The sequence below is a fragment of the Triticum aestivum genome, chromosome 1B (assembly GCF_018294505.1).
Source record: "Triticum aestivum cultivar Chinese Spring chromosome 1B, IWGSC CS RefSeq v2.1, whole genome shotgun sequence".
Taxonomy (NCBI): domain Eukaryota; kingdom Viridiplantae; phylum Streptophyta; class Magnoliopsida; order Poales; family Poaceae; genus Triticum; species Triticum aestivum.
In genome coordinates this window covers 404,997,840-405,142,018 of record NC_057795.1, presented here as the reverse complement: position 1 = coordinate 405,142,018, position 144,179 = coordinate 404,997,840, and positions in this window count along the sequence as shown.

The window sequence follows — 144,179 nt, the reverse complement described above, 5'->3', positions numbered from 1 at the left end:
AAGGTGATGGAGATGTTGGTGAAGACGACAGAGGTGTTGGTGTAGATCGCGGTGATGATGATGGCCCCGATGGCACTCTGGCGCCACCGGAAGAGAGGGGGAGAGAGCCCCCTCCTCCTTCTTCTTCCTTGGCCTTCTCCCTAGGTGGGAGAAGGGTTTCCCCTCTGGTCCATGGTCTCCATGGTGTGGGAGGGGCGAGAGCCCCTACGAGATTGGACCTGTCTCTCTGTCTCTCTCTGTTTCCGCGTTCCTAATTCTGCCATTTCGCCATTTCTTATATTTCTGGAGATCCGTAACTCCGATTGGATTGAAACTTTGAACACAATTTTTTTCCCAGATATTAGCTTTCTTGCGGCAAAAGAAGGGCAACAACCCCCTTACGGGGTGTCCACGAGGGTCAGGGGCGCACCCACCCCCTGGGGCGCGCCCCCTGCCTCGTGGGCCCCTCGAGCACCGTCTCGCATTGATTCCACTTCTCAAAATTCAGATATATTCAAAAAAATATCCGTCCATTTTTATCCTGTTTGGACTCCATTTGATATGGATTTTCTGCGAAACAAAAAACATGCAACAAACGGGAACTGGCACTGGGCACTCGATCAATATGTTAGTCCCAAAAATAGTATAAAAAGTTGCCAAAAGTATATGAAAGTTGTATAATATTGGCATGGAACAATCAAAAATTATAGATACGACGGAGACATATCAGCATCCCCAAGCTTAATTCCTGCTCGTCCTCGAGTAGGTAAATAATAAAAAGATAATTTTTTATGCGGAATGCTACCTAGCATAATCTTGATCATATAATCTAATCATGACATGAATATTATGACACGAGTGATTCAAAGCAACAATCTATCATTTGACATAAAGACATCAATACTCAGGCATCCCAACAAACAATCATGTCTTTCAAAATATCAATGCTAAAGAACGCTATCCCTACAAAATCATATAATCTTGTCATGATCTGTCTTCTTAACACAAAGTATTTATCATGCACAACCCCGATGACAAGCCGAGCAATTGGTTCATACTTTTTAACGCACTTCAGCTTTTTTAACCCTCATGCAATATATGAGCGCAAGCCATGGATATAGCACTACAGGTGGAATAGAGTATGATGGTGGAGGTTGTGTGGAGAAGACAAAAAGGGGAAAAGTCTCACATCGACGCGGCTAATCAACGGGCTATGGAGATGCCCATCAATTGATGTCAATGCGAGGAGTAGGGATTGCCATGCAACGGATGCACTGGAGCTATAAGTGTATGAAAGCTCAAACTGAAACTAAGTGGGTGTGCATCCAACTTGCTTGCTCATGAAGACCTCGAGCATTTGAGGAATCCCATCATCGGAATATACAAGCCAAGTTCTATAATGAAAATTCCCACTAGTATATGAAAGTGATAACTCGAGAGACTCTATGTATGAAGAGCATGGTGCTATTTTGAAGCACAAGTGTGGTAAAAGGATAGTAACATTTCCCCTTCTCTCTTTTTCTCTCATTTTTTTGTTTTTGTTTTTTTTGTTTTGGTGGGCTTCTTTGGCCTCTTTTATTTATTTATTTGGGCTTCTTTGGCCTCTTTTTTTTAAAGTCCGGAGTCTCATCCCGACTTGTGGGGGAATCATAGTCTCCATCATCCTTTTCTCACTGGGGCAATGCTCTAATAATGATGATCATTGCACTTTTATCTACTTACAACTCAATATTACAACTCGATACTAGAACAAAAATATGACTCTATATGAATGCCTCCGGTGGTGTACTAGGATGTGCAATGATCTAGCATAGCAATGAAATCAAAAAATGGACAAGCCATGAAAACATCATGCTAGCTATCTTATGATCATGCAAAGCAATATGACAATGAATGCTCAAGTCATGTATATGATGATGATGGAAGTTGCATGGCAATATATCTCGGAATGGCTATGGAAATGCCATGATAGGTAGGTATGGTGGCTGTTTTGAGGAAGATATAAGGAGGCTTATGTGTGATAGAGTGTATCATATCACGGGGTTTGGATGCACCGGCGAAGTTTGCACCAACTCTCGAGGTGAGAAAGGGCAATGCACGGTACCGTAGAGGCTAGCAAATTGCGAAAAGGTAAGAGTGCATATAATCCATGGACTCACATTAGTCATAAAGAACTCATATACATATTGCAAAAGTTTATTAGCCCTCGAAGCAAAGTACTACTATGCATGCTCCTAGGGGGAAGGTTGGTAGGAGTTAACCATCGCGCGCCCTTGACCTTCACACAAAGGAGGACAATCAATAATAAATCATGCTCCAACTTCTTAGCATAACGAGAGACTATACGTGCATGCTACGGGAATTACAAACCTTAACACCAATATTCTTACTAAACACAACCATTTACTAGTACCACCCACATATTATCATCTCTATATCGCAAAACTATTGCAAGGAATCAAACATATCATATTTAGTGATCTACAAGTTTTATGTAGGATTTTATGACTAACCATGTGAATGACCAATTCCTGTCATCTCTCTAAATTGATATAAGTGAAGCAAGAGAGTTAATTATTTCTAAAAAAGATATGCCCGCGCTCTAACAAATATAAGTGAAGCAAAAGAACATTCTACAAATGGTGGTTTTCTATGTGAAGAGAAACAGGCAATCCAAACTTCAAATGATATAAGTGAAGCACATGAAGCATACTATAAAGCGATACTCAAAAGATTTAAGTGAGGTGCAATGAGCATTCTATAAATAAACCATGGACTATTTCATACCAGCATGGTGCATAAAATAAAAGTGAAAACTAAATGCAAAAGGCGCTCCAAGATTTGCACATATCGCATGAACCAAACGAATCCAAAAACATACCGATACTTGTTAAAGAAAGATGGGATGCCTTCCGGGGCATCCCCAAGCTTAGGCGCTTGAGTCTCCTTGAATACTTACTTGGGGTGCCTTGGGAATCCCCAAGCTTGAGCTCTTGCCTCTTCTTCTTCTTCTCACATCGAGACCTCCTCGATCTTCAAACACTTCATCCACACAAAACTCAACAGAAAGCTCGGTAAGACCCGTTAGTATAATAAAGCAAATCACTACTCTAAGTACTATTGCAAACCAATTCATATTTTGTTTTTGCATTGTAGATACTGTAATATAACTCTTCCATGGCTTAATCCACTGATAGAAATCAATAGTTTCATCAAAACAAGCAAACTATGCATCAAAAACAGAATCTGTCTTAAACAGGACAGTCTGTAGTAATCTGAACATTCACCATATTTCTGTAACCCAAACAATTCTGAAAAAATTAGGAACAATAAAAAATTTGTATATAAAGACAGTGCAAAAAGTTTCAGAACCGTTTGACGTTCCAGTAAAAAAATGTAAAATCGTGCATTACAGCCAAAGTTTCTGTCCTGCACCGCACAAACCAACAAGCATTGTAAACATCCTAAAGGCAAACCTTGGCACATTATTTTTATTATATAATGGAATTGTACGAGGGGATAATTATATTTGTTGAAAAGTTTCTGTAATCAAGATTCACAAAGTTTCCGTGAGCATGAACGAAGTTCAAGGTTAGCTCCCACTTTAACAATGCTCGTCTTTCTCACTTTCGCTTTTCTTTTTAAAAAAAGTTTTGGGTTCCCCTCTTTATTTTTTTGTTTTTAAACTTTATGAAAGCACTCAATAGAAATAAATGACTCTCTAAAACTTCGGGGTTGTCTCCCTGGCAGTGCTTTCTTTAAAGCCATTAAGCTAGGCATATAGTGCTCAAGTAATGGATCAACCGAATCCCAAGGTATATCAAAGCCAGTTTAAATTAACAATGATTTGTGATTTAGTAGTGAGCACAAAGTAACATATATCATGCAACAAAGAAGTCTAACTCTCTTCCTATGCATCGGCATGTCATAAAAGAACAATTCATGCACACCATGTAAAGGCCAATGCATAGTATAAGCAGTTTTTTGCAATTCTATCGTGTTGGAAACATAAAGAGGCGAAGATGTAGTTCCTCTCTCATAATAATTGCAAGTTGGAGCAGCAAGCACATGCATATTATATCTATCAAAATCATCATGTGCAATGGTAAAATGCAACCCTTAATAAGAGCAAACTTCTCCGATATAGTGTAGTTTGGAGAATTCAAAAAGATAATAGGACTATTATGTGTGGGTGCAATAGCAACAATTTCATGTTTAACATAAGGAACTATAGCAAGTTCATCTCCATAAGCATCATTCATATTGGCATCATGGCCACAAGCATAGCAAGCATCATCAAAAAGGGGTATTTCAAGAGAATCAACGGGATCATAACAATCATCCTTCGGTAAGCACGAAGGGAAATTAAACAATGTATGAGTTGAAGAGTTACTCTCATTAGAAGGTGGGCACGGGTGATCATTCCGCTCTTCCTCCTTTTGTTCTTCGCTCTCCTCCTCGTCTTTTTCATCCAATGAGCTCTCAGTTTCATCAATTTCTTCTTCCATAGATACCTGCAAAATATTAGTTTCTTCTTGGACAACGGAGACTTTCTCAATAAATTCATCAATATCATAATTGTATTTATAATTCTCATAGCAATATTTAAGGATAGCTAAATTTTCAGGTCTGTAAGCAGCATCATAAAGATTTTCACACACTTTAAACAAAGATTCAATTTCATAAGCACCCATAAAAGAAACTAATTCTTCTATTTGTTCCACATCATAGTAATCATATATACCATTAGCATACGAAGCTAAGGTTTTATTATCATTAAATTCGCATGAAAAGGGAAGGTGTGGAGCCTTCATCCTAGAGCAACAAGTATAATCATATCTCAAGCACAGTTCTCGAGCATACCAATGCAACATATGAATTTGAACCCATAATAATTTCCCTTTTTGAGTCAAGCGATAATCCCTAAAGTATTCACGTTGATCCAATGTTACTCCCATTATAAAGTTGAATGGGGTTTTCTTAGGATTATCAAAGTAGTACTCCCTCCGTTCCAAATTACTCGTCGCTGAAATGGATGTATCTAGATGTTCTAGATACATCCATATGTGCGACAAGTAATTCAGAACGGAGGGAGTACATAATATCTTTCACATAATGAGCATCAAGAGTTTTAGGAGGTTCCCCATCTCCATGAGTAGCAAGTACACCTAATTTTTTTTTGGTATTTTGTGTTCCATATCCATAAGTAAAGATAGAGAACAACATAGAATAGCAAATAAAAATTACTTAGTGATAAAGCAAACAAGCACACACGAGAATATTCACCCCACGCTATAACTCCCAAGCAACGGCGCCAGAAAAAGGTCTTGATAACCCACAAGTATAGGGGATCAATTGTAGCCTTTTTTGATAAGTAAGAGTGTCGAACCCAACGAGGAGCTAAAGGTAGAACAAATATTCCCTCAAGTTCTATCGACCACCGATACAACTCTACGCACGCTTAACGTTCGCTTTACTTAAAACAAGTGTGAAGCTAGAAGTACTTTGTAGGTGTTGTTGGATAGGTTTGCAAGAATATAAAGAGCACGTAAATATAAACTAGTGGCTTTTTAGATAAAGAAGCAATAAAGTTAGTATAGCGAGTGTGGAAAAGTGGTGGTAGGAGTTGCGGAATTGTCCCTAAGCAATTGACTACTTTACTAGATCGATAGCAAGTTTTATGTGGGAGAGGCCACTGCTAGCATGTCATCCCTGACATGGAATTCTATGCACTTATGATTGGAACTATTAGCAAGCATCCGCAACTACTAACGTTCATTACGGTAAAACCCAACCATAGCATTAAGATATATTGGTCCCCCTTTAATCCCGTATGCATCAATTTCTATGCTAGGTTGAAGCTTCTGTCACTCTTGCCCTCCAATACATAGTCCTATCAACATACAACTAACCCTATGGTGTGATCCACGCGCGCGCTCATTGATGGGAACCAAAGGACATCAACATAACCACAAGCAAATTAAACCAATCATAGCAATTCACCAATTACCGAAAGGACACCGAAAATCTACTCAGACATCATAGGATGGCAACACATCATTGGATAATAATATGAAGCATAAAGCACCATGTTCAAGTAGAGGGTACAACGGGTTGTGGGAGAGTGGACCGCTGTAGATAGATGGGGGAAGGTGATGTAGATGTTGGTGAAGACGACAGAGGTGTTGGTGTAGATCGCGGTGATGATGATGGCCACGGTGGCACTCCGGCGCTGCCGGAAGCGAGGGGGAGAGAGCCCCCCTCCTTCTTCTTCCTTGACCTTCTCCCTAGGTGGGAGAAGGGTTTCCCCTCTGGTCCATGGTCTCCATGGCGTGGGAGGGGCGAGAGCCCCTCCGAGATTGGATCTGTCTCTCTATCTCTCTCTGTTTCTGCGTTCCTGATTCTGCCCTTTCACCGTTTCTTATATTCCCGAAAATCCGTAAGTCCAACCGAAAATCCGTAACTCCAGTTGGATTGAAACTTTGAACATGATTTTTTTCTGGATATTAGCTTTCTTGTGGCGAAAGAAGGGCAACAGCCGCCTTACGGGGTGTCCACGAGGGTCAGGGGCACCCCCACCCCCCTAGGGCGTGCCCCCTGCCTCGTGGGCCCCTCGAGCATCGCCTCGCATTGATTCCACTTCTCAAAATTCAGATATATTCCAAAAAAATTCTCCGTCCATTTTTATCCTGTTTGGACTCCATTTGATATGGATTTTCTGCGAAACAAAAAACATGCAACAAACAGGAACTGGCATTGGGCACTGGATCAATATGTTAGTCCCAAAAATAGTATAAAAAGTTGCCAAAAGTATATGAAAGTTGTATAATATTGGCATGGAACAATAAAAAATTATAGATACGACAGAGACATATCATGTGCTTTGCTTGTGACCGAATGAGTGTTTGGACAGAAGACCGTGTGTGGATGGATGGATGTGTGCTTTGTAGTGTGGCTTGCCCCCTTGGCCAAGTCTATGGCTTCTTGGCCAAGGGAGTGGCTTCTTCTCAAAGGAAGTGCTCCCCTGGGTCACTTTATATACTAGTGCCCAGGGACAAGTATCACTATACATGATGTCGCGTATGACGAGTGAACAACTTACATTTTATCAGCAACAGTGGCCACGGTAGGCCGTCTTGTCGGTGTCGGGTCGGAGATGTGGTTGACTTCGCGTAGCAGGCCGGCTAGAGCGGCTGGACGGGGAGCTGGCTGGGCAGCCGGGGTGGCGAGCCGGCCGGTGTAGTCGGACAGCCGGACCGGGGCATTGGCGTGCCGCCCCTATGTTTTGAAGCATCATTTGCCGTCTTGGGCCTACCCAGGGGTCATCCCCCTGACAGTAGCCTCCGAGCCTTTGGGAAACTTGGAAAAGTTGGGCGGAGGGTTTTAGCAGGAGTTGATGAAGTAGAAGATGTTGATGTTAGCTGGCTACGGACTGCAGCTGGCGCAGCTTGCTTTTAGTGGGGGCATGCAAGCGCACCCACTAGGTGTAGCCTCGGGGAAACTTGGAAAAGTTTGGCAGACGGTCTTTGCGGTTGTTGATGCAGATGATGGCATCGAGGATGCTGGTTGCAGCCGGTGGCGGGCGAGCAACAGGCGTGGCATGTTCTGAGTGGGGGCACACAAGCGCACCCACTGGGTGTAGCCTCCAAGCCTCCGGGCAGCTTGGAGAAGTTGGGCGGAGAGTCTTTGCGGTTGTCGGTGAAGGCAACAGTGACATCGAGGATGCCGTGCGTGGACACGAAGTCCGCCGGCTAATGGGCGCGGGGCCCTGCCGGGCGAGGATGCGGAGTCAGACGACTGATGGGCGTCGGGCCCTGTTGTCGGTGTCAAAACTAGCAGATCTCGGGTAGGGGGGGCCAAGCTGTGTGTCTAAGGATAGATGGTAACAATGGACAAAGGGACACAATGTTTACCCAGGTTCGGGCCCTCTTAAAGGAGGTAAAACCCTACGTCCTGCTTGATTGTATTCGATGAGTATAGGGGTTACAAGAGTTGATCTACCTTGAGATCATAATGGCTAAACCCTAGCTTGTCTAGCCTATAGGTACTATGATCATGTCTCTGGTCTAAGCCCTTCGGTTTATATAGACAATGGAGGGTCCTAGGGTTACACAGAGTCGGTTTACAGAGAAAGGAAGCGGTATATCCGGACACTTAATCTTGCGGTTCATGCATACAAGAGTCCTATCCGGACACGGGAGGTGGACTTCTTCCTTCATCTTTACAGCCCATCAGTCCGGCCCATATTGAATAGATCAGATGCCCAAGGACCCCTTAGTCTAGGACTCCCTCAGTAGCCCCTGAACTAGTCTTCAATGACGACGTGTTCGGCATGCGGATTGTCTTCGGCATTGCAAGGCGGGTTCCTCTCCTTGAATACCATGCATCAACTTTCCCTTTATAAAAGAGCTATATCCGGCTCTGTATAATCAACACAACCCTCTGTATAATAGGAATAATGTCTCTACTGTCAACTTTTTCTGGCGAAGCGTCAGACCTGACTCTTCAGTATTTTGAACCGTTTTCACACCCCTTGTTTTGTGTTTCGAGGTCTAGCCCCCTTGGCCTGTCTTGTCAAAACAGAGATCGTGCCCACTTATTATGGGATTCTCATCAATGGGTTTTGGGTAACTCAACCGATTACGGTGCACGCTCTCATTGGGAATGGGCGAGATTTAAGGTAAGTGGGGGGACGGTTGGCATTTCTACTGCCTATAAGAGGGCAAAAGCTTCCTCCTTTCTTCCCCATGCCTTCTTCCAGCCTCTGCCTCCCAATCTCCCAAGCTCCAGCGCCTGAACAAAAGTTCTCGCCTTCCTCGTCACCACCACCTTCTCCAGTCATGGCCAGGTTAGGCTCCAAACACTGGTACGCATCAGTGCTATACAAACGGGTTTAAACCCCTTTCCGTGATGGCATTTGGAACCATCGCCTAGTGAGTGTGGGCGATTAGGGGGTCCTTCCCACACGACCCAGAAACCGTCGGGGATATGCCCTCCTAGCACACACGCTCGACAAAATGAGGTCGTGTGCGACCGGCTGGCGAGCGACCAAATATGGTTATACGTATAGTAGTGCTAAAAAAATACAATTATACAGGTGAAATCATTTCCGGTCGTAAGTACATCCCACACAGTCAGTCCCCGCGAAAGGTTTCCGTTCGTATATACATCCCACACAGTCATTGCAAGGAAAATGTTTCCGTTCATAGGTACATCACACACAATTTTCCCTCTTAAATCATTTGTGATGGCGTTCCCATCACACACAATATTTAAAAAATTATTGTTTGCGTTATTGAATGCATCACACATGGTGCGTAGAAGAAACTATGTGGCAAAGGCTATCCATCACACACACTTTTTATGCGGTAAATGTTTGAGCAAGGTGGCCTAACGCAAACAGTTTTGAATAGAATGTCGTGTGTGATTGTTCATCGATACAACACGGTTTATTCCTAGAAACTGTGTGTGTTGCCTTAGGTCATCGCCCACGGTATTTTCTCAATAACCGTTTGCAATAGCAAAAACCAATTAGCAGGCTAATTGCCCTATTATTAATAATCCATTTATTAATCTAATTGACATTCATATTAAACACATAATATATTTCATTCCCATATTAAGGAAGCATGATTTCATAATTGAAATACATCAGAGTACAACATGATTGCTTGAACACTCAGCTACCCCATTACACAACTGCACTAGCACCAAGTTTCACATGACCTTTCAAAATTAGCCTCATAGATGGTACATAGACAGATGCATCTCATCGGGAAAACTGATGAAGCGGAAGGCGAATATTGAGCCTTCATTGATGTTGAAGGTCTTTGCAACTTTAGGCCAGTGCCTGTGGATGATTGACCGTCCATCCTTCATCCTCTTTAGGAACACTTCAATATTGAACCGTGGGTGTTGTATGAAAACCTTCCTCGCCTCCTGACCATAGAGGTGGTTTGAGAGGTAATCATCAGTGAACTCCTTTGGAAAGGCCTGAAAACAAGGATGTGCATAAATATCTTCTCTATATTGGAAATGGGGCAAAGGAATAAAAAAAAGGCAAGGTATAATAGTTAGTACCATATTGTAGTGAACTGATGTCTTCTTCATTGTGCAGACAAAGATCTTGTTGTTTTTTGTCGCCAATTTCTTTATCCTAACAATCTTTCTGAGTTTCTTGACTTGATTGATATTCATGGACAATTCATTTCCCCATATGCAAAAAGGGTCGAACAGTGGGTCAAAACCTTTGACAGCAGGACCTACATGTGCAAGACCAAATTGTTAAAAACCTAAGTATTAGAATGGTTCCTGCAATTGCACAATAATGTGCTATTAGACAACAGACCATGCATGTGCTAACCTCGATTTCAAACCTTGGTGCTTCCCATTATATTGTTTCCCTGCAACACATATAAGGTAGTTAGTCATCAGGTTAAGTAAGGGTTCGCATGCTATCAGTAAAATATGTTGATGAAAAATAAGCACATTGCAGATTCATCAGATTAATTCAAGCCACATGGAAAACCCATTTATGCAAACCAAGCAAGATTAAGAACTAGGAAATATAGCACTTGTATATGTTTCTCATGTATTAAGTGCAGCCAAATTCGATTTATTCCTCACATGCACAACAATACAAAATTCCAACCACGACAATTGAACATCGCATTGTAGAATTGAACCAAGCAGTTAACTAAACACCACAACAGATGAACCAAACATTAACTGAGCACCACATTGCACAATATAACATACTCCTAATAGAAGATTAGACAGTTAACCGAACCAAGCATGCTTAACAACATGGAAATATAGCAATTGTATTTGTTTCTCATGTATTTAGTACAACCAAATTCGATTTACTTCTCACATGGTATACAATAATAGATGCACCCACAACTATTGAACATCGCGTTGCAGAATTGAACCAAATAGTTAACTAAACACCACAACACAAATGAACCAAACATTAACTGAGTAACACATTGCACAATGTATAACCAAACCAAGCATGCTTGACAACTTGGAAATATAGCAATTGTATTTGTTTCTCATGTATTTAGTACATCCAAATTCGATTTACTTCTCACATGGTATACAATAACAGAATGCACCCACAACTATTGAACATCGCATTGCAGAATTGAACCAAACAGTTAACTAAGCACCACAACACAAATGAACCAAACATTAACTGAGCACCACATTGCACAATGTATAATGAAACCAAGCATGTGACAACTTGGAAATATAGCAGTTGTATTCGTTTCTCATGTATTTTGTAAAGATAAATTCGATTTATTTCTCACATGGAAGACAATACAAAATTGCAGCCTGAAGAATTGAACATCACATTTGCATAATTGAACCAAATAGTTACCTGAAGATGAGAACTAATTAACCAAACAGTTAATAAGTGAGCACCACACTGCACGACATATAGAACATATACACAGGAGCAACAGATTGCATGGTAAAATTAGATAGCACAATTCACTAGAATTTGTTAAGGAAAGGCAGGAGCAGCACACACAATGGGTAAACCGAGCATGCTTAACCGGCATAGCTAGCAAATGGAAAGGTGCTCCTCCAAGATTTGGCGGTCGGCACGAATGGTAGCCATCATGACCTCATCCGCGCGTGCGGCCACGATTTGCTTCTCTGCTGCAAAATGCTCCTTGAGATCCTGGCTATACTACGTGCACCATGGCTTAGGACGTCGCTTATTTGGTGGAGGGGTCGGTGATTTGGGTGGAAGGTGTCGCACTTGCGTCAGTGGTCGGGCATCTGGGATGTGGAAGGAGGAGAAGGACGGGGTTCGGGTGTGGATTAACTGCCTGGATAGGAGAGGCCGAGCAGCATGAAGGAGGGTCGCCGACGAGGAGGTGGTACTGCAAGAAAGGAGTGAAGGTTTCAACTTGGAGAGGAAGGCGGAAACAGGGGAAATGTGGCTTTTGGTAAGGGGGATGGGGCGGGGAGGTAGATATTTCCGCGGAAGCCGAAAATTTGGAATCGCTTCAGTGAAAAACTGGCGCGTAAAGTGTCATCAGACACAGTCCCTTATTCAGAACTGTGTATGATATATGAACATCACAAACGGTTCAGATAGCTTAACCCGTGTGAGATGATTTTGAACGTCAAAAAATTTGGCTCCAATTTCCCTAGTTACAGTGCTCATCCACGTCATTGCATAATTTGGGTACACAAAGGAGACTACCGCACACCCACACTTCTTAATCGAGCAAGTTCAGCAATTAAATAGAGCTAGCTGGCCTAAACATTACTCTAACAAATTAAAAACCGACACTCTTAATTAAACAAAACAAAGAGTACTACTGCGGCTGGTGCTCGTCGATCTCCACCGCCTCCTCCATGTCCAGCTCATGCCCGACGGTCTCCTAGGGAAGGAGCTCCATGGCATCCATCACACCATATTAGGCAAGCATCTCGCCATCCGTGTCCGCCATATCTTTGGAAAAGGCCGCCACGAGCTGGGTGTGGGCAGCCGCGATCTGGGCTTGGACGGGCTCCGTCGTTGCAAGGTATGCGACAGAGGAACGGACGGCTGCTCGAACGCTCTCAGAGATTGCCAACTCTTCGGTCATGGATTGCCGACCGTTGTCGAAGAAGCTTCGTTCAATTTGTGCGGTGACCACCACGAGCTGGGCGTGGGCGGCCTCAACATGGTCGTGGAAGACCTCCGTCAGGGCTAAGGCCGCCGCTGTGGAACAGACAACTGCTATGCCACTCTTGCTAGCTGCTATCCCCGAGGCATATGTTGCTACCGCCACCTCAGAAGCAACAACGGTCGTTTGGGCTGCCATGGCTGCCCAGTCGCAGATTGCATCCGTGCTCAAGCACCTTGTTAGAACGCGCATGGTGGCTGCGGCCGCACTTTCGCTGGATTGGGCCGCCAAAGTTACCCTCACGACGCGGGTCCACGTCCCCATCTTTCACTGGTGACGATTGAATACTGAAATGATATTTGGGGAGCGCGCTAGTGTGCTTGACACGCCGGCTGTGGACTGTAGCTGATGCACCGCCTCGCGTAAGCCATAGGCGTACTATACACCAACGGTGCTCCAGGATATTTTGTACTGTAGCTCACACGGTTGGTGATAATAAACTGTGTGGGATCAACTTGATTTTTAATTTTGATTTGAATTACAGAATGGGGTCACAACGGCAATGGACAGTGTTTGAATTGCTAGACCTTTTATCTACAGTGAACATGCCACTATATGTGTGCCGTAATTTTTTTTGGAATTGTTCAGGGTACCTTTGGACATTTTTATACGGTAACTTGCTTTTCTACGCATTTAAGGTGCACAATTCAAAATTAAACTACATGCTCCAGTCCATAAAAACGGGTTGCAAAATCAAATGTTTGTCCTTGATGGCAAGCTTAGGTCACATGCAAGAAATGAGAATGAATGTCAAACACCTTGACACTGTCGCTCAGTCGCTAACATTGAGATACATGCTTTTAACATTCTAGTAAATCGAAAACTCGTCTGAAATTCATGATACTTGACATGATATCATGGAACGGCAACAACATGCCATGGTAAAAATATTGTCCCATTTGGGGAAGGTGTGGGGTATAAGCTTCTCGCAAACCAGAGCTTCTCTCACAACAAGCCTGATGGTTTCAGTAGGGTGCGTGCCACCCCGGGGGACGAAACGATATATGTTGCCTCTTCTTACTTTCAAAATGTTTATCGTGTGAACATAGAACAACATGAGTGTTGTGTCAATTTTGGGATTTATCGGGGTTCATTTTGACATTTTCATGCATTAATTGCGTTTTCGATGCATTTATGAGCACAATTCAAATTTGAACTACATGCACGTGCTCTAATGCATATAAATTGCTTGAAAATTCAAATTTGTGTCCTTGGTTGCATGCTTAGGTCCCATGCAAGAAATGAGAATGAATGTCAAACACCCGGCCACCGTCACTCGGCCGCAAACATTGAGATTCCTGGTTTTTAAATTCTAGCAAATCCAAAACTCGTCTGAAATTCATGAAACTTGGCATGCTATAATGGAGCAGGATCAACATGCCATGGTAAAAATATTGTCCCATTTGGGGCAGGTTTGGGGATATGCTTCTCACAACTAAAGGCTCTTACAACAAGCCTGATGGTTTCGGTAGGGTACGTCCCACCTTTGGGGACAAAACGATATCCGCTGCCTCTTATTGCTCTCAAAAAAATTGTAGTGTCAACATAGAACAATATGTCGTGTCAATTTTTGGGATTTTTTGGGGTTCGTTTGGACATTTTATGCATTAATTGCGTTTTCAATGCATTTATGAGCACAAATTCAAATTTGAACTACATGCACATGCTCTAATGCATATAAATTGGTTGAAAATTCAAATATGTGTCCTTGGTTGCATGCTTAGGTCCCATGCAAGAAATGGGAATGAATGTAAAACACATTTCCACCGTCACTCGACCGCAAACATTGAGATTCTGATAACCCACAAGTATAGGGGATCGCAACAGTTTTCGAGGGTAGAGTATTCAACCCAATTTATTGATTCAACACAAGGGGAGCCAAAGAATATTCTCAAGTATTAGTAGTTGAGTTGTCAATTCAACCACACCTGGATAACTTAGTATCTGCAACAAAGTATTTAGTAGCAAAGTAGTATGGAAGTAATGGTAACGGTAGCAAAAGTAATAGTAGCAGTTTTGTAGTAATTGTAACAACAACAACGGTAAAGTAACTAAGCAAAGATAAATATGGGAAAAGCTCATAGGCACTGGATCAGTGATGGATAATTATGTCAGATGCGATTCCTCATGCAATAGTGATAACATAGGGTGACACAGAACTAGCTCCAATTCCTCAATGTAATGTAGGCATGTATTCCGAATATAGTCATACGTGCTTATGGAAAAGAACTTGCATGACATCTTTTGTCCTACCCTCCCGTGGCAGCGGGGTCCTATTGGAAACCAAGGGATATTAAGGCCTCCTTTTAATAGAGTACCGGACCAAAGTATTAACATTTAGTGAATACATGAACTCCTCAAACTATTGTCATCACCGATAAGTATCCCGATTATTGTCACTTCGGGGTTAACGGATCATAACACATAATAGGTGAATAGACTTGCAAGATAGGATCAAGAAGTCACATATATTCATGAAAACATAATAGGTTCAGATCTGAAATCATGGCACTCGGGCCCTAGTGACAAGCATTAAGCATAGCAAAGTCATAGCAACATCAATCTCAGAACATAGTGGATACTAGGGATCAAACCCTAACAAAACTAACTTGATTACATGGTAAATCGCATCCAACCCATCACCGTCCAGCAAGCCTACGATGGAATTACTCATGCACGGCGGTGAGCATCATGAAATTGGTGATGGAGGATGGTTGATGATGACGACGACGACGAACCCCCCTCTCCGGAGCCCCGAACGGACTCTAGATCAGCCCTCCCGAGAGAGTTTAGGGCTTGGCGGCGGCTCTATATCGTAAAACGCGATGAAACTTTCTCTGTGATTTTTTTCTCCGCGAACGTGAATATATGGCGTTGGAGTTGAGGTCGGTGGAGGTCCAGGGGGCCCACGAGGCAGGGGGACGTGCCCTAGGGGGGGCGCCCCCCACCCTCGTGGATAGGGTGTGGCCCCCCTGGTGCTGATTCTTTCGCCAATATTTTTCATTAATTCCAAAAGGTTGCTCCGTGGATTTTTAGGTCATTCCGAGAACTTTTATTTCTGCACAAAAATAACACCATGGCAGTTCTGCTGAAAACAACGTCAGTCTGGGTTAGGTCCATTCAAATCATGCAAGTTAGAGTCGAAAACAAGGGCAAAAGTGTTTGGAAAATTAGATACGACGGAGACGTATCAACTCCCCCAAGCTTAAACCTTTGCTTGTCCTCAAGCAGTTCAATTGACAAATTGAAAGTGATAAAGAAAAACTTTTACAAACTCTGTTTTTTCTTGTTGTTGCAAATATGTAAAGCCAACATTCAAGTTTTCATCAAAGATTATGAACTAACCATATTCACAATAACACTTAAGTCTCATGATTACTCACATCAATGGCATAATCAACTAGCGAGCAATAATAATAAAACTCGGATGACAACACTTTCTCAAAATAATCATAATATGATATAACAAGATGGTATCTCGCTAGACCTTTATGAGACCGCAAAACATAAATGCAGAGCACCTTTAAAGTTCAAGGACTAACTAAAATTGTAATTCATGGTAAAAGAGATCCAGTCATAGTCATACTCAATATAAATTAATAGTAATGCATGCAAATGACAGTGGTGCTCTCCAGCGGGTGCTTTTTAATAAGAGGGTGATGACTCAACATAAAAGTAAATAGATAGGCCCTTCGCAGAGGGAAGTAGGGATTTGTAGAGGTGCCAGAGCTCAATTTTGAAATAGAGATAAATAACATTTTGAGCGGTATACTTTCATTGTCAACATAACAACTGAGAGATCTCGATATCTTCAATGCTACACACATTATAGGCGGTTCCCAAACATAATGGTAAGGTTTATACTCCCTCTCCACCAATTAACATCAATCCATGGCTTGCCCAAAACAATGGGTGCCTCCAACTAACAACAATCCTGGGGGAGTTTTGTTTGTAATTATTTTGGTTTGATTTGAGAATGGGACTGGGCATCCGGTGACCAGCCATTTTCTCGTGAATGAGGAGCGGAGTCCACTCCTCTTGAGAATAACCTGCCTAACATGGAAGATACAGACAACCCTAGTTGATACATGAGCTTTTCGAGCATACAAAATAGAATTTCATTTGAAGGTTTGGAGTTTGGCACATACAAATTTACTTGGAACGGCAGGTAAATACCTCATATAGGAAGGTATGGTGGACTCATATGGAATAACTTTGGGGTTTATGGAGTTTGGATGCACAAGCAGTATTCCCGATTAGTACAAGTGAAGGCTAGAAAGAGACTGGGAAGCGACCAACTAGAGAGCGACAACAGTCATGAACATGCATTAAAATTAATCAACACCGAGTGCAAGCATGAGTAGGATAAAATCCACCATGAACATAAATATTGTGAATGCTATGTTGATTTTGTTTCAACTACATGCGTGAACATGTGCCAAGTCAAGTCACTCAAATCATTCAAAGGAGGATACCACCCTATCATACCACATCGCAACCATTTCAATAGCATGTTGGCATGCAAGGTAAACCATTATAAGCTCCTAGCTAATTAAGCATGGCATAAGCAACTATAATCTCTAATTGTCATTGCAAACATGTTTATTCATAATAGGATGAATCAGGAACGATGAACTAATCATATTTACAAAAACAAGAGAGGTCAAGTTCATACCAGCTTCTCTCATCTCAATCATTTCATCATATATCATCATTATTGCCTTTCACTTGCACGACCGAACGGTGTGGAAAATAATAATAGTGCACGTGCATTGGACTAAGCTGGAATCTGCAAGCATTCAATTCAAGGGAGAAGACAAGGTAATATGGGCTCTTGGTTAATTCAACAATAATGCATATGAGAGCCACTCAACAATTTCATCATGGTCTTCTCCTCTCGACCCCCAAAGAAAAGAAATAAAACTATTTACACAGGAAAGCTCCCAACAAGCAAAAGAAAAATGAGAAATATTTTTGGATTTTCTTTTAATTACTACTACTCCAGGCATGGAAAGTAAACTAGCTAAAAGCTACAACTAATTTTTTTTGGTTTTTCTTAAGGTTATTCAAACACACAAGAATAATGCAAGAAAATAAAATAAACTAGCATGGATAGTACAATGAAAAAGTATGAGCACCGACAACTAGAGTGAGTGTGTGAACATGAATGTAATATCGGTGAGAAATACGTACTCCCCCAAGCTTAGGCTTTTGGTTTAAGTTGGTCTATGCCCATGGATCGCGGTTACTCTCTCCGGTGTACTGAGGAGTGTCATCTGACTGCCACTGGCTGGCGATCTCCTCCGGATCCCACTGATAAAAGGATGGACGATATGGGTCAAGTGGTAGTTCAGGCTCAGGCTCTGGAGCTGATGTCTGGCCCCGGTACGCGTAAACAGTCTCCGGCAAGACAAGGTATGTGCCTGCAGTCAAGTTAAACAAAGAGGGTGCAGGCAAGATAATAGTCTCACTGTGTTTCTTATGAAATCTCAAATTATACTTAAGCATCTTCTCATCATTTTTAACAATAAACTCATGTGCTACCATGCTCTTATAATCTAGAAAAGTAGGAGGCAACAACTTTTCTTCTTTCTCATAATGCCTAATAGGTATCCTGAAGTATTTAGCAAGGCGTGAAGCATAGATGCCTCCAAAGATGGGGCCCTTTATACGGTTCAGACTTAATGGTTTAGCAACAATAGCGCCCATACTAACAGAGTTATCATGAAATAAAGCATGGAACAAAATAATAATATCAGGAACACTAAGGTTTCCGCTATTTCCGTGGCCAATTAAGCATCTACTAGCAAATATTGCAAAGTAACATAGAACAGGAAAGTGTATGCTAGTAATTCTTGCATCGGAAACCTTCCTCGTTTCCCCTACAGTGATTGTATCAATAAATCCATCCACATCTTTACGATGTGGTTCCTCTAGGGTGCCCCTGAAGGATATCTTGCAAACCACACAAAATTCACACAATGACATCTCCCTAGCCTCATCATATAAATGAAACTCTACTGGAGGTGATTTCTTAGGATGAAAGTAAAAATTTTTGCACGAAAGTATTGGTGAGTATGAGATACTGTTCAAGCTGGTCGTGGAGGAATTCGGTGAGGCCCGCATCATTAGCCAAATAATAAAAATCATCATGAATCCCGGCTGCTCTCAAGAAATCATCACAAGGCCATTCACACGGCCGAACTTCCGCGACGCGAGGGAGATTATACTTGGGCTTTTTATTCTCCTTAGCTTGTTTCTCCTTCGAGCTTTGGATAGAAGAGCCCCTCAAAAATCTCTTCATCATTCTCTGAAAATTTCTGAAATTTTTAGTAACTCAAAATAAAAGTGAACCAAACTCAATAAAATTTATAGCAACTACTCCTACAAGTGCCTAGAGACTATATCATGCATTAGAACTACTTGAGACCATATAAATTTGACATGCAAGCTCAAGAACAGGGTCACCTAGGCAGCAAAAATTTGCAATGAATAAAGCACTAGAACAAAAACTAATTGGACCATTGGAGGAGTCACATACCAAAGAACAATCCCCCAAAGCAGTTTTGCGAATGGAGCTTTGAGCAAGGAGATCGAAAATGGCAGCAAAATGATCTAGAACTCGTGCTTGAGCTGGATAGTGATTTTTTTGGGAGGAAGAAGAAGAGCATGGGTGCAGGAATAAGTGGAGGGGGGGCACCATGGGCCCATGAGGCAGGGGGGCGCACCCAGGGGGTAGGGCGCGCCCCTGACCATCGTGGCCAGGTGCCAGCTCCCTCTGCTGTGTTCTCAATGCCAGATATTCTCAAATATTCCAGAAAAAATCATACTAAATTTTTAGGGCATTTGGAGAACTTTTATTTTTGGGGTATTTTTTTATTGCATGGATAATTCAGAAAACAGACGGAAAATACTATTTTTACTTTATTAAACCTAAATAATAGAAAGTAAAAAGAGGGTACGGAAGGTTGTGCCTTCTAACTTCATCCATCTCATGCTCATCAAAAGGAATCCACTAACAAGGTTGATCAAGTCTTGTTAACAAACTCATTCCGCATAACATGGAACCGGAGAAATTTCGAATAATACTAGGTTACCTCAACGGGGATATGTACATCCCCAATAATAAGAATATCATATTTCTTCTTGACAGTAGGAAGAGGAAATTCAAAACCTCCAATAATAATAGTTGGAATTTTTCCAATAGAATTGATGCTATGAACTTGAGGTTGTTTCCTCGGAAAGTGTACCGTATGCTCATTACCATTAACATGAAAAGTGACATTGCCTTTTTTGCAATCAATAACAGCCCTGCAGTATTCAAAAAGGGTCGACCAAGGATAATCGACATACTATCGTCCTCGGGAATACCAAGAATAACAAAGTTCGTTAAGATAGTAACGTTTGCAACCACAACAGGCACATCCTCAGAAATATTGATAGGTATAGCAGTTGATTTATCAGCCATTTGCAAAGATATTTCAGTAGGTGTCAACTTATTCAGTTCAAGTCTACGATATAAATAGAGAGGCATAGCACTAACACCGGCTCCAAGATCACATAAAGCAGTTTTAACATAGTTTCTTTTAATGGAGCATGGTATTAGTTGGTACTCCTGGATCTCCAAGTTTCTTAGGTATTCCACCCTTAAAAGTATAATTAGCAAGGATGGTGGAAATTTCATCTTCCGATATCTTTCTTTTACTTGTAATAATATCCTTCATGTACTTAGCATAAGGATTTACTTTAAGCATATCAGTCAAACGCATATGCAAAAAGATAGGTCTAATCATTTCAGCAAAGCGTTCAAAATCCTCGTCATCCTTTTTCTTGGATGGATTAGGAGGAAAAGGCATGGGTTTCTGAACCCATGGTTCTCTTTCTTTACCGTGCTTCCTAGCAACAAAGTCTCTCTTATCATAACGTCGATTCTTTGATTGTGGGTTATCAAGATCAACAACTGGTTCAATCTCTACATCGTTGTTATTGCTAGGTTGAGCATCGACATGAACATTATAATTAACATTATCACTAGGTTCATGTTCATCACCAGATTGTGTTTCAGCATCAGAAATACAAATATCATTGGGATTCTCAGGTGTGTCTACAACAGGTTCACTGGAAGCATGCAAAGTCTTATCATTTTTCTTCTTCTTTTCAGAAGTACTAGGTGCATCAACATTATTTCTCTGAGAATCTTTCTCAATTCTCTTTGGGTGGCCCTCAGGATACAAAGGTTCCTGAGTCATTTTACCCGTTCTAGTAGCCACTCTAACAGCAAAGTCATGTTTATTATTTAATTCATCGAGGAAATCATTTTGAGCTTTAAGTACTTGTTCTACTTGAGTGGTAACCATAGAAGCATGTTTACTAATGAGTTTAAGTTCACCCTTAACTCTAGACATATAATCACTCAAGTGTCCAATCATATAAGCACTTTGTTTCAATTGCCTACCAACATAAGCATTGAAGTTTTCTTGTCTAGCCATAAAGTCATCAAATTCATCCAAGCATTGGCTAGCAAACTTAGTAGATGGGATTTCAACTGTATCATATCTATAGAGAGAATTTACCTTTACTACCTGTGACGGGTTATCAAGACCATGTATTTCTTCAACAGCTGATGTATTAAGGCCATGTATTTCTTCAACAGGTGGTAAATTCTTAACATCTTCAGCTTTAATACCTTTTTCTTTCATAGATTTCTTTGCCTCTTGCATATCTTCAGGACTGAGAAATAGAACACCTCTTTTCTTCGGAGTTGGTTTAGGAGTTGGCTCAGGAAGTTTCCAATTATTTTCATTAGTTAACATATTATTCAATAGCAATTCAGCTTGATCAACTGTTCTTTCCCTGAAGACTCAACCAACACAACTATCCAAGTGGTCTTTGGAAGCATCGATTAGTCCATTATAAAAGATATCAAGTATTTCATTTTTCTTAAGAGGATGATCAGGCAAAGCATTAAGTAATCGGAGAAGCCTCCCCCAAGCTTGTGGGAGACTCTCTTCTTCAATTTGCACAAAATTGTATATTTCCCTCAAGACAGCTTGTTTCTGATGAGCAGGGAAATATTTAGCAGGGAAGTAATAAATCATATCCTGGGGACTACGCACACAACCAGGATCAAGAGAATTAAACCAAGTTTTAGCATCACCCTTTAATGAGAATGGAAATATCTTAAGGATATAATAGTAGCGAGATTTCTCATCACTAGTGAACAGGGTAGCTGTATCATTCAATTTAGTAAGATGTGCCACAACAATTTCAGATTCATAGCCATAGAAAGGATCAGATTCAACCAAACTAACTATCTCAGGATCGGACAGAGAAATCATAATCCTTATCAGTAACAAAGATAGGTGAGGTAGCAAAAGCAGGGTCATATTTCATTCTAGCATTCAGAGATTTATGTTTAAGTTTAGCTAATAACTTCTTAAGATCAGATCTATCATTGCAAGCAAGAAAATCTCTAGCAGTTTCTTCATCCATAACATAACCCTCAGGAACAACAGGCAATTCATATTTGGGGGGAGAACCTTCATCATCACTATCTTCAATAATATCAGTTTCAAGAATTTCATTCTCTCTAGCCCTAGCGAGTTGTTCAACAAGAAATTCACCTAATGGCACAGTAGTATCAAGCACAGAAGTAGTTTCATCATAAGTATCATGCATAGTAGAAGTGGCATCATCAATAACATGCGACATATCAGAATTCATAGCAGAAGCAGGTTTAGGTGTCGCAAGTTTACTCATAACAGAAGGAGAATCAAGTGCAGAGCTAGATGGCAGATCCTTACCTCCCCTCGTAGTTGAGGGATAAATCTTAGTTCTTTCGTCTTTCAAGTTCCTCATAGTGACCAGCAGATATAAATCCCAAGTGACTCAAAGAATAGAGCTATGCTCCCCGGCAACGGCGCCAGAAAATAGTCTTGATAACCCACAAGTATAGGGGATCACAACAGTTTTCAAGGGTAGAGTATTCAACCCAAATTTATTGATTCGTCACAAGGGGAGCCAAAGAATATTCTCAAGTATTAGCAGTTGAGTTGTCAATTCAACCACACCTGGATAACTTAGTATCTGCAGCAAAGTATTTAGCAGCAAAGTAGTATGGAAGTAACGGTAACGGTAGCGAGTTGGGGCATAATTTATTTATTTATTGTCTTCCTTATGAGTGGTTGTCGGGGACGAGCGATGGTATTTTCCTACCAATCTATCCCCCTAGGAGCATGCACATAGTACTTTGTTTCCATGACTAAAAGATTTTTGCAATAAGTATGTGAGTTCTTTATGACTAATGTTGAGTCCATGGATTATATGCACTCACCCTTCCACCATTGCTAGCCTCTCTAGTACCACACAACTTTCGGCGGTACCATACACCCACCATTTACCTTCCTCAAAACAGCCACCATACCTACCTATTATGACGTTTCCATAGCCATTCTGAGATATATTGCCATGAAACTTTCCACCATTCCGTTTATTATGACACGCTCCATCATCGTCATATTGCTTTGCATGATCATGTAGTTGGCACCATATTTGTGGCAAAGCCACCTTTCAATTTTTTTATACATGTCACTCTTGCACATCTCGGTACACTGCCAGAGGCATTCATATAGAGTCATGTTTTGTTCTCAGTATCAAGTTGTAATTCTTGAGTTGTAAGTAAATAAAAGTGTGATGATCTTCATTATTAGAGCATTGCCCCATGTTAGGAAAGGATGATGGAAGCTATGATTCCCTCACGAGTGGGGATAAGAAGGTAGGCAACAATAGCAGGTTACAAAATCATGCTATGCTTTAGAATAGGTACAAACGAACAACAATAGCAAAATCTAATGCAAGCATGAGAGAGAAGGAACTAGACGATATAGGAATGATCAAGGGGGGTTTTCTTGCCTGGAAGCTCTACTGAAAAGGAAGAAGGGTCATTGGTGATAGTCGATCACAAGGGCATCGTCAGCAGTCGTAGGTTCTATCAAAGAAGAAAGAGGAGGGATAAACAAATAAATAACGGGCAAACAATGTACACAATGCATGACACGGCAATAGGCGGTGCTAGAGGTGACCTAATGCAATGCTACATTTTGCAGACAAAGAGGGAAAACATCCAGGAATGTTTTCCCAGCGTTTGGCATTTTTTGGACAGATGAATCAGAGGGGACGGATTCTTGTTAGCTATGCTAGGGGCATCTAACATATGAACATATGGCATATTCGGATTAGTTGTGTTTTTCTGAGCAACTTTCATATATAAATTATTTTCATCCGAGTTACGGATTATTTTATATGATTTTTCAAAGTTTTAAGCATTATTCTGAAATTATGGAATCATTATTAATTCGAAAATAAAGGCTAAATGCTAAATATACCCAGGATTGTACCCAACTGTTCAGCACATAGGCTGACAATCAGAGGCTGACATGTGGGCCAGAGGGCCCAGTTAGTACCCCAGTTAGCAGTTGACTAGGTCAATGCTGACTGGTCAATTCTGACTGATGGGGTCCATCTATCATACACTCACATTCTAACAGAGATTATTAGCCAATTTTTAATTAACTTAATTAACAGGTGGGTCCCGTGGTCAGTGGCTGCTAGCATATTAGTTAGTGACTAATCTATTTGGTAATTATCCGGGCCCACATATCATAGAGACAATGGCTGGGTTTGAATGTGCTCGCGCCGGCGGCGACCTAGGCAACGGCGGTGCCAAGACGGAGTTTTGCCAGAAAAGCAGTATATGCCACGGATGGATGTGCGGGTGGTCGGGATCGGATGCGGGTTTGCTTAAAGTATATGAGAAATATTTGAATCTCCTCTGAATTCTTTTATGTATGATTGAGTTATCTTTGCAAGTCTCTTCGAATTATCAGTTTGGTTTGGCCTACTAGATTGATCTTTCTTGCCATGGGAGAAGTGCTTAGCTTTGGGTTCAATCTTGCGGTGTCCTTACCCAGTGATAGAAAGGGTTGCAAGGCATGTAATGTATTGTTGCCATCGAGGATAAAAAGATGGGGTTTATATCATATTTCATGAGTTTATCCCTCTACATCATGTCATCTTGCTTAAGGCGTTACTCTGTTCTTATGAACTTAATACTCTAGATGTAGGCAGGAGCCGGTTGATGTGTGGAGTAATAGTAGTAGATGTAGGCAGGAGTTGGTCTACTTGTCATGGACGTGATGCCTATAGTCATGATCATTGCCTTAGATGTCGTCGTAATTATTCTCTTTCATATCAATTGCTCAACAGTAATTTGTTCACCCACCGTATGCTATCTTCAAGAGAGAAGCCTCTAGTGAAACCTATGCCCCCCGGGTCAATTTTCCATCATATATTTTCAGACCAATAAAACCAAAATCCAAAAATACCTTGCTTCACTTTATTTATATTTACTTTATTTTGTCTTTTCATTTATCTTTTATACCTATCTCTTTTAGATCTCACTCTTGCAAGTGATCGTGAAGGGATTGACAGCCCCTTCCTCGCGTTGTGTGCAAGTGTTTGTTAGTTTGTGTAGGTGTATCTATTGGGGACTTGCTTGTACCTCCTATTGGATTGATACCTTGGTTCTTAACAGAGGGAAATACTTATCTCTACTTTGCTGATCACCCTTTCCTCTTCAAGGGAAAAAACAACGCAAGCTCAAGAAGTAGCAGGAAGAATTTCTGGCGCCGTTGCCCGGGAGGGTCTACATCAAGCCTACCAAGTACCTATCATAAACTCTCATCTCTTGTATTACATTATTTTCCATTTGCCTCTCATTTTCCTCTCCCCCACTTCTAAAACATTTTTAGAAAAACACAAAAATATTTGCGTTTTTATTCGCCTTCTTTCCGTTCATCTTTTCGTTTGCATTTTGTTTGCTTGTGTGCTAGGTTTCCATAAACTTGACGATTGTTCTTTAAATTTGCACTTAGCGGATTCCACTACTAAGAAACCTATGGGAAGGATTAATGATGTTCTTATTGTTGTAAATAGGAATTATGTGCCCATAGATTTTATTGTGCTTGATTAGATTGCAATCCTACATGCCCTATTAATTATTGATATGAAAGAAGGAAACATTAGATTTCAATTTCCGTTAAGGAAGGGCATGGAACACTTTCCAAGAAAGAAAATCAGGTTACCATATTAATCTATTATGAGGTCCACTTATGGATTAAATACCAAAGATGATGATACTTAGATATATGCTTTATGCCTAGCTAAGGGCGTTAAACAATAGCGCTTTTGGGAGACAACCTAATTTTATTTTGTGTTTTTTTGTTTTTGCTACTGTTTTTGAATAAATACACAATATTACTTCTGTAGTAATAGTGCTTTAGTGTTTTAATTAGTGTTCGACCCAAGTAAGACCTTTGGGATGATCTATGGTGATAGTTGATTTGGTTTTGTTAAAAAGTAGAAACTTTTGCGTCAAGTAGCAGAATTTTCTAAATTCACAGAAGTAACGATTTTTTTAATATTTTACACAAGATTGATATACAAATTTCCTCTATTGTCCTAATTTTTTAGGATTTTTGGAGTTACAGAAGTATGAGTAATATTAAGGTCTTCACAGACTGTTTTGTTTTTGATTGATTCTGTTTTCTATGCATTGTTCTCTTATTTTCATGAATCTATGGGTAATATCGGGGGGTATGAACCATGGTGAAGTTGTACCATAGTAGATATAATGGTGATATGAATTAAGAATGAGTTCACAACTATACCGAAAGTGGTGATTTATTTTTATTATACTAATGGAGCTCACGAGTTTTTTTGTTAAGTTTTGTTTTGTGAAGTTTTCAAGTTTTCGGTAAAGTTTTGATGGACCACGGAATTAGGAGTGGCAAGAGCCTAATCTTGGGGTTTCCCAAGGCACCCCAAGGTAAGATTCAAGGACAACCAAGCATCTAAGCTTGGGGATGCCCTAGATGGCATCCCCTCTTTTGTCTTCAACCCATCTGTAAGATTACTTGAGGCTATGTTTTTATTCACCACATGATATGTGTTTTGCTTGGAGCGTCTTGTATTATATGAGTCTTTGCTTTTTAGTTTACCACAATCATCCTTGTTGTACACACCTTTTGAGAGGGACACACATTAATCGTGAATTTATTAGAATACTCTATGTGCTTCACTTATATCTTTTGATCTAGGTAGTTCCTCTAGTTCTTCACTTATATCTTTTTAGAGCACGTTGGTGGTTTTATTTTCTAGAAATTGATGAACTCTCATGCTTCACTTATATTATTTTGAGAGTCTTAAAAAATAGTATGGCAATTTTATTAGGTTATGAATTTGGTCCTAATATGATGGGCATGCAAGAGGGATATAATAAAACTTTCATAAACATCATTGCATATATGAGAAGTTCGATTCCTTGCATTTGTTTTGAGATATAAAGATGGTAATATTAGAGTCATGCCAGTGAGTAATTGTGGATTGGTAGAAATACTTGTGTTAAAGTTTGTGATTTCCGAAGCATGCACATACGGTGAACTGTCATGTGATGAAGTTAGAGCATGATTTATTTTTTATTTTTCTTCCTTATGAGTGGCGGTCGGGGACGAGTGATGGTCTTTTCCTACCAATCTATTCCCCTAGGAGCATGCATATGTGTACTTTGTTTTGAGGCTAATAAATTTTTGCAATAAGTATGTGAGTTCTTTACGACTAGTGTTGAGTCCATGGATTATACGCACGCTCACCCTTTCGTCATTGCTAGCCTCTTCGGTACTGTGCATTGCCCTTTCTCACCTTGGGAGTTGGTGCAAACTTCACCAGTGCATCCAAACCCTGTGATATGATACGCTCTTTCACACATAAGCCACCTTATAATTTCCTCAAAACAGCTACCATCACTACCGCAGGATGCTGCTAACGCGACAGTACGATCAGAGACCTTTGACAAAACTCTGTGTGATGCATTAATCGCAAATGGTGATGTAAAAAACCCGTCAAAAAGATGCAAAATGTTTGCGATGAAGGATACATCAAATACGGTTCCTATGTTAGTTGCATGTGCGATGCGGGGAATACGATATATCCATACAAACTGTTTGCAATGAGACAGAACAACAGAAACGGGCAGCCAGATCAAGGTGTGTGCGATATACGACATACAGTTCGCTCCGATGAACCGTTTGTGATGATCGAGTTGAACACAAATGATTCAGCATAACAAGATGTGTGTGATACCCGGCAAACAGGTCGGTAATCAGAATTGCGTGCGATCATTATAGACAACCCATATAGTCTTTTTTGTGAATTGTGTGCTCGTCAGGGCACACAGTTCAAGAAACTGACCTGTGGTCGATAATGTAGAAGATCTCTGTCGAATACGTATTATTAACCGTTTGCGATGGGATTGACAGGATAAATAGACATAACAAATGAATATGAGCGAACGGGAACAGAGATATATACAGTCTGCTTAATTTAGTCCTTCTTCTTGTTGTTGTTGTTGTTGTTGGATGGCCCCACGCCATCGTCTTGGCGAGGATGCTTGTTGCCACTGACCGTTGGCTTTTCATCGCCGCCACTGTCGTCATCGTCGTTGCTGTCATCATCCTCCTCCTCCTCGTTCAACCATTCAAGATACCACGCGTACACAATTACGCGCTCAAGATACCACGGGCATAGGCAGAGGCGCAACAACGACTCAGTCAATAGTGCGGGTAACCACCAAAATACCTTCATAATCTTTCCCTTTTACCTTTCAGGACATCGCTTTAGTGCAGCATCCTCAGCAGAGCCGGATTGCCGGACTTACATGGGAGAGAACAACCAAGGAGGCAACAAGCGTTGTGCACAGAAGGAAATACCCAGGTGGAATCCATTTACGATCATTATACCTGCTTCATCTATCTGTACACAGCCTGCCCCTTGATAGGACATGTCAAATAGTCCTATTTATCTCCGCTTAATGCATCCATTGTAAACATATGCTTAAACGTATTGTTCGTCAATGGGAGATCATATATAGCATCAGCTTACTATTCTTATTTGAGCATTTCTTCTCTTATAAATGTTTATTTGATATTGCATCCGTACACCTTGGTACGGTCAGTTTGCGAGGGGCTTCTCATGGCGCCCCGTAATATGGCAAGTAAAGTCCGAACACTTTCAACAGTGCGGCACCCCGAACTTATACCACTATATGCATCAACTCTGAATCATGTCTTGGGTCTACAGTTGGGATAGCCCGACTCCCTTGTTTTTGTGCCTTACGTTCCGTTATATCGGCTAAGGTAGTGCAGGGAGAACTACTGTGATCGTGTCCCGGTTCTTCTGGACGAGCACCTCAGTAGAGAAAGCCGAAAACTGACCGGCATGATGTGGCGAGAGCTGGTTGCTGTTTGAGAGGTCTTAAAATCCTTAAAGATTTTCCGCTTTAGGTGATAAATCGGCTTCGTCCGATCTAGGCGTGCATAGCGCCCCAATTCGGCCTTCCGGGATTCTAGGGGCTTCGCCGAAATTTAAAATTGTAGACTTCTATGGCTAAGTGAAAGTTATAAAGCCGCATAGTCCGATTGCCTTGTTCGCTGCGCCGGACACCTCCTTAAGGGACCAAACATTTGGATAAAGAGTGTCCGGGTTTTCCACGAACACCCCAGTACTAGTTACGTGGGGGCGGAAGCCGACGACTGGCCTACTTTCAGAATTTTATAAACAGCCACACAGAAGGTAATATTTTAAATCAAACAAGTGCTACATAGCACAAGTAAATTCATCCAAAAATTACAACAATGGCAGAGGTAAATTTAGTCAAAGATCTTGTCCTTGGTACACTCATCGGCCACGAGACGGGCGCCCTTCATAACACCATCATAGTACTTCTCGGGATGGCGATGCTCCTTGCCCTCTGGCGGACCGTCCTTCACCAGCTTCTCAGCATCCAGCTTGCCCCAGTGCACCTTCGCGCGGGCAAAGGCCCGGCGGGCACCTTCAATGCAAACAGATCGCTTGATGACTTCGAGGCGCGGGCAGGCATTCACCATCCGCTTGATCAGGCCGAAGTTGCTAGTCGGCAGGGGCTCACCAGGCCACATCCGGACTATGAAATCTTTCATAGCCAGTTCGGCCACCCTGTGGAGTTCGACCAACTGTTTCAGTTGGTCACTCAGAGGCATTGGGTGTTTGGCCCCAACATACTAGGACCAGAACAGCTTCTCCGTTGAGCTACCCTCCTGGGCACGGTAGAACTCCACAGCGTCTGATATGCTGCATGGCAGATCTGCGAATGCCCCTGGAGAGCTTCGAATTCGAGTAAATAAAATAAACGCCTCCTCCACATGTTTGCTTTGCATAAAGAATTTCTTACCCGCCGCTATCTTTTTGGCCTCCTGGATCTCCTGCTATGCCTTCTCGGCTTCGGCCTTGGCGTCTTTCACACTCACAAGGGCCTTCACAAGCTCGGCCTCTTTCATCTTTAGATCATGCTCCACGGACTCATACTTCTTGCCGAGGTCCCAAAGCTCTTGCTGTACCTCGCCCACTCTAGCACTTTGCTTTTCACGCTCCTTGCATTCCAAGGCCGCCTTGTCTTCGGCCTCGGACAGCGCTTTCTTCAGGGATGCCACTTCGGTGGTGGCCCCTGTTACACAGTCACGACGCTTTGGTGTTAGACTAACCAATTTTGCCTATCTTTTAAATACATACGAGCGGGGAATCGCTTAACCTTTATTGTCCTCGAGCTGCTTCTTTGTGAGGCCGAGCTCTCACTGCGCCTGCTCCAGGTCCCACTTTAGTTCGGCAACCTCGGCTGTGCGGGCAGCAGCGGCAAGCAGCACAGCCTGCTCATTCACATGAATACTTATTATTGGACTCCTGCGGATTATAATTGACCCTCCGTTTAGCTTTTCTTTTCGAACACTAAATAGAGTATCAGGGGCTACTACCTATCGGGTGGTAATTTTAGACATATTTATTACTTACCTCAAAGCCTGACAGGAGGCTGGTGCAAGCTTCGGTTAGTCCGCTCTTGGCAGACGAAACCTTCCGAATCACCGCACTCATAAGAGTACGGTGCTCTTAATCCATGGAAGTGCCGCGAAGCGCTTCCAGCAGACAATCCGGCGCCTCGGGCGCAACGGAAGTCCTTGATGCAGACGGCTCGCCCTCCCTAACGAGGGGCTGTCCGCCTGAGTTCGGAACCATTGAAGGTTCCGGGACAGTGTTCGGCCGAGAGCCCGGCTTACTGTGGCTCTCATCGACATGATCCGCGGGGATCTTGAACCCCGCATGTCCGACATCTGGAACCCCGCTTCAAGGCGTCTCCAGAGTCACCTCCCCTCGCTCTGGGAGCCTTCGGGACAACACCTCCGTGTCATCCACGGGAGGAGGAGTAGTGGTTGTCGGAAGTGAATTCATCTCCGAATCACTCAGGGACCCGGAGGAAGATACCTCGGGGTGAGCCCTGGCCGGACTGCACATATGTTCGGTGTTAAACAAAAGCTATAGAGTGAAGTTATGATAGAGGGTGAACACTTACGATCGCATTGGGTGTTTCCCCCTGGGCAGCCACCCCTCCTCGCTGTGAGCGGCCGTGGCGGAGTAGTCCGGAAGGGACACCTTTCCCTTCTTGGACGCCCCAGCCTCCCCCTCCGGGGCGGCTTTCCTCTTTCTCTCCTCCCAGTGCGGGGAGGTAGAGTTTCTTCTTGCTTCCCCCCGCCTCCGCAGGAGGAATCTGTCTCATCGTTGTCGGACGACGTGGGTATGATGGCCTTGCGCCGATGTCCTTTTCCGGCCCCCTGGTCCGCCTCCCCAGGCCCCTCATCCTTTCCGGATGGGGCGTCTTCTTCTTCTTCTTCTTCCTCCCCTTCGTGGGAGGAGTGTGCCTCGTCGTCTTCAGACGAGGCTTCTGGCACAACCTTACGAGGGAGACCCTTTCGGGTACCCGGGGCCTTCTTTTCGGCCTTCTTCTCCGGCACCTTGTACGGCACCTGACTAGGAGGCCGTGCGGCGTGAAGCCCGCGGTCCTCGGATGTGTGTGTGGTGGGGGGGGGGTACTTCGGAGGCCTTGAACAACACCTTCCATGCGCCTTTGTGCGTCATGTCGTAGAGCTTCCGGAGCGTCTGGTGTTCGGCGGGACGAACTCCCACAGATTGAATGCCCGCCTTTGGCAGGGAAGAATCCGACGAACGAGCATGACCTGGATCACATTGACAAGCTTGATGTTCTTGTCCTTCATGCTTTTGATGCAGGTCTGGAGTCTGGTCAGCTCCGTAGATTCGCCCCAGGACAGGCCCTTCCTTTCCCAGGATGTGAGCCGCATGGGGGATCCGGATCAGAACTCGGGGGCCGCCGCCCAGTTGGTGCCACGCGGATCGGTGATGTAGAACCACACCGATTGCCACCCTTTTATGGTCTCCGCAAAGGAGCCGTCCAGCCAGGTGACATTAGGCATCTTACCCACCATGGCCCCTCTGCACTCTGCTTGCTGGCCGCTTACAATCTTCGGCTTCACGCATAAGGTTTGCAGCCACAGGCCGAAGTGAGGCCGGATGCGGAGGAAGGCCTTGCATACGACGATGAACGCCGAGATGTTGAGGACAAAATTCGGGGCTAGATCATGGAAATCTAGCCCGTAGTAGAACATAAGCCCGCGGACGAAGGGATGAAGCGGAAATCCCAGTCCACGGATGAAGTGGGCAACGAACACGACCCTCTCGTGGGGTCCTGGAGTCGGAATGACCTGCCTGGCGTCTGGTAGCCGGTACGCTATGTCTGCAGCCAAGTATCCGGCCGCCCGAAGATTTGTGACGTGCTTCTCCATGACGGTGGAAGCCACCCACTTGCCTCCTGCTCCGGACATGTTTAGGTGTGTGGAGAAGACTTGGGCTTGGGCGCTGGAGCTCGAGGGGGCAAGAGTGGGCAAGGGAGAAAGAAGGCGTGGGTAAAAATGAGGAAATCTTATCCCTTTATAGAGGCGATGAAAGCGGTGCGCCTCCCCACTTGCCCGTTGGGAATTGCTTGCTTCTCAAGCGCCACGATTGATGGCGTGGTGGGATTACCCATACCCGTATTGATGAGAATCCCGTAATAAGGGGACATGATATCTGCTTTGACAAGACATGTTAGGGAAACCGCCTCGCAATATGCGCTGTGGCTGGTTGCAGGAAAACGGTTCGAATAATGACCCGACCGTAATGACACATCGCATTTCCTAAAAAAGTTGTCAGCAGATTGCATTTGTGAAATATCATTCTCTCTACAGCGGTGTGTAAAAATCATTTTGTGGATCCAGACACGATTCAAGTGGTCGATAATTACTTCAGAGTATTCGGAGGAGGAACCCGCCTTGCAATGCCGAAGACAATACTGCACACCGGACTCATTGTCTTTGAAGCCTGGTTCAGGGTCTACTGAGGGAGTCCTGGAATAGGGGGTATCCGGACAGCCGGACTGTGTACAACGTCCGGACTATTGAAGCGTGAAGATACAAGACTCAAGACTTCGGCCCGTGTCCGGATGGGACTCTCCTTGGCGTGGAAGGCAAGCTTGGCGATCTGGATATTGTGTTTCCTTTCTTGTAACCGACTCCATGTAAACCCTAGCCCTCTCCGGTGTATATATAAACCGGAGAGGTTGGTCCTTAGAAGGCCGATCACCATTACAATCATACCATCATAGGCTAGCTCTTAGGGTTTAGCCTCTACGATCTCATGGTAGATCTACTCTTGTACTACCCATATCTTCAATATTAATCAAGCGCGAAGTAGGGTTTTACCTCCATCGAGAGGGCCCGAACCTGGGTAAACATCTGTGTCCCTTGCTTCCTGTTACCATCAGCCTTGACGCACAGATCGGGACCCCCTACCTGAGATCCGCCGGTTTTGACACCGACATTGGTGCTTTCATTGAGAGTTCCTATGTCTCGTCGCTGTCGGGCTCGATGGCTCCTTCAATCATCGTCAATGACGTATTCCAGGGTGAGACTTTCCTCCCCAGACAGATCTTCGTGTTCGGCGGCTTCGCTTTGCGGGCCAGCTCGCTTGGCCATCTGGAGCAGATCAACAACTACGCCCCTGGCCATCAAATCAGGTTCAGAAACCTAAACTACACGGCGGATATCCGCGGAGACTTGATCTTCGACGGATTCGGTCCCGCGCCAGGAGCGCCGGACAGTCACGACGAGCATGGCCTGGACCTGTTGTCGGACAACACTCGGGATATCACCCCTGCAGCAGCCCTGGACTCGAATCCGGAGCAAGCTGCGTTGCCTAGGGACGGAGGGATGGACCCTGACCCGCAGGCCGTACCCTCATCAGCGTTGGAGCCGAACACAGGCCTCGATTCTGAGGAAGCCTGTGACTCCGGACCCCCGGATTCGTATCCGGTTGTGGGTTCCAGTCCGTGCGTTCCCGAGCCCCCGAGCCCGGTTGGGCTCCGGTTATGGAGTTCACCGCTGCGGACATCTTTCAACACTCGCCCTTTGGCGACATGCTGAACTCATTAAAGTCTCTCTCTTTGTCAGGAGGCTCTGGGCCGGACTATGTCCGGCTTGAGTGGGAAGCAGGCGACGAAGGAATTCGCTGCCCACCCACCACCCACTTCATTGCCACGATCAATGATTTAACCGACGTGCTTGACTTCGACTCCTTAGACATCGACGGTATGGACGACGATGCAGGAGAATCACAGGAGCCACCACTCACAGGGCGGTGGACGGCCACCTCCTCATATGATATATATATGGTGGACACTCCGAAGGAAACCAATGGCGACGAGGCAACAGAGGATAACCCCTCAGGAATAAAAGCAAAGCATGGGCGTCGTCGGTGCCGCTCCAAGCCCCGCCACAGCAACACCGGCCCCGAAGACGAAAGTAATCCGGATGGTGCCGAAGAGGAATATAACCCTGACTAGCCCGCCTTCGAGCAGGCCGAACTGGAAGATGAGCAGGTCAACCTAGAAGAACAGGCGACGGACGGATACCCGGAGGAGGACAACTACATGCCCCCCTCCGAAGACGAGATTAGCCTCGGCGACGACGAGTTCGGTGTGCCTGAGGATCCCGTGGAGCAGGAGTGCTTCAAGCGTCAGCTTATAGCCACTACGAGGAGCCTGAACAAGAAGCAGCAGCAACTCCAAGCTGATCAAGACCTGCTCACAGATAGATGGACTGAAGTCCTGGCAGCCGAGGAATACGGACTCGAGCGCCAAATGGCTGACTGGCCACCTCATGGCCGGGACAAATCGGGATATCAGCCCAAATACCAGCCCGCACCCCCACGACGATACACTACGACCCAGGGCAACAGGCAAGACCTAAAAGATATTCTGGAAAACAAAGCAGGACAGCCAAGATCGATCTATGGATCGCGGGGGTGCGCCCCAGCACGCGAGGATGACCGTCATGCCGGACACATTATCAACAAGTCCGTCCGGGCCGAACACAGCAACCTAGACCAATTCGAACTACGTAGCCACATAGCCCGGCACAGAGGCGCCACACACCCCCTTTGCTTCACTGACGAAGTGATGGATCAAGAATTCCCAGAAGGGTTCAAACCCATAAACATCGAATCATACGATGGCACAACAGACCCCGCAGTATGGATCAAAGATTTCCTTCTCCACATTCACATGGCCCGCGGAGATGATCTACATGCCATCAAGTATCTTCCCCTTAAGCTCAAAGGACCAGCACGACACTGGCTAAACAGCCTGCCAGCAAATTCAATTGGCAGTTGGGAAAACATGGAAGACGCATTCCTTGACAACTTCCAGGGCACATATGTGTGACCACCGGACGCTGATGACCTGAGCCACATTAACCAATAGCCCGAAGAGTCATCCAGGAAATTCTGGACTCGGTTCCTAACTAAAAAGAACCAAATAGTTGACTGTCCGGACGCCAAAGCCCTGGCGGCTTTTAAGCATAATATCCGCGATGAGTGGCTTGCTCGACACCTCGGCCAGGAAAAACCCAAGTCCATGGCAGCTCTCACAACACTAATGACCCGCTTTTGTGCGGGCGAGGACAGCTGGTTGGCTCGCAGCGGCACCACGCCACATTCCGGCACTTTGGATGTCCGCAATAACAACGGCAAGCCACGACGCAACAGACATAAGCGACGGAACAACAGCGACAACACTGAAGACACAGCAGTAAATGCCGAATTCAGTGGATCCAAGTCCGGTCAGCGGAAAAAGCCGTTCAAAAGAAATAATCAGGGACTGTCCAGTCTGGACCGCATACTGGAGCGCTCGTGCCAAATCCATGGCACCTCGGAGAAGCCAGCCAACCACACCAACAGAGACTGCTGGGTGTTCAAACATGCCGGCAAAATAAACACCGAAAACAAGGACAAGGGGCTGCACAGCGATGATGATGAAGAGCCCCGGCGTCCAAACACGGGGGGACAAAAGAAATCCCCCCCCCCCCAGGTGAAAACGGTCAACATGATCTACGCCACTCACATCCCCAAGCGGGAACGAAAGCGAGCACTATGGGACGTCTATGCGATGGAGCCAGTCGCCCCCAAATTCAACCCATGGTCAGCTTGCCCGATCACCTTTGATCGTAGGGATCATCCTACTAGCATCCATCACGGCAGCTCAGCCGCATTGGTCTTAGACCCAATCATCGACGGATTCTACCTTATGCGAGTCCTTATGGACGGCGGCAGCAGCCTGAACCTGCTTTATCAGGACACAGTGCGCAAAATGGGCATTGACCCTTCAAGGATCAAGCCCATCAAGACCACCTTTAAAGGTGTAATTCCTGGAGTAGAGGCCCGCTGTACAGGCTCTATAACATTGGAAGTGGTCTTCAGATCCCCGGACAACTTCCGGAGCAAAGAGTTAATCTTCTATATCGTCCCTTTTCATAGTGGTTACCACACACTGCTCGGATGAACCGCATTCACTAGATTCAATGCGGTACCACATTATGCATACCTCAAGCTCAAAATTCCAGGTCCGCGCGGGGTCATAACAGTCAACGGAAACATGGACCGCTCTCTCCGAACAGAAGAGCATACTGCAGCCCTCACGGCAGAAGTACAATGCGGCCTCCTCCGGCAAACCACCAATCCAGTGACGACAACCTCAAGCACCGTCAAGCGAGTCCGGAGCACCCTGCAACAGGATCATCAGGAATGCCAAGAGCGTGATTAGCAGTCCGGCCTCCGCTCAAGCCCCAACAAAGCAGCATTCGTGCCACGCGTACACAATTACGCGCTCAAGATACCACATACATAGGCGGAGGCGCAACAATGACTCAGTCAATAGTGCGGGTAACCACCAAAATACCTTCATAATCTTTCACTTTTACCTTTCAGGACATCGCTTTAGTGCAGCATCCTCAGCAGAGCTGGATTGCCGGACTTACATGGGAGAGACAACCAAGGAGGCAACAGGCGTTGTGCACAGAAGGAAATACCCAGGTGGAATCTATTTACGATCATTATACCTGCTTCATCTATCTGTACACAGCCTGCCCCTTGATAGGACATGTCAAATAGTCCTATTTATCTCCGCTTAATGCATCCATTGTAAACATACACTTAAACGTATTGTTCATCAATGGGAGATCATATATAGCGTCAGCTTACTATTCTTATTTGAGCATTTCTTCTCTATAAATGTTTATTTGATATTGCATCCGTACACCTTGGTACGGTCAGTTTGCCAGGGGCTTCTCATGGCGCCCCATAATATGGCAAGTTAAGTCCAAACACTTTCAACAGTGCGGCACCCCGAACTTATAGCACTATATGCATCAGCTCCGAATCATGTCTTGGGTCTACAGTTGAGATAGCCCGACTCCCTTGTTTTGGTGCCTTACGTTCCGTTATATCGGCTAAGGTAGCGCAGGGAGAACTACTGTGATTGTGTCCCGGTTCTTCTGGACGAGCACCTCAGTAGAGAAAGCCGAAAACTGGCCGGCATGATGTGGCGAGAGCTGGTTGCTGTTCGAGAGGTCTTAAAATCCTTAAAGATTTTCCACTTTAGGCGATAAATCGGCTTTATCTGATCTAGGCGTGCATAGCACCCCAATTCGGCCTTCCAGATTCTAGGGGCTTCTCCGAAATTTAAAAATGTAGACTTCTATGGCTAAGTGAAAGTTATAAAGCCGCATAGTCCGATTGCCTTGTTCGCCGCGCCGAACACCTCCTTAAGGGACCAAACATTTGGATAAAGAGTGTCCGGGTTTTCCACGAACACCCCAGTACTAGTTACGTGGGGGCGAAAGCCGACGACTGGCCTACTTTCAGAATTTTATAAACAGCCGCACAGAAGTTAATATTTTAAATCAAACAAGTGCTACATAGAACAAGTAAATTCGTCCATAAATTAGAACAATGGTAGAGGTAAATTTAGTCAAAGATCTTGTCCTTGGTACACTCATCGGCCACGAGACGGGCGCCCTTCATAACACCATCATAGTACTTCTCGGGATGGCGATGCTCCTTGCCCTCTGGCGGACCGTCCTTCACCAGCTTCTCAGCATCCAGCTTGCCCCAGTGCACCTTCACGCGGGCAAAGGCCCGGCGGGCACCTTCAATGCAAACAGATCGCTTGATGACTTCGAGCCGCGGGCAGGCATTCACCATCCGCTTGATCAGGCCGAAGTAGCTAGTCGGCAGGGCTCACCAGGCCACATCCGGACTATGAAATCTTTCATAGCCAGTTTGGCCACCCTGTGGAGTTCGACCAACTATTTCAGTTGGTCACTCAGAGGCATTGGGTGTTCGGCCCCAGCATACTGGGACCAGAACAGCTTCTCTGTTGAGCTACCCTCCTGGGCACGGTAGAACTCCGCAATGTCTGATACGCTGCATGGCAGATCTGCGAATGCCCCTGGAGAGCTCCGAATTCGAGTAAGTAAAAGAAATGCCTCCTCCACATGTGTGCTTTGCATAAAGAATTTCTTACCCGCCGCTATCTTTTTGGCCTCCTGGATCTCCTGCCGTGCCTTCTTGGCTTCAGCCTTGGCATCTTTCGCACTCACAAGGGCCTTTGCAAGCTCGGCCTCTTTCATCTTCAGATCATGCTCCACGGACTTGTACTTCTTGCCGAGGTCCCGGAGCTCTTGCTGTACCTCGCCCACTCTAGCACTTTGCTTTTCGCGCTCCTTGCATTCCAAGGCCGCCTTGTCTTCGGCCTCGGACAATGCTTTCTTCAGGGATGCCACTTCGGCGGTGGCCCCTGTTACACAGTCACGACGCTTTGGCGTTAGACTAACCAATTTTGCCTATCTTTTAAATACATAGGAGCGTGGAATCACTTAACCTTTATTCTCCTTGAGCTGCTTCTTCGTGAGGCCGAGCTCTTCCTGCGCCTGCTCCAGGTCCCGCTTTAGTTCGGCAACCTCAGCTGTGCGGGCAGCAACGTCAAGCAGCACATCCTGCTCAATCACATGAATACTTATTATTAGACTCCTGTGGATTATAATTGACCCTCCGTTTAGCTTTTCTTTTCGAACACTAAATAGAGTATCAGGGGCTACTACCTATCGGGTGGTAATTTTACACATATTTATTACTTACCTCAAAGCCTGTCAGGAGGCTGGTGCAAGCACCGGTTAGTCCGCTCTTGGCGGATGAAACCTTCCGAATCACCACACTCATAAGAGTACGGTGCTCTTCATGCATGGAAGCGTCGCGAAGCGCTTCCAGCAGACAATCTGGCGCCTCGGGCGCAACGGAAGTCCTCGATGCAGACGGCTCGCCCTCCCTAACGAGGGGTTGTCCGCCTGAGTTCGGAACCATTGAAGGTTCCGGGACAGTGTTCGGCTGAGAGCCCGGCTTACTGTGGCTCTCATCGACACGATCCGCGGGGATCTTGAACCCCACGTGTCCGACATCTGGAACCCCGCTTCGGGGCGTCTCCAGAGTCACCTCCCCCCGCTCTGGGAGCCTTCGGGACAAGACCTCTGTGTCATCCGCGGGCTGAGGAGTAGTGGTTGTCGGAAGTGAATTCATCTCCGAATCGCTCAGGGACCCGGAGGAAGATACCTCAGGGTGAGCCCTGGCCGGACTGCACATATGTTCGGCATTAAACAAAAGCTATAGAGTGAAGTTATGATAGAGGGCGGACACTTACGATTGCACTGGGGGTTTCCCCCTGGGCAGCCACCCCTCCTCGCTGTGAGCGGCCGTGGTGGAGTAGTCCGAAAGGGACACCTTTCCCTTCTTGGAGGCCCCAGCCTCCCCCTCCGGGGTGGCTTTCCTCTTTCTCTCCTCCCCAGTGTGGGGAGGTAGAGTTTCTTCTTGCTTCCCCGCCTCCGCGGGAGGAATCTGTCTCGTCGTCGTCGGATGACGTGGGTATGATGGCCTTGCGCCGATGGCCTTTTCCGGCCCCCTGGTCCGCCTCCCCAGGCCCCTCATCCTTTCCGGATGGGGCGTATTCTTCTTCTTCTTCTTCCTCCCCTTCGTGGGAGGAGTGTGCCTCGTCATCTTCGGACGAGGCTTCTGGCACAACCTTACGACGGAGACCCTTTTGGGTCCCCGGGGCCTTCTTTTCGGCCTTCTTCTCCGGCACCTTGTATGGAGCCGGGACCAGCATCTCCGTTAGGAGAGCATCCACTGGGCTTTCTGGCAGCGGAGCCGGACAGTTAACTTGCTCTGCTGTCTTCACATATTCCTGAATGAGTATGCACCATTACTTAAGACTCCCCCACGAATATGTTGGGAATAACCGAATCCGGTAGTAGTCTGAGAACTCACCTGACTAGGAGGCCGCGCGGCGTGAAGCCCGCGGTCCTCGGATGTGGGGGGAGGTACTTCGGAGGCCTTGAACAATACCTTCCATGCGCCTTTGTGCGTCATGTCGTAGAGCTTCCGGAGCATCTGGTGTTCAGTCGGGACGAACTCCCACAGATTGAATGCCCGCCTTTGGCAGGGCAGAATCCGACGAACGAGCATGACCTAGATCACATTGACAAGCTTGATGTTCTTGTCCTTCATGCTTTTGATGCAGGTCTGGACTCCGGTCAGCTCCGTAGATTCGCCCCAGGATAGGCCCTTCCTTTCCTAGGAGGTGAGCCGCATGGGGGCTCCGGATCGGAACTCGGGGGCCACCGCCCAGTTGGCGCTGCGCGGCTCGGTGATGTAGAACCACCCCGATTTCCACCCTTTTACGGTCTCCGCAAAGGAGCCATCCAGCCAGGTGACATTAGGCATCTTACCCACCATGGCCCCTCCGCACTCTGCTTGCTGGTCGCTTACAATCTTCGGCTTCACGCATAAGGGTTGCAGCCACAGGCCAAAGTGAGGCCGGATGCGGAGGAAGGCCTCGCATACGACGATGAACGCCGAGATGTTGAGGACGAAATTCGGGGCTAGATCATGGAAATCTAGCCCGTAGTAGAACATATGCCCGAGGACGAAGGGATGAAGTGGAAATCCCAGTCCACGGACGAAGTGGGCAATGAACACGACCCTCTCGTGGGGTCCTGGGGTCGGAATGACCTGCCCGGTGTCTGGTAGCCAGTGCGCTATGTCTGCGGCCAAGTATCCGGCCGCCCGAAGATTTGTGACGTGCTTCTCCTTGACGGTGGAAGCCACCCACTTGCCTCCTGCTCCGGACATGTTTAGCTGTGCGGAGAAGACTTGGGCTTGGGCGCTGGAGCTCGAGGGGGCAAGAGTGGGCAAGGAGAAAGAAGGCGTGGGTAAACATGAGGAGATCTTATCCCTTTATAGAGGCGACGAAAGCGGTGCGCCTCCCCACTTGCCCGTTGGGAATCGCTTGCTTCCCAAGCGCCACGATTGATGGCGTGGTGGGATTACCCATACCCGTATTGATGAGAATCCCGTGATAAGGGGACACGATCTCTGCTTTGACAAGACGTGTCAAGGAAACCGCCTCGCAATATGCGCTGTGGCTGGTTGTGGGAAAACGGTTCGAATAATGATCCGACCGTAATGACATGTCGCGTTCTAAAAAGTTGTCAGCAGATTGCATTTGTGAAATATCATTCTCTCTACAGCGGTGTGTAAAGATCATTTTGTGGATCCGGACACGATTCAAGTGTTCAATAATTACTTCGGAGTATTCGGAGAAGGAACCCGCCTTGCAATGCCGAAGACAATACTGCGCGCCGGACTCATCGTCATTGAAGCCTGGTTCAGGGGCTACTGAGGGAGTCCTGGATTAGGGGGTATCCGGACAGCCGGACTGTGTACAACGTCCGGACTATTGAAGCGTGAAGATACAAGACTCAAGACTTCGGCCCGTGTCCGGATGGGACTCTCCTTTGCGTGGAAGGCAAGCTTGGCGATCCGGATATTGTGTTTCCTTCCTTGTAACCGACTCCATGTAAACCCTAGCCCTCTCCGGTGTCTATATAAACCGGAGAGGTTGGTCCTTAGAAGGCCGATCACAATTACAATCATACCATCATAGGCTAGCTCTTAGGGTTTAGCCTCTACGATCTCGTGGTAGATCTACTATTGTACTACCCATATCTTCAATATTAATCAAGCAGGAAGTAGGGTTTTACCTCCATCGAGAGGGCCCGAACCTGGGTAAACATCTGTGTCCCTTGCTTCCTGTTACCATCAGCCTTGATGCACAAATCGGGACCCCCTACCCGAGATGCACCGGTTTTGACACCGGCAGGGGGGGTCCTTCAGGACGGATTCAGCAAGGAGGTACTTTGGATGCTAAAAAGATTGGGATAGATTGTAGCCTAACAGGATGATTCGGATCCGTAGTACACCTGCCTTCTGATGACCTTAGGCAAGTGCTCGACGGCGACCACCATCGTGGCGGCGCTGCCGATAGCGGCGATACGAGCAGGAGCAGTCGGACCGAAACCATCAGCACCACTCGTTCGCATTCCCCAATGTTAGTGCAATGCGAGGGATTGGGGGAAATGGGGAAACTGTGGGGATAAGCTAATGGTTGATAACTACTTATGGCACTATACTTGTATACGGCACACTGTTTATACATGTCGTTTGTGTCAGGTATTACAACTTCACACACGATTTCCACACCAAACCGTGTGAGAAGACAACATAGGTGAGACACGGTTGCCGTGACATAACCGTATGTGATGTATTACCATGTACATATAACTGAGTAAGTTATACCGTGTAAACAACCGCTTTGTGTATATCCGTTAAAAAATAAAATAGTAGCTCTGCGGATATAGAGATGGCGGCGGTGACGGCCTAGGTAGCGGCTACCGGATAAGAGGTCAATCCTCGAATGGTGGACGGTGGCGGCATCATAGGAGGTCAATCCTCAGTCTGTGGCGGGAGATAGGAGGAGCTCAACCATCGAGGTCGGCGGTGGCGTGATTGGAGCACATCCATCATGGTCGATGGCGGGATAGTGGAGGTCAAACTTCAGGCGGTAGCCACACTAAGCTTTGCTCCTCAACCCTGCTGTCTCGGTATGCCGCCACATGGTGCTTCTCTGTCTGCTAGGTGGAGGTCGCCGCGCGGCTAATTAATTAAGGTATTCTTTTCATGGGCGGCTTAATTAAGGTATTCAATTCCTAAGGGTAGTGTTGTAGTACTCTTGTAAGTGCATCTAGTGCCCCTTAGTGATTTTGGTGTATTGAAGACTTCTAGGTTAAGGGACTAATGTGTTTGTGAGTGTACACAGGTTCTATAAGTCTATGAGGAGTTTGATATTTCCGAAGATTGTCGACCCCTAAAAATGAATGTCCTCATTCGAAGATTATGGTTTTCTCGAAGACTTTGAAAATGAGGAAATTGGTGTGACCTTGAAGACATTGATATTGATGCGAGGATTATAAAACGTGAAGAATTTTGTTTTCGTAGTTTCATTTTCTCTTTCTTGAGTCATAGGAAACACCGCACTGTTAAAGGGGGTCGAGGTAAAGCTAAGGAAAATTTTCCAAGTGATGCTCATCTCAAAGCCTACACATTCCCAATCCTTGGAGTGAAGCCTTTGGAAATCTCGTACAGTTTAGTCATTTTCTTTGGTGACAGAGACAAAGATCTTCTATTCTCTAAGGAATTTGTTCTGATCGAGGAGTTAGGAAATTGCCAGTGTGGATTGCCTACAAGTGAGGAACATGATAGCCCTGAGGAATTTGAGAGCTCAAATTTCCAACCGTTGCTATGCTACACGCCAGCTGTCCCAATAGCTTATCCACCTAACAGTCATATCATTGAAGGGCATCTATTTCTTATCATGTCGGGCTGCTCCCTGGCTAGAACCAGTAGCTCGGTGAAGACAAATGATTTGGTAGACCACCAGTTCCAACTGCTATGACAGTTGTACGTCTGGTTGGAACGGCTTGGTTTTAAACCAAAGGACACACTGTCCCTACCATATTCTCCTTGAGCCAAGGTCACATAGAACTCGCCCAATCACTCATGGTAAGTCTTCAGGTGACTTCCAAACCTTCACAGGCTTGGTCACTCGACAACCCACAATTCCACTTGGATGCTCTAGACCATGATGCCTAACCGTCTGGAAGATGCAAAGTCTTCAAAGTAAAAGATCAGCCTGCTACGTCTTGAGCTTGCGTTGGTTTTCCTTGAAGAGGAAAGGGTGATGCAGCAATAGTAGCGTAAGTATTTCCCTCAGTTTTTTGAGAACCAAGGTATCAATCCAGTAGGAGGCTCCTCAAAAGTCCCACGCACCTACACAAACAAACAAAGAACTCGCAACCAACGCAATAAAGGGGTTGTCAATCCCTTCACGGCCACTTGCGAAAGTGAGATCTGATAAGATAGTATGATAAGATAAATATATTTTTGGTATTTTATAATATAGATGCAAAAAGTAAAGATGCAAATAAAAGTAGATTGGAAGCAAATATGATAAGAGATAGACCCGGGGGCCATAGGTTTCACTAGTGGCTTCTCTCAAGATAGCATAAGTATTATGGTGGGTGAACAAATTACTGTCGAGCAATTGATAGAAAAGCGAATAATTATGAGATTATCTAGGCATGATCATGTATATAGGCATCACGTCCGCAACAAGTAGACCGACTCCTGCCTGCATCTACTACTATTACTCCACACATCGACCGACTCCTGCCTGCATCTAGAGTATTAAGTTCATAAGAACAGAGTAACGCACTAAGCAAGATGACATGATGTAGAGGGATAAACTCAAGCAATATGATATAAACCCCATCTTTTATCCTCGATGGCAACAATACAATACGTGCCTTGCAACCCCTGCTGTCACTGGGTAAGGACACCGCAAGATTGAACCCAAAGCTAAGCACTTCTCCCATGGCAAGAAAGATCAATCTAGTAGGCAACCAAACTGATAATTCAAAGAGACTTGCAAAGATAACTCAATCATACATAAAAGAATTCAGAGAAGATTCAAATATTATTCATAGATAAACTTGATCATAAACCCACAATTCATTGGATCTCAACAAACACACCGCAAAAAGAGTTTACATCGAATAGATCTCCACAAGAGAGGGGGAGAACATTGTATTGAGATCCAAAAAGAGATAAGAAGCCATCTAGATAATAACTATGGACCCGAAGGTCTGTGGTAAACTACTCACAACTCATCGGAGGGGCTATGGTGTTGATGTAGAAGCCCTCCATGGTCGATTCCCCCTCCGGCAGAACACCGACGAAGGCTCCAAGATGGGATCTCGCGGATACAGAAGGTTACGACAGTGGAAATTGTGTTTCGTTGGCTCCCTGGATGTTTTCGGGGTAGGCAGGCTTATATAGGAGGAAGAAGTACGTCGGTCGCCGCCCGAGGGGCCCACGAGACAGGGGCGCGCCCTATAGGGGGGGGGCGCCCTCCTATCTCGTGGAGGCCTCTGCTGCTTCTTGACTTGCATTCCAAGTCCTCTGGATCACGTTTGTTCCAAAAATCACGCTCCCGAAGGTTTCATTCCGTTTGGACTCCCTTTGATATTCCTTTTCTTCAAAATACTGAAATAGGCAAAAAACAACAATACGGGCTGGGCCTCCGGTTAGTAGGTTAGTCCCAAAAATGATATAAATGTGTAAAATAAAGCCCATAAACATCCAAAAGGGGTAATATAATAGCATGGAACAATCAAAAATTATAGATACGTTGGAGACGTATCAAGCATCCCCAAGCTTAATTCCCGCTCATCCTCAAGTAGGTAAATGATAAAAAGAGAATTTTTGATGTGGAATGCTACCTAGCATAATTCTCAATGTAATTTTCTTTATTATGACATGAATGTTCAGATCCAAATGATTCAAAATAAAAGTTCATATTGATAAAAGAAATAGTAACACTTCAAGCATACTAATGAAAATAATCATGTCTTCTCAAAATAACATGGCAAAAGAAAGTTCGTCCCTACAAAATCATATAGTTAGGCTATGCTTCATTTTCGTCACACAAAGATGTTCCCAACTTCTATACCCACTACAAAAAAATACACTTCCGTGATGATACGTGTTTGTCACAGTAGGTCGCGCTTTTTGTCATGCATGTACATCCATGACAAATTTATGACAGAATCAAGATAGTCATACCTGTGCTGTCGTAGAAGTGTTTGATGACATTACCAAAATTATCATCACGGAAGTGTCCACTTCCATGACGATAAATCGCGTGTCACAGAACTGCTTTCGTCAAGGGTGACCGACACGTGGCATCCACCGTAACGGAACGCCATTAAGCTATCAGGTCAGGTTTTGGATCCGATAACCCATTAACAGCCCCGACCAATGGGGATTTTCCACGTGTAAAATCATCATTGGCTGGAGGAAACATGTGTCGGCTCACCGTTTGGACAGATGTCATCCACTCATTGGACAGAAGGCGCCTATGATACGTCGACATGTGGCACGGCCCAACAGAGGCCCATTCCTGTGAAAAGGCCGACCCGTTTGACTTGGTCAAAAGGTGGCGGGCCGGCCCATGGAAAGCCTGTTAACGGCCTATTCGCATATAGCCCATTTACAGCCCGCTAACCCAAGGCCCGTTACGCCCTATCCGAATTAGGCCTAGTAGCGTCATCTGGGCCATCCAATATGATTCCAGCCCGTTTTCACTTCTGGCCCATGTATGGCCCATGACGTCTTTCGGCCCATATGAGGCCCTATGTAACTCTTGGCCTATTAACGGCCCGTGGTGAAACTGGCCCGCAATGAACAGTGTATCACTTTACACCCACTAACGGCCCGTGGTGAAACTGGCCCGTAATGAACAGTATATCACTTTATACCCATTAAGGGCCCGTTATTCATTTGGGCCATTTCCAGCAAATCTTATCTTTCGGCCTTCTCAGAGCCCATCTATTCTTGGGCTCATTTCCAGCATTCGTTTACTTATGGCCCGTTACTGTCATTTTCTGCTTGTGGGCCAAATTCAGCCCGTGGTTACATCGGCCCGTTTGTGGTCCGTTAATAGGTTGGGCCGTTTTCATAGCGTCATCAAATACGGCCTATTAACGATGGCCCGTTATGGTCATACGGCCCGTATAAGGCCCATTGATGATACGGCCCGTAGAAGGCGCATTGTTTCTACGGCCCGTAGAAGGCCCATTGTTTCTACGACCCGTAGAAGGCCCATTGTTTCTACGGCCCGTAGAAGGCCTACTGTTTCTACGGCCCGTAGAAGGCCCACTGTTTCTATGGCCCGTAGGAGGCCCAGTGTCACTACAGTAAATATTAGCCCATGGTTATTGTGGCCTAGTTTTAAAAAGAACTGCATTGACTACAAGCAAACAAATAAACAAGACAACAAGGAAATAAATAAGCAAGCAACTTATGCTAGGCTATCACGGCTGTTTCACATATTACATCCACTGGGCATCAAAGTTCGCCACCAGTGCAAATATAGGGAACAAAGCAGCATATCATATACACTGGTTGTCAAAGTTGGCGACCAACGCAAATAAACACCGCAGCAAAACAAATCCAGAACTGAAACCACTTCAGAAGATCTCAAGAAACAATGTCCTGGGTACCCATAATGCTGGCAAGATGCTTAGCAAGCTTATTAACTTTCTCTTGTTTGGCGCTTAAATCCTCCAGTGCTTGCTGTCGCACTAGAAAATATGCACTTGAATTTTGCAGGGACTTCCTTAGTCCTTTAGCTTCCTGTCGCAGCACATCTGATCGATGTCTTTCAACTTGAAGTTGAGACTCAAGAAGACGAACTGATTCAGGCAGCGAGTTCGAAGAGCTTGTGCCAGCAGTAGTGGCCAGTAACTCGAACACTACATCAAGACATGACTTTTGGGTTCCCTCACTGTCGTCAAGATAGTTTTTATCAGCTTTCTTGGAGACCAATGGGGATGTCTCACTATCTTGAACCTTATCTGCATTACTTCCTTTACCATTGGATAACGCGGTACTGTTCTCCAATATTTTGTCCGCATTCTAAAAGAGAAACAAGCAGACACATCACATGTTTACCATGTTGTATATGAAACTCATTTTGGTAAATGAGTTCAGTAGTAAAGTGGACAGGATAACAACATGAAACAAACATATATCTATGTGCCATGGTCACTTTATGGTCTATATCATTCTAGTTTTTGTTGCCAAATCAAGATAGAGACACAGTTCAAATAATATTTGTTCAAGACAAAGCAGAATAGACAGAATATAAGTGTGGGTAACTATAGAGCAATAACAACACTTGTAATGTGCATGACATGAGAACATAACTGTTTATTCAATTGAAACTGAAATCAACATAGAGCAGGTTACAACAGCAAACCAGTTAAAGAAACAGGTTTAAAACATACCTGTTGCGCCATTGGAGTTTCAATTCCATCCTTCAAATTTGAAAATAGTTGGTATGAGTAAATACAGTAATGCAAGAGCAAAGGAGTATGAACCATAGCTACAGAACCTGACCTGAGAACAAATCTTCTTCTCCTTTAAGCGTTGAGTTGGGATTCAGAGTGGTGGTCCTCGTGCTTTGGGCACTGCAGTTCCCTTACTAACCGCTCGTGTTTGGGTGCTCTGTGGTGGAGACGGTGCTGTGTCAACTGGAACTGGGTTACTATCTGCCGGGGTTGGGGTTAGAAGGGGTGTAGCTGGTTCTCTGTCCAACTGGGTAGGGGTACAATCTGCGAGAGTCTGGGTTATGTGTGGTGGATCTGGTCCTTGGGCAAGTACAACCGTGGTTCTATCTGCATCAACTGGTAGCACTATCTTTTCTGAAGACCGTGTTGTTACTCCCTTAGATACTGCCATCACGCTCTCCAATTCAAATGGCTGATAAACAAGAAAAGTAATTGAAAGTATAGACATTGTATGATAGACAGGTGCAATGGATAGTGGGGAATAAAAGAGGGCATGAAATAATTCATATTTATGTTGTCTAACCAAACAGGATAGCATGACACAATTTCACATATATGATGGCTAACTAAACAGGATAGCATGACACAATTTCACATTATGATGGCTAACTAAAAAAGATGGAAAGACATAGTTCAAAATATGAGACTATGTAAACAGGATGACATGACATAACTATATAATGTGTTTATTAAATAGGTTGGCATGCCATAATTCACATACATTCATGGATAGAATGCCATAATTCTAAATATGATGACTGTAAACACTAAACAGGATGAGATGATATAACTATATGATGTCTTTATTAAATGGGTTGCCATGCCATAATTCAGATAGATGATGTGTATGTACTATGTAAACATGATGGCATGATATAATTCAAATATATGATTTATATAGTAAGCAAGTAAGCAGATGGCAATCTATATATGATGTAAAAACTAAGCAATGCAAGACAACATGCATGACATGGGTAATATAACCCTGCCAAGTTTGAGCATAGACCTCAGGGGGGAAATAGGACTGGTCATCAGTCTCTGAATCCTCCTCTGAGGAGCTCTCTGTAACCAGCAAGATGTCTGCTTCAGCAGGTAGCATTGTCTGCTCTGAATACCTTGTTTTCACTCCAGATACTTCCATCACCGCTTCAAATGGCTGATGCACAGGAAGAGTAGTTGAATATACAAACGTTGTCGACAAATGGAACACGTAATACAAAAAAATGATAGCATGATATAATTCACATACATGATGATTGGCTAAACAGCATGGCATTGCATAATTCACATATATAATGCCTTTGCAACAAGATAGCATTGTATAATTCACATATATAATGTCTTGCAACAAGATGGCAATGCATAATTCACATATATGGTAATTAGACACTGAACAGGTGGCATTCACACAAAGCATGTCTAAACTAATCAAATGGCATAGCAATGCGAGACACCATACGCACGATATGAGCAACATAACCCTGCCAAGTTAGAGCATACACCTCGGGGGGGGAATAGGACTGGTCATCTGTCTCTGAATCCTCCTCTGAGGAGCTATCCGTAACCAGCGAGATATGCGCTTCGTCAGATAGCATAGTCTGCTCAGAAGACCTTGTTTTCACTCCAGAATTTGCCATCACCGTGTCAAATGGCTGATGCACACGAAGAGCAGTTGAATGTACTAACATTGTTGACGAATGTAATATGTAACGAAAAAAAGGATGGCCTGATATAATTTACATATAAGATGACTGGCCTAAGCAGGATGGCATTGCAAAATTCACATATATGATGCTTGGCTAAACAAGGTGGCGTTGCATAATTCACATAAACGATGAATAAACTAAACAGATGGCATTCACACAAAGGATGTCTAAACTAAGCAGATGACATATTTGATGTATAAAGTAAGCAATGCAAGACACCATATGCATGATATAACCGACATCAGCATGCCAAGTTAGAGCAAAGACCTCAGGGGGTAAATAGGAGTTATCTTCTCCTTCTGAATCCCCCTCAGAACAGATATCTTCCTCTCGATTACAATCCGAAATGCGTGGAGGGGGGGCTGCCTTTGCGCCTACCATGGAGCGACGTCTGCATGAAATTATATTGCCACGCAAGGCTCGTCTCTTTTGCTCTACATGTTTAGTTTCATTGTTTACAATAACTGTCATGCATAGGAATAAAACATAGTGAGATTATGTAAGGAGTGCATGCAGAAATCCAGAGTGATGGTAGCAACCTGTGGATAGACCCAAAACCAATAATAGCAGGCAGATAATGGCTTCAGTTAATAAATACAGATAATGGCTTCTTTACTGTTTGTTTCCCACCCAACATGAAACTCATAGTAGACACCGGAGATTAACCAGATAGTAGATAGATACTATTGATAGCGGCCCCGATATGTACCCCACAACCATTTAAAAACTCAAGTTTGACCATTAGTTTGGAGCTGACTCAGAGTCTAATCGGTGAATAGGACGATAAAGTAGCATGTAATATTAAGCGATGCATAACGTAAGCAGACACAAAAGAGTGCGACCTCTCTTGCGGACCCGTGTTGTCCTCGAGGTCATCTGCTCGGTTGATGATGGTAATGCAGTTTTCATGGCTACCAGGGGCGGGGAAGAAGATCTGAGGCGGCGAAAGACAGTCTGGAGGCCGGATCCCTGCTCTGTTGGACCCTTCTGTCGTTGGAGCAGCTGAGCTGGGGTGGACGACGGCGCAGCAGGACCGGGACAAACCACGCAAGGTTTTCTTTGACAACTATCTGTAAGAGAAGTAATTCTGTAAGGGCTCGTTTGAATTGGAGGGTTCCAACAATGCAGGGATAGGAAATAGACAGGAATAGGATAGGAATGCACGTGCAAAACAGAGAATTTAAAAACACAGGATTTCTGCCAATCTGGCTGTTTGATTCACAAAAATTGGAAGATCACAGGATGCAAAGAAGTATGGTGAGATTAAGTCAAACCACAAGAAAATGTACGGTTATAATAGTATTATGCTACTATCTCTTAGTCTTGTGCTTCATGAATAGGAATTTGAAAAGGAGGACAAGTGAAAATTAAAATTTCCTACGTTTTTTCTTTCAAGGAGACACTAAAGGAACAAATCCGTGTGCTCGGTGGAAAATATATATAACATGTAGATTAAAAAAGAGATGCAACAAGTGTACAACCTCTTTGGCGAAGCCATGTCGATCTCAGCGTGATTGGGTTGGCCGGTGAGGATGCTCCGGCTGACTTTGCTGACGGAGGAGGGCAAGAAGATCTTAGGCGTCTGGAGATGGAGCCCGAGGTACTGCTCCGCTGTGATGGAGGGTTTCGTCGTTGGAGCAGCTCCGGTGAGTTGTACGACGCTGAGGCTGAAGCAGGACAAGAGAGACAACGAACAACCCTGAGTGGAATTCTAATAGCATCTCCAATACATGACGTAAAATACATAACTACAAAGTGCTAGATGTAAAATACATCAGCCGCTCATCTCTGAACTTAACTGTCGAAACTGAACTTAACTGTCGAAACTGAACCTAACTGTCGAAACTGAATTTTGCTGTCGAAACTGAACACACTAGCAAGGTGAGGCTACACGTCGGTCGACTGACTTTTTCATCCCTGGTCAGTCGATTTTGCAGCCGTTGGATACGAAATCAAGGGCCTGAGGTTCATCTTCAACCTCCACCCCCCCTGAGCCGCCAGCCACCACTGGGCAAACAGCAGCCCCCCGCCGCCCGCGGCCGGCGGTGTGCCGCCCCCCGTGCCCCGAAAACACTCCCCACCGCCGGTCTGCCGCCGCCCCGGCCATCCCTCTATCCCCCCATGCCGAGCTTTTTCTCCGGCGATCCCCATGCCACCGCCCCGCCAACGCCAACGCCCCGCCACCGACCACCGCCCCCATCCTGAACCCTAAGATTGATAGTGGGGTACCTCTCCGGTGAGCCCCCCTCCTCGCTGCGGTTGGTTCTTCCTTCACCCCGGTGAGCCCACCCCTTGGAAATCGACTGACCCAAAAGTCGATTCAGTCGACTAAAGTGTAGGTAAATCGGAGAAGCATCGCAAGCAAGAGCAAGAGCGAGAGCAGCAGCAAGAGCAAGAGCAATAGCAATAGCAGACCAGGCAGGGGACCGAGAGCAAGAGCAGAGCAGCAACGCGAGCGAGAGCTAAAGCAGCAACAACTCCTACTGATGTGGACGTCGCCGCCGAGGGAGCGACGTCGTGGAGGAAGTGGCCGGCGATGCCACCGTGGATGGAGCCGCGCCATGTCGGCTCGGGACCGAGCACCGACAGCACCGTGAGATCGAATCAAGAAGAAAATGCGGCGATTAGTGTACAACCTCTTTGGTGGCGCCAATTGGGCCGCAACTTCATCCGAGGAAACGGTGATGATGATGCTCTTCCGGTGGTGCAGGTGAAGACGGCGGTGTGGGAATGGAGGTGGCGCGAAAGACGAGGGGAACATCGGGGCAGCTCCTTGGAGGTGGAGGACGGGGTGGTTGAACCGGCGGGACGATGAGATCGATGACGGATCCTCATCCAGTACGATGGATGAGGGACGTCGAGGTGTTGCTGTGGACGACGTCATCGGGGAAGAAGCTCCGGCTGGGTGGCAGACGAAGCAGGGTGTGGGGTTTCGTCGCGGGTTTTTGCAGCCTCGGTGTACGAATGGGTGGGCGGATGGGATGGCAGTGGGGAACCATGGCTTAGAGACGCGCTTGTCTGAAATGTGGGGTAAGTTACAAAAGTACCCCCCACCAATTTGAGGCGGTTCTTTCGGTTCAGGGGTACCACGGGCATTTCGCGTGTCGGGATATCATAGGAGGTGGGAGTTTTCGCGCGCGTTGTAATTTCGGAATAGCAAGGCGCGGGTTGAGATGGAGGGAGTTGTCCGAGCACAACGAGACAAAGATATATCTTAAATATTTCGGGCTAACAAGGCGCGGGTTGAAATTTCCGGACAAGCCTAACATGTACTTTACCAAATCAATGCGCACTACAAATGTCATTCAAAACTTTGAATTCATGTTATGTTCAATTAAAATATTTCGCTACGTGTATAATGCATGCAACCTACTACTCAAATGAACATTTTAGTGCATTCCAAACGTATATACTACCACTTCAATATGAACTAAATTGGAATAAGATCTACAGTAATGATTGTTGTGAAGTCAAAGCATTTGAATTCGTTTCTCTATTTTAATAAGATCTACAATCATCATTATTGTCAAGTTAAACCATCGTTTGTGTATTATCTTCACAGCACACCACATGATTAGTCTCGAGTTACATATGAACTATGTGTACTATATGAACTCGAACTAGATTTTTTGAATCCACTTTATTTTGATTTCAAATCACATTACATTTCTAGCTCTAGCTAGATCTTCATAATCTAAACCATGTCTCATATGTATAATGTGTTTATCACATTATGTATGGTGCCCCGCCCCCTACGCCTACAAGTATTTAGATGTGAGTTGCAAACACCACACTTTACCACAAATTCAAATAAAATGTGAGAATGTTCGATATATAGTATTGTTTAGATTGCTCGATATTTAGTTGTAAGCTGCAAACGCCGCACATTATCACAAATTCAAATAAAATGTGAGATTGTTTGATGTATAGTATGGTTTAGATTGTTCGGCATTTAGCTGTGAGTTGCAAACGCCATGCATTATCACATTATGGTATAACATGTGCACAACACGTGTATCACCGCTATATTCATGCATGCAATGTTTAAAACACTATGATCTCCTATTCAAATATATGAATCCGCTTTCATATCAAATTATGATCTTTGTTAGTCTCTTACACCCACACAGTCCTCTAACCTTTGTAGCTACCACTAACTTTCTCTCGTGCATGCACACGCCCTCCTCGCCCTCCCCCTCCCTCGGCATTCTATCCACCGGGCACATTCATTTTTTCTTTAGGTCGTTCTCCCAGAGTCTCCACAACTCCTTTCCGACACACACCGATCGATAAACCTCTCCAGCGATGCCTGCCTACAGCATACACACACAGCTTCAATCTCCTCCTTTATGTGTCCTTGCCTCGTGTCTCTCATATGGTCAGACACACGTGTAAACTCTCACCCCTCTTTTAATCGATCTCACAACCGCACACTCCTCCCCCTATCTAGCTAGTAGTTGGGCCTCTCGCACCACCTCCTAGCTCCATTCTCTCTGTCTATCCGTCTCGCTGGGCCTTATTTGCCTCTAATAAATGGACATACACCGACCGATCTCTCGCTATACATATAGCCAACTAGGTCCTTATAACTCGTTTTACCCACACATCGATCGACCTACCTCATTAGTTGTGTCTCTCCCTTCCTCCAACAAACAACAATTGATCTACCGATCTAGTTAGGTTTGCTTACCAAACACATGGTTCCCCTTCATCATCCATGGATGCGTCCCGACAGATCTATCACGCACAGGCACACACAGAAACACATCCCCACTCTTATTGATAACATTGCAGTTCCACCCTCAGTTTGTCTAGTAGGCCTCTCCCAACATCTCCGAGAAGCAACTCCATCACCCATCCAGCACTCTACCCCTCTCCCTCCCTCTCCCTCCCTCTCTCTCTCTCTCTCTCTCTCTCTCTCTCCGTCCCATCATATTTCCTGTCCTTCAGTTATGTATGGATGTCGACCGATCTCCCTCGTGACATAGCTGGGTCTCTCCTTCTCAACACATATACGAGTCGTTCTACCTCTATAGTTAGGCCTCTGCCTACCCCTTCCCCCACTCCCTCCCCCCCCCCCCCCGCACACACCGATACATCAAGCGCTCTAGTCATGTCTCCCTGCCACACACAAACTTGACATGTGCCCTCTAACGTTCTGGTAGGCCAGTCGCCCTATATCTTTGACTTGCACACACACACAATTTCGATGGCTCTCTTCATCGATCTTGCACCCACCCATACTTGATCCTCTCTTCGACTCTATCGATAGCTATGACCCCTCCCTCTCTTCTCGTGGATTGCCCGACCCTCTATGTATGATATGGATAGGCCTCCATTTCACACACATTGCATGCAAAAATTTGTTTGAGATGTCATCGACACATATTCCCACAAATAATTCACGAAATCAACCCCCACCCCACCCCATCCCCACCACAAAACAAAAAACACTCACGAACGCGGTTTGTATCTCTCACACACACCCACGTAGGTGGGGGACGTGCACGAAGAGAAGAGGTGCATGCACGGCGCACGTACTCCCGTCTCTTTCCCAACCACACCCACGCGGGTACACTGTGGAGCTCATTTCTGTATGAAAAAGGCAGCCCACGTGGTAATTTGGCACGTGTACTGGTTGTCCACTTGGTGGAGGGAGGATCGTCTACCACGGGTGAACAAACAAATTGCGACTTGACGCGTTATGTTAAATTAAAAAAGAGGCAAACCATGTGGGGCCTACCTTAGAGGCAAGGCTCTATACACTGGAGTACTTTTGATGTGTCCCGTCAACTCGCAGAACAAGGAGAAGCTTGCTTAGTACGCCGTCTCCCCCACCCACGGGCGCGGTGGCTCGCAGGATGAGGTGAAGCTTGCTCCTCCCTCGCCCATGTGCGCGGTGGCTCGCAGGACGAGGAGAAAAATTTACTACTCCCTCCGTTTACTCCTCGTCCCTACTACCTTGGTTATAGAGATTATATCATATTGTTTGGAATATATATGTCCTTAGTAGATTTCAATATGAACTACTAGTACATACTCCAAACACTGATGTATATAGACGTATTTTAGAGTGTACATTCACTCATTTTGCTCTGTATGTAGTAGCACTCTCCCTCGCCCCTCGACCCTCACCCACGTGGTGGACGTGCTGCAATTCATTCAGTCTCATATATCCAGAACGATATATACTGCACTACTATTATTGCTCGACTTCCCGAAGAGGCGAAGAGCCAATCGCAAGGTTAATATTTTGGAGATGCCAAGCGCAAGGTTATAGGAGAAGAGTAGTAGGTGCCACGTCATTTATAAATAATTTTTTTTCTTCAGTGGCACGTACGCAATATGATAGGTTCATATGGAGAGAAAAGGAAACCGCTCCACTATATACATAGTCAGGACGGGCCAGCCTACACGGTTGCTTGCTGGGGTTGCTCTCTTCACAATCTCTCGCACAAAACGACTGTGGCCACATATCTAACATCCCAGCGGATCACGTCCGCTTGGGGAAGGGGGTGGATGCTTAGTGTAGATGTGGTGTCCGTCGCCGACGGCGAAAACCCACTGTCGGCACCTCCCGATCAGGGGTCCTCGCCTTTCTCTCTCACGAAGCCGGTGAGGTTGCCTTTGTCCCTTGCTCACTGCCGCGACGTGGGCAGTTGCCGCCTCCCGCCGCCCTCCTCAAGGTCGAGCTACGTCCCTCAAGTACAACTCCATTTACAACCGGCTTGCACCACTACTCCAGCTGCCCACATCACTCCCTGTGGATATTTCTCCACTTCTTTGCCCCGAACACACCTAATACCTCTACTGGCTTCTACGTACTGTATTTGTGATGAGTTTATGTCTCATCAACTAGTCCTAGTAATCTTATTCTAATCACGCTTCTTCAATTTCTTTGCCACAGGGATGCTCATCTCGATTTTGGTGAAACTGTACAAAATGATCCGATGGTCAAAAGGTTGCAAACTTCATTTATTAGGAAGCTCGAACGTTGCCAGCAAATTGAAGCCTGGTCAGGGTTCACGGTTCAAGGGCTAGGGACTGCATGGATCATTTTTTTCTTTAGCTGCCCCTGTTCCAAAATAAGTGTCAACTTTAGTAGTAGTACAACTTTGTACTAAAGTTTGCACAAAGTTGAGACACTTATTTTGGAACAGAGGGAGTACATATTTGCTATGATCTGTCAACCATTGAGATGCAATAGCATGCATGTTACTATCCTTTGTATTTGATGAAATTTTGCAACGGGCGACCTTGGACGCAAGATACATGTCACAGGAGCTGGAAGCTTCATAGCATTGTAAAAAATTATCTCGCTGATAAATTACACTACGTACTAGTACTATACTAGTACTTCCTCTATTCCTAAATATAAGTCTTGGTAGAGATTTCACCATTAACCACATGCGGATGTATATAGATGCATTTTAAGTGTAGATTCATTCATTTTGTTCCGTATGTAGTTCACCTAGTGGAATCTCTACAAAGACTTATCTACTAGTAATAGCTAGCCCCCACTACTAGGAATTCTCTATCCTCTCCTTGAGCCACATCATCAAAATTGACGTAGCCGTTAGATGAAGTAAATCAGTCATAATAGCTGTCTGATCTAGACGTTGAGAGGCTCAGCACTAAGCCACATGCAAGCATGCAGAAATACCGTGGCACATGCATGTGAGTGGGTTTTAAATCACATCAACATGTCTGCATGCAAGCATGCACCGGTAGCATGCATGTAAGTGAGCTTTTAAGTCCCATTAACATGTCAAAAAGAAAAATATAATCCCATTATGCAGTAGGAGTTGGCTGATCTTTTTTCCTTATGTGGGATGATCTAAATGATGATGGGAGTTTATTTAGTTTGGCTACCACATTTGTCATGCGGTTATAGATTTTTTTAGTTCTATGAAATCGATAATTTTGCGCAGAGAGATATACCGCTGTTCCGCGGCAACGAGCGGGGACTCATCTAGTAATATTTAGGAACGGAGGGAGTACTATGTAAAGAGTTAGGTGTCGCATGGTGATAGTGTGAGGTGGGCTATGTAATCACTGAGCCTCCGTGTTTTCACTGCTCTGGCACTCCTCCGCTGTAAGAATGGAGAAAATTGTAATCTACTACCTCCTTTCGCCGAAAGCGTGGGACATCCAGCAGTCCTACCACCTCAGTAATAAAGACCAATGAGCCATCAAATCACATAGACCCAGTAGTAAGTTGGACGAACGAAGCAACTGAAAGCACAAGTGCTCCCTAGGTGGTTTTGGTAATTAATGACAACATATCTCTTGTTGGACTAACACTTTTATCTAGTATGTTTCAGATAAGTTCAACAATGGAGTGGCATGGACTAAAGGATGTGGGAACTCCTTCAAGATGCTAAGGACAAAGGATTGGCTCAAGCTTCAAGCTCAAGACTCTTAATTTTACATTTTAGTGATCCAAGATCACATTGAGTCTATAGGAAAAGCCAATACTATCAAGGAGGGATGAGGCATTGCTTAATGAGCCTCTTGCTTCAAGTGCTTAGTGATATGCTCCAAATACCCTCAACTACTTTCCCATTTCCACACATATGTCCTAAACCTAAAGTCAAACTCGGCCCCACTGATTCTTCCTATCCGGTGCCACCGAGTTTGGATGTCTTAGCCACTGCCAGAAACCCTAGGCAAATCGGTCTCACCGATAGGGATCTCGATCTCATCGAGATGGGATTGTAATCCCTTTGTGTATGTCCATTATCAAAATTGGTCTCACCGAGTTTGAGCAATCGGCACTACCGAGATTACAATGCAAACTTTCTGGTTGACTCATTACCAAAATCGGTCCCACCGAGTTTGAGTAATCGGTCCAACCGAGTTTGCCTGACCAACTCTCTGGTTAGCTAATTACCAAAATTGGTCTCACCGAGTTTGTGTAATCGGTCTTACCGAGATTACGTTATGCCCTAACCCTAACCATATCGGTCTTACCGAGTTGCATTTCGGTCCCACCGAAAATCCTAACGGTCACTAGGTTTACTGAATCGGTCCGACCGAGTTTGATAATCCGGTCCCACCGAGTTTGGTAAATTGTGTGTAACGGTTAGATTTTGTGTGGAGGCTATATATACCCCTCCACCTCCTCTTCATTCGTAGAGAGAGCCATCAGACTGAACCTGCACTTCCAGCATCCTATCTCTGAGAGAGAACTACCTACTCATGTGTTGAGGCCAAGATATTCCATTCCTACCATATGAATCTTGATCTCTAGCCTTCCCCAAGTTGCTTTGCACTCAAATCTTCTTTCCACCAGATCCAAATCCTACAAGGGAGAGTTGAGTGTTGGGAAGACTATCATTTGAAGCACAAGAGCAAGGAGTTCATCATCAATGCACCATTTGTTACTTCTTGGAGAGTGGTGTCTCCTAGATTGGCTAGGTGTCACTTGGGAGCCTCCGACAAGATTGTGGAGTTGAAGCAAGGAGTTTGTAAGGGCAAGGAGATCGCCTACTTTGTGAAGATCTAACGCTAGTGAGGCAAGTCCTTCATGGGCCACGGCCATGGTGGTATAGACAAGGTTGCTTCTTCGTGGACCCTTCATGGGTGGAGCCCTCCATGGACTCGCGCAACTGTTACCCTTCGTGGGTTGAAGTCTCCATCAACGTGGATGTACGATAGCACCACCTATCGGAACCACGCCAAAAACATCCATGTCTCCAATTGCGTTTGAATCCTCCAAAACCCTTCCCTTTACATTCTTGCAAGTTGCATGCTTTACTTTCCCCTGCTCATATACTCTTTGCATGCTTGCTTGATATGTGTTATGAATGTTAAACTTGTGCCTAAACTCCACTTAAACTTTAAGAACTTAAAAACTACAACTTTGGCTCTTAGTGTCTAATCACCCCCCCCTCTAGACACCTCTTCTCAAGGTCCTACAAGTGGTATCAGAGCCAGGTTTCCATTGCCTTGGTTTAATCACCATTGGAGGAAGATGGATGAGTCTACTTTGGGGAGTCTTAGACATAGAGTGCCTATTTTTGATGGAGAGTATTTTCATGAGTGGAAAAATGAGATGCTTGTAATTTTCAATCAATATCATCTGAACAAGTACATTGCTAGCCTTTGCGCACCTCATGTTGATCCTATGCATCCTACCCTTGATGAGTCAATCGACATGGTTAGGAATCTTAGAACTGCCGAACTTATTATTAAAGGATTGCCTAGAAACTTGATTGGATGTTTGCCTACTCTTGAGTGTGCCTACACTATATGGAAATTTCTTGAGGAACGCTTTCCAAAATATTCCTTGAAAAATCTAGATGAAATTCTCCATAAGTCTATTGCTTTGAGTAAGATGAACACTAGTGATCCTATGTTTGGTGATCGTCTATTTGAGCTTACAAACCTTATGCGTGCCAAATGAGATGTTGGAATTATTAGTGATATTATTTCCGAAGCTATAAAACTTCATAAGCAAGATCATGGTCAAACTCACTCTAACGAATCACCCTCTCTAGGATTTGATCCACCACATGACGATGTTGAACATGGATACTATGATGAGGATGATGATAGTGACTTCGATCTTGATGATGCAATGAGACATTTTGGTCTTATGGCAAATCTTCGGGGATATATGCCAGGAGGAAAGGAATGGGTTCTTGATAGTGGATGTACCGATCACATGACCGGAGATAAAGACATGTTTCGTGAGCTTGCTGAAAATGATAGTCCTCGAAAGTATGTCACTTTCGGTGACAACTCAAAGGGTAAGGTGGTTGGCCTTGGTAAGTTGGCCATATCACATGATAGCTCCATACAAAATGTTATGCTCGTTGAATCTCTTGGATACAACCTACTTTCAGTATCTAGACTTGCTGATTTCGGTTTCAATGTCCTATTTACTGAAGTAGATTGCCAAGTGTTTCGTTGAGACAATCATAAAATGGTCTTTACCGGTGTACGTAGAGGTGATCTATACATTGTTGATTTCACTAAAAAGGCTCAACCTAAAACTTGCTTCATTGCTAAATCCTCAAAAGGTTGGTTATGGCATAGACGATTAGGTCATGTTGGTATGCGAAACCTTGACAAGCTTATTAAGGGAAATCATATCCTTGGAGTTAATGATGTCATATTTGATAAGGATAGACTTTGCAGTGCTTGTCAAGCAGGTAAACAGGTTGGCGGAAGGCATCCCGTGAAGAACATTATGACCACAAGGAGGCCACTCGAGCTTCTTCATATGGATCTCTTTGGTCCCAACTCCTACAAGTGTCTCGGTGGAAATTCTTTTGGTCTAGTTATAGTTGATGATTTTTCAAGATTTACGTGGGTGTTCTTTCTCGATGATAAATCGCAGGTTCAAAAGATCTTCAAAAACTTCGCTAGGAAGGCCCAAAATCAATTTTAAGTGAAGATCAAGAAGGTTCGCAGCGACAACGGAACGGAGTTCAAGAACGCAAACGTGGACACCTTTCTTGACGAAGAAGGGATTTCACACGAGTTCTCGGCTACGTACACACCTCAACAAAATGGAGTTGTTGAGAGGAAGAACCAGACGCTCATCAAAATGGCGAGAATGATGCTTGATGAGTACAAGACGCCGAAGCACTTTTGGGCAGAAGCGGTTGAGACAGCTTGTCATGCAACAAATCGCTTGTATATTCACAAGCTACTCGGCAAGACGGCATACGAGCTCCTCACCGGTAACAAACCCCAAGTTGGATACTTTCGAGTATTCGGCTCAAAGTGCTACATTCTCAATAAGCATCGTCATTCTAAATTTGCTCCTAAGTCTCATGAAGGTTTCCTACTAGGTTATGGCTCAAACTCTCACACTTACCGTGTCTACAACAAGTTCACCCGAAAGGTTGAAGAGACGGTAGATGTGAAGTTTGATGAATCTAACGGCTCGCAAATAGAGCAATTGCCAATTGATGTAGGAGACAAAGATCCTTCAGAAGCAATCCAAGACTTGTCTATTGGCAAGGTCCGTCCAATGGAGGTGAAGGAGAGTACCTCGTCCGTCCAAGTGGAAGCTTCTACTTCACGACTAGGTGAACCAAGAGTTGATACAGAAGCATCCACAAGTGGGACACACCAAGATGAAGAAAACGAGGAAGTGCATCAAGATGAACGTCAACAACCTCCTTCTCCACCACGACAAGAGAACGACAACGCCAACAATGAAGAAGGCCAAGAAGAAGAACAAGATGAAGAAGAAGTTCAACCAAGAAACAAGCAAAAGCTTTCACGAGTTCGAGCAAGAATTGCTAAAGACCATCCCATCGAGCAAATCTACAATGATATTCAAACCGGGAGAATCACTCGCTCTAAAACTCGTTTAGCTAACTTTTGTGAAAACTATTCTTTCATCTCTAGCATTGAACCTATGAAGGTCGAAGAAGCATTGGAAGATCCGGATTGGATAAATGCTATGCATGAAGAGCTACACAATTTTGAGAGGAACCAAGTTTGGACATTGGTTGAGAAGCCCGACAACAACCACAACATCATCGGTACCAAATGGGTGTTTCACAACAAGCAAGATGAACATGGACAAGTAGTTCGCAACAAAGCATGTCTCATCGCCCAAGGTTACACACAAGTTGAAGGTATGGACTATGGTGAGACTTATGCTCCTGTTGCTAGACTTGAATCCATTCGCATCTTACTTGCCTATGCTAATCACCATGATATCACCTTGTACCAAATGGACATTAAAAGTGCTTTTCTAAATGGTGAAATAGAGGAGGAAGTTTATGTTAAACAACCTCCCGGCTTTGTCAATCCTAAGAAACCCAATCATGTTTACAAACTTCACAAAGCTCTTTATGGTCTTAAACAAGCTCCTAGAGCATGGTATAAATGCTTGACCAAGTTCCTTATTGAAAAAGGCTTTGAAATTGGGAAAATTGATTCTACTCTTTTTACTAAAAGGGTTAATTGAGAACTCTTTGTGTGCCAAATTTATGTTGATGATATTATATTTGGTTCAACTAACCCTCATTTTAGTGAAAAGTTTGGGAAGCTAATGTCGGAGAAGTTTGAGATGTCTATGATGAGTGAACTCAAATTCTTTCTTGGGTTGCAAATCAACCAAACTAAGGAAGGTACTTTTGTTTCTCAAACGAATTACACCAAGGACCTATTCAAGAAGTTCAATATGCAAGAATGCAAATGTATGTCTACACCCATGCCTACTAGTGGACATCTTGACTTAACCAAAGATGATGAACTGGTTGATCAAAAGGTTTATCACTCTATGATTGGTTCATTGTTATATCTATGTGCTTCACGTCCCGATATTATGCTAAGTGTGTGCATGTGTGCACGATATCAAGCTGCTCCTAAAGAATGTCATCTTAAGGCCGTGAAAAGGATAGTGAGATACTTAATCCATGCACCAAATTTTGGCATTTGGTATCCTAAGAGGGCCTCTTTCGATCTTGTTGGCTACTCCGACTCGGACTATGCCGGAGACAAGGTTGATAGAAAGTCCACTTCGGGTACTTGTCAATTTCTTGGTAGATCTCTTGTGTCTTGGTCCTCCAAGAAACAAAACTCGGTATCCTTATCCACTGCCTAAGCGGAATACATTGCCGCTGGTTCATGTTGTGCTCAATTACTTTGGATGACCCAAACTCTTAAAGATTATGGGATATATGTGAAACATGTTCCATTGCTTTGTGACAATGAAAGTGCTATCAAAATTGGTCACAATCCTGTGCAACATTCTCGAACTAAGCATATTGAAGTTCGTCATCATTTCATTCGTGATCATGTTGCTAAGGGTGACATTGATCTTAAGCATGTTCGCACCGAAAAGCAATTAGCGGATATATTCACTAAACCTCTTGATGAGAAAGTGTTTTGCAGGTTAAGGAGAATTGAACATCATTGATGCTTCAAACTTGGAGTAGAAACTCCATTGGATACATGCAAGACATGAGCTTATGACTAATCCTTGATAGTTCTCTTATGATCAAAATCTTATGTCTTGGATATATTTGTATCTTGCAGGTTATCTAACCCATGTAGGTACTTGGTTGAATCAAATTCCATGAGATTGTAACCTACTCATATCTTGAGCAATCTCTACATCACCAAGTCTCTACACTATGGTGGTTGAAGACAAGGAAGCACGGAACCATTCAAACATATCCTTTGACAAATTCTGTGTTGAGCTTCATGATTGTCATTTTTGGATACACAAGTGCTCTTCCTTGCAAGAACTAACCCATGTAGGAAGATGGACTCAAATTCCAAGTGGTGCTCCAAATTCTTGATAAGCTACATCACCCTTGAGCAACCCACACAAGTTCAACTACATGGACAACACCACCAACCAAGGTATGTTATTCCATCTTAGAGAAGCTTTACTCCAAGTCATGAGTTAAAGCAACTCGACAAGATGGGAATACATCAAGATGCTTAAACAAAAAATAGCAACCCGATTTTGAGCTTAAATGATGAGTATGACCTATGATCAAGTGATCTCACTTGACTCCTAAGTCAATATACTCTAACATAGGTGACTTTGTCGCCGACCATCTCTAGATGAAGTTCTCTTATGGTCTTTTCTGTGTTTTTGCGTTTGTCTCATGCATATTTGTTTCTCTTTTTCAAAAAAAAAACTTCATCTAGATTTCTTTCTGTTTGCTCTGCATTTAGAGCATCCAATTCATTGCATATCATTCAGTTAATTCCTTGCAAATCCTTGTGAGATATTATTAGTCTAGTGAGATGAGGTGACAACTGTTTTCCCTGCGATGAACTCGGTTCCACCGATTTGTTATTTTAGGTCCAACCGAATACTTTCGGTACCACCAAAGCATACCACTCGGTGCCACCGATTTCACAAGAGGAAAATCAGTTTGCCACTTATTCTGTGTTTCTTTTGATCCAGCTCCACTCAGCGAATCTTGTCCTCTACAAGCATCACATCTTTTATAAATGCTTTGTGCTATGACTCAAGGATCAAACCCTTCTTGGAAATTGATGTCAAAGGGGGGGAGAGAGATCACATCAAAGCTTATCACTTAAAGAGATCACATTAGAGAGAGAGTATCACCTCCTTAGAGGGAGAGAGAGAGATCCTTCAGGGGGAGAGAGAGATCTCCAGGGGGAGAGAATACTAGTAGAAAGTATTTCTCAAGGATCCCAGATGCTTGGTGTTCAAGAGGAGATATGCCACATGTCTTCTTGAGGGGAAAGACATGTTCATATGTGCTTATTTGCATTAGTTTGCATTAGCTCTGTTCATTTGTATCTTTCAGCTCTAATTTTCTGTTCCCTATCTTCTCCCAGTATCCTATGCTAGATTCAGGGGGAGCAAGACATCTAAGGGAAATAAATCATTCAAATTCATTGCATATCTTTACTCTTGGGGACATGTCTAATCCAATGTAGTACTTAGTACTCACTCTCTACATGTCATCCCAGTCTTGGTATTCTTGTGGTTTCTTTTGTTTGCTCTGGCTAGTAGGTGCATCTGTGTTATCTAACCTTATTTTCACAGATTCATTCCATCCTATGCCAACTCAAGACTACAAGGTAAGTTTATGCATCACAATCATGTGTATGAGGAATTCTTGCTGATGTACATACTGTTTGCAAGAAGGACTTATGAGCATGAAGGTATTCTCTTTCATATTCATTGCTCTGATGCATATGGCCAAGATACATGTAACACATTGCCTGCTCTATCATGGTTATGCTATCACATGCTTCTATATTTCATATTCACATGATTGCATACATGTAGGGGGAGCCTATGCTTGTTACATGTCCTTCCAAAGCTTTACTTGCTATTCTCTATATATTAATCTAGAGCTTTGATGTATGTTGTCATCAATTAACAAAAAGGGGGAGATTGAAAGCACAAGTGCTCCCTAGGTGGTTTTGGTAATTAATGACAACATATCTCTTGTTGGACTAACACTTTTATCTAGTATGTTTCAGATAAGTTCAACAATGGAGTGGCATGGACTAAACCATGTGGGAACTCCTTCAAGATGCTAAGGACAAAGGATTGGCTCAAACTTCAAACTCAAGACTCTTCATTTTACTCCCTCCGTTTCTTTATATAAGGTGTATTTGTTTTTTGATAAAATTCCAGAATGTAAGGTGCATTTTTTTCTAATTACTCATAATTCCCTTGTTAGCCCTCCAAAAAAAGGAAAGTATCTCTCTCCTGATTGTTTGTATCTCTCCTTGTAGCAAAAGAAGGAAACTATCTCTCTGTCGATTGCATGTATCTCATACTTTTCTTAACTAACTGATTTACTTGCCACTAACAAATAAATTTTCCAAGGGTAATTTTGTCCTAACATGTATATAATTCTGTGCCTTGGTCACTGTGCCAAAAATAATACACCTTACATAAAGGAACGGAGGGAGTACATTTTAGTGATCCAAGATCACATTGAGTCTATAGGAAAAGCCAATACTATCAAGGAGGGATGAGGTGTTACCTAATGAGCCTCTTGCTTCAAGTGCTTAGTGATATGCTCCAAATTCCCTCAACTACTTTCCCATTTCCACACATATGTCCTAAACCTAAAGTCAAACTCGGCCCCACTGATTCTTCCTATCCGGCGCCACTGAGTTTGGATGTCTTAGCCACTGCCACAAACCCTAGGCAAATCGGTCTCACCGATAGGGATCTCGGTCTCACCGAGATGGGATTGTAATCTCTCTGTGTATGTCCATTATCAAAATCGGTCTCACAGAGTTTGAGCAATCGGCACTACCAAGATTACAATGCAAACTTTCTGGTTGACTCATTACCAAAATCGGTCCCACCGAGTTTGAGTAATCGGTCCAACCGAGTTTGCCTGACCAACTCTCTGGTTAGCTAATTACCAAAATCGGTCTCACCGAGTTTGTGTAATCGGTCTTACCGAGATTATGTTATGCCCTAACCCTAACCATATCGGTCTTACCGAGTTGCATTTCGGTCCCACCGAAAATCCTAATGGTCACTAGGTTTACTGAATCGGTCCGACCGAGTTTGATGATTTGGTCCCACCGAGTTTGGTAAGTTGTGTGTAACGGTTTGATTTTGTGTGGAGGCTATATATACCCCTCCACCTCCTCTTCATTCATAGAGAGAGCCATCAGACTGAACCTACACTTCCAGCATCCTATCTCTGAGAGAGAACTACCTACTCATGTATTGAGGCCAAGATATTCCATTCCTACCATATGAATCTTGATCTCTAGCCTTCCCCAAGTTGCTTTCCACTCAAATCTTCTTTCCACCAGATCCAAATCCTATGAGAGAGAGTTGAGTGTTGGGGAGAATATCATTTGAAGCACAAGAGCAAGGAGTTCATCATCAATGCACCATTTGTTACTTCTTGGAGAGTGGTGTCTCCTAGATTGGCTAGGTGTCACTTGGGAGCCTCCGACAAGATTGTGGAGTTGAACCAAGGAGTTTGTAAGGGCAAGGAGATCGCCTACTTCGTGGAGATCTACCGCTAGTGAGGCAAGTCCTTAGTGGGCGATGGCCATGGTGGGATAGACAAGGTTGCTTCTTCGTGGACCCTTTGTGGGTGGAGCCCTCCGTGGACTCGCGCAACCGTTACCCTTCGTGGGTTGAAGTCTCCATCAACGTGGATGTACGATAGCACCACCTATCGGAACCATGCAAAAACATCCGTGTCTCCAATTGCGTTTGAATCCTCCAAAACCCTTCCCTTTACATTCTTGCAAGTTGCATGCTTTACTTTCCGCTGCTCATATGCATGCTTGCTTGATATGTGTTGTGAATGTTAAACTTGTGCCTAAACTCCACTTAAACTTTAAGAACTTAAAAACTGCAACTTTGGCTCTTAGTGTCTAATCACCCCCCCTCTAGACACCTCTTCTCAAGGTCCTACAGAAACCATCACTCTTGCGCCAGTGAGAGGTCGTGTCCGCTCTGCCCGGGCATGAATGCGGCACTGATTCTTTGGAGCGGCGCTGACCGTTTCGGGCGGGAAGCACGCGCGGGCGGTGGAGGGGCTTTGGGTGGGCCAGGCTGGTCAGGAGCGGGCGTGGCAGCTGTCCGCATGTCCCTACCGGACACGCCCGGAAACGAGAGGATGCACCGACTCTCACGGCTAAAATCGTACACTACAGACCATATCTCTGTAGGAGTAGGTCGATCTATCGCACTCTCTAACACACACATGCTGTTAAACACACACACGCACACGCACGCACCTTGGTCCCGTTGCACCTTCTAACGTGACTTATTACACCTAGACGGAGGGAGTAGTAAGTATACGAGATACGGTGGCACACTGACTTAAGTCGAATACAAGTGCCCAAAATTTGTGTGCATGTTATAATAAGGATTCACTTAAAATAGTACGTGAGCGAACAGAGGGATCAATTGGATAGTGTTCCCGAGTAGTAGCGAGATGTGTGAGGTAGTAAGATACACTGCTGGCACTTTTATTTTTTCTTATTAATTTGTTTGTTTCACCCTCTGACTGGTGGGACCCAACGTACTACGTGGAGAGAGGTAAGGTGACTAAGGCTGCATTATTTCTGCACCACTATGGATAGTCTTACCACCAAAGCCACATGACATGATTATGATTGAAATCCTAATGACTCCCACACACACACACACAAAAACACGGCATGCCTGTCACACGAATGCAGGAATGTATAAAAGGTTATTTTCCTCTCGTTGAACATAACGGGAGGGTTGTGTAGCTGGTTAGCCTGTTCGCTCATCAAACTTGAGGTCTCGGGTTCGATAACTACACTTGAGCATAATTTTTGCCAGGAGGATTCTTTGACTGGTCAAAATGTTTTCTAGGGTTTGCACGCTTCACACTCTCTCTAGTATATATATACACGCTGGAGCCTTAGAGCTTGTAGTTGCTCTCTTCACACTCTCTCGCTCTCTCCCACTGGATCCTCAGCGCTTGTAGTTGCTCTCTTCACACTCTCTCACCCTCTCCAGATCTAAACAAGACTTCGTTGGCCTCTCTCTCCCCTCACTGCTGCTCAAAGAGCCGGTAGGATCCGTCCACCAGGAAGGGAAGGAGGCTTAACACTGTCGCCGTCGGCGAGGGAGGGAATCCACTACCGGCGCTATTGTTCACATTCCACCCAGTGGCGACGTAGGAGGGCCTCCAACCCTTCTTCTTCGCTGTCGTCCCGTCGCCCACTGAACCACACCCCAAGAACCTTAAGGTACATTTTACTTACTCCACATGCATTGCTCTAGCTTCATGTATACCATGAATCTAGGAGGTGGTTCAAAGAGGAAAGGAGTGGGGGAAATTAGTGGGAAAAGTTGTATATAGCATGAATCTAGGACGTGGTTCAAAGAGGAAATGAAGGGGCAAAGTTGTATAGCATGAATCTAGGACATGGTTCAAAGAGGAAAGGAATGGGGGAAAGTAGTGGGGAAAGTTGTATCGCATAAATCTAGGACATGGTTCAAAGAGGAAAGGAAGGGGCGAAAGTACTAGTTCAAAAAGGAAAGGAAGGGACAAGGCTATAGAGTTTGAGCAGGACTAGATTTGCTGCGCTCACATAGGGAAAGGTGTCTAAAGATAACAAAACTGGGACCAACACAAATATGCTCCTTGGTTGTTTGCTCTTTGTTGCAACAGACTGTGCATGACCACAATACATCAGTAGATGCACATGGTGCTGGTGCATCCACTGTCTCGTGCAACTCATTAGCTGTTGTTAATCTATGGCCCTGTTTGGTTAAAAACTCCCTAGTCCCTACCTGCTTGGTTCCAGGGACTAAACATGGACTAGAGGTTATTAAATGACATGATAAAAGACCATGTTACCCCTAGTAATGAACTAATATAAACAAGGTGCGATGCGTGGCAGGGGCAACTGTTGGAAAAAGTCCCAAAAAGACTCCCTCGGGGTCTTCTTTCTTTAGTCCCAAATGTCCACTTTTAGTCCCGAAAAGTCCCTCCTGTTTGGTTTAGATGTGACTGACATGGAGTTTTTTTAGTCCCTACACCAAAATGTCCCTGTAAACAAACACCCTCTAATAATGCCGCTGGAAAATTGATGCAATGCCATAGTTAAAAGCAAATTACATGTTTAACGAATTTTATTGTTAATATAATCTCTATGTTAATATTAATCAATGCCACCGTTTGAGAAATGCCACTGTCTTGCTTTCTTTCCCATTTAGATAAGGTAGATGCTTCTTTTTGTTGGCTTCTGTGTCATCCACCATTATTGACCACTAATTGTTTCCTTTGCACCTCTGTGTAAACAGGGTTATCTACTTCACCTCGTTGCCATTGTGGCCTTTTGTTGCACTGCACAAAACACTTTTGTTTTAAGAGTGTTTTGTGTAGTTCAACCAAAATGTCACACCGACAACGTTGCTTGATTGCTTGATCTTAGTGGAAATGCACAAGAGGAGATCTTACTTCCTATCCGTTAAGGCGAATTTGGTTCAGATCTTCTTCTTGTGAGTTGTTTGAATTCCGCATCATGAGAGGTCAGTACTAGCCTTCTTTCACATGATTCTGCAGTGTGCTTTCATATGTTGTGCTACTTGTACAATAATGTTGCTTGATTTTAGTGAACTGCACAAATGGAGACAAGACTTCCAATTTGTATGTGCACCGTAATATCCCATTGAGGTAAGATAAGGATATTTCACAACTGCTGGCCTGTATTTTGCCACTTTCATCAGAAAATTAAGTTTAGTACTATACTTGTGCTCCCTAATTGACATGCCAAATCTTACATTGAAGGCTAAGCTTGTCTGTTATTGAACCAAGTGATGACGGGGAAGAACAAGCGGAAGAAAAACAAAAATCAACTCCCGGTGCTGTAATGAAGCACCGGAACTGTGATGACACAAGTAATGATATAGTTTTGCATCTTAATTTATTGCTATGGCTGGAACGAGCAATTGTTTTGCCACTGATTTGATGCCATACGTAATTATCTCTACTTGTGCAAACAGGGATCTTCTTTGAAGATACCATATATTTTAGTGGAACTGCACAAGAAGATGTTGGAAACATTAAACTAATTGAGGAGTATATAGTAAGCATGGCCACCCCCGTAGATAGCAACAGATGGTTCCCGAGAAGTGCTTCATCTGTATGCTCTACACAATCAGCCTCCTGACAAAGGTTGGTACACGCCCACTGATTTCATCCATATGATTGAGCTTTGTCATCTCTATTGGTGTTGTGCTACTGTTTAGATACTGTCATGAAAAAGTGGTATTGTCCTTGGGAAATGCTTCATCTGTGTTGTTTTAAATATTTCCTTTCCTTTTTTGAGCAAACATGGATGCTAGCATTTAGTAGTCCTCTTGTCTTTGCACAACAGGATCATCTTCCTCTGAAGAAGAATATGGAGTACGTGAAGTGACTAGTTCCGATTATGCCAGGATGAAGAAGCACTGTCTATCTTCTCATCAGAAGGAGCAGTTGAAGGATGGTTACATTACTCCCCACAAGACCAAACTAACTTCAGCGCAGAAGGACTGGCAAATCTCCATTATTTTGCTGTGATGCGCGAGTACAATGTTGTTCTAGGATTCTTTCTGGTGAGTTCCATTTTTCTAAAAGTGTGCTCTACATGAACCATGTATGTGCCTGTTGAAACTGTCAATTCATAGTACAGTTTGCTTGATACTAATCACTTATTTGTATTTGTGCAAACAGGGGTGCTCAGCTTGATTTCAACGGGAACTGCACAAAATGTTCATGAATACATCGAATCATTCATTTCCACCACAAGAAAGGAGGTGCCCATAAGTTCAAGGCGTTGCAACATATAAGGGCGAAATCATACAAGCTACGCGCGAATTTGGTTGATTTTGGTGGAACTGAACAAAAAGAACAACTGGTTTATTTAGCACGAGTTGCCATGTCAATGTCCGAACTGATGGCAAACCGTGCCCATTCCACAATCATAGGCATTTGATATTTTGGAATGGGACAACCTTGTCAAATTTTGCTCATTGATTTTAGCAAGATATGCGTTTGATATTTTCAAATGGGACGCCCTTTGCTGTCAGCAGCGGCGATCAATTCTTTCTTTATTCTTTAGTTGTGAAGTAAATATTGCCTCTGACATGTGAGTCACTGAGATGCATAATCATCGGTTGTTTTGAATGTTCTCTATGAATTGCCAGGCCTGTGTGTTTGATTGCAATGTACAGAAACGCTAAAAAGCTGCTCAAATTCTTTGTACTCCTTTTGTTCCTTTTTACTTCGCACATTGTGAAAGTGCATACTTTTTTGTATACGGTTGGTCAAAGTAGAGATACTTTGACTGCAGACAAAACTTGTATGCAGACTAGAAAGGACCGGAGGGAGTACATGTGAAACTGCTGCAAACGTGGTGATCACCCTGGGAATAATGCTAGTACGTATTGTTTTGCATGTTCATCCAATGCCAGTGATACAGGAATTCGAACTAATTGAAATAAATTCATTCATACACGGTTGGATTTCATATAAACATGCCGGATTTCATTACATTTCATACATTCTTCAACTAAAAAGGGGTGTTTGTGGCCGCATGCATCTCCCAGATGCAGAGGCCGGGGGTCATCCTCCTTTTCGAAAAAAACACTAAAAAGGGGTGCGCTGGAGGTATAATTAATTAACCGAAGCTACCCACCTGTGTCCTGCTGAGCCGAACAGAAGCTTCAGTGACCTAACTGCAGGTGCACTTGCGTAACTGACATGTGGCCTGTTGGGCCCACGTGTCAGTCAGCCAACTACACCAGCAGTTAAGTAGAAGCAGCGTTCTTCTCCAGCGCAGCTCTCCGACTCCATGTTGCCGCCAAGAAGCTAACCGGCCATCAATGGTCAACCCGCCTAGCTTGGCTTCAACCGGAGGGTAGCAGCGGTGGCCTTACTTGGACCCGAGCGGCGGCGACCTACCGTGTTCTACTCTTCCTCGTGTTCTGAGTGGCGCGGCCTCGTTGGCAGCGGGGCGGGGCCTCGGCGGAGCCGGCGATGCCTCTGTCTCGTTGCCGGCGGGCGGCGCCTCAGTGGAGCGGTGGAAATCCTCCCCCACGTTGCCGGCACGGTGGGGCCTCGGCTGAGCCGGCGATGTCCTCTGCCTCATTGTTGGCGGGGCGGGGCCTCGGCGGTGCCGGCGGTGTGCTCTTCCTCGTTGTTGGCGCCGTGGGGCCTCGGCGGAGCCGGCGGTGTCATCTGCCTTGTTGTTGGCGCCGTGGGGCGTCGGCGGAGCAGGGCGTCATCGACGCCAGCGGAGCGGGGACTTGTCGGAGCCGGCATTGTCCTCTGCCTCATCCTCGGTCTCGCCAAACAGTGCCTCGCCCGCTTCATCGCCCTCTTTGCTAGCCTCTTTCTAGGTGGCCACAGCCTTCGCCACCCGCATGCGGTACCGCCAGCGCTTGAGGCGGCCCTTGCAGGCGGAGCGGTACGAGTCGAGCAGCGCCTCCTGCTCCGCCCGCTCCGCGGCGATCTGCTCCTCCGCCTGCAGGTGCTCCTAGAGGAGATGGTGGTTGTAGGCGGCGTCGGCCTGCGCCTCCCGGAACTGCTCCTCACACATCTGCCTCACCCTGTCCATATATTGGGCACGGGCCTCGCCGATGGTCATCGTGCAATGCACCGGCGAGGATGGCGCGGAGGAGGGGGTTGGCGCCGGATCATCGACTACCATGTTCTCCATTGGGACGTCATCGTCCTCCGGCTGCCTGTCGGCCAGCCGGTCTGTAGCAATGGCTGCTATCTCCTTGTGGTCCGTCGTCCGCCTGTCCCGAAGAGCGCTGGAGCGCGAGGAAGCCATGGTGGGCAGTAGTGGTGTGGACAGGAGAAAGGCAACGGATGCGGATGACTGCGGCTCTGGCCGGCGCAGCAGTTTATATAGCAATGGTGGGCGGGCAGAGGGACGGACGTGTGACGCCGGAGTAGCCGCCTCGGCAACCACGTATCATTAATGTGTGCGGCAAATGGACGGACGGACGGCGCTTGTGTCGTTTGAAGGCGGAGCAATTGCCTGCACCGGGAAGCGGGGCGGCCAGCGCTGACTATTTCGGGCGGAAAGCGCGCGTGGGCAAGGAGATCACTTTACTTGGATAAGATGACAATGGGGACCCACCAGGTCCATAGCCTCACGTACGCAAGTGCCTCCTTATTATATATATATATATATATATAACTATAATTTATTTTGCTTCCTCCTAGTTTCCCGACATCACGGTCCCACACCATTGTCTACCTATGTACTCCCTCCTTTCTGATTTATAGGGCTTATCTCAAAATTTTAGTTTTTCCATTTTATAAGGCTCAATTTGGTTGTTTTCCATCACATGTTCAGATTCCAAGGTGCATTAAATCATTGCATGCAAGTATTAAGAGAAAATTGACCAATGCATGTACTTTATGCATGCATGCATTGCAATTAATGCATTGATAAACATAATTTTTTGAGGATAACAAGAGCATTAATTAGGTGCTTTTGCAAAACTAGAAAAAGTATTCCACCACTTGCCATCTACCTTGATGGTGAGATTTTTGAATTGAGCATTATAAGCCAGAAAGGAGGGAGTAGTCAATGAACGAGAGAATTGCACAAGAAGCAGCCGACAGCTGGGACCAAGCAGCTCGAGCAGTATTTGTGTTTTTGAGGTGTGAGCACTGCAGAGTTTTTCGATGTTTACCCCAGATATTAATTTTTCTCCTCTGACCAACAACGAAAACATCATTGCAGGTATTAACTAGGCGGGCTGTGGCCCGTCTACCCCAGGCCAGATATCCAGCCCAGATATTAATTTTTTTCAAGCTGAAAATGGCTAGCCCAGCTATGCTTTTTTTAGGAATACCCAGGCAAGGTCAAGTTGTTATTCTCCGCCCCGCTGGGCTGCAAATCTGTCAGGACCCCGATTCTATGCCACACCGATCTAGCATATAACACCTCATATCACTTTGCGGCCTCACGCACGGTATTCCCACGGGTGTCGCCTTACCATGCCCGGGACCGTTTGCGCCTTTTGGAACACGTATATGATAGTGTCGCTAGCATCCATATGACAAAGAACCCGGGTTGACATGGCTAGTCGTAAACCCAAAGTGGCACAAACTTACAGGGACGGGCATCCATGACCCAGCATCGAACGTGTCGGTCATCAGCGAGTGAATCCAGGCTGTAGCACTGGGCTAATAGGACTCCGATGAACCGGGCTGTAGCGGGCTAACAGGACTCCAGTATTCATCGCGTGATATTTCCCCAAAGGGACAGACACAGGAACGAAGAAGGACACATGCCGGCCAGCCTAAGTGTTCCGGAGCAGTAGCACGCTACCATGGCTCAGTGGAAGCACTAGGAGACATTTCCCGGTAAGAGAGGCTACTAAGGATAAACAACTAGATAGTCAGATCCCACACATAGAAATACACATTACACGTACGCATAACATGCAAGTATGTGCTGTACAACATGGCATCACAGCATAACTCAACAACTCATATAGATAAGGCTCAAAGAGCCATCATAGCATTTATTGCAAACAGGGGTCACAAGACCCATCATACAGAGCATACAAGCAACAAGCGGAAGCATTACATGTCTGGGTACAGACATCTACAAATGAAAAAGGCTGAAGAGCCTGACTATCTACAACATCCGATCAAGATCGTAGCTGAGGTACAAGCTACTTGTCGAAGTCCACGAGAACACTAGTAAGACCGAAGTCTCCGCTGCAAAAACATAAATAAAGCAACATGAGTACAAAGGTACTCAGCAAGACTTACATCAGATCCTATCATACATGCATTTGTATCAAGAGGGTAATGTAGGGTTTAGTTGCAGCAAGCCAGCTTTGACTCTATGGCTATCCTGTTCTACGACTACCAGAACTTCTTTGAGGTGATATGGCGCACACGAGTCCACTAATCACCACACAATACACTACTATGGATTCATCCCCGTCTCCCTACGAGAAGGCCATCCATAGCACTCACAGTTGTCTTGAGCATTTTATAGTATCCACTTCAAGTTGTCTATGTACCATGTAAGCATCCAAGAAGTCCTTAACCGCGGACCCGGCTATTCGAATAGATCATGTTAACCCTGCAGGGGTGTACTTCTTCACACACGCTCTCGCCACTTACCACCATGTACACGTCATGTATCTCAGCAACCTTCAAGTGGAAGCCTGGCGAGGGTGTCGGCCACGACCTGACTAACCATACAATACTCTAGTCCAGGTTTATCGCCTATTCGGGTTCCATCCGCAAGGAGATCCGGCCGGGGTGTTGCTCACGGCCCCAAACGATGTGTGCAGGGTTCCCGAGCCCACCATCCGGGTGCCACTCGGTACACCAGGCCACGTGTGCCTAATCTGTCCCAAGCCCACCCTGCCGGGTGCCACTTGGTAGAAAAATAGCACTGCCTACAAACACCAGAAACTAGTTGCGACTCCTGGACAGAGGTCAAGTTGGTTAATAAGTCGAGAGGGGTCGAGTTACCGGAACCCAATGTGTGGTAGTATCGAGTCATTGGACAACATACATAGAACTCAGTGCTTAAGGACGGTTCCAGTGAGACAACCCACCATGTACTCCTACATGGCCTCTCACTGCTACCTTTACCAAATCGTGTTCACACACTTCACTCTCAGCATCAGAACATAGAACTGCACTCCAATTCATTCCCAATGAATCAGACCTGACACAACTCTAAGCAATAGCAGGCATGGCATGGTAGGAACACAACATGGCTCAATCAACTCCTACACATGCTAGTGGGTTTCAACTATTTACTATGGCAATGACAGGTCATGCAGAGGAATGGGTTCAACTACCGCAACACAAAGTAGCAGATGAATCATTGTTGTCCTAATGCAATAAATGAGAGGAGGAGCGAGAGAGTAGGATTTTATTGGAATGAACAAGGGGGTTTGCTTTCCTGGTAGATCAATAGAGGAGGCACTGCTTCACAGACAGGTACTCTGGAACGGACTCCGGAGCAGGACCTATCGAGAAGGAACAGTGTCAGCAATCAATACACAAACATATGCAACAATATGATGCATGAACATGGCATGTAGATGTGATGTTGTTTGAGCTAATGCAACTAGTATTCAAAATGAATAAAGTCCATTTGAATCAAGGGTTCAAATGCAACTCCAAATTAAGCTCTTATAAATGCCATTTACATGTTTTCACTTATACAGTAGGTATAAGTTGGTTTGTCATGCATGAAACTAGTACAGATGGAAATATTGCATTTTTCTGATAATTTTTCATATATAAATTATTTCAATCTGAGTTACGGTTAAATTTCTATGATTTTTTGAAGTTTGGCTAATTTTCTGGAATTCCTGATTTAATTTAAATCCAGAAAATAAATAATTGCATCAGCATGACGTCATGCCTGCGTCAGCAGGTCAACGGTGCTTACCAGGTCAAACCTGACGTGTGGGGTCCACATGTCAGTGACACAGTGTTAAATAGGGGGGTTTTACTAATCTAATTAAAAGATTAGGGTGCAGGGGCCCACTATCAGTGTTAGAGTTAGCTTAAATGGTGATTAGCACTAAGCTAATCACCTGGCCGATAGGGCCCACATGTCAGGCCGGCGAGGTCATCGGCAGCGACCTCAGGACGCGGTAGCGTCCACGTTACAGGCCACGGGGGCGGCGGCTAAGGGCACCTGGGCGTAGCCCAGGCTCGTCCGCATCCAGGGGAGCAGACGGGAGGCTGCGGGGGCGGCGGAGCTCGCCGGAGCGAAGCTCGTGGCGGCGGCCGGAGCACGGCTTCGAGCGGGAGCGGGCTGCAGGGCACGGGGAGGCCACCCGAGGGGCTCTGCGGCACCCTCGTGGCACCAGGAGCACGGTGACGCGCTCGGTTGCGGGCTGCGGTGACCAGGGCGATGGAGGCGACATAGACGGCGGCGGGAAGCTACGGCCATGGCGGGGGAAGGGGCTACGGCGCGAGAATGGAGGAACGGGGCGAGGGAGACGGAGCAGAGGCTCACAGCGGACTCGACAGGCTTGTCGGCGAGCTCGGGGACGCGCAGAAGATGGCAGGGCGGCAAAGACGATCTCCGGCGACCGGAGATGAAGACGGCGGCGATGGCGACTCTCCAGGGCCTCCCGAGGCGCGTGGCTTGATGGAGAGGTAGCCGGCGATGTGGCGGAGCTTCTGGGCGCAGCGGCAGGGCGAGGGGTGGCCGGTGGCCACGGCGGCGAGCAGCGGCGCTCTCCGGTGCGCTCGGTGAAGAGAGGGAGAGGGAGCCAGAGGAGGGGAGAGGCACGGGAGAGAGGGGGTGAGGCCAGGGGGATCGGGGCGGCACCGAGAAGAGGCATCACGGCGTTGCGCTGGCAGGGAAGGCAGGCAGGCGAGCTGGTGGCGTGGCGCTCTGCCCGTGCGTGCGCATCGGCCACACGCCTGGCCGACTGGCGCCAGGAGGACGATGGCGGTGGTGGGCTGGGCCGGCCTGCTGGGCCAGGCCAGGCCGCACAGTGCCAGGCTGCACAGGGAGGTAAGCACCAGGTAGGTTTTCTCCTGTTTTGTTTTTCTTTTCTATTTTTCTGACATTTGTTTTGATTTAATAATAATACTAAATCATTTTATTTCCTTATGCCAATTTTTGTAGGAACTAGTGATATTATTCCGGAGCTCCGCAATAAATGGCATAATTTTTGGACATATATTATATATATAACATATATATATCCAATGCAAATAATTATCGAAATAATCCAAATGCCCAAAATAAATACTTATGAGCTCCTAAACATATTGGTTTGATTTTTATCTCTGTCCAATATTTTCAGAGGGCAACATGAGCATTTTCTTGGACCTTTTTGGAGAAATTTTTATCTGGGTCATTTCCAAAAAATGATTCTGAGGGTTTCACAAATCCTCATTTCATAATTAAATGGAATTTAAGCTTGATGCACACATGACTAGCTAGTCTAGGTCATAGCAGAACTAGGGATGTGACAACTCGCCCCCACTTGAAAGAATCTCGTCCCGAGATTTAGGGGTCGACGGAAAGAAGGTGGGGTACTCCAGTCGAAGACGATCTTCTCGCTCCCAAGTAGCTTCTCTCTCAGAATGATGAGACCACTGAACCTTGAGAAACTTGATGTTATGACGTCGAGTGACACGCTCTGCTTGATCAAGAATGCGAACCGAGTACTCTTGGTATGTGAGGTTATCTTGGAGATCAAGCGTTTCGTGGTCCACTCCGCGGATAGGATCCGAGAAGCAACACCTGAGTTGAGAGACGTGGAAGACATCATGGACTCGAGAAAGATGTGGGGGTAGTTCCAACTGGTAGGCAACCTCTCCTTGTTTAGCGAGAATGCGAAAAGGACCAATGTAATGAGGAGCCAACTTGCCTTTGATACCGAAACGATGGGTACCCTTCAAAGGAGTAACCCGAAGGTAGGCTTTGTCGCCAACTTCATAAGTCATATCCCTATGATGACGATCATACTGGCTCTTTTGACGAGACTGGGTTGTCTTCAAATTCTCATGAATGATGCGAACTTGCTCTTCTGCCTCCTGGATCATGTCCGGTCCAAAGAATTGTCTTTCACCGGTTTCTGACCAGTTCAAAGGTGTTCTACATCTTCGTCCATAGAGAATCTCAAAAGGAGCTTTCTTGAGACTGGATTGATAGTTATTGTTATAAGCAAACTTGGAAAAAGGAAGACATTTCTCCCAATGCATACCGAATGAGATAACGCAAGCTCTAAGAATGTCTTCGAGAATTTGGTTGACCCGTTCCACTTGACCACTTGATTGAGGGTGGAAAGCGGTACTGAAGGAAAGATGGGTTCCCATGGCAGTTTGGAAACTCTCCCAGAAATGAGAAGTGAAAAGACTACCACGGTCTGAATTGATCTCTAGTGGAACACCATGAAGTGATACTATACGAGAAATATATAAGTCAGCTAGCTGACTAGCAGTGATACTCTCTCGAACAGGTAGGAAGTGCGCCACTTGGAGAGACGATCAATGACTACAAAGATAGCATTATTCCCTCTCTTGGTCCTGGGAAAGCCGGTGATGAAGTCCATACCAACTTTATCCCATTTCCATTCTGGAATAGCTAAAGGCTGAAGGGTGCCAGCAGGTCTCTGATGCTCTGCCTTAACGCGACGACAAACGTCACAGTTAGCAATAAACTGAGCAATTTCTCTCTTCATCCTAGTCCACCAGAACCTCTGACGTAGGTCCTGATACATCTTAGTACTACCGGGATGAATTGTGAGAGGAGATTCATGCGCCTCCTTAAGAATCAGTTGTCAAAGATGCTGCTTCTTGGGGACCACCAGGCGGTTCCCAAAGAAAACGACACCTCGATCATCTATAGAGAAACTACCAGCGATACCCTTGGCAATGTTTCTCTTGATCCGGGTAATCCCCGTATCATGCTTCTGGGCTTCTATGATATGATCCACAAGAGTAGGTTTTGCCACCAAGGTAGAAAGGAATCCGTGAGGAGCAATGTGAAGATTAAGCTTACAAAATTCCTCATGGAGAAGTGGTTGACCCTGATGCAACATGAGATTGTTGCAATAGGATTTACGACTTAGCGCATCAGCCATGACATTGGCTTTGCCTGGAGTGTAGGTAATCCCTAAGTCGTAATCTGAGATCAACTCCAACCAATGTCTTTGCCTAAGGTTCAGATCCGGTTGGGTGAAGATATACTTGAGACTCTGGTGATCGGTGTAGATCTCACAATGTTTACCAAGGAGGTAATATCGCCAGGTCTTGAGGGCATAGACTACGGCTGCAAGCTCTAGATCATGTGTGGGATAATTCTCCTCATGTGGATGCAACTGTCGAGATGCATAGGCAATCACATGACGATCCTGCATAAGAATGCAACTTAGTCCCTATCGTGAGGCATCATAGTAGATAACAAAGTCCTTCATGAAATCTGGTGGCACAAGTATGGGAGCAGAAGTCAGACGTCTTTTCAGTTCCTGAAAACTGTACTCACACTGTGGGGACCACTCAAACTTTTTATCTTTCTTGAGAAGTTCCGTGAGAGGTTTGGCCACTTTAGAGAAGTTTTCAACAAAGCGGCAACAATAGCAGGCTAGACCAAGGAAACTCCTAACTTGTTTAACGGTTTCAGGTGGAGTCCAATCGAGAACGGCCTTAACTCTCTCAGGATTGACAGCAATGCCCTTACCAGAGATTACGTGGCCTAGGTAGGTCACTTCTGGCAACCAAAATTCACACTTGGAGAACTTGGCATAAAGACGGTGCTCTCTGAGTTTCTCTAACACATGTCTAAGATGTTCGGCATGCTCTTCCTCGTTCTTCGAGTAAATAAGAATATCATCGAGGTAAACCACGATGAATTTATCTAAGTACTCCATGAAGATCAAGTTCATCAAGCGGGAGAAGGTAGCTAGAGCGTTGGTTAGACCAAAAGACATGACGGTGTACTAGTACTGGCCATAATGAGTGACAAAAGCTGTCTTGGGAATGTCCCCGTTTCTGATCTTGATTTGGTGGTAGCCTAACCTCAAATCCATCTTGGAGAAGACTGAGGATCCAGCGAACTGATCAGACAGGTCGTTGATCCTAGGGAGCGGATATTTGTTCTTTATCGTGACCAAATTAACGGGACGATAATCTACAACCATCCGGTCCGTACCATCCTTCTTCTTGACGAAGAGGACGGGGCAAGCCCAAGGAGAAGAACTAGGACGGATGAAACCCTTTTGCAAGGACTCATCAAGTTGTTTCTTAAGCTCGACTAGTTCTAAGGGTGCCATCCTGTAAGGTCTCCTAGAGATTGGAGCGGTCCCTGGGATAAGGTCTATGACGAACTCTACATCTCTGTCAGGTGGAACACCTGGCAATTCCTCTGGAAAGACATCCGGAAAGTCACGGACTACCGGGATATCTTCAAGGTCAGGGAGAGGGCTGGCATTAAGAGAATAGAGTTGGCGCTTTGCAACTCTGGTGGAGACAGTGACTATCTTGCCAGATGGGTGTGTAAGCTGAACAGATCTGGTGTAACAATCAATCTTGGCATGATGAGCTGTCATCCAGTCCATACCCAAGATGATGTTAATATCTGAAGACTTGAGGGCTACAAGTGATGCAAGGAATACAAGTCTGTCAACAAGGATTTCATTACCATAGCTGATTCTGGTGGTTTGCCACCTAGACCCTGGGGTTTGGATTTCAAGCGGAGTTGGCATATCACAAAATGACATGTCGTGCAAACAAGCATAGCCTTCAGAAATGAAAGAGTGAGAAGCTCCGGTATCGAACAAAACCGATGTTGGGTGACAATTGACAAGGAGTGTACCAAGAACGACATCCGGATCATCGTGAGCATCTTTAGCTGAGACGTGATGCACACGTCCACGTTTAGTGTGAGATGGCTTGGCACTGATCGTCTTGCCTGATGGCTTACCACGGCCAACAGACTTCTTAGGCGGGGGTGGAGCATAACTAGTCTGAGAGCAGTCACATGCATAGTGTCCTGGCTTCCCGCATGTGAAGCAAGTCCTTGAGGTTGGACGTGGACCCGCACTGACAAGCGGTCTACCAGTAGGCCTGGGTGGAACATATGAGTGAGCTGGGTGGGGCACCACATGAGATGGCCTTGGTGAATATCCCGGAGGAAGAGCGGAGTTTGGAACCCAAATCCGGCGCTTCTGTGAGCTGGAGCCGGAGGAAGATCCCAAATCACAAGTGTGCTTACGAGACTCCTGTAAGTGAGCTGAGCTGTCTCTGCATTGATGACCTTGTTCACCGGAGCTTGGAATGTATCACAATGATGCAGGTGGAGATCACGGCGCAACTTGGGGTTGAGACCCTTCCGAAACCTAGCCTGCTTCTTGGCGTCCGTGGACACCTCTTCTGAAGCATAGCGGGCGAGGTTCTCAAACTATCTACTATAGGCATCAACAACCATCTTACCCTGGGTGAAACTACAGAACTCTTCTCTCTTGCGATCGATGAGGGCTTTAGGAATGTGATGCTCGCGAAAAGCCTCAATGAAATCCCTCCAGGTAGGAATCTGACCAGCTGGAAGCATAGCCTCATAGTTCTGCCACCAAAGACTAGCAGGACCTTCCAGGTGGTATGTGGCATAGGTGACCTTGTCATCTTCAGCTACGTTTGCGGAATGCAGCTTATGAGTGATGCTACGGAGCCAGTCACCTGCATCGAGTGGCTCGATGGAATGATGAAAGGTAGGTGGGTGCAAGCAAATGAAGTCATGAATGGTTACAGACCCCTTGAACTGATGTGCGGTGTTCTCCTCGATACGTGCCAATAAGCGATTAGACTCACGCTTGTTCCTCTCCATCTCTAACATGAACTCTGTCAACGAAGGTTGATCTGGAGGATCCTCATCCCTACCATCTCCGTGGTTCTGGCTACGAGCAACAGAACTTCGCTTAGCTGATGACATCCTGAGAAACGAAACCAAGGACGGAATCAGCATCAACTATAGGCTATAGAATGTAGGACAAGGAAATTAGTAACTCTCGAACTCCTAGGGCAATTCCGGCAGCATAACGGCAGTGAAATGCTCAGAATGAGACATCCTGCTAAAATGGGGTAGTAACATACTCAACATCACCAGTCAAGGTTCTGAGATCATACTAAACAGGCTACACCGGAAGTACTCAAAAACTGGGGTATGACTCTGATCAACCAATCCTATGGGACTACGGAGTAGTAACACGTGATCCTGATAGACGGAAGAGAAATCCTAGTTCCTTAACCCCGCAGGAAAGATAGGATGACTCAGATCAGAAGGCCATGAGGTATAAGGAGTAAAAAGAGCCTTACGTTCCTTCCCACAATCAATTCCCTTACATAACTAAAGAATTTCTAGACTCAACTTCGACCAATTGGCTTGGTAATCCTACAGGCAGTCAGGCTTTGATACCAAAGCTGTCAGGACCCCGATTATGCCACACCGATCTAGCATGTAACACCTCATATCACTTTGCGGCCTCACGCACGGTATTCCCACAGGTGTCGCCTTACCATGCCCAGGACCGTTTGCGCCTTTTGGCACACATATATGATAGTGTCGCTAGCATCCATATGACAAAGAACCCGGGCTAACATGGCTAGTCGTAAACCCAAAGTGGCACAAACTTACAGGGACAGGCATCCATGACCCAGCATCGAACATGTCGGTCATCAGCGAGTGAATCCAGGCTATAGCACTGGGCTAACAGGACTCCGGTGAACCGGGCTGTAGCGGGCTAACAGGACTCGGTATTCATCGCGTGACATTTCCCCGAAGGGACAGACACATGAACGAAGAAGGACACATGCCGGCCAGCCTAAGTGTTCTGGAGCAGTAGCACGCTACCATGGCTCAGTGGAAGCACTAGGAGACATTTCCCGGTAAGAGAGGCTACTAAGGATAAACAACTAGATAGTCAGATCCCACATATAGCAATACACATCACACGTACGCATAACATGCAAGTATGTGATGTACAACATGGCATCACAGCATAACTCAACAACTCATATAGATAAGGCTCAAAGAGCCATCATAGCATTTATTGCAAACAGGGGTCACAAGACCCATCATATAGAGCATACAATCAACAAGCGGAAGCATTACATGTCTGGGTACAGACATCTACAAATGAAAAAGGCTGAAGAGCCTGACTATCTACAACATCCGATCAAGATCGTAGCTGAGGTACAAGCTACTTGTCGAAGTCCACGAGAACACTAGTAAGACCGAAGTCTCCGCTGCAAAAACATAAATAAAGCAACATGAGTACAAAGGTACTCAGCAAGACTTACATTAGATCCTATCATACATGCATTTGTATCAAGAGGGTAATGTAGGGTTTAGTTGCAGCAAGCCAGCTTTGACTCTGTGGCTATCCTGTTCTACGACTACCAGAACTTCTTTGAGGTGATATGGCGCACACGAGTCCACTAATCACCACACAATACACTACTATGGATTCATCCCCGTCTCCCTACGAGAAGGCCATCCATAGCACTCACACTTGTCTTGAGCATTTTATAGTATCCACTTCAAGTTGTCTATGTACCATGTAAGCATCCAAGAAGTCCATAACCGCGGACCCTGCTATTCGAATAGATCATGTTAACCCTACAGGGGTGTACTTCTTCACACACGCTCTCGCCACTTACCGCCATGTACACGTCATGTATCTCGGCAACCTTCAAGAGGAAGCCTGGCGAGGGTGTCGGCCACGACCTGACTAACCATACAAGACTCTAGTCCAGGTTTATCGCCTATTCGGGTTCCACGGGGGCGGCGGCTAAGTGCACCTGGGCGTAGCCCGGGCTCATCCGCATCCAGGGGAGCAGACGGGAGGCTGCGGGGGCGGCGGAGCTCGCCGGAGCGAAGCTCGCGGCGGCGGCCGGAGCACGGCTTCGAGCGGGAGCGGGCTGCGGGGCACGGGGAGGCCACCCGAGGGGCTCTGCGGCACCCTCGTGGCACCATGAGCACGGTGATGCGCTCGATTGCGGGCTGCGGTGACCAGGGCGACGGCGACGACATAGACGGCGGCGAGAAGCTACGGCCATGGCGGGGGAAGGGGCTACGGCGCGAGAACGGAGGAACAGGGAGAGGGAGACGGAGCAGAGGCTCACAGCGGACTTGACGGGCTTGTCGGCGAGCTCGGGGACGCGCTGAAGACGGCGGGGTGGCGAAGACGATCTCCGGCGACCGGAGATGAAGACGGCAGCGATGGCGACTCTCCAGGGCCTCCCGAGGCGCGTGGCTTGACGGAGAGGTAGCCGGCAATGTGGCGGAGCTTCTGGGCGCAGCGGCAGGGCGAGGGGTGGCCGGTGGCCACGGCGGCGAGCAGCGGCGCTCTCCGGTGCGCTCGGTGAAGAGAGGGAGAGGGAGCCAGAGGAGGGGAGAGGCACGGGAGAGAGGGGGTGAGGCCAGGGGGATCGGGGCGGCACCGAGAAGAGGCATCACGGCGTCGCGCTGGCAGGGGAGGCAGGCAGGCGATCTGGTGGCATGGCGCTCTGCCCGTGCGCGCGCATCGGCCACACGCCTGGCCGACTGGCGCCAGGAGGACGACGGCGGTGGTGGGCTGGGCCGGCCTGCTGGGCCAGGCCAGGCCGCATAGTGCCAGGCTGCACATGGAGGTAAGCACCAGGTAGGTTTTCTGCTGTTTTGTTTTTCTTTTCTATTTTGCTGACATTTGTTTTGATTTAATAATAATACTAAAACATTTTATTTCCTTATGCCAATTTTTGTAGGAACTAGTGATATTATTCCAGAGCTCCTCAATAAATGGCATAATTTTTGGACATATTATATATATATAACATATATATATCCAATGGAAATAATTATCGAAATAATCCAAATGCCCAAAACAAATACTTATGAGCTCCTAAAAATATTGGTTTGATTTTTATCTCTGTCCAATATTTTCGGAGGGCAACATGAGCATTTTCTTGGACCTTTTTGGAGAAATTTTATCTGGGTCATTTCCAAAAAATGATTCTGAGGGTTTCACAAATCCTCATTTCATAATTAAATGGAATTTAAACATGATGCACACATGACTAGCTAGTCTAGGTCATACCAGAACTAGGGATGTGAGAAAATCTTTCCTAGGAGGGATGCATTAGGCTTAACAAGAAAATGGGCTTTAAGAAATAATAAATGGGATGTAATTATAAAAACTGGGTAGTAACTATAAAGAAATGCACCAAACAGTGATTACTTTATAAAATATTATTTTTGGAATATTGAAATTTTTAATTTCATTAATTGTTGCGAGCGGAATGTTTCGTTGGATTTTTACGCAATATAAATTTATATTGAAATTGTATTTAATCTGACCAAAATTTCGGGATAAAAATATTCGGATCCCATCAAAATGTGGGGAATTTTTTTGAATTCTGTTTTGAACGGTTGGTTGAAATGGGCTGTACTTTTAACAAACTGTAAATGGGCTGTAGTAAATTCCATTAGAATTCAAAAATGGGCTACACATTCTTACAAATCTCAAATGGGCTATAAGTTCTCCGCCACACACTTCTGGCCTTACTAAGTTGACGCGTCCCCTAAAAAAACAGAGTTGACGGGTATGCAAGGCTTTGTCAACTTATAGTCAACACACGGTTCTAGCAGTAGTGGCCATTGGATGTCCATCCAACGGATGCCGTGCTTCTTCTTCAATCTCAGATATTCTAGCTTCACCCGCCCAAAAAATGATTCATCCCCCTGACATCTGGGGTGCACCATTTCGGAAACTAACCTGTGGGCCTACTAAGTTGACGTACCAAGGGCTTTGTCAACTTAGTCAATATAAACGATTCTAGATGCAGTGACTGTACGATGTCCATCCAACGACCGTCGTGCTTCTTCAACCTCTGGTCTTCTTGCTCCAGCCGCCCAAAGCAGCGTCGGTCGTGCCGCCTGCTCCTGCCTCCCGTGGCCGGCTGTGCTGCCGCGGAGGCCTCACCGCCCCCTACTACTCCCACCGCTGGCTAGGCCATCCCTCCACTCACCCACTGACCCACACCCCCAGTTATTCTGCGCCGACGGCAGCGCAGCCGAACCAGTGAACCCCGTACTCCTCTCCGCGTGTGCATCCACTGCCGCGTCTTCCCCGGCTCTGTGTCGTCCCCTTCCTAGGCCTCGCCGTCGTCCACCACCATGGTGCTCTCGGTGCGGCGTGGTAAACATGGTCAAGGAACGACTTCCATCGGACGTGGACTGTACGTGGAGAGGCTGACAGCTGGGTCCACGGCAACAGCAAGGAAGTGCCTCCTTATTACGCGCAAAATAATTATTCCTCCACCTGACAGCGGGGACCCACCGGACGGGCCACCGTATTTCGCGAAAAAAATGATTTGCCCCCTGACTGTTGGGACCCACGAGCTACATCTTCGCACGCAAGGAAGTGTGTCCGGGAAAAAAACGATTCGCCCCCCTGACTGCTGGGACCCACCAGCTACACCTTCGCACGCAAGGAAGTGCGTCCGGGAAAAAAAACGATTTGCCCCCCTGACTGCTGGGACCCAGCAGCTACACCTTCGCACGCAAGGAAGTGCGTCCGGGTAAAAAAAACGATTCGCCCCCCTGACTGCTGGGACCCAGCAGCTACACCTTCGCACGCAAGGAAGTGCGTCCTGGCAAAAAAACGATTCGCCCCCTGACTGCTGGGACCCACCAACTACATCTTCGCAGGCAAGGAAGTGCCTGACAGTCGGGACCCACCTGGTCGAAGCGTATGTAGTGTTGTCATCCTGGTCGCGAATGTGTACGTACATACTGGTCGATGTAGAGGTGCGCACGTGTCGTAGTAGAGGCGCGCACGTAGCATGTACACGTACGTACAACAGCCAGGGTGCAAGAAAGAAAATACGATCACGTATGTGTACATACGGGCGGGGTCTCGAACGCCTAGTCGCGCATACCGCAAAACGGAGGAAACGGACCTCCTACGGTCGAAACAGGGGTCCTGTTGATCGGGAGGGGTGTGGCGTACCCCAAAACGGAGGAAACGGACCTCCTACGGTTGAAACGGGGGTCCTGTTGATCGGGAGGGGTGTGGCGTACCGCAAAACAGACGAAACGGACTTGTGCTGGAGCGCTACGGTCGAAACGGGGGGGGAGGGGAGGGGTGTGGCGTACTGCAAAACGGGACTCCACGGGATACTGTTCATCTCCACCATCGACCTCCTCCAGCCTCCACGGGCTACCGTCGACCTCCTCCAGCCTCCACGGGCTCCTGTTCATCCAGCCTCCACCGCGCGCTACTCCACCGGCTACTGTTCAACCACCCCTCCACAGGCACCCCTCCATCGTCTACTGTTCATCTAACCCTCCACACCACGGGGTCCTGTTCAACCACCCCTCCACGGCCACCCCTCCACCTTCTACTGTTCATCTAGCCCTCCACACCACGGGTTCCTGTTCATCCAGAGGCAACGCCACCGCTCACTGTTCATCCAACCCCCCCCCCCCCCCCGCGCAACATTCACTGTTCATCCAATCGATCGGCTTCAGTTAGCAGCAGTAGCAAAGGAATCGATCCATCGGGTTCAGTTAACACCCATCGATCGATCGCTCGGGTTCAGTAACGCGTAGCCTGCAGTGCAATCGCTCGGGTTCAGTTAGAGCCCAACGCCTCGCTCGGCTTCAGTTAGAGCCAACGCCTCGCACACACACACACACGCGCATACGTACGAGAGAAACGCGCATCGCTCGGCCCCCGACCTCCCACTGTAACCGCAACTCCCCGAAATTTTCCTCCCCCTTGCTTCTACCACGGTTTTTTCTGTCATGGACGGCCCAAAGAATGTCATGCAGCTGCGTCTCCGGCCCGCCCAGGACGAAAATATCATTTTCTGTCATGATGTTTTGTCATAGAAGTAGGAGCCCACCACATCTATGATGATACCGGGTTTTGTCACAATTATCGTCATAGAAGTATCATATGTATGACAGAAAAAAAATTTGTTCGGCCCAAAATGTTACAGATGTGTCTTTTTTTTGTAGTGACCCCCGATGACAAGCCAAGCAATTATTTCATACTTAAATAATCTCAAACTTTTTCAATCCTCATGCAATACATGAGCGTGAGCCATGGATATAGCACTAAGGGTGGAATAGAATATGATGATGGGGATTGTGTGGAGAAGACAAAAAAAGAGAAAGTCTCACATTGACGAGGATAATCAACGGGCTATGAAGATGCCCATCAATTGATGTCAACATGAGGAGTAGGGATTGCCATGCAACGGATGCACTAGAGCTATAAATGAATGCTCAACAAAAGAAAACTAGTGGGTGTGCATCCAACGTGCTTGCTCACGAAGACCTACGGCATTTGAGGAAGCCCATCGTAGGAATATACAAGCCAAGTTCTATAATGAAAAATTCCCACTGGTATGAAAAGGACAACTTATGAGACTCACTATATGAAAAACATGGTGCTACTTTGAAGCACAATATATGAGACTCACTACATGAAGAACAAGGTGCTCCTTTGAAGCACAAGTGTGGAAAAAGAGATAGTAACATTGCCCTTTTTATTTATTTTCCTTTTTTTCTTTTCTTTCTTTTTTCTTTTTTTTATTTTTTTCTTTTTTTTGGGCCTTTCTTCTTTTTTTTCTTTTGGCCTTTCTTTTTCTTTTCTTTTTGGGCAATGCACTAATAATGATGATCATCACACTTTCATTGTTTACAACATATGAATTACAACTCGAAACTAGAACAAGATATGACTCTATATGAATGCCTCCGGCGGTGTACCGGGAGGGTGCAATGAATCAAGAGTGACATGTATGAAAATTAATGCATGGTGGCTTTGCCACAAATACGATGTCAACTACATGATCATGCAATGGCAATATGACAAAAGTAAAGTATGTCATGATGATGATAAATGGAACGGTGGAAAGTTGCATGGCAATATATCTCGGAATGGCTATGGAAATGCCATAATAGGTAGGTATGGTGGCTGTTTTGAGGAAGATATAAGGAGGTTTATGTGTGATAGAGCTTATCGTATCACGGGGTTTGGATGCACCGGCGAAGTTTGCACCAACTCTCAAGGTGAGAAAGGGCAATGCACGGTACCGAAGAGGCTAGCAATGGTGGAAAGGTAAAAGTGCATATAATCCATGGACTCAACATTAGTCAAAAGAACTCATATACTTATTGCAAAAATTTAGAAGTCATAGAAAATCAAGCACTACACGCATGCTCCTAGGGGGATAGATTGATAGGAAAAGACCATCGCTCGTCCCCGACCGCCACTCATAAGGATGCACAAGCCAGGTACACTTCATGTTTCAAATTTGTTGCACAACTTTAACCATACGTGCATGCTACGGGACTTGCTAACTTCAACACAAGCATTCTTTAAATTCATAATCACCCAACTAGCATGACTTTAATATCACTACCTCCATATCTCAAAACAATTATCAAGTATCAAATTGATCATAGCATCCAATTCACTTCCTATGATAGTTTTTATTATACCCAACTTGGATGCCTACCATTATTGGACCAATTTTATAACCATAGCAAATACCATGCTGTTCTAAAAGACTCTCAAAAAGATATAAGTGAAGCATGAGAGACTAGCAATTTCTACAAAAATAAGTCACCGTTGTGCTCTAAAAGATATAAGTGAAGCACTAGAGCAAAAACTATCAAGCTCAAAAGATATAAGTGAAGCACATAGAGTATTCTAGCAAATTCTAATAAAATAGGCTTCTCCCAAAAGGTGTGTACAGCAAGGACGATTGTGGTAAACTAAAAATCAAAGACTAATATAATACACGACGCTCCAAGCAAAACACATATCATGTGGCGAATAAAAATATAGCTCCAAGTAAAGTTACCAATGAATGAAGATGAAAGAGGGGATGCCTTCCCGGGGCATCCCCAAGCTTAGGCTTTTGGCTATCCTTGAATATCTTGGGGTGCCATGGGCATCCCCAAGCTTAGGCTCTTGCCACTCCCTATTCCATAGTCCATAAAAGCTTTACCCAAAACTTGAAAACTTCACAACACAAAACTCAACAGGAAATCTTATAAGCTCCGTTAGTGAAAGAAAACAAAACCACCACATAATGTACTGTAATGAACCTCTATGGTTCATACCACTTAATACTGGCCATAGATGCATCAAAATAAGCAAACAACACACGAAAAACAGAATCTGTCAAAAACAGAACAGTCTGTAGCAATCTGTAACTAACGCAAACTTTTGGAACTCTAAAAATCCTAAAACAATAGGAAGTCCTGGACAATTTGTCTATTGATCAGAAACAAAAAGAATCAATGCAAAAGAATGTTTCTGTGATTTAACAAAACTAATTTCATGCGTGCAAAGTTTCTATTTTTCAACAGAATCAAATCAACTATCATCATAGGTTATCCTATAGGTTCTACTTGGCACAAACACTAATTAAAAGATAAAAACACATCTAAACAGAAGGTAGATTCAAGATTTATTACTAAACAGGAACAAAAACAAAAAACACAAAGAAAATTGGGTTGCCTCCCAACAAGCGCTATCGTTTAACGCCCCTAGCTAGGCATAAAAGCGAAGATATATCTAACGAGTGCCATCTTTTGCACTAAATTCATAAGTAGCTCGCATGATAGATTCATAAGGTAATTTGACTTTCTTTCTTGGAAAGAGCTCCATGCCTTTCTTTAATGGAAATTGGAATCTAATATTCCCTTCCTTCATATCAATAATTGCACCAATCGTTCTAAGGAAAGGTCTACCAAGAATAATAGGGCAAGAAAGATTGCAATCTATATCAAGAACGATAAAATCTACGAGCACCAAATTTTTATTTGCAACAATGAGAACATCATTGATCCTTCCCATTGGCTTTTTAATGGTGGAATCCGCAAGGTGCAAATTTAAAGAGAAATCATCAAGATCATGGAAACCTAGAATATCACAAAAAGTTTTCGGAATCATGGAAACACTAGCACCCAAATCACACAAAGCAAAACACTCATGATCTTTAATTCTAATCTTTATAGTAGGTTCCTACTCATCATTAAGTTTTCTAGGTATAGAAACTTTCAAATTAAGTTTTTCATCATAAGATTGCATCAAGGCATCAACGATATGTTTGGTAAAAGCTTTATTTTGACTATAAGCATGAGGAGAATTAACAACGGATTGCAACAAGGAAATACAACCTTCTAAAGAACAATTATCATAATCAAATTCCTTGAAATCTGAGATAGTGGGTTCAATGCTATTTAAAGTCGTGACCTCTCCAATCCCCCTTTTATCAAATTTAGCATCAAGATCTAAAAACTCCGAATTCTTGGGATGCCTTCTAGGTAAAATTGACTCATCATCAGTCCCATAATTATCAAGATTCATATTGCAAAACATAGATCTAATAGGAGATGCATCAATAACTTTAAGATCTTCATCATTATTTTCATCTAACTTTTCTGGTTTGGCGGCCATCTTATTGACTAAGGTGGCTTGCTTATCAGAAATTTTGGCTATAGCATCTTCAAGCCGGGCAATTTGAGAGTTCACACCATAAAATTCTTTATTCATATCATCAAGCTCTTTGTTCATAAACCCCCAAAACCCTTTTGTTCCTTAAGGTCTTTTCTGAAGAAATTATTATGCTCAAATTGCAAATTCATAAAGCTTCTAATATTTGATTCAATCTCTTCCAACCTTCTAAGAAGGTGGTCGGAACCCTTAGGCAAAGCCATAAGGACAAACAAGCACACAAGCAAACAGAAAAAAGGCAAGCGAAAGAGAGAGGTGGAGATTGGGAAAGAGAGGACGAATAAAACGGCAAGGGTGGAGTGGGGGAGAGGAAAACGAGAGGCAAATGGCAAATAATGTAAATGCGAGGGAGATGAGTTTGTGATGGGTACTTGGTATGTCTTGACTTGAGCGAAGACCTCCCCGGCAACGGCGCCAGAAATCCTTCTTGCTACGTCTTGAGCTTGCGTTGGTTTTCCTTGAAGAGGAAAGGGTGATGCAGCAAAGTAGTGTAAGTATTTCCCTCAGTTTTTGAGAACCAAGGTATGAATCCAGTAGGAGGCTCCTCAAAAGTCCCACGCACCTACACAAACAAACAAAGAACTCGCAACCAATGCAATAAAGGGGTTGTCAATCCCTTCATGGCCAGTTGTGAAAGTGAGATCTGATAAAGATAGTATGATAAGATAAATATATTTTTGGTATTTTATAAAAATAGATGCAAAAAGTGAAGATGCAAATAAAAGTAGATTGGAAGCAAATATGATAAGAGATAGACCCAGGGGCCATAGGTTTCACTAGTGGCTTCTCTCAAGATAGCATAAGTATTACGATGGGTGAACAAATTACTGTCGAGCAATTGATAGAAAAGCGAATAATTATGAGATTATCTAGGCATGATCATGTATATAGGCATCATGTCCGTGACAAGTAGACCGACTCCTGCCTGCATCTACTACTATTACTCCACACATCGACCGACTCCTGCCCGCATCTAGAGTAAAGAACGGAGTAACGCCTTAAGCAAGATGACATGATGTAGAGGGACAAACTCAAGCAATATGATATAAACCCCATCTTTTTATCCTTGATGGCAACAATACAATACGTGCCTTGCTGCCCCTGCTGTCACTGGGAAAGGACACCGCAAGATTGAACCCAAAGCTAAGCACTTCTCCCATGGCAAGAAAGATCAATCTAGTAGGCCAAACCAAACTGATAATTCGAAGAGACTTGCAAAGATAACTCAATCATACATAAAAGAATTCAGAGAAGATTCAAATATTATTCATAGATAAACTTGATCATAAACCCACAATTCATCGGATCTCGACAAACACACTGCAAAAAGAGTTTACATCGAATAGATCTCCACAAGAGAGGGGGAGAACATTGTATTGAGATCCAAAAAGAGAGAAGAAGCCATCTAGCTAATAACTATGGACCTGAAGGTCTATGGTAAAATACTCACAACTCATCAGAGGGGCTATGGTGTTGATGTAGAAGCCCTCCGTGGTCGATTCCCCCTCCGGTGGAGTGCCGACGAAGGCTCCAAGATGGGATCTCGAGGATACAGAAGGTTATGTCGGTGGAAATTGTGTTTAATTGGCTCCCTGGATGTTTTTGGGGTACGTAGGCTTATATAGGAGGAAGAAGTACGTCGGTGGCCGCCCGAGGGGCCCACGAGACAGGGGGCGCACCCTATAGGGGGGGTGCACCCTCCTATCTCATGGAGGCCTCGGCTGCTTCTTGACTTGCACTCCAAGTCCTCTGGATCACGTTCGTTCCAAAAATCACGCTCCCGAAGGTTTCATTCCGTTTGGACTCTGTTTGATATTCCTTTTCTTCGAAACACTGAAATAGGCAAAAAAAACAGCAATATGGGCTGGGCCTCCGGTTAGTAGGTTAGTCCCAAAAATGATATAAATGTGTAAAATAAAGCCCATAAACATCCAAAAAGGGTAATATAATAGCATGGAACAATCAAAAATTATAGATACGTTGGAGACGTATCAGGTTCCACACAGGAACAATCTCTTCAGTGATGCTCAATCAGTTCGGGTTTTAGGTGTAGGGGTTTTGGGTTTCTCCTCACTGATGATTTTCTCTCAAAGTCATCGGAGGATGGGATGCTCTAAATGACGAATGTGAGTTTCTCTTGGAGCAGCCAACCAGCTAGTGGTTGAGGGGCGGTTATTTATAGCCAGGGAGTAGCCCGACATGATAAGACATTGACTGAACAAATTCCTTAGAGAGCAGAAGATCTTTGTCTCTCTCACTAAAGAAATTGACTAAACTGTATGAGATTTCCAAAGGCTTTACTTGAAGGATTGGATAGGTGTAGGATTTGAGATGAGCATCACTTGGAAACTTCCCTTAGTTTTACCTCGACCACCTATAACAGTACGGTGTTTCCTATGACTCAAGAAAGATAAAATGAAACTACGAAAACAAAAGTCTTCACGCTTCATAATCCTCGCATCAATATCAATGTCTTCAAGGTCACACCAATTTCCTCATTTTCGAAGTCTTCAAGAAAACCATAATCTTCAAATGAGGACATTCATTTTTAGGAGTCGACATTCTTCGGAAATATCAAACTCCTAAGAGACTTATAGAACCTGTGTACACTCACAAACACATTAGTCTCTTAACATATAAGTCTTCAATACACCAAAATCACTAAGGGGCACTAGATGCACTTATAGCATATGACCTCTCCAAATTCTCTGCACCTATACTCTGTTCATAGGTACAAATGTCTACTACTGAATCACTGGGTTCTCATCAACTTAACTCATTTGCAACATTCCTCGAAGAAAGTTTGCACACTTCCCCAGGAACATCCAAAGTTCAAAGTCCTCTAGTGAGGAAAATGGCAGATGGGAAGAGACCTCAAAAGGGAGGCAAGAGACCAGAGACTAACACAACATTTGAGTTCCCTAGGGACATATATGATGAATATTGCACATCTGATGAAGAAATTCATGGAAAGGAAAACAAGAATTAGCGCATAGTGCGCATAGGGAGGATTGAGAGGAGATGGGCTAAGAAATGGAGGGAATATCGTTATGTAACCCCCAAATACATGAGGAAATTCGCTATAAACCCTCCATGTCCAAGACCACCTTTGGCTGCTAGCCAACAAGCTAATCCCACCAGCATCAAATGTGGTGAGGAATTTCCTAAAGAATGGGCCAAGCGCCAAGCCAAGCTTCAGAAAGTTGCTGCGAAAGAAGTAAGGAAATTTAATGTGGATTCTCAAGCTGCTGCTGCTGAGGCCTCTGCTAGTACAACAACACAAAAGAAGGCCATGCTGAAGAAGTCTGTTGTGAAGAAATCTTCAAGCTCAATGCCCTCACGACCAAGTTCTTCAACCACAAAGCTCTCAAGGCAAATTCATCAAGCAACTTCTTCAAGGGCAGTGCCAATCCCATTAGTTTCTACAAAATCCTCAGCTGCTGCCATAAAGTCCTCAACATCTGTGCATCTTGCAATGTGTCAGCGGACTACAAGATTTTCAATTGCCATGGGGGCTTCTGCTAGTTCCTCAGCTCAACAACAATCCTAAAGTGGTCCAACTCTGTTGAAGGTCAAGACTATTGCTGGATGTGGAAAGAGGCCAAGTCCTCACAAGAAGCAAGTGGCATTCCATGTTTCGTCTGATGACAATGATGAAGCTGATGATGAAGAACTGACTGAAATCATCATGGATAACTAGAAATGGCTGCAAGAGTCAAAGACAGCTCTGTGCCTCTTATGCTGGATCCAAGGAAAATCCCCGACTTTATTGACATATGGCACAAAGATCCCAACACTCCACTTCCCGACTTTAACCTCACTCCTAGTTAAAGTCATATGCCGACTGCCTTCATATAGGCGAGGAAAATGGAAGTTTCAGAAGTCTAGGCAAGTCAAGAAGGCCCAGTACAAGAAAGATCGATTCCTGAGGAACAATGTTCTTACACTGGCTCCTGAAGAACTTGTAACTGTTCGGAGGGAGATCAGAGACCTTAGTGATGAATTTGACAGATACCATGCAGATTGGCACGGCGCCAAAGTCGGATTTGTCAAGATTGCCAAGAACCTCAAGGAAAACATTGCAGCTTCATCACAACAGCAAATTCCTCAGGCTGAAGCATCTGCTCAACATGCTGAAGAAAATGAAAGCACAACTAATAAAAATTAGGCTGTTGAAGAAGCTACCAGGGCTGATAAAGAAATTGCAGCTCATGACAATACTAGGGCAACCACCAATGTTGCGCGTGAAGAACAACCCAGGCCAGCTGAAGAATTTGCTGCGCTTAAAGAAACTGAAAATGCCAGGGCGACTGCATCAGTCGTGCCTGAAGAAAATGCTCCCACTTCATCTGCTCCTCAAGCAAGATCTTCAAATGTAAAGAACATCACTCTTCCTTCTGCATCAGAAGTGAAGAAAAATGAAGGCTACGGAGAAGGAAGCCGCAAAGAAAAGGAAATCATCAACCTCTGCAGAGTCCTCAGCTTCGAAGAAAGTGAGGACTTTGACAAGCTCTTTCACGGAACCTATTGATGTTGTTCCAATTTCTATAGTGCCATCAAAGGAGCTCATTCCATTTGGTGAAGAATATGTAATTCTAGATTCAGAGCAGTTGGATGAAGAAATTGAAGTGAAAGATGTCATTTCCACACCACTGGGATCATCACCTATGCCTTAGTTCACAGCTGAAGAGGCGGACGTTGAGGAAGTTGAAGAAGATGTGGATATTGGCTCTACTACTCCTGTCCTGAATGATGACTATTGGGAAAATCTTCACCCCAATTCCCCAATTGCCACACCTTTGCATCCAATTCCTCAGTCCCGCGTGCAAACTGAAGAAATTCTAACAGGATCTGAAGGACGTGAAGCTTCACTTCAGTCCATACCTGAAGAAATGGAGAACCAAAATGCTGCTAATGAAACTGCCATTGAAATTCCTCAGTCTGAAGTTCCTGAAGTTGTGACTCAAGAGGTTGTGAGGCTGTTCAGCCCAAGCCACAAAATCCTCATGCAAAAAGGCCAAAATTCAAGGCTGACGATTTCTTCACCGGGCATCATTTCTTCACTGATGCAAATCCATATGACTCATCAAGACTTAGGGCAAGAGGTTTTGGACAGCAAGGTAGATGAACTTTTATGCAGCTGTTCTGTTTGACAAGGACAAGGTATTTCAGCACTGTCAAATTCCTCATGTGGATTGATACATCTCCAATGTATCTATAATTTTTTATTGTTCCATGTTGTTATATTATCATTCTTGGATGTTTTACAATCATTTTATAGCAACTTTATATCATTTTTTGGGACCAACCTAGCTATTGACATAGTGCCCAGTGCCAGTTGCTGTTTTTTGCTTAATTTTTTACTTCGCAAAAAATCAATACCAAACGGAGTCCAAACACAGTGAAACTTTTTTAGATCTTTTTTGGACCAGAAGACATCCAGTGGCCAAAGAGGTACCATAGGGGTGCCCCAAGGGGGGCACACCCCACCTGGGCGCGCCTGGGGGCCTAGTCACACCCTGGTGGGTTGTTCCCACCTTGTGGCCTCCCACACCGCCTCTTCACCCTATAAATTCCTAAATATTCCAAAACCCTCGAAGATAACCCTAGATCAGAAGTTCCGCCACCTCGAGCCTCTATAGCCATGAAAAACCAATCTAGACCCCATTCCGGCAGTCCGCTGGAGAGGGAAATCATCACCGGTGGCCATCTTCATCATCCCGGGGCCACCATGATGAGGAGGGAGTAGTCCACCCTCAGAGCTGAGGGTTTGTACTAGTTGCTATGTGTTTAATCTCTCTATCTCTCTCTCGTGTTCTGGAGATGTCACGATCTTGATGTATCGCGGGCTTGTTAATTTTGCTTCGACCACTGGACCCGAAGGTGCAAAGTCTTTCCGAATACCTGAGCAGCGAAATAAACCTGGGTATGCGTGGAAACCAGGCGTAGGGGTCATAGTTGCTTGGACAGACAAGTTGTATCCAGCTAGCTATGTTATATTACATTCTGATTATAAGAAACATCTTCAGAGAGAATAGTTCCATTAAGGGTTCCTTTCCCTGGGTGAGCATGTGTTAACGTGCATGCCCGAACTGTGATTGAAAAATCGCAATATACGTAACATCTGGGGGTTCATAGTGTAATGAGTAAAAACATCTTTAGTTCGCCGACCGAATATTCCCTTAAGAATGCTAGCTTTCGGCTTCACCCAGTCTGAGGTACACATCCGGATGACCCGGTAGTAACAATTGTAGAGGTGCTCCCTTTATGCCCTAGATGAACTAACGGGAACATAGGGCATAAGCACAGGAGCCAGGCAACCCAGCTTGACCAAAACTTAAGTCATATCGATGCATATAATGGCGAAGAAAAGGTACATACGAGGAAAAGATACATATGTGGTGAGCTTAATGCTCGGAAAATAATAATAAGCTTCTGTACAAGAAGCCCCCAGGTATGATGGACATACATATTTGATGATGTGTACGTCGTAGGTGCATGGTTTAGCCGCACGAAAGCTTTAGGCTAAAAAAAAGAAAAAAGAAAAAAGAGAGAGAAAAACATAATGGAAACAAAAGCGAGAAGGAGACGAACAAAGAGTTCGGCGCTAGGCATCGAATCTTCGGAGTCTGGCCGCGTTCCATGGGTTCGGCTCTAGGCGATTGTTTGATGCATCACGCAGGCGGTACACTTCTCCAGTGAGAACTTCATCAATGATGAAGGGACCCTCCCACTTGGGCTTGAGTTTGTCCTTTTTCTTCTCCAGTAAGCGTAGAACGAGTTCGCCAACATTATAAGTCTTGGCCCGCACTTCTCTGCTTTGATATCTACGGGCCTGTTATTGATAAAATGTGGAACAAGCTTTTGCAATGTCGCGCTCCTCCTACAGGGCATCTAAGTTGTCCTGCCGATCAAGCTCGGCTTCTCTCTCTTCATACATGCACACTCAAGGTGAGTCATGAATAATGTCACAGGGTAACACATCCTCTGTGCCATATACCATGAAGAAAGGTGTATATCCGATAGTGTGATTGGGCGTGGTCCGCAGCCCCCAGAGTATGGAGTCGAGCACCTCGACCCAGTGCTTGTCTGATTCTTTCAAAGACCGCACTAGTCTGGGCTTAATGCCGCTCATAATAAGACCATTGGCTCGTTCGACTTGACCGTTTGTTTATGGGTGATAGTCGGAGGCGTAATTGAGCTTAATGCCTAGATTAACACACCAGGTTTTCACCTCGTCGGCTGTGAAATTGGAGCCGTTATCGGTGATGATGCTGTGTGGAACACCATAACGGTGCACAACACCGGATATGAAGTCTATCACTGGTCCAACTTCGGTCGTTTTAACTGGTTTGGCCTCTATCCACTTAGTGAATTTATCCACCATGACCAACATATATTTTTTCTTATGGCTTCCTCCTTTAAGGGGTCCGACCATATCAAGCCCCCAGACTGCAAAAGGCCAAGTGATGGGGATTGTTTGTAGAGCGGTGGGTGGCATATGGCTTTTGTTCGCGAAAAACTGGCATCCGATGCAACGTTGGACAAGGTCCTGTGCATCTTCTCGGGCCGCCGGCCAATAGAAACCTGTATGGAAGGCCTTGCTTACAAGGGCCCGAGCCGCGGCATGGTGACCAACGAGACTGACATGAATTTCAGCCAATAGCTGCCGCCCCTCTTCCTCGGAGATACATCTTTGAAGTACTCCGGTAGCACTTTTCTTGTAGAGTTCTCTGTCGTGAACCTTGTAGGCTTTCGAGCACCGGACAATGGGGCGCGCCTCATTCTGATCCTCAGGGAGTTCTCGCCTATTAAGCTAGGCCAAGAAGGGTTCGGTCCATGGGGCAATGACTGCCATGATAAGATGGGCCGACGGTGTTATTTCAGTGGTTGAGCCCCCGATTATATCGGTTTGTTCGTAATCTGGGGTTATAGTCGGATCTGGACTGGTGTTGCCGCTCTCCCCTTGACACACCACAGATGGCTTGAAGAGCCTTTCCAAAAAGATGTTAGGTGGGACGGGGCCGCGCTTGGTGCCGATGCGAGCAAGGACATCCACCGCTTGATTACTTTCTCGAGCCACATGATGAAACTAGAGCCCCTTGAACCGAGCCGACATTTTGAGAACAGCGTTACGTTAGGCCGCCATCTTCGGATCTTTGGCATCGAAATCTCCATTTATTTGAGATATTGCGAGGTTTGAATCCCCACGCACTTCCAAGCGTTGTATGCCCATGGAGACAGCCATCCGAAGACCAAGACCATGCAATAAGGCCTCGTATACGGCTGCATTGTTGGAGTCTGTGTATAATATTTGGAGTACGTACTGAACTGTATCTCCAGTGGGGGATGTTAGGACAACACCCGCTCCTAAGCCCGCCAGCATTTTGGAGCCGTCGAAGTGCATGACGTAGTTGGAATATGTGTCATACTCTTTAGGGAGTTCAGCCTCTGTCCATTCGGCGACGAAGTTGGCCACTACTTGGGATTTAATGGCCCGACGCGGTCTGTATGTTATGTCGAATGTGAAGAGCTCAATGGCCCACTTGGCAATCTGGCCCGTGGCCTCGCGATTGTTTATTATGTCATTGACTGGTACTTCGGAGGCCACCATGATTGAACACTCTTGAAAGTAGTGTCGTAGATTCCGAGATGCCATGAAGACCGCGCATGCTATTTTTTGGTAATGAGGGTACCGGGATTTGCAGGGTGTGAGGACAATGGATACGTAGTATACCGATTTCTGAAGCGGGAATTTGTGTTCATCCTCTTCTCGTTCAACGACAAGCACCGCACTCACGACTTGGTGTGTTGCCGATATGTATAATAACATGGGTTTGCTGACGTTCTGTGCAGCGAGTATTGGGTTGCTCGCTAAAAGAGCCTTTATTTCTTCCAGTCCGGCTGTTGCCGCATCCGTCCACTCGAAGTGATCGGTGCGTCGGAGAAGGCGATAAAGTGGCAATGCTTTTTCTCCTAGTCTGGAGATAAAGCGGCTTAAAGCTGCCACACATCCGAATAGTTTTTGGACTTGTTTGAGGTCTGTTGGCGCAGCCAACTGTGACAAAGTTCGGATTTTAGCTGGGTTCGCCTCAATTTTTATATTGGAAACGATGAAGCCCAGCAGTTTTCCAGCAGGAATGCCGAAAACACACTTTTCCGGATTGAGCTTGATGTCATATGTACGGAGGTTGTCGAATGTGAGACGCGGATCGTCTATTAATGACTTGTTGTGTCTAGTTTTGATGACTACGTCATCCACATATGCTTCAACTGTATTGCCAGTTTGTTTCTCCAGGCATGTATGAATCATGCATTGGTAGGTGGCACCGAAGTTTTTGAGCCCAAACGGCATAGTGTTGAAGTAGAAAGGCCCATATGGGGTAATAAATGCTGTTGCGGCTTGCTCGGACTCCTTCATCTTGATTTGATGGTATCCGGAGTATGCGTCGAGGAAATAGAGTGAGTCGTGTCCTGCAGTAGCATCGATAATCTGATCGATGCGGGGGAGGGGGAAGGGATCCTTAGGGCAGGCCTTGTTGAGGTCTTTGAAATCGACACATAGGCGCCAAGATTTATCCTTCTTTGGTACCATCACCAGGTTTGCAAGCCAGTCCGGGTGTTTTATTTCTCTGATGAATCCGGCCTTGAGTAACTTGGCTAGCTCCTCCCCCATAGCTTGTTGTTTGGCTTCGGAAAAGCGCTGCAGTGTTTGCTTGACCTGCATATGTCCCTTAAATATATTAAAGATGTGTTCGGCTAGCCTGCGTGGGATCCCTCGCATATCAGAAGGGCGCCAGGCGAATATGTCCCAGTTTTCGCGTAGGTACGCTTGTAGTGCAGCATCAACCGTTGGGTCCAGCTATGCCCCGATGGATGCTGTCTTCTTGGGGTCCGTCGGGTGGACTTGAAATTTGACTATTTCATCTGCTGGTTTAAAGGAGGTGGATTTGGGTTGCTTGTCCAGGATCACGTCGTCCCTATTCACCATGGATTGTAGTGCGGTTAATTCTTCGGCCGCAAGGGCTTCAGACAATGCCTCAAGGGCCAGGGCTACGGTTTTGTTTTCGACGTGGAGTGCTATGTCCAGACCACTGGCAAGAGTGATAATACCATCGGGCCCGGGCATCTTGAGCTTCATGTACCCTTAATGAGGTATAGCTTGGAAGCATGCAAATGCATAAGGCGTGATATCCACTGTTGAAAGGGGCCACTTGGAAGGTTATCTCCTCGGACCGATAATTCTCCGGCGTGCCAAATACCACGTCGAGTGTGATTTTTCCCGCGCATCACGCCTCCTGACTGGGAATGATTCCTCGGAAGGTCGTACTACTTTGCTCAATGTGGCTCCTGTCTATTTCCATTTTGTTGAGAGTTTCCTCGTAAATGAGGTTTAGTCCGCTGCCACCGTCCATGAGCACTTTGGTAAGCCGAAAGCCGTCCACGATTGGACTGAGGACCAAGGCGGCTGGTGCCCGGACTGTCCTGAACTTTGGTTCGCCACCGCCATTGAAAGTTATGGCTGTGTCGTCCTAGGGGTTTATTGCTGCAACTTGGCAGACTTCAGTGAGGCTGCAGAGTGCCCTTTTGCGCCTACTGTTTGAGGCGAAAGTCTCAAAGGCAGCTAATACTCTGAGGTCGTCATCTTCCATGGGGTGTTGCTCTGCGGTATTTTTGGTGAGGAGATCCTCGCCGCTCTTGGCCACTTGCCGGAGTATCCAACATGCTCTAAGGCTGTGGGTTGGTATGGTATCCGATGTTGTGTGTATTTTGCATGGCCTATCTAGCCATTCCTCCAGAATGGTTCTGCGCCCCGTAATGGGCTTCGATTTCTTTACTATTGGATCGGGCGACCCACGAGGGTGCATCCTTTTTGCCCGGATGAGGGGTTGGGTGGAAACTGGTGGCTCCCAGGGTGCTGCTTGAGTTTTCCAGGCACTTTCCATTCCGTAGTACTTCTGTACTATGGTTGCCAAGTTAGCAAAGTGTAATACGCGATGGTGGTTAATGGCATTGAGGATTCCCTCGTTCGTGCGATTATTGCAGAATACAGAGATCGCATCTTCGTCGCGGCAATCTTTAATCTTATTTTTGACAAGGAGGAATCTGGCCCAAAAGTGATGGACTGTTTCTTCAGACTGCTATCGTATGTACATGAGATCACGTATATCTAGGTGGGTGGGTGGATTTGAATCCGAACCCTGATCCAATTTGGGATCTAGAGTTTGAGAAACTTCCGAGCTTAACAGTTGGGGCTCCGGGAAATCAACCGTTTTTTCAAGTCCACCGTCCGACTCTAGGTTCGGAGGATGGGGCACGTCTTTCCACGGATGGGTATCCGGCTCTTCGAGCTCGGAAATTCGAACATAGTTCATTCTCAATATAGAGGAAGAGTTTTTGTATTTCTCCTCTACTACCGCTATCTGATGGGTGATCGGTGGAGATTTGATTTCTCTCTGATTGGGTTTAAGCCCAATCTGATCGTAGTCTGTAGCGACCCCCAAGGCGGCGATGCGATCCAGGAGTTCGTTTAAAGACGACAACTCCGTCGGATCCATCCCTTTGGAGTATTCGGAGTCGACACGGAGGCGATTTTCGATGACTCGAGAAGTCATCGTCGGCTTAACGGCCGAACGGGCGGTCATGGTAAAGCCGCCCAGCCGAAGGGTTTGGCCTGAGGCCAAGGCTCCTCCGGAGGTAGATATTGTCCTTGATAACAAGGCGAGCCATTAGTCCTTCCTTCAACTTCGCAGCGGAACTCTCAATGAAAGCACCAATGTCGGTGTCAAAACTGGCGGATCTTGGGTAGGGGGTCTCGAACTGTGCATCTAAGGTTGATGGTAACATGAGGAGGGGGACACAAAGTTTACCTAGGTTCGGGCCCTCTCTATGGAGGTAATACCCTACTTCCTGCTTGATTGATCTTGATGAATATGAATATTACAAGAGTTGATCTACCATGAGATCGTAATGGCTAAAACCCTAGAAGTCTAGCCTATATGATTATGATTGCCTCTACGGACTAAACCCTCCGGTTTATATAGACACCGGAAGGGACTAGGGTTGTACAAAGTTGGTTATAGAGAAAGGAATCTTCATATCCGGGTGCCAAGCTTGCCTTCCACGCCCACAGCCCATCAGTCTGGCCCATGTCAATAGGCCAGACACCCGATGACCCCTTAATCCAGGACTCCCTCAATGGGCATGTCCATAGCCCATTGATATGCCTAGTCGATGTGAGACTATGTTCTTCCTTTTTGTCTTCTCCACAAGCACCATATTCTATTCCACCTATAGTGTTATGTCCATGGCTCAGGCTCATGTATTGCGTGAAGATTGAAGAAGTTTGAGAACATCAAAAGTATGAAACAATTGCTTGGCTTGTCATCAGGGTTGTGCATGATTTAAATATTTTGTGTGATAAAGATAGAGCATAGCTAGACTATATGATTTTGTAGGGATAGCTTTGTTTGGCCATGTTATTTTGAGAAGACATGATTGCTTTGTTAGTATGCTTGAAGTATTATTATTTTTATGTCAATATTAAACTTTTGTTTTGAATCTTTCGGATCTGAACATTCATGCCACAATAAATAAAATTACATGGATAAATATGTTAGGTAGCATTCCACATCAAAAATTCTGTTTTTATCATTTACCTACTCGAGGACGAGCAGGAATTAAGCTTGGGGATGCTTGATACGTCTCCAACATATCTATAATTTTTTATTGTTCCATGCTATTGTATTATCTGTTTTGGATGTTTAATAGGCATTTACATGCTATTTTATATTATTTTTGGGACTAACCTATTAACCGAGGGCCCAGTGCCAGTTTTTGTTTTTTTTGCCTATTTTAGAGTTCCACAGAAAAGGAATACCAAACGGAGTCCAAACGGAATGAAACCTTCGCAATGATCTTTCTTGGACCGAAAGAAAACCAGGAGACTTGGAGATGAAGTCGGAGACGCAACATGACGGCCACGAGGCAGGAGGGCGCGTCCCCTACCTCGTGGGCCCCTCGTAGCTCCCCTAACCTAGTTCCTTCGCCTATATATACTCTTATACCCTGAAAACACTTTTCCACTGCCGCAACCTTCTGTACCCATGAGATCCCATCTAAGGACCATTTCCGGCGTTCTGCCGGAGGGGGATTCGATCACGGAGGGCTTCTACATCAACACCATTACCTCTCCGATGAAGCGTGAGTAGTTTACCACAGACCTTCGGGTCCATATTTATTAGCTAGATGGCTACTTCTCTCTCTTTGATTCTGAATACCATGTTCTCCTCGCTGTTCCTGGAGAACTATTCGATGTAATATTCTTTTGCGGTGTGTTTGCCGAGATCTGATGAATTGTGGATTTATGATCAGATTATCTATGAATATTATTTGGTTCTTCTCTTAATTCTTATATGCATGATTTTGATATCTTTGCAAGTCTCTTTGAATTATCATTTTAGTTTGGCCTACTAGATTGATCTTTCTTGCAATGGGAGAAGTGCTTAGCTTTGGGTTCAATCTTGCGGTGTCCTTTCCCAGTGACAGTAGGGGCAGCAAGGCACATATTTTATTGTTTCCATCGACGATAAAAAGATGGGGTTTTCATCATATTGCTTGAGTTAATTCCTCTACATCATTTCATCTTACTTAATGTGTTACTTCGTTCTTTATGAACTTAATACTCTAGATGCATGCTAGATAGCGGTCGATGTGTGAAGTAATAGTAGTAGATGCGGAATCGTTTCGGTCTACTTGACACGGACATGATGCATGTGTTCATGATCATTGCCTTAGATATCATCATAACTATGCGCTCTTCTATCAATTGCTTGGCAGTAATTCGTTCACCCACCGTAATATTTGCTATCTTGAGAGAAGCCACTAGTGAAACCTATGGCCCCTGGGTCTCTTTTCCATTATATTAAATCTCTTTTACATCTATCTAGTTTCTGATATACTATTTTGCAATCTTTACTTTCCAATCTATAAACCAAAAATACCAAAAAATATTTACTTTGTCGTTTATCTATCTCTATCAGATCTCACTTTTGCAAGTGACCGTGAAGGGATTGACAACCCCTTTATCACGTTAGGTGCAAGTTGTTGATTGTTTGTGCAAGTATTCAGTGACTTGTGTGTTGTCTCCTACTGGATTGATACCCTGGTTCTCAAAACTGAGGGAAAATACTTACGCTACTTTGCTGCATCACCCTTTCCTCTTCAAGGGAAAACCCAATGCTAGCTCAAGAGATAGCACGCTCGGACACACCATTACACTGTGGTGTTCCAGGTGGTGTGAGCTATGAAACTATTCCACAATGTTTTAAATGAAGGCCAAACTCATAACTCAAATATTCTCCTCCACGATCAGATCATAGAAACTTTATTTTCTTGCTACGATGATTCTCCACTTCACACTGAAATTCTTTGAACTTTTCAAATGTTTCAGACTTGTGTTTCATGAAGTAGATATACCCATATCTGCTCAAATCATCTATGAAGGTCGGAAAATAATGATACCCACCACGAGAATCAACACTCATTGGACCGCAAACATTTGTATGTATTATTTCCAATAAGTCACTAGGTCATTCCATTGTTCCGAAGAACGGAGTTTCAGTCATCTTGCCCATAAGGCACAGTTTCGCAAGTATAGAATGATTCATAATCAAGTGATTACAAAAGTCCATCTTTATGGAGTTTCTTCATGCGCTTTACACTAATATGACCCAAACGGTAGTGCCACAAATAAGTTGCACTATCATTATCAACTTTGCATCTTTTGGCATCAATATTATGAATATGCGTATCATCACGATCAAGATTCAACAGAAATAGACCACTCTTCAAGGGTGCATGACCGTAAAAGATATTACTCATATAAATGGAACAACCATTATTCTCTGATTTAAATGAATAACCGTCTCGCACTAAACAATATCCAGATATAATGTTCATGCTCAACGCTGGCACCAAATAACAATTATTCAGGTCTAAAACTAATCCCGAAGGTAGATGTAGAGGTAGCATGCCAATGGCGATCACATCAACCTTGGAACCATTTTCGACGCGCATCATCACCTCGTCCTTAGCCAATCTTCATTTAATCCGTAGTCCCTGCTTCGAGTTACAAATATGAGCAACCGAATCGGTATCAAATACCCATGCACTACTACGAGAATTAGTAAGGTACACATCAATAACATGTATATCAAATATACCTTTGCTCACTTTGCCATCATTCTTATCCGCCAAATACTTGGGGCAGTTCTGCATCTAGTGACCAGTCCCTTTTGTAGTAGAAGCACTCAGTTTCAGGCTTGGGTCCATTTTTAGGTTTCTTCCCAGGAGTGACAACTTGCTTGTCATTCTTCTTGAAGTTCCCCTTCTTTTTACCCTTGCCCTTCTTCTTGAAACTAGTGGTCTTGTTAACCATCAACACTTGATGCTCCTTCTTGATTTCTACCTCCACGACCTATAGCATCACGAAGAGCTCGGGAATAGTCTTTTCATCCCTTGCATATTGTAGTTCATCACGAAGCCTTTGTAGCTTGGTGGCAGCGGTTGAAGAACTCTATCAATGACACAATCATCTGGAAGATTAACTCCCAGTTGAGTCAAGTGATTACGGTACCCAGAGATTCTGAGTATGTGCTCACTAACAGAATTGTTCTCCTCCATCTTGCAGCTATAGAACTTGTTGGAGACTTCATATCTCTCAACTTGGTCATTTGCTTGAAATATCAACTTCAACTCCTGGAACATCTCATATGGTCCATGATGTTCAAAATGTCTTTCAAGTCCTGATTCTAAGTCGTAAAGCATGGCACACTGAACTAACGAGTAGTCATCAATGCGCGACTGCTAGGCATTCACAATGTTTGCAGTTGTGGGGGCAGGTGGTACACCTAGCGGTGCATCAAGGACATAATTCTTCTATGGAGCAATGAGGATAATCCTGAAGTTATGAACCCAGTTCGTGTAGTTGCTACCATCATCTTTCAACTTAGCTTTCTCTAGGAATGCATTAAAATTCAAAGGAACGGTAGCACGGGCCATTGATCTACAACATAGATATGCAAAAAACTATTAGGACTAAGTTCATGATAAATTAAGTTCAATTAATCATATTACTTAAGAACTCCCACTTAGATAGACATCCCTCTAGTCATCGAAATGATACGTGATCCAAATCAACTAAACCATGTCCGATCATCACGTGAGATGGAGTAGTCTTCAATGGTGAACATCACTATGTTGATCATATCTACTATATGATTCACGTTCGACCTTTCGGTCTCCAGTGTTCCGAGGCCATATCTGTATATGCTAGGCTCGTCAAGTTTAACCCGAGTATTCTGCATGTGCAAAACTGGCTTGCACCCATTGTATTTGAACATAGAGCCTATCACACCCCATCATCACGTGGTGTCTCAGCATGAAGAACTGTCGCAATGGTGCATACTCAGGGAGAACACTTATACCTTGAAATTTTAGTTAAGGGATCATCTTATAATCCTACCACCGTACTAAGCAAAATAAGATCCATAAAAGATAAACATCACATGCAATCAAAATATGTGACATGATATGGCCATCATCATGCTCATGATCTCCATCATTGAAGCAACGTCATGATCTCCATCGTCACCGGCTTGACACCTTGATCTCCATCGTAGCGTCGTGGTTGTCTCGCCAACCGTTGCTTCTATGACTATAGCTACCGCTTAGTGATAAAGTAAAGCAATTACATAGCGCTTGTATTACATACAATAAAGCGACAACCATATGGCTCCTGCCAGTTGCCGATAACTTTTACGAAACATGATCATCTCATACAACAATCTTTATATCACATCATGTCCTGACCATATCACATCACAACATGCCCTGCAAAAACAAGTTAGACGTCCTCTTTTTTGTTTGTTGCAAATTTTACGTGGCTGCTAGCATGAACCGTACATACCTACGGCACAAAAACCACAACGGTGATTTATCAAGTTTGTTGTTTTAACCTTCATAAGGACCGGCCGCAGTCAAATTCGGTTCAACTAAAGTTGGAGAAACAGATACCCGCCAGCCACCTTTATGCAAAACTAGTTGCATGTCTGTCGGTGGAACCGTCTCATGAACGCGGTCATGTAAGGTTGGTCCGGGCCGCTTCATCCAACAATACTACCGAATCAACATAAGACATTGGTGGTAAGCAGTATGACGATCACCGCCCACAACTCTTTGTGTTCTACTCGTGCATATCATCTACGCATAGACCTGGCTCGGATGCCAATGTTGGGAAACGTAGCATGAAATTTCAAAAAAATTCCTACGCTCACGCAAGATCTATCTAGGAGATGCATAGCAATGAGAGGGGAGAGTGTGTCTGCGTACCCTCATAGACCGAAAGCGGAAGCATTAACTTAACGCGGTTAATGTAGTTGAACATCTTCTCAAATCAATCGATCAAGTACCGAACGTACGACACCTCTGAGTTCTGCACACGTTCAGCTGATGACGTCCCTTGAACTCTTGATCCAGTAGAGGTACGAAGGAGTGATAACCCACAAGTATAGGGGATCGCAACAGCTTTCAAGGGTAGAGTATTCAACCCAAATTTATTGATTCGACACAAGGGGAGCCAAAGAATATTCTTGAGTATTAGCAGTTGAGTTGTCAATTCAACCACACCTGGATAACTTAGTATCTGCAGCAAAATGTTTAGTAGCAAAAGTGGTATGATAATAATAGTAACGGTAGCAAAACTAAAGATAAATGTTTTTGGGTTTTTGTAGTAGTTGTATCAGTAGCAACGGAAAAGTAAATAAGCGAAGAACAATATGTGAAAAGCACGTAGGCAATGGATCAGTGATGGATAATTATGCCGGATGCGATTCCTCATGCAATAGTTATAACATAGGGTGATATAGAACTAGCTCCAATTCATCAATGTAATGTAGGCATTCTGTAAATAGTCATACGTGCTTATGGAAAAGAACTTGTATGACATCTTTTGTCCTACCCTCCCGTTGAAGCGGGGTCCTTACGGAAACTAAGGGATATTAAGGCCTCCTTTTAATAGAGAACCGGACCAAAGCATTAACACATAGTGAATACATGAACTCCTCAAACTACGGTCATCACCGAGAAGTATCCCGATTATTGTCACTTCGGGGTTGTCGGATCATAACACATAATAGGTGACTATAGACTTGCAAGATAGGATCAAGAACACACATATATTCATGAAAACATAATAGGTTCAGATCTGAAATCATGGCACTCGGGCCCTAGTGACAACCATTAAGCATAGCAAAGTCATAGCAACATCAATCTCAAAACATACATGATACTAGGGATCAAACCCTAACATAACTAACTTGATTACATGGTAAATCTCATCCAACCCATCACCGCCCAGCAAGCCTACGATGGAATTACTCACGCACAGCGGTGAGCATCATGAAATTGGTGATGGAGGATGGTTGATGATGACGACGGCGACGAATCCCCCTCTCTGGAGCCCCTAACGGACTCCAGATCAGCCCTCTCGAGAGAGATTAGGGCTTGCCGGCGGCTCCGTGTCGTGAAACGCGATGAAACTTTCCCTTGGTTTTTTTCTCCCCGAGACGGAATATATGGAGTTGGAGTTGAGGTCGGAGGAGGTCCAGGGGGCCCATGAGATAGGGGGCCGCGCCCTCGGGGGGGCGCCCCCCTGTCTCGTGGACAGGCCGTGGTCCCCCTGGCACTAATTCTTTCGCCAAAAATTCTTATTAATTCCAAAAAGTGCCTCCATGGATTTTCAAGACATTCCGAGAACTTTTCTTTTCTACACATTAAACAAGATCATGGCAGTTCTGCTGAAAACAGCATTAGTCCGGTTTAGTTTCTTTCAAATCATGCAAGTTAGAGTCCAAAACAAGGGCAAAAGTGTTTGGAAAAGTAGATACGTTGGAGACGTATCAAGGAGTCAATGAGTTCCATCAGCACGACGGCACGATGATGGTGTTGGTGAAGTCATCCGCGTAGGTCTTTACCTAAGCACTACGACAATATAACCAGAGGAGTAAACGGTGGAGGGGGCACCGCACACGGCTAAGAGACAACTGTTGTGCCTTGGGGTGCCCCCTGCCCCCGTATATAAAGTAGGAGAGGGGAGGCTGGCCGCCCCTAGGGGCGCGACAGGTGGCGGGATTCCCACTAGGACTCTCAGTCCTAGTCGCCCCTTCCCTTCCAACAGAGAGGGGGAAAGGGGAAAGAGGGGGAGAGGGAGAAGGAAAGGGGGTGGCGCCCCCCTCCCCTAGTCCAATTCGGACTCCTATTGGGGGGGCGCCACCTCCTGTGGCCTACCTCCTCCTCTCCCCAATGGCCCATGATGCCCATTAACTTTCCTGGGGGGGGGGGGTCCGGCAACCTTCCTATACTCTAGAATATTCCCGAATCTTTCCGGAACCACTCCGGTGTCCGTACATAACCTTCCAATATATCAATCTTTACCTCTTGACCATTTCGAGACTCCTCGTCATGTTCGTGATCTCATTCGGGACTCCGAACAACCTTCGATCACCAATACACATAACTCATATAATACATATCATCATCGAACGTTAAGCGTGCGGAACCTACGGGTTCGAGAACTATGTAGACATGACCGAGAATGTCTGCGTCCTGGAATTGGGGGTATCCATTCCTGCTTGCCTGCGGCCCACCACGTTGCTCCATCGATGGCCTGGTACGGCCCAGCTCCAACACCAACACAGCAAGACCCTCGTGAGGGGCCAAGCCTCGCGAGGTGGACGACGCCAAGACCCCTGAAGGAGTTGGCCTCCTTAGGAATGCTCCTGAGGGGCGGAGAATTCTATGCAGCTACCTCATGAGGCTCAGCTGACATGAGCCATGATGACCAAGGCCAGGCGGGCGCCAGGCGGGTGCAGAGCGCAGGTTTCCTCTTCGGAGCGAGGCAAGCCACAGGCGCGGAGTCCCGAGGAATCAGCCAAAGATTTCCATTCTTGTGCAACAAGACTAAGACCGGCAAGACGGCAAGACGGAGGTCATCACTGAGCCCACCGCAATGTCACAACCAGAGGCTTTTCACAGGAGAAGACTACTTTTGTTAGGATAGACTGTACTACTTGTCCCCTTTAAAATCCCGCTGTCACTACAAAAAAAGACACATCCCTGACATTTTGGGCCGAACGAAAAATTTTCTGTCATACTTATGACACTTCTGTGACGATAATTGTGACAAAGCCCGGTATCATCATAGATGTGGTGGGCTCCTACTTCTATGACAAAAAATCATGACAGAAAATGGGCTTTTCATCCTGGGCGGGCCGGAGATGCAGCTGCATGACATTCTTTGGTCCATCCATGACGGAAAAACCTGTGGTAGAGCGAGGGCGAGGAAAATTTCGGCGAGTTCCCGATTACGGTGGGAGGTCGAGGGCCGAGCGATGCACGTTTCTCTCGTACACGTACGCGCGTGTGTGCGAGGCGTTGGCTCTAACTGAATCCGAGCGAGGCGTTGGGCTCTAACTGAACCCGAGCGATTGCACTGTAGGCTATGCGTTACTGAACCCGAGCGATCAATCGATGGCTGTTAACTGAACCCGATCGAGCGATTCCTTCGCTGTTGCTGCTAACTGAAGCCGATCGATGCTGCCTCTCTGGATGAACAGTGAGTGTTGCGGGGGGGGTGGATGAACAGTGAGCGGTGGGGGTGGATGAACAGGACCCCGTGGCGTTGCCTCGATCGAGCCAGTTGGGGCTGGATGAACAGGACCCCGTGGAGGGCTGGATGAATAGGATGACCCTGTGGAGGGCTGGATGAACAGTAGACGGTGGAGGGGTGCCCGTGGAGGGGTGGTTGAACAGTAGCCGGTGGAATAGCGCGCGGTGGAAGCTGGATGAACAGGAGCCCATGGAGGCTGGAGGAGATTGACGGTAGCCCGTGGAGGCTGGAGGAGGTCGATGGTGGAGATGAACAGTATCCCGTGGAGTCCCGTTTTGCGGTACACCACACCCCTCTCGATGAACAGGACCCCCGTTTTGACCGTCGCGCTCCAACACAAGTCCGTTTTGTCCGTTTTGCGGTACGCCACACCCCCTCCCGATCAACAGGACCCCCGTTTCGACCGTAGGAGGTCTGTTTCCTCCATTTTGCGGTACGCCAGACCCCTCTCGATGAACAGGATCCTGTTTCGAACGTGGCCACTCGAACACAAGGCCGTTTCCTCCGTTCTGCGGTACGCCAGGCCTCATTTCCATCGCTTGTTCCGTCCAAGCCGGTTAGCTCCCACGCGTTTCGTTGCCTCTCGATGAACACGAGCATTCCGTTGCCTCCCCATGAACACGACGCATTCTGTTGCCTCCCCATGAACACGACGACGACGCTGTTTCTCCGTTCCGACCCAGCCATGTACAAGAGCCCTCGCCGTATGTATGCGCGAGTACGCGTTCGAGCCCCACCCGTATGTACGTACATGGTCGTATTTTCTTTCTTGCACCCTGGCCGTTGTACGTACCTGTACATGCTACATGCGCGCCTCTACTAAGACACGTGCACACCTCTACATCCACCAGTATGTACGTAAACATTCACGACCAGAATGACAATGCTACGTACGCTTCGACTAGGTGGGTCTCGACTGTCAGGCACTTCCTTGCGTGCGATGATGTAGATGGTGGGTCCTAGCAGTCAGGGGGCGAATCGATTTTTTAATTTTTGCCCGGACGCACTTCCTTGCGTGCGAAGATGTAGCTGGTGGGTCCCAGCGGTCAGGGGGGCGAATCGTTTTTTTTTGCCCAGACGCACTTCCTTGTGTGTGAAGATGTAGCTAATAGGTCCAGCAGTCAGGGGAAAACATTTTTTTCACGAAATACGGTGGCCCGTCTAGTGGGTCCCCGCTGTCAGGTGGAGGTATCATTATTTTTCGCGTAATAAGGAGGCACTTCCTTGATGCGGCCGTGGACCCAGCTGTCAGCCTCTCCACGTAAAGTCCATGTCCGATGGAAATCGTTCCTTGACCATGTTGACTACGCCGCGCCGAGAGCACCAGGGCGGTGGACGACGGCGAGGCCTAGGAAGGGGACGACGTGGAGCCGGGGAAGACACGGCAGTGGAAGCCCGCGCGGATAGGAGTACGAGGGTTCACTGGTTCATCAACGGTGTGAGGCTGCCGTCGCCGCAGGGCCTGGCCAGCGGTGGGAATAGTAGGGGGCGGTGAGGCCTCAACGGCAACACAGCCGGCCATGGGAGGCAGGAGCATGCGGCACGACCGGCGCTGCTTTGGGCGGCTGGAGCAAGAAGACCAGAGGTTGAAGAAGCACTACGGCCGTTGGATGGACATCGTACGGTCATTGAAGCTAGAATCGTTTATATTGACTAAGTTTACAAAGCCCTTGGTACGCGCCAACTTAGTAGGCCCACAGGTCAGCCTCCGAAATGGTGCGCCCCAGATGTCAGGGGGAGGAATCATTTTTTGGGCGGCCGAAGCTAAGAATATCCGAGATTGAAGAAGAAGCACGACATCCGTTGGATAGACATCCAACGGCCACTGCCGCTAGAACCCTGTGTTGACTATAATAAGTTGACAAAGCCTTGCATACACGTCAACCTATTTTTTTAGGGGACGCGTCAACTTAGTAGGCCCACAAGTGTGTGGCAGAGAACTTATAGCCCATTTGCGATTTGTAAGAATGTACATCCCATTTTTGAATTCTAATGGAATTAACTACAGCCCATTTACAGTTTGTTAAAAGCACAACCCATTTTCTAGCTAGGACAACGATTAATAATTTCAACCACGCATTGAAGACAGAATTCAATAAAATTTCCCACATTTTGATGGGATCCGAAATATTTTTATCCTGAAATTTCTAGTCAGATTAAATATAAATTTGTATTACGTGAAAATCCAACGAAACATTGCATGCGCAACAATGAAAATTTAAGATTTTCAAAATCCATAAATAATATTTTATAAACTAATTTCGTGTTTGGTGCATTTTTTTATAGTTACTGCCCAGTTTTTATAATTACATCCCATTTATTATTTTTTAATGCCCATTTAAGCCTAATGCATCCCTCCTAGGAAAGATTTGCAGCCCAGCGGGGCAGAGAATAACAAGTTGACCTTGCTTGGCTATTCCTCAAAAAAACATATAGCTGGGCTAGCCATTTTCATCTTGAAAAATTTAATATCTGGGCTGGATATCTGGCGCCCCCCACCGACCCAAACCCCCCCCCCCCCAAATCTGATTCAACCGCCCTTCGGCCAACTAGCCAATAATATTCCCCAAACCCACCCCCCGTCCCCCTCCACTCCATTCTCTCCGCCAAAGCCGCCCTCCCCGCCGCACCGATACGTCGGTGCTGTGGTTCGTCGAGGGGATGCACGGCGATCCTCTCGCTCCCACAGTACCCTCTCGTAGACTACCATCCTCTAGCCGCGCCGCCACCATTGGCTATGTTCTTGTGGAGGCGCACGGCGATCAGCGCCGCCACCGCTGGCGACGTTTGTGTGGAGACGCACGGCGGTCAGATTCTCCCATGGTACGCGCATTCTAGACTGAGGCCCCATTCATGTCGGTGTAGCGCTGAATGTTAGCTAATAGACGCTATTAATCTCACTGTTTGCCGAAGTAGTTCACAATCAATATGCTCTGCTTAACAAGCTTCCTTGCCCTGTTCTGCACTCAATCTGCTTAGCTGAGATGGCATGCCAAGGCCAATTAGTTGCTAAAATATCCTGCCACATATTTATTGTGACGTAGATTGCCATGGTCTAGTAGCCAATCTGTTAGGTGAAATAGCTCTACACCATTTTATACTCGATCTTTGTTGCTGCGATGGCCTTTGATAGTTTGATGGTTGCGTGCTCGGCCTCATTGACTGCTGAAACAGCCTGCCATAATTTAGCACTCAAATCTGTTTGCTGAATTAGCTTTACATATATTTCGTTACTTAGATCTACTCGTCCAAATATCTTGCCATAGCTTTAGACATCGACCTAGGTATTTTTTCTGGACTTCATAAAAAAGCATATATGTTTTTCCTGTAATATCTAGTAGAAGAACTAATTTGTATGTCTAACAGATGGACATGACTTGGATAACTTCTTCTCGAAGATTCTCCGCTGCATATGTCGAGGGGGCTGAAAACTTCATGAACTTTATCAGAGCTGAGTACGGTGGTCCGAAATCAGATGTGCTCTGCCCGTGTAGCAGTTGTATGAATTCAGTTACAAGACCCCAGTCAACTGTGCAAAATCATCCACACTTGTATGGGATGTCGGTCACATATACTAGGTGGGTTCATCATGGTGAAACTATGAACGTCAATGTTATTGACTACGTGGAAGTAGCAGATCACCATCTTGATCTTCCTGATGCTCAGGTGGAAGAGGAGGTGGAGGTGGTGGTGGCAGGGCCAGTGAGTTTGACCAACATTGAAACAATGCTATGAAATGCTCGTGCATTCCGTGAACTTTCACCTGCAGAAGAAAAACGGTGGGCACGCATGTTGGAACAGTGCAACGTGGCTGTCACTCAAGGAAATAAGCTGTCAGTATTCTCAGCTATGGTCACCTTTCTTCAGGTGAAGACATCTGAGCGGATGACCAACAAATCATTCGATGCGATGTTGACTGCTTTCCGCAAATCTTTCCCAGATGCGTCTGAGCTGCCACACACCTACAGTAAAATGAAGAATTTCCTTCGTGTAGTTGGAATTGGATATGATATGATCCATGTTTGTAAGAATAATTGTGTTCTGTCCTGGAAGGATTATGCCAACTTAAGTGAATGCCCGAAATGCAAATCATCAAGATGGAAAGATGGCGATGCTGTGAAGAGGATTCCTCATAATGTTCTAAGACATTTTCCAATTCTACCAAGATTGCAGAGGTTGTTTCATGATGCTGAAACAAGAGAGGATGTACTGTGGCATTCTAGGAACAAGGAGTACAGAGATCAGAATGTAATGAGCCATCCATCTCATGGTAGTGAGTGGAAAAGCTTCAATCATAAACACAAAAAGTTTGCTGCTGACCCGAGAAACATTAGACTTGGCTTAGCTTCAGATGGATTTAACCCATTTGGCCACCAGAGCGCCACATATAGCATGTGGCCAGTGCTTGTTATCCCTTACAACATGCCTTCAAATGTCTGCACCAAAGAATCAGACGACATGATGACCTTGCTCATCCCAAGTCCAAAAAGTCCTAGAAAGGATTTTGATTTCTTCATGGAGCCTCTTGTGGAGGAACTTCAACAGCTATGGAGGGGTGTTCCCACTCGAGACCTATATAGCAGCCCACCAGCTGATTTCTTTCTGCGTGCTATTATAATTTGGTGCATCCATGATTATCTAGCTTTGGGCACTATGTTTGGGCAAACGACACATGGTTACAATGCATGTGTTCGCTGTGACAAGAATCTGCTGTCATACGCAATACTTAGCAAGATCTGTTACATTGGACACTGCCGTTTCCTTGCCAAGGACAAGCCACATCCTACAAAATACCAAAGACATGTGTTCAATGCAAAGCATGAAAACCGTGATGTGCCAAAGAGACTCACCGCCGATGAGTTGCAAGTGGAATTAGAGAAGGTCAGGCATATTACACCAGGAAACCATCCTGGTAATGGTAGCGGGAAAAGGAAGCATGGCAGGGTAGAAGAGAGATTATTGTTTACCCGCAGCTCCACTTTGTGGGACTTGGAGTATTGGAAAGATTTGGATCTGCGGCATAATCTTGATGTGATGCACATCGAGAAAAATATATGTGACAGCATTATCGACACACTTCTTAATATTGAAGGCAAGATGAAAGATACCTTAAAATCTAGGATTGATTTGACACACCTGGGTATCAGACAGGATTTGCAGGTGCAAGATGAAGGTAAACCACGGGATATGGCACCAGCTGTGTATGTCTTGGACAAGGTAAAAAGAAAAGAATTATGTGAGGTCCTGTCACGTGTGAGATTCCCACATGGATTTGCTTCCAACCCTGAAAGGAGAGTCAGTGCAGATGGAAACAAGGTACAAGGGTTGAAAACTCATGATTGCCGCGCCTACTTCAAAGGGTTTTACCTACTATCCTTAGAGGATTGGGCCGCCCTGACTTATACAGAGCAGTTGTAGAGTTGGGACAATTCTTCAGGGAACTCTGCAGTAGAAATATCAGGATAGATGCTTTGGAGCGTCTTAGAGACAAGATACCAACTATCCTATGCGACCTTGAGAAGATATATCCTCCATCCTTCTTTGATGTGATGGTGCATTTGGCTATTCCTCTACCTGATGAGGCACTACTTAGAGGTCCAGTACAGTATGGATGGATGTACCCTATTGAAAGGCGGCTAGGCACTTTCAAGGGCTATGTTAGGAACAGAGCTAAACCTGAGGGTTCCATTGCAGAGGCCTACATTGCTACAGAAGCATTGACATTCTGCTAAAAATACATTGAAACAGCTGATCAGCTTAGCAAAGAGGTGGGTGAAGACAATCCCGGGCTCAATGTTTTTGATTATTCTGCTCGAGTTACAGGGAAGAGTTGACAAGAGGACAAACCTAAAGATTTGGACAAAATGGTTTGGTATGTGTTGAATAATTGTCCTGAGATACTACCTTATATCAAGTAAGTGCAGTACTGCAGCTTATACATCATAATCTACTGAACTTGCAGCACATTCTTATATATTTAGATGTTTGACGCAATCACTATGTTGTGCAGCATCTACAAAAAGGAGTTACTGCCGCAAAATCCAAGAAACATTGACAAACTGGTTATGGCAGGATTTGCAAAATGGTTCAAGAGCCATGTAAGCTTTTGAATTGCATTGTCAGTTTTTTTAATATATTGAGTACATAAGATGATCAGCTTGTCTATTTTCTAACCATAGGTTAAGAAGATGCAGGAGGATGGGCAGGCAGTTGATGATGCCCTTTACTCACTAGCAATGGGTCCTGATACTCAGGTAAGACATTATGAATCTTGCGTTGTTGGAGATGTGCGCTACAACACCCTTGCACGACACGAAGGCAGGAAGACACAAAATAGTGCCATCATGAGCACGGATACGTATGACAAAGAGACAACTGAAATGTATGTTAACATAACAGACATTGTTCAGTTGCAGTATATCTCCAGTTTCGAGGATCATCGGTGTGTGGTTCTGTTGTGCTGTCATTGGTATAACCTGGTTTCCAGGATCGCAAAACCTAGAGCTGATGATTATTTCAAATCCATCAATGTCAAGGAGGCATACCAGGCCAACGAGCCTTTTATTTTCGCAAATCAAGCAACACAGATATTTTTCTTGGAAGACACATTTGCATGTAGCGATGAATGGAGAGTATTGCAAAGGTTTGAGCAGAGGAATTCGTTTAATGAAGTTGCACAACAAGATGATGCTTACATTCTCCTGGTGTACAAGATAACACATATGTTCCTAATATTTTTGAGAACCATCACGTCAATGACACCGGCGAAAAGATTGCCTATCGTGTTGTGGACATACAAGAGTTGATTAAGAAGAAGCCAACGTTCGAGGACATTGAGGACGAAGAAGAAGATGACACCGTGGGGAATTACGGTTCAGACTGATACACAAGACGAAGATGTTGACGTTGCTGATGTGGATGATGATTACATTGCTTTTGTCGTATTTGCCTGCCAGAAGATGTTTTTTATCTACTATGTGAAATTGTGTTTGCTATGACAACTGAAACCTGATGAACATGTTGTTTAGTATTTTGTTGTGAGAACATCACTTGTTATGTATGCTGATTTGTGTTTGGTGATTGTATGATGACTAAAACATGATGACATTGTTGTTTAGTTGTACTCATATTTGGCTGTGAAACTTGAATTTGATGACATAGTTTGATGTTGGACTGCAATTTGCTCGACGTCTTCGAATGAGAACAAAGCTGACCCGACAGGGCCTCTGCTATTTATTTATTTATGAGCAAAAGGGGATACCCCCTGATTTCCATTAATAGAAATCATTAGATGTTCACAACACTACACCCAGCCTGCTACACAGGTTTCATTCATTACTAGTTTCAGCAAAGTGCTCATGTCATAGCCACTGAATACATCACGAGTGCTACATACACTGCAAATAAAGAGACAATCATCCTATAGAGCACATCGATTTTTCCCATTATCTTCACAAGCTCTTTCATCTCCTCATTGCTGTCAAGGCCGTTCAGCAACTGTTGCTTGGCCATGATCAGAGGAACTGCATCTTTAACCTTCTGCTCTGCATCTTCCTCTTCTGCCGTTCCTTCATTTACTTGTCCAACACCCCAACATGCTGGTATTGGGATTCCTCGGCTAACCAAATAATCAGCGTAGTTGCATTCCCCCACATCAGCAACTTCCTAGAAATACAAATCACACGAATCTTCCCTTTTCTGCACGAATCAAATTGGAAGATCATCAACCAAACTATTAAAAAAATCGGCAACTAAAAGCAGCAGAACAACACTTAAACATATTATTACCCCATGATTCAGGCGTTTGTAGAAGACTCGGTCAGGGTTGAGGACTGTGGTTGAGACGCGACGGATGACTCTGCGTCATTTGTGGCAGTGGCACCATACCAACGACAGCGGGTTGCAATGAGCAATCGGCTGCGGTGCGCGTGCTGACAGGGGTGTGATGACTTGGCGCATTGGCGCATTGGTATCCACAAGCGATGGTACGGGTGGCGACTTGGCGCATATCTTGTTGTTGCCTGCTGAAGAGCAGGTGGACGAGCAGCCAGCGAACATGGTTGCTGCGGCCAGAGCTTCTGATGCTAGGCAACGTAAGTAGAGAAGAGGAGAAGCGAACGTTGGATGTGTCAGTTTCATTAATTGCAGAGTACCATAGCACCATATATAGTCATAGTCTAGGTTTGGATTCGAACCAACTACAGGACCACGTCTCTTTTTTTTCTAAAACTCGGCAACGTCTCTTTACTAGTACACTAGCTTGTTTTGTACGCCTTCCCAAGTCTTTGATTTTCTTTCCCTTTTTTTGCTAGGAAGGAAGGAGGACAAAATTGAGAGTTCCTGGGACTCGAACCCAAGACCTCTCGGTTGAAAACCAAGGATGCTAGTCACTTATGTGGCGAACGTTCCCTGGGAGGAGGACAGCAGACGAACGCATTTTCCTCACAGTTTTAGTTGCGACACAAGATCGAACGGTCACAGTTTCGGGAATGTTATCAGGCCAACGAGCCTAGTTTTTTCTTTTCTTCCTATATATAAAAAAGTATGGTACTTGGTGTCAGCTTAGTCAACAAATGATTATGCCAAACTTGACCGTTGGATTGACATTCAACGTTTGTCGTGTTTCTTCAGTCTCTTCTTCCTCGAGCCGCCAAAGCCAAACCAGCGCCGGCGGGACCGCCTGCTCCCGCCTCCCACGGCTAGTTGTGCTTCGTGCATGCATCGTGGCCACATCGCACCCTAAAACTCTGCGCATCTTCCCCGGCTCCTATTCGTTCCCGTCCGAGGCCTCACCATCGTTCTCCGCCTTGGTTCACTCATCGCGGCGCCGCCCTCTGGTGTTGTCAACATGGTCAACAACCGAGAGGAAAAAGGAGATGATTGTACATGGTGAGGATGACAGTAGGGACCCAGCAGCGCGCGTAGTAATTTTGTTTTTTCGGGACGGAGAAGGGTATCAACTGGGTTGTGCGGGACCCGTGGCCCGTCTAGCCCAGGATTTTATTTCATATGTTTAGCACATGACCAGCCCAGTTTGTTTTTTTCCTTTCTGAAAATGGCTAGCCAGCTATTTTGTTTTTTTGCAGAATAACCAATGTAGGCCTAGTTGCTTTTCTACGCCCTACTGGGCCGGAAATCTTTCAGGACAAGGAGGGATGCATTTTGCCCAGAAAATGGGCTATAAGTAATAATAAATGGGTTGTAAAATGAAAAAATATAGCAAACAGGCAATTAGTTCCAAAATACTATTTTCTTTCGGTTTTTGATATTTTAAATTTCATTGTTTTTGTGCGGGTAAATTTTCATTGAATTTAAATTAAGGTATATTTAGATTTAAAATTAATTTGAATCTGGCTAGAAATTGCGGGTTGTATGTAGTTTGGGACAGATTTGGAGGCTGACTTATGGGTCTACTAGGTTGACGTGTACTTTGGCTTTGTCAACTTAGTCCACAAACGATTCTAGCAGCAGTGACCGTTGGATGTTAATCCAACGGCCGTGCTGCTTCTTCAATATATGATCTTCTTGCTCTAGCCGCCCAAACCAGCGCCGGTAGGACTGCCTGCTCCTGCCTCCCATGGTCGGCTGTGCTGCTACACAGGCTGCACCGCCCCACCCTACTTCATTGCTGGCCAGGCCATTCCTCTACTCACCCACACCTCCTGTTATTTTCCGGCGACGGCAGCCGGACCTATAAACCCTCGTACTTCCCATCGCATGGGCAACCATTTCCCAGTCTTCCCTGGCTCCATGTCGTTCCCTTCCTAGGCCTCGCCATCGTCCACCGCCGTGGTGCTCTCGGTGCGGCCTGGTCAACGTGGTTAACGAACGACATCCATCGGACATGGACTATACATGGAGAGGCTGACAGCTGGGTCCATGGCCGCACACAAGGCAATGCCTCCTTATTACGCGCAAAATAATGATTCCTCCACTTGACAGTTGGGACCCATCGGAAGGGCCTCTGTATTTCGTGAAAAAAAACGTTCCCCGCTGATAGGTCCGATCCACCAGCTATATCTTCGCACGTAAGGAAGTGCCTCCTTATTACGCACAAAAAATGAATACCCCCTGCTAGCTGGGACCCACCATAGTGGGAGGATGACTTGAGGGCCAACTAAGTTGACGGGGACGGAGGGCTTTGTCAACTTAGTCAATATGAACGATTCTAGCTCCAGTGACCGTACGATGTCCATCCAACGACCGTAGTGCTTCTTCAACCTCTGGTCTTCTCTCCAGCTGCCCAGACCAGTGCCGGTCGTGCCGCGTGCTCCTGCCTCCCGTGGCCGGGTGTGATGCTGCGGAGGCCTCACTGCCCCTACTACTCCCACCTCCAGCCAGGCCATCCCTCTACTCACCCACACCCCCTGTTATTCTGCGGCGATAGCACCCTCACACCGCAGCCGAACCAGTGAACCCTCATACTCCTCTCCGCGCGGGCTTCCACTGCCCGTCTTCCCCGGCTCCGCGCCGTCCCCTTCCTAGGCCTCGCCATCGTCCACCGCCGTGGTGCTCTCGGCGCGGCGTGGTCAATGTGGTCAAAGCTTCCATCGGAAGTGGAGTGTACGTGGAGAGGCTGACAGCTGGGTCCATGGCCGCAGCAAGGAAGTGCCTCCTTATTACACGGAAAATAATGATTCCTCCACCTGACAGGTGGGACCCACTGGACGGGCCACTGTATTTTGTGAAAAAAACGTTTCCCCCCCTGACTGCTGGGACCCACCAGCTACATCTTCACACGCAAAGAAGTGCGTCCGGGAAAAAAAATGATTCACCCCCAGACTGCTGGGACCCACCAGCTACATCTTCGCACGCAAGGAAGTGCCTGACAGTCGGGACCCACCTGGTCGAAGTGTACATACCCTTGGCATTCTGGTCGCGAATGTGTACGTACATACTGGTCGATGTAGAGGCGTGCACGTGTCGTAGTAGAGGCGCGCACGTGTCGTAGTAGAGGCGCGCACGTGTCGTAGTAGAGGCGCGCACGTGTCGTAGTAGAGGCGCGCACGTAGCATGTACACATACGTACAACGGCCAGGGTGCAAGAAAGAACATACGGCCACGTACGTACATACGGGCGTGGTCTCGAACGCCTATTCGCGCATATGTACGGCCAGGGCTCGTGTACATGGCTGGGTCGGAACGGAGAAACTGTGTCGTCGTTGTGTTCATGAGGAGGCAACGGAATGCGTCGTGTTCATGGGGAGGCAACGAAATGTGTCGTGTTCATCGGGAGGCAACGGAACGCGTGGGAGCCACCCAGCCTGGACGGAACAGGTGATGGAAACGAGGCCTAGCATACCGTAGAATGGAGGAAACGGCCTTGTGTTTGACCGACCACGTTCGAAACGGGATCCTGTTCATCGGGAGGGGTCTGGCGTACCGCAAAACGGAGGAAACGGACTTGTGTTGGACCTCCTACGGTCGAAAGGGGGTCCTGTTGATTGGTAGGGGTGTGGCGTACCACAAAACGGACGAAACGGACTTGTGTTGGAGCGCTACGGTCGAAAAGGGGGTCCTGTTCATCGGAAGGAGTGTGGGTACCGCAAAACAGGACTCCACGGGATACTTTTCATCTCCCCCGTCGACCTCCTCCAGCCTCCACGGGCTACTGTTCATCCACCGTCGACCTCCTCTAGCCTCCACCTGTGACTGTTCATCCACGGGCTCCTGTTCATCCAGCCTCCACCGCACGCTACTCCACCGGCTACTGTTCAACCACCCCTCTCCATGGGCTCCTGTTCAACCACCCCTACACGGGCTACTATTCATCCACCTCTCCACCATCTACTATTCATTCAGCCCTCCACGGGGTCGTCCTGTTCATCCAGCCCTCCACGGGGTCCTGTTCATCCAGCCCCAACCAGCTCGATCAATCGGTGTCCTGTTCATCCAGAGGCAACGCCACGGGGTCCTGTTCATCCACCCCCACTGCTCACTGTTCATCCAAACCCCCCTCAACACTCACTGTTCATCCAAACCCCCCTGCAACGCTCACTGTTCATCCAGAGGAAGCATCGATCGGCTTCAGTTAGCAGCAGTAGCAAAGGAATTGCTCGATCGCTTGGGTTCAATAATGCAAAGCCTGGAGTGCAATCGCTCGGGTTCAGTTAGGCGACGCCTCTCTTGGGTTCAGTTAGATCCCAACACCTTGCACACATACGCGTACGTGTACGAGAGAAACGCGCATCGCTCGGCCCCCGACCACCCACCGTAACCGGGAACTCCCCAAAATTTTCCTCGCCCTCGCTTCTACCACGGTTTTCCATCATGGACGGCCCAAAGAATGTCATGCAGCTGCGTCTCCGGCCCGCCCAAGATGAAAAGCCCATTTTATGTCATGATTTTTGGTCATAGAATTAGGAGCCCACCACATCTATGATGATACCAGGTTTTGTCACAATTATCGTCATAGAAGTGTCATAAGTATGACAGGAAAAAAATTCGTTCGGCCCAAAATGTCATGGATGTGTCTTTTTTTGTAGTGCGTGGAGTTGTTTCTTGCCGACGAGAAGTACAAGGTGGTCGAGTTCGACCTCGAGCACACCCGTGCTCGTGCCGGGTCTCGTCCCAAGGTCACCGTTGCCCAGATGTGCATGGGCCACCACGTCCTCGTCTACCACTACTGCCTGGCCACAAGGCCTTGCGAGCGTTTTGCCAGTTTTGTCAACATCCCCCACTACATGTTTGCTACGGTCGACATCACCAACGATATCAAGGTGCTCAAGAATTTGGGCATCGCCTGCCAGAATCTTGTCGACATCCAGGGCCAATACAAGATTTGGGGCAGCAAGGATCATGAGAAGACTCACTGGTTCACCTCGCCGAGGCCATCATCGACCCCTAATACAAAGACAAGAAGGATTCCTGCAACAACGACAAAGTGCCTGGCACTCGACCTGGATGGAGAAAGTCGACAAAGCTCACATCATGTACGCGGCCAAGGAGGCGTACACGTGCTACGACATGTACAAGCGGATCGTTGACATCAGGAAGTGCCTCCTTCCCCAAAACGGCCAGGGATCCAGCCAGAAGTAGAGCAATGGCAAGCGTCATCGCAACAAGAAGTAGATGATTAGATCTTTGTTTCTTCTAGTTTAGTATGCATGTAATTGCTTACTTTGGTGTGTGAAAATGTTATCTGTGTAGTCACTTGTGTAATTGTATGCTTAATTTGGTTATGCATTGCTGTCTTTTTAAGTATATATGTTGATGCTCTATGGACAGAGCAAATCACATTGCACACGGACTAAACAAGGGAACCCGTCGGTGATGATTTCATCAATCACTGACAATTGTATACCAACAATCATTTGCTCACAACACACACGGCTTGTTAACATGAATCGCCTGTGTTGTTATCGGTCTTCCCACACATTTCTGATTACAGACCTGTTTGCCACGTATCACACACATCTTGTTATATTGAACCGGTTCTATTCTCTTGTCTCAACGCAAACAATTCATCCGAGTGAACCGCATGTTGTATATCGCACACACCTTGATCTGGCTGCCGTTTATTTTGTGTTGCCTAATCACAAATAGTTCATCTGAGTGAACTGTATGTTGTGTATCGCACACACATTCATCTGGCTGCTTGTTTCTTTTGTTCCTCCTCATCGCAAATAGTTAATTGAACTGAATTGTATGCCATGCATTGCACACGCAACTAAAATCTGAACCGTGTTTGATGCATCCGTCATCGCAAACGTTTTGCACATTTTTGATGGTTTTCTTACACTGCCGTTTGCGATTATTGCATCGCACATAGTTTCTCGAAGGGTCTCTGATCGTAGTGTCGCGTTAGCAGCATCCTGCAGTAGTGTCGCTCCTCTCCGAATCATCACTTTCCATGTATGATACATGGCTACTACCTCAAACGGAGATGCTTTATGTGCTTAGGTACCAAGGAACCAACCTAGGAGAAGCTACAGTGCAAGAGAGACATCGAGAGCATGAAGAGGACCTGCCCAGTCCAGAACGGGCGGTACTACCGCCCAAACCAAGTGGTACTACCGCTGAGCCCATCCAAGCGGTACTACCGCCCAACATACGCCCTACTACTGCTGAACCCGACAAGCTCCTGTGATCGAGCGGTACAAGTTCGGTACGATCGACCGCCACTAGCGGTACTACCGCCCTGCCTGGACGGGAAATACCCTACCTTTCCCACTTACCCCTTCGTGGCTTAGACTATATATAGACCCCCTCCTCCTCCTAGTTAGGGTTAGCATTGGCTTAGCTCATATTTGAGATAGAGCTTTGCTCATCCACTTGGTTACTTCTCCGTCGGAGTTCACGACCTCTTTAGAGAAGATCCCCCAAGCGGATTCAACACCCCATCACGGGAAGACCCTTCAAGACCTCCTCACAGAGAATACTTTTGTATCGACCTTTCTTGACTTTGGATCATGTATCACTCTTTGTGTTTCGAGGATCTAGCATATGTGTGACCGAATCTTGTTGATTTGAGTGATTCTCTTGTGTTTCCCCTCGTGATTTTTCCTCATGTTCTTTGTAGGATCCCCTCCAATCGTGAAAGATCGGGCATTTAGGGTTCTACCCTACATCACCTATGTTGTACTCACAAGAATGCACCTGACTTAGGGAAATGGCCCCCGCGTCGTTCACTCGGACGATTCAGGTGGCGACTAGGGTTTCCACGCATGCCACCACCCCCTCCCCTTCCTCCTTGCCGCCACCCGAAGTGTTCATCGGGCAAGCTTGGGAAGATGCCAGTGAAGGTGGCGGCGAGGCCTTCATCATTCTGTCCCGCGCGGAGGTCTCCGGGATCTAGAGGACAACCCTTGCTGGTGTAGTGAAGCATCCAGGCGGCGGGCGTCACTCATGAGGGGCTTTGGTCAACATCTTCGTCCTCTCAGGAGGAGAGATGGCGGCGGGCGGCAGCTGCAACACAGAGCTTTTCTTCCCGTCACATCTGAGGTGTGTGTTTCCCTTTGCCTCTATCTTCGCTACCGGTTCCAGTTGTTTGTGGCGATTTGTCACTGGCTATGGAGCTCGGCGGGTGTCGGTGGTTTGTTCAGGACCGGTGGAAATTAATCTTGGTCAATAATTGTGCCTCGACAACGATGACGCTCTGAGGCACTGTTCTTCCTCCTTGGAGACATGGCTGAGGTCTCCTACATCCACCCTCGACCAACTGCCTGGAGGAAAGTCCAATCCTTTGTGGATTGGGTGACATTGACGCACTGCATGTTGTGCCCTCCATGGAGGTGTCGCCTTGGGTATGTTTGGGCTCTATGAGAGGGGAACTGTAGGTGTGACCTTTGGGTGGCTCTAGTTCTCGAGCGGTGGAGGTTTGGCGGTGGGTGCCCAGATCTTTCATAGGTAGTGTTCTCCGGCGGTGTGTGTGGATCTGTCCAACAGTACGACATCTTCATTCTGATGGACGGGAAAAGGTTTCCCCTTCTCGGCGGCTGCCATGCGTCATTGACCGGGGGGGCTCCCGGTTCTTCTCTTCAGTGCTCGATGTGTTTGCCTCATCTTTCCTCTCTCATTTTGTTGGTGTGATGCCCCGTACCTTGCAGCTATACCCGGTGGCTTTCCTGTTACGCTATGGTGTCCAAGATCTTTGGCGATGTGGTCGAGCTGGCATGCTCTCTTTGTCAAGGTGATCCTTCTCTAGGGCTACTTCGGGTCACGAGTTCAACACTTCTCTTTCTCTCAGGTGAGTGTTCCTCATGTCTAACAGTTCAGTGCCTCTTGAGCCAAGGCGAGAGGATAGGGTCCGTATGCGACATGAGTACATGATGGTGTTGCCGATCTTCCTGTCCTAGATGTCACTCTGATCAATACCTGATCTATGTTTCCTAGACAATGCTTCTCCGTTTTCTCGTGCCAAGTGTAGCAGTCTTCGCTTTGCTAGTAGTGACTTAATTCTTTTTATGTTTAGTGCTAGTTTTAGTGTAGAGTTAGAGCAACTCCAACCGACCGACCCATTTCATTCGCCCACGTCCGTTCGGGTCGCTGGGGACAAAACAATGGCCCAACACGCCGACCCATTCCCAAAACCCGTTCGCTTCGCGTCCTTGCAGACCCATTTCTGGCCCAAATTTGGTCTGAAATGTGTCAGCGCGGATGCACCGCGCGTCCCCTCGGTGTCCACCGCAAACCCACATGTAGACTAGCCAACAACCCCAAGCGGTCATAATTAACATGGCCACCTACCGAGGCCCCACTTGGCAATGTGCCGAAGGGCCACATGCCCATCCTTTTTAATGGACGTGTGCGGCGGGGCCGGCTCCATCCACTTCCCCGTCCACATCTGGCCACCTTTGCTCCCTTGCCAGCGACCACAAAACCCTAGCCAACCAGCCAACCAGCCAGAAACCCTAGCAAAGCCATGGGCATCTTCGGCGGGAAGGGAGGGAGGAAGGGGAGGTTCAGCACCAGAGCGAGCTCTTACCATGGGCTCCCTCCTCCATCGCCGCCGGCTAGACGCGGCACGCCACCGCGGGAGCGAGAGCGGCTGTACATCCCAGTCCACAAGGCGTGGTGGCACTGGAAGTATCACCAGCCCCTGCCGTATCCGTATGTGAACTTGCCGCACGGCTGGCATCTGGACCCTCAGCACATCCCCATCACGGTGACTCTGCGGTCCGCGTTGGCGCATGTGGAGGAGGTTTCCCGGCGGCGCAAGCTCCTTACGTTGGAGCAGCGCGCCATGCATGCCTACACGCTAGACTCTCCCAACTGGGAGCGCTGGTTTGCTCTAGAGCATGATGAGGAGCGCCGCCTTGACGCCCAAATCGACCACGGCTTTCCACCACCATGGGTAAAGCCGGAGGAAGAGCAGGCGGAAACGTAGTACCAAGCCGCCCTCAAGAAGGCCTAGCAGCACACGTTGTAAGGGCATATTTATCCCCTTAGTAGTTTTTGTGATTGATGACAATGCTTTTGCGGACTAATCGTGTGCTTTGAGCATTTCAGATATATCATGTCTAAACACTTTGGTGCCCCTCGAAGACTATTGAAGACGATGTTTCTCTACGTTTCTTTTCGGTGGATTTGAGTCGTAGGAAAGCCGTACTATTAAGAGGGGGTCTGTGTTGGAAAGGTTTGGGTGGAATCTCACATACACATGTGTTCCTTTTTGCACCACCTTTCCTTTGGCTCTTTGGAGCATCCTCCGTCTTTCCTTGTCTAGGCAAAATGAAGGACTCCTAATGTTGCTGTTCTGAGGCAGGCGGTAGTACTGCTCCCTAGGGCGGTACTACTGCATGCCCTTGCGGTAGTATCGGCTTCCTGCGCGGTAGTACCGCTCCATGGGAGTGGTAGTACCGTAGGTTTCAGGTCAGGTGCTGCTGCCCGAGCGGCAGTAGGCGCGGATGTAATTGTTTACATCCGCGCCCAACGCAGTAGTATCGCGCCCTCGGCGCAGTAGTACTGTAAGCCCTGGCCAGGCACATCGGCATGTACGGAAGTAGGGGCGGATGTAATTTTTTACATCCGCGCACTACACGGTAGTACCGTGCTGGGCTTGCGGTAGTACCGTGTCAGATTTTTGCATAGACCTAAACTCAGCAGAAGTAGTAATGGATGTAATTTTTTATGTCCATGCCTCCTCTGGCTTGACTATCCCTGGCTTGCGGTAGTACCGCAAGGGGGCACGGTAGTACCACGCCAGCGGTTCTACCGCTCTCTGTCTTAGCACAACAGGGCTAGTTCTGGCCCCTGCCGAGCCAGCGGTAGTATCATGGTCCCCCGCGGTAGTATCGTGGTCCCCCGCGGTAGTACCACAGGCCCGTGCGGTAGTACCGCTTGTTTGGTGCGGTAGTTCCGCGCGTCACGGGCTGAGTTGGTGGATAACGGTTGGATTTTTTCTTTCACTATAAAAGGGGTGTCTTCTTCTCCGAGTTGACCACCTCTTACATCCCCAAGCTCCATTGTTGCTCTAAGCTCCATTTTCGCCTGATCTCTCTCCCTAGCCAATCCAACTTGTTGATTCTCTAGGGATTGCTTGAGAAGGCCTCGATCTACACTTCCACCAAGAGCAATTTGATCCCCCCCACTAATCCCTTGTGGATCTTGTTACCCTTGGGTGTTTGAGCACCCTAGACGATTGAGGTCACCGCGGAGCCATAGTCCATTGTGGTGAAGCTTCGTGGTGTCGTTGGGAGCCTCCAATTAAGTTGTGGAGATTGCCCCAACCTTGTTTGTAAAGGTTTGGTCGCCGCCTCCAAGGGCACCAATAGTGGAATCACGACATCTCGCATTGTGTGAGGGAGTGAGGAGAATACAGTGACCCTAGTGGCTTCTTGGGGAGCATTGTGCCTCCACACCGCTCCAACAGAGACGTACTTCCCCTCAAAAGGAAGGAACTTCAGTAACACATCCTCGTCTCCATCGGTTCCACTCTTGGTTATCTCTTACCTTTACTTGTACAAGATATATTGTGTTCTATCCTTTGCTTGTGTGTTTATTGTTATTGCATCATATAGGTTGCTCACCTAGTTGCATATCTAGACAACCTACTTTGATGCAAAGTTTAAATTGTTAAACAAAAGCTAAAAATTGTTAGTTGCCCATTCACCCCCCCCCTCTAGTCAACTATATCGATCCTTTCACATGTTGGAGGCGAGCTGGCTTGAGGAGGATGCCCATTGGGATGGGCTGGAGCAAGCCCTTGCTTTATCCACGACGGGGAACTCCATCCACGCGCCCCTGTTCGTGCCGCCACCACCGCCGGCGCCGCCTCTCGTCGAGCCCAAGGACGAGCTAGAGCCGGAGCGCGAGCCAACACCCACGCAGAAGCAGTCACCGCCGCCCCCCACTTGGCCCGAGGAGTCCTACTCGTGGACCGGCGAGCTCCGCGAGTGGGTGAGCGTGCCTCCCTACTACTTCACCTCCACGTAGGAAGAGGAGGTGGCCCACCTTGAGCGCGGGAAGGCGCATTGGATCACGAAGGAGGGGGCCGACGCCAAGCAGCAAATGCACGGGGAGCAGCAGTTGCATCGTGAGGAGGAGGTGCTGCGACGCGAGGAGGAGGAGGAGCGCGCCCACCTCGCCGCAATGCCGCCGTCGCAACGGACGCTAGAGGAGGCTGCCCTGGAGGCCTATCAAGCCGTGTTAGGTTGGGCTAGGCCGCATCCTGTCTTCATCGACCTCACAGGCGGCGACAACGACGACGGCAAGGGCAAGGGCAAGGCGGTTTACTAGGGCAGCGTGCGGGCGTTTATTAGAGTTTTTATAATGTTTAATTATGTTTAAGTGGACTTTGGCCGGTGTTTGACCGACCATTTTCTGTATAATTATGCTTAATTAAGTCAGTTTTGGCCATGTCGCAAAAACGGGTATGCCTCCCTTTGGGCGCACCTACCGATCCAAATGAAATAGCGGACGCGCATGTCCGCCTGACCAACCAAAATGGACGAAAAGCGGACAAAACGTGTGTCTTTTTGGGTCGGCGCGTTGGAGTTGCTCTTATAAGCTTCTCGGATGCTCTCTTGTATCCTTCGATCGTTTGTTGCCTTTTTCATTGCTTGTAACGATGGCCTTCTGTGATCTCTGATGGGTTGATGGTTTCGTTAATTCAAAGCCACGCTTCTCTTCTTTACCCATCCCATTTGTAAAAGAAAGGAAAACACACCTAAGTCCCAGCACCCTGCCATGTCAGCGGTCCGTGCCACCCATCTTCCCCCCACTCATGGCCATTCATCTCCCATCTGACGGCTCAGGTTCGCATCACACGGATGACGCCCCTCTTCTCCCCCGGAACCTCGCAGCCATAAATCAAGGAAAACGTTTGTTTTCAACCGTATTAAAACAAACAAATGTAAGCCGCACGCAGGACTCGACACATGCCCATTGGGCCCATCCACCGCCCACAGCCAGCCTTATCTCTTCCACCTCTATTCCCCTCCACACATTCTCCCCACTCATTTTCCCCTTTCCCCGTCGGATTCGTTCCCCATCTCTGCATCTTCACACACCATAGAGGAGAGAGGCTCCCATGGCGGACGCCGCCACTCTCACTCCACGGTGCGGTGAACCAGGAGCGACGGCAACACTGCCTGCTGCCCACCCGCAAATGAAGGGCAATGAAGCCCTGCGAGCGCACCGCCGTGGTGCTGCAACCCCGAGGGGGCGACGCAACACGCAGGGGAGGCGGCCGTTCGCCGGAATGGCGGCGCTCGTCGACGAGCTCGATGCTGCGACACAGAAACTCGCCCATGTCCATAGTGCTACGGTGCAACCTCGGAGGGCGGTGCTGCTGGTGCTGCAATCACTGGCAGTGGAGCTGCAATATAGCGCTCTCCGGGTCATCGGAGCTCCGCCGGGGCTACAATGAAGCGCCGCCGGAGCTACAATGAGGCGAGCCGGAGCTGCAGTGAAGCACCGCTGGGGTCGTTGAAGCTTTCTCGGGGTTGCATTGCAGCACCGCTGGGGATGCATTGGAGGATCGTCGGGGTTGCAATGAAGCACCGCCGGGCGCCGCCAGTGCTCCGCGCGGCATGATGCTGTCATGGGAGCAGCTGCGTTGAAGCTTCTTTTTTTTGCTGCAGATGCTACAGGGTGCAGGATGGAAGAACATAGAGAAAGAAAACGGCTTCGTTTGCGGCGATCGAACGGCCACCCTCGGTCAGATCGGACGGCGGGCTAGGCGGATGATTTCTCTAGGAAATCATCCGACTTATCTTAGCAGCCGCCATAAATCAAGTGGGACTGTCTATTTAACATTTGACTGATCTTCAATTGGGTTTCAGTCAAATTTCCTGACAAATAAACATATGACACATGTATGTCCAAACAGGGCCGACAATCGTATGTTTATATGTTCAACAAAACAGATCGGGCTAAATATTCTTACCCGGTTCTCACTGAACCAAAATAGAACCGATTCCTGCTCAACTGCGCAACTAACAAGGCCCTCCTGAACCACAAAACACCTGCGCCTAACAAAAAGAGAGAAAACAGGAAACAACTGCCCTTCAATTTTCATCCCACGCAAGGACCCAAACTCAACTACCCTAACCCCTCCACAGATCTCCTGTAACACACCACAGCGCAGAACACATCTGGGAGACGCCATGGAAGAGGTGAGCAAGAAGAAAGAACGGAAACAAGTCAGATAGACATGGGAGAGGGGAAAGTACCTGGAGAGAATCAAAAGGGAAGAGCAGCTGCCAATATTTGGGGGAGGACAGAGGAAGATCATCCAATATATGATCCACATGTCAGAAACTCTGCTACTCCTTTTGCTCACCCTTCTGATGTACAGACACCTTTTACATGAACTTGTCTGCAGAAAACATCAAGGAATCTAGTGAAAAATGGAATCATCAGCTTCTAACAGATTGAAAAAGCAACACTGAAATTTATTTAGATCAGGGTAAAAACAGCAGACCAACAGGAAATATAGAGTTAAAAAGCATTGTAAATACACATGAAAATAAGGGCGTATGGTAAGTACACATGAAAATATGTGCTCCATTATGGTGTAATGAAGCTGCAATTTGCATTGTCAGAAAACTAGGAAATTAGAGATAAAGCATGGACTATGATAAATGTGGGATATTACACTGTAAGGCAACTAAGGATATACAGTGAGAAAATCAGAGGAATTCCACTGTAAATACCTACAGTATATATATAATGTAAAAAATGAGGTATTTACAGAGCGTAACTCCCTAAAAAAATCTTAGGTATTCCACTGCAATACCTACAAGTTTTACAATGACTATGCAGTAAAACTGGGGGATATTACAGTGAAATCAAATTGAAAAAGCACACTGTACGAATGACAACAATGAAGTAGGCACAAAGACAACAACTCAGAGACATCAGAGAAAATTCACTGAACAAATCAGTGGAAATTGTAGTGCAAACACCAAAGAATGGCAGTGATGAATAATCACAGTAAATTACAGTGCAAACACCAATAATTTACGGTGACTAAGTGCTGGAATTTTTGTCTATTTGGACCTAGCCCAATAATAGTTTCAGAAATTCCTAATAAATCCTAGAGGCCCACGCAGCCCATTCGTGCAAGGCAAGAGGTGGAACTAAAGTTTAGTCCCACCTTGCTAGTTTAGAGGGACTTGGACCTCTTTATAAGGGAGGCTCCTTCCCCACTTGTATGAGCATGAGAACAAGAGGGACATCCACGCGTGCTCCTCCTCCGCCGCCCGCCTCGCCACGATTGAATACGAACGGCGCACCTCTTCGCCTGCTGCCTGTTCGTTTCGTCTCCCTCGTTCTCTTCAGCTCCCAGCGTAGCCTCTCGCCTTCTTCTCTTGCGCCTATAAAAGGGAGGTCGCTCCTCCCAGAGAGACGCACCAGAATCTCTTCCTCCTCTCGCCACAAGTTCCTGAGCACTGCGCTGCTGCTACGTTCTTCGTCATCCCGGCTTGCGGCATGCACCGCAGGTCGGGATAGTAGGCCTCCGAGACCGCACCTTTTGATTCCTGTACGGGAGAAGGGTGATAAGGTTTTTGGGGAGCGCTCAGCGCGACTACTGGCTGCTTCATCACGGACGATCCGGTCGTCGACGACTACTTCCCCGACGACGACTACTTCCCTGACATCGACTACCTCCTCGACGACATGGAGGACACCGACCCCAAGTCCAGTGCCTCTGCTCCTGCTACTGTCACGTACGTGTTTCTCCCCTTTCTATTGGAGGTTTTGCTACAGTTCCTTGTTCTAGTTTTTGCCCTAGATATGTTAGACTCTATTTCATATATGTAACCTGCTATACTGTCTGCTTTAGATATGTTTAGTTATGGTTCATATATGAACATGTTGTTTACCTTCTCTTTGTCAAATTTCATGGCTTGTTTTATCACTGCTACACTAGTCATGCTTTATCTAGTATTTCTGTTAATAAAATCACTCGGTAAATTGCTCATATTTCCAACAATCCAAAAACCTTATTATAGGCAATTTACCCCAAGTGGTTTTGCTGCTTCCATGAGACCTCCTATGTTTGAGGGTATCCACTATAAGAGGTTGCGCGTGAGAGCAGTCTTATGGTTTCAAACCATGAGTTGCTATGACGCCACTCTTGGCAAACCTGAAGGAGAGCAAGATGCCCAACAGGCACAAGCTTTTCAGAAAATGGATACCTTGTTTAAGGTTGCGCTCTTGAGTGTTCTTGGAGAGAACATAGTTGATGCTTATGCGTCAATTGATAATGGAAATGATATGTGGGACGCACTCGAGGCCAAGTTTGGGGTCTCGGATGCCAGCACTGAGTTGTACATCATGGAGCAATTCTATGATTACAGGATGACTGAAGAGCGCTCCGTGGTTGAGCAGGCTCATGAGATACAGTCATTTGCTAGAGAACTTGAGCACTTCAATTGCATGCTACCGGACAAGTTTGTTGCCGGGGGTATCATCACTAAGCTTCCTCCTTCATGGAGGAACTTTGCTACCTTACTGAAACATAAGAGACAGGAGTTTTCCGTTCCGGATCTCATTGATACTCTTGATGTGGAACAAAAGGCAAGAGCAAAGAACACACGTGCTCGAGGTAGTGAGGGAGGATCTAGTGCCAATGTGGTACAGAAGCAGAAATTCCAGCCCCACAAGTTCAAGAACAAGGGAAAGTTTGATGGTAAAGCAAAGTTTGATGGGAAGAACAAGGTTGTGCAACACACGAACTTCAAGAAGAAGAATGGCAAGAAGAAAGGTACTTGTCATGTGTGTGGAGATCCTAATCATTGGGCTCCTAGTTGCCCTAATCGCTATGACAAGCGTCATCCTCGGAAAGGCGGCAAGACCACTAATGTTGTCATTGGAGACACTGACATGAAGGATGCTGGGTATGGTATATTTCCCACTATTCTTTCAGTATGTCATTCTCCTCACTGGTTGATTGACACGGGTGCTAATGTGCATGTATGCGGTGATATTTCCGCGTCTTATCAGACCGCAGGGACTTCAACCGTGCTGATGGGCAACGGTTCAAGTGCTTCTGTTCGTGGTGTTGGCACGGTCGATCTGAAGTTTACTTTGGGGAAGATCGTGCGGCTGAAGAACATGCATTATGTCCCCTCCGTCAATAAAAATCTTGTTAGCGGATCTCTTCTGTGTAGAGATGGCTATAAGCTTGTCTTTGAGTCAAATAAATTTGTAATATCCAAGTATGGAACCTTTGTTGGTAAAGGCTATGAGTCAGGAGGCCTGTTTCTTTTATCCTTATCAGACGTTTGCAATAAAGTTGTTAATCATATTTGCAACAATAGTGAATCAAATGTGTGGCATTCACGTCTTTGTCATGTTAACTTTGGTTGCATGTCGCGACTAGCGAAGTTGAACTTAATCCCTAGTTTCACCACTGTCAAGGGATCTAAGTGCCAAGTGTGTGTGCAAGATAAGCAACCTCGTAAGTCTCACGTGACTGCGGAGACGAGAAATCTTGCACCACTAGAACTTATACATTCAGATCTATGTGAAATGAATGGTGTTTTGACAAAAGGTGGAAATAAATATTTCATGACGTTAATTGACGACTCCACTAGATACTGCCATGTGTATCTTCTGAAATCTAAGGATGAGGCTTTGAACTTTTTCAAGATCTATAAAGCTGAAGTGGAAAACCAACTTGATCAAAAAATCAAGAGGCTTAGGTACGACCGTGGTGGAGAGTATTTTTCCAATGAATTTGATGCTTTTTGTGCGGAACATGGTATAATCCATGAGAGGACGCCTCCCTACTCACCTCAGTCAAATGGGGTGGCCGAAAGAAAGAACCATACTCTGACTGATTTGGTTAATGCCATGTTAGACACATCGGGTCTCTCCAAGGCATGGTGGGGGGAGGCGATATTGACTGCTTGTCATGTCCTAAACCGAGTTCCCACAAAGAACAAAGAGATAACTCCATTCGAGGAATGGGAGAAGAAAAGGTTAAAGCTCTCTTATCTACGAACCTGGGGTTGTTTAGAGAAAGTCAATGTGCCAATTCCAAAGAAGTGGAAGCTGGGACCAAAAACTGTGGATTGTGTTTTCCTGGGATATGCTTTTCATAGCATTGGCTATAGATTCTTGGTTGTAAAATCTGAGGTACCTGACATGCATGTCGGTACGATCATGGAGTCGAATGATGCGACTTTCTTTGAAGATACCTTTCCCATGAAGGATATGGCTACCTCATCTAATCAGGAGATGCCTAGTTCATCGAATCAGGAACCAGTTACAATTACTGAACCTGCCATTTCGATGGAACACTTTGAAAGTCCTGTGGAGGAGAACAATGAAGTTCCTACTAGGAGCAAGAGACAGAGGACTGCCAAGTCTTTTGGTGATGATTTTCTTGTGTATCTCATAGATGACACTCCCAGTTCTATTTCAGAGGCCTATGCATCTGAAGATGCTGACTACTGGAAGGAAGCGGTTCGTAGCGAGATGGATTCCATCTTGGCGAATGAAACTTGGGAGATAACTGATCGTCCTTATGGGTGCAAACGTATAAGATGCAAATGGGTATTCAAGAAGAAGCTTAGGCCTGATGGTACTATTGAAAAGTACAAGGCTCGGCTCATGGCAAAGGGTTATACCCAAAAGGAAGGTGAAGACTTCTTTGATACTTACTCACTTGTGGCTCGACTAATAACTATTCGAGTTCTACTTTCACTAGCTGCCTCACATGGTCTTCTCGTTCATCAAATGGATGTTAAGACTGCTTTCCTAAATGGAGAGTTGGATGAGGAAATTTATATGGAACAACCAGATGGGTTTGTAATAGATGGTCAGGAAGGGAAAGTGTGCAAGTTGCTGAAGTCTTTGTATGGACTCAAGCAAGCACCCAAACAGTGGCATGAGAAATTCGAAAGAACTTTAACAGCTGCAGGCTTTGTTGTGAATGAAGCTGACAAATGTGTGTACTATCACCATGGTGGGGGCGAGGGAGTTATGCTTTGCTTGTATGTTGATGACATACTGATTTTCGGAACAAATCTGAATGTTATTAAGGAGGTCAAGGATTTCCTATCTCGCTGTTTTGAGATGAAGGATTTAGGAGTGGCTGATGTCATTCTGAACATCAAGTTGTTGAGAGATGATGATGGTGGGATTACATTGCTTCAATCTCACTATGTGGAAAAGATCTTGAGTCACTTTGGCTATAGTGACTGCAAGCCCTCTCCAACACCATATGATGCTAGCGTGCTGCTTCGAAAGAATCGTAGAATTGCTAGAGATCAATTGAAGTATTCTCAGATTATTGGCTCGCTTATGTACTTAGCAAGTCCTACAAGACCTGACATCTCTTTTGCTGTTAGCAAACTGAGTCGGTTTGTTTCAAAACCAGGAGATGTGCATTGGAAAGCTCTAGAGAGAGTTTTGCGTCATCTGAAAGGCACTGTGAATTATGGAATTCACTACACTGGGCATCCAAAGGTGCTTGAAGGGTATAGTGACTCAAACTGGATCTCAGATGCTGATGAAATAAAGGCCACGAGCGGTTATGTATTCACTCATGGAGGTGGCGCTATTTCTTGGAAGTCTTGCAAGCAGACCATCTTAACAAGGTCAACAATGGAAGTAGAACTCACAGCACTAGATACAGCTACGGTCGAAGCAGATTGGCTTCACCGGCTCTTGAATGACTTGCCGGTAGTTGAGAAACCTGTACCGGGTATCCTTATGAACTGTTACAATCAAACTGTGATCACTAAAGTGAGCAGCTCAAAGGATAACATGAAGTCATCAAGACACGTTCAGAGAAGGTTAAAGTCTGTTAGAAAAATGAAAAACTCCGGAGTTATTGCATTGGATTATATCCAAACATCTAAAAATCTGGCAGATCCTTTTACTAAGGGTCTATCACGTAATGTGATAGATAATGCATCGAGGGAGATGGGTATGAGACCCACAATATGAGTTGTTCATAGTGGTAACCTATTCTTTGTGATCGAAGATCCCGTGAATTAGATGTGGAAGACAAGCTGTTGGTCAACTGGGAGGAGAGTATCCCTACTGTTAAAATACCACTCCATGAAGATGCAATACTCTCCTACTCTGCATGGCAGGTTGATGTATATCTTAATGTGTTCTAAGTGGCTCTTTGAAGCAGAGATGTTGTCCTGCGGAACATCTTTTGAAGAACGCACCTATATGAGTCTGATTGTTAAACGTCGCAATCTATGAGAGTAGGGTTCTCTCTATTAAACTCATGAAAGGTCACGAAGTATGACGCATAAGTTCCACCCGCGGGGAAGACCCACGGTAGCCACGTATCGGTCAAGGCTTTATGTGAAGCTAGATTCGCAGAAAACTTGCAGTTCAAGGCCCAGTCCACTGTTCAAGTTGCTTACTAGTGTAGCATAGAGTTCTAGGTGGAAGTTCAACTTAACAGTCTCCACTGCAGTACCAGTATATAAAACAGTGTTTTGGAACCAAAGGCAAATTCTGTGTGCCTCTGGGATCTGGTGGGGGATTGCTGGAATTTTTGTCTATTTGGACCTAGCCCAATAGTAGTTTCAGAAATTCCTAACAAATCCTAGAGGCCCACGCAGCCCATTCGTGCAAGGCAAGAGGTGGAACTAAAGTTTAGTCCCACCTTGCTAGTTTATAGGGATTTGGACCTCTTTATAAGGGAGGCTCCTTCCCCACTTGTATGAGCATGAGGACAAGAGGGACATCCACGCGCGCTCCTCCTCCGCCGCCCGCCTCGCCACGCCACGCCTCGCCTCGCCTCGCCGCGCCGCGGGTTGCGGGAATGAGCCGAGCCGATGTAAATTTTTGCCACGCACTACGGGTATACGAAAGGGCAGCGAAAGCTGAAACGTTTTGCTGTAGTGGAGATTGCATACGAACGGCGCACCTCTTCGCCTGCTACCTGTTCGTTTCGTCTCCCTCGTTCTCTTTAGCTCCCAGCGCAGCCTCTCGCCTTCTTCTCTTGCGCCTACAAAAGGGAGGTTGCTCCTCCCAGAGAGACGCACCAGAATCTCTTCCTCCTCTCGCCACAAGTTCCTGAGCACTGCGCTGCTGCTACGTTCTTCGTCATCCCGGCTTGCGGCGTGCACCGCAGGTCGGGACAGTAGGCCTCCGAGACCGCACCTTTTGACTCTTGTACGGGAGAAGGGTGATAAGGTTTTTGGGGAGAGCTCAGCGCGACTACTGGCTTCTTCATCACGGACGATCCGGTCGCCGACGACTACTTCCTCGACGACGACTACTTCCCTGACGTCGACTACCTCCTCGACGACATGGAGGACACCGACCCCAAGTCCAGTGCCTCTGCTCCTGCTACTATCTATGTGTTTCTCCCCTTTCTATTGGAGGTTCTGCTACAGTTCCTTGTTCTAGTTTTTGCCCTAGATATGTTAGACTCTATTTCATATATGTAACCTGCTATACTGTATGCTTTAGATATGTTTAGTTATGGTTCATATATGAACATGTTGTTTACCTTCTCTTTGTCAAATTGCATGGCTTGTTTTATCACTGCTACACTAGTCATGCTTTATGTAGTATTTCTGGTAATAAAATCACTCGGTAAATTGCTCATATTTCCAACACTAAGGCCCTGTTAGGCAGCTCTCCAGCTCCGTATAATACGGGAGCGGACGGAGCGCCAGTTTTACAACTCCAGGAAAATGCACTACGGGCCGCTCGGCTCCGGCCGCTCCAGGAGCAGAGCTGCGTAGCTGAGGGCTGCCGAACACGGCCTAAAGCTCTAGAATTACACTATACAATATAAGGAATTACTCTGAAAGTAAATTACAGTGAAGGTACACATGAAGTAAGGTGCTTCACAAGGAAAATTTACAGTCTAAATACACTTGAATTACTATAAATAAATACAGCAATATACAATCTAGGCACGCAGAAATTAAACAGAAGCAATTCAGGGCATTCTGACAAATTACGGTAAGCTCCTTGGAGGAACATGTACGCACAATGTCACACGAGTCTGCTATTCATAAGTTACTATTAATCATAAAAGTGTTTGCTGTTCATATTTGTGCTATTATTGACATATAATTTTTCAAAATTGCAGATGGGAAGCAAGCAAAGAACAATGACCAAAGGGGATCTACTTCACAATGCCACAAGAAGAACTCGTTCTAAATGTGAGATACATATAGCAAATAATGATATCAGAAACTTGAAGAAAAATTATGTGTACATAATAACGAAAAGTTACAATATATTGCAGGAAACATTTTCATTTACTGCCCTGCTACGACCTGACATTATATACAAGGTAAAAGACCTAGTTATCTACATGATGGATCTAGCAAAAGCAAAGCACGATGAAAAGAATAGATTTGTGCAAAAGAGGAGAACTAAAATATATCCTGAAGCTTGCAGGTACATTCAGGAGATGGGCCTAGGAACACGTGTCAGCAAAGGAAGGAACACGTATCAAGGAATTTCAAGAAAGGTAAGTAAAATAGTTTCTTAATTGGTATGCTTGATTTCAAGAAATGAAGAGAATCGTTCAATGACAGGTGGAGACAAAAGAAGGCGGCAAGAAGAGGAACAGCGACAAGAAGCAGGATGTATCACCAACAACACAAGGCTAGAGCCGAATTTTCAGGAGAGGGACATGGGAGAAGAAGGAAAAGAAAGGAAAATGGAAGGCAAGAAAAGACCAGATGAGATAGAGAAGAAAATGGAAGAAGACATGAAAAACACGAGAATGAACTTTAGGAGACAAAATCCTAAAAGGAATACTTGAGTTGTACTTTGAGGGCAAACATTGTTACTACCTAAGAGATAGATTTCAGAATGTTTTGTGAAATTTAGAATACATTATGCTTGTTTACAACATGGAACTTGACTATATATTAGTACATAACAAAAGCTAAAATTCTGTTGAGATTTAAATTACCTTTAGTAGACAGTCAAAAATTGTATTATGTGTGAGATTCTCTTAGTAGTTCAGAACTATAAAACAATACTACAACATTAAGGGAGAAAATAAAATAAATTAGTAGATTCGAAATGAAAAATGTAATAAAATAGTAGCAGAAAGAAACTGAAGTAAACTGCAAGCAAATAAAGAAAAGGACTAGTTACACTTACTATAGCCTGCCAGAATAGTTTATGGTCTTATATAACAAGGAGCAACTGCAAAATTCAGGGAGGAAATACTATAACAATCACAACTAAATTTCAGAGGAAAGCCACTGAAATTTCATGAGATGTGCAAGCAAACAATAAGATACAGAAGGAAAAAGATTATATATGACCTAAATACAGAACTACAACACTGAAATGTTAAACCAGGATATTGGGGCAACTGCTCGACACCCTTAGGGGGGTGCAGCTATCTCATTATATATAAGTACCAAAGGGTACAAGTACAAGGTGTATACACAAGTCTACGTATAACAAGCCTACATATACATATACAGTCTAACACCCTCCCTCAATCTTAACTGTGGCCTGAAGTACAGACTA